We start from the raw sequence: 134,259 nt of genomic DNA on the forward strand, positions 1-134,259 counted from the left end.
CCAATTTTCCCTTCTTTTAATCCATTTTCTCTTTCCTTTCCTTCCTTTGCCTGCCTGGTCCTTGTCCTCCAAGAAGTGAAATGCACATGCCTTGGTTCAAAAAAAAAAAAAAAAAAAAAAAAAATTCATACTCATTAGAAGGAATCAGGAAAGAAATTATTATTTCTTGCAATCCACCACAGCAAATTCATCACTGCTCAGAACTCCCCCAAAGTAAGAAAGGGGCTGCTCAGAATCCACCCTGCGGGGCTCAGGGCACCGAGAGTCCCGCAGAATTAATTGCCAGGCACATTAATTACTCATTAAATAGGAAATCCCCAAATACCATTAGGAAGGGATGATTAAACAGGGTGGATCCACCGTCCTTCCAGCCTGGCTGAAGTCACCTTCCCGGTGCTCGGGTTCAGCAGGACAAATGGGTCACAGCAGGTAAAGAAATGGCCTCAGCAGGGAGCTGGGAACACCTCCCTGGGATAAAGCTGCAGATTCCTCATCCAGGACCACACATCTTGGCTCTGCAGCCAAAAAAAAAGCTAATTTTCCACCTCGGAGTGGGCAGATGGGGCGGCAGCATCAGGCTCTGCTCCCAGCTCTGGGCTCAGCCCATCTGCCCCACCCAGGGCTGCCAGGAAAGGGAACGAGGCAGGAAAACCTCCCAGGTTCTGGAAATTGCTGTGTCCAGGAGGGCAAACCCGGAGCTGGGAACGGGCTCAGGTCCCGGGGGACAAAGCTGGGGTCCAAGGCAGGGGTTTGCTCACACAGAGCAAGGGGACACGAGCGGGATCAGGGGATGGTCCTGGGACTGTTAAACTGGTTCTGCTCCCATCCAGCCCCGCTCCCAGGCTGGAGAGCAACCCCAGGGGGCTGCCCAGCATGGATGCAACCTGGCAGCTCTCACAGGAGGTCACTGCTGGCTCCTCAGAGCCCTCGGGTGCCGGGGCCAGGCTGGAGCAGCCTCGCAGGTGAGCGCAGCCTCCCCGGGCATTGCCCCTCTGCTGCCTCCGCCCGAAGTCTGGGCACCAGCAGGGAAGTTCTTGACCTGGTGGAGGCAGGAAGGGAGCGCAGTGACAGGCGGGGACACTCCTGTCCCCAGCCCTCGGAGCCCCAGCTGCTGATGGAGGAGCAGCCAGGCAAATTCCAGCCCAGCCCCTGCCCTTCCAGAGGGAGCGGAGTTCCTGCCTGCTCCTGGGGACCGGGGGTCGTGTAAATGTAGAGATGTAAATCAGGCAGGAAACGCCTTCCCAGGTGCGCTGGCCGAGCTGGGGGTGCTGAGCCCCGTCCCCAGCGGTGGCAGCAGCCGGGACACCGCCCCTGGCACAGCGGGAAGCTGCTGCCATCTCCTGGGCAGCCCGGCCCCGCCGGGCACCCTTTGCCCCTTCCAGCTGCTTTTCCCAAGGGCTGCTGCTCCCTCCTGTGTTGCCCTGATTTTTAAAAGTGTTTTCTTTTATAGTTCTTTTGAACGTTTTAAAGTTCCCATAAAACTTCTTCAGCCTTCTGATAATGTTTCCATATTTCTACTGGAGCTCTCACGCACTGTCCATGTAAATAATGATTGTTTTGCATTTTTCTTTGTGGGAAGAAAGATTTGATAATGACTGTTGGTTTGAGCAGTGTGGTTGGAGAGGTGGCAATTCCATCCTCCAACCCACTGTCACTTTTGGAACTCTATATATTACAAAGTCAGAAACAAAAGTTTCTCTGTTTCTCTTTTAAACTTACCGAGCTTCTGTGCACTCAGGTCGTGTCCGATAGCGACACTCTTGCCCCCAGTGCCGCTCCCGGCGCCACCTGCCCGGCCTGTGGCAGCTCGGGTGGCACTGAGGCAGATGTCACCTCCCTGGCAGCAGGGCTGTGCCTCAGCATTGCATGACAGAGGCACACAGCGCGTGTGACACGGGGACAGCCGGGCCCGCAGGGCTCTGAACCCAGGCAATCACCTGGGAATCACCTGGCAATCACCTGGGAATCACCTGGGAATCACCTGGGCACCGAGACACCTGAGTAGGCTCCTGTCCCCTCCCCAGGGCTGGGGACACCAGGGATGGAGACACCAGGATTGGAGCTGGAGACACCAGGGATGGAGCTGGGGACACCAGGGATGGAGCTGGGGACACCAGGATTGGATCTAGGCACACCAGGATTGGATTTGGCACACCAGGATTGGATCTAGGCACACCAGGATTGGAGCTGGGCACACCAGGATTGGATCTAGGCACACCAGGATTGGAGCTAGGCACACCAGGATTGGAGCTGGGCACACCAGGATTGGATCTGGGCACACCAGGATTGGAGCTGGGCACACCAGGATTGGATCTGGGCACACCAGGATTGGAGCTGGGCACACCAGGGCTCCATCCCAGGGCTGGGTTCACCAGGGATCCATCCCAGGCTTGGGGACACCAAGATTGGAGCTGGGCACACCAGGATTGGAGCTAGGCACACCAGGGCTCCATCCCAGGGCTGGGACAGGGGCAGTGCAGCACAGGCACCAGCACAGCCAGCCTGGGGTTTGTCCCAGAAAGGCTCTGCAGACACAAGGAGAGAGCAGAGCTCTGCTCCAGCAGGAGCTGTCTGCGTTTGGGGACAGAGCAGGTGCGAGAGGCAGGTGAGCCCAGAGCTCCCAGCTGCCCAGAACGAGCTCCTGGCTGCTGTTTCTCCGGCCTCCTGTGACCAGGGAGCTTCTGGAGGAGCCCAGAGAAGCAGGAGAGGTTCCCTTGTTACGCTGCTCACTTTGGGGAAGAGCCTTTTGGCAAAATCTTTGTCCTTCCTGCCCTCCCCTCCCTGTGGCTTACGAGGGGGCTTTCAGGGCCTCCTCCCTGCAGAGAACAATCCACCTTTTGTCATTCCAGCCTGGACGGAGCCCTGCCGGGGCTGACAGGCTGGGATAAACCCTCAGAGCCGAAGATTGTCCCTGCTGCCTGTGGGAAATCCCAGGCAGAGCTGGCAGGGGAGCCGTGCTGAGGCGTTTCCCTGCAGCAAACCCGGCACACCGGGCACTGGCAGCCCCCGTGTCGCCTCTTGATGCAAAATCCATTCCACACCTCATTTGCAGCTCCAGCGAGCCACAGGGCCCTGCTGCCCTCTCTGTTCTCCCTCCTGGCTGGAGGCAGGGATGGGGTGGAATTCTGGAGCTGAGGACACTGCAGGGACAGGCTGCCAAGCCCTGAGCCCGTCCCAGCTCTGGGAACTCACCCCACACCTCCAGCAGGACAAGGAATCTTTTCAAGCCAGCTCAGCAGTTCAAGCAGCAAAAAAAAAAAAAAAACCTTCATCCCCACATTTACAAAGCACAATATTTGCAAAACAGGCCAGTAAACCTCAACTGTTCTTCTCGCAAGGCAAATAACCCCATAAACCCTGCCGAGGAGCTCAGAGCAAACACTGCTCTCCGTGCCCGGGGCTGGGCAGAGTCCACCCTGTGCCAGGCAGGGCCGGCAGCCCGGGCAGAGGAGGGGAGGGAAGGGGAGAGGATGCCCCGATGTGCAGGGTGCTTGCAGCCCAGCCCAGCCCAGCTCAGAGCTGGTTCCAGCACCAGGAAATGGAGCAGAGAGAGCTCCCTGTCCCTGCCTTCCCCAGCACCCTGCCCTGCCCTCCCCTCTGCCCGAGCCAGGCACAGCTCCCTGTGCTTCACATTTCCATGCTCCCGAGCAGGTGCTGGTGCAGTTGTTCATCCTGTTTTATTCCCTGTCACTGCTGCATTTTGCCCAAAAAGCCCCCCCTTCCCTGGCTGTCCCTGCGTGGTGAGCGCAGGTAGGAGGAGGTTTGGCTTTCCTGCCTTCTGCCCTTCCCTGGATTATTCCCGGTGTGCTGCAGGGTTCCAGCTCTGCTCCCGGAGCACAGCCCCAGGCTCCAAGTGCTGCTCTTTGCTGGGGACTCCGGGAATATCCATTTAACTCGTTCCTCTCTCAGATCTGCCCAGCACTGGTGCCAGGCGAGCTGATACCTGTGGCAGGCACATTTCTCTCTCTCTCTCAGGATTTTAGAGCAGCACAGAGAGAAGAAAGATAATTTCTATTTCTGCTCCTTGTTTTTCCCATGTGGAATGTGTTTGGAGAATTGTTTACCTGGGGTGATTGCTGGGTTGGATTCTGGTGAGGATTGTTTGAGCCTGGTGGCCAACCCAATCCACTCTCAGAGAGGGTCACGAGTTGTGAGTTAGATTTGCTAGTTAGAACAAGTAGGTTTGTAGCTTTAGTATCTCCTTTAAATAGTAAATAAATGTATTATAGCAGAGTTCTAATAAAGAAATCATTCAGCCTTTTGAGCTGGAGTCAGACATCAGCATTTCCTCCCACCGGGTTCGCCTGCGTTTACAATAGACACCTCCTGTCTGTTTGCCAAGAGGGAGCAAAACCCCGAGTCATCCCATCTGGTGCAAGGCTGGCCGTGTGGGTGGCAGCAGGGAAACACCCCTGCAGCCTTTCCAAGCTGAGGATCAGATGCTGGAAATGCATTTCCAGCCCTGAGGATCAGAGCTGGGGCTGCTGCCCTTGCCCCAGAGCCTCTGCTCTGGCTCCTACAGCCAGCCTGGAGCTGTCAGCCCGGCTGGGGTCACATCCTGCAGTCCCCTCCCCAGGGCTGCTCCTGCCCCAGCCAGAGCAGCCACGGGCCCTGCGGGGCTCCTGCTGCTCCGTGGATGCTGCTCTGAGCAGGCTCAGCCCTGTCGGCTCCTCCCCGAACATTTTGGGCGCTCGAGAAGCTCAGGTCTCTCTGTAACCCACAAATCTCCCACAGAAGTTTCTGTTTCCTGCCCTTCCTCCACTGGACTTCACACCCATTGCACTGGCTTTGTTTCACGGGCTTATCCCTGGCTGAATTAACGATTGTGCAGTCACCTTTAGGGATAAAAATATTAATTTTACTGTCTCCCAGAGCTCTCTGGCTGTATCCTCTCCCCAAGGCAGGGCTCAGCTCCCACAGAACATCAACCTCTTCAAGAACCAACAAAACTGAAAAGCCTCCAGAGCGCAGCTCCTGTAACAAAAATTGTCACTTCCAGCACCCCTTACAAGGCTCTCCTCAGCCCTGGGGAGGTTTTTGTAGCACTCCCATCCTGCCTTTTCTCTCCCAGATGGAATTCTCTGGGAGAGGACAGAGCACAGGTGGTTCCAGCCCTGTCCCAGTGACACCCCACTGAGTCACCCCCACCACCCAGAGGATGGCACCGAGCTTTGGCAAGGAGAATTCACGTGAAACTGCCCGGGGCAAACAGCACACGGGGGAAGCTGGGCTTGCAAAACCCTCTGCTCCCATTCCCACTTCGTTTCCCCGTTCCATGTGCTCTCACACTGCTGACGTGCTGGGGCTCCCAGGAAAGGCTTTGCAGCAGCTGGGAACAGCAGCTCCCATTGCCAAGGAGCTGCAGCCTTTGAGGAGCTCTCCCTCTCAGCCTGGGCTGGCCCCGGGCAGCAGGGGAGCCCCAGGCACTGCCCAGGGAAGCTCCCAGAAGGGCAGAAAAGAAGATAAAAACCACACGGAAATGAGGCTCTGCAGGAGAATTTGATTCTGTGAATTCAGCAGACCAGAAAATCTCTTTTTTTTTTTTTTTGCCCGCACTCCCTGCCTTGGGGCCAAATTCACCTCCAACCAATGCAGCAACACTGGACATTTCCAACACATTCTCCTTTTCCCTGGCACCTTTCTTGCTGCTCTCTTTGCCCTGAACTCCCCTATTCCATTCCTCCTTTTTCTCCCACTTCTGTTCAACTTTCATTGGAAGCATTTTACACAACAACTCTCCAGAGCTGCAGCCCACTGGGTGAGGAGCTGGGGCACGGGGAGATGAGCCCAGGGAAGAAAACCCAAACTCCCACTCAGGCAGCACGAGTGACTCAGCAGGGCCAGGGAGGAGGAGGAGGATGGAGTGAGCTTGGCAAAACCACAGCATGAGAGCATCAGGAACACCAGCGAGGATTTTCCCCTTCTCCAGGGGAGGAGCAGAGTGGATATTAGGGGAAAAAAAAAAAAAAAATCAGAGAAAAGTGTGGTCAGGCATTGGAATAAGCTGCCAGGGAGGAAGTGGAGTCAGTGGATGTGAGTGAGGGGTGTCCTTTAGAGGCTCTCCACAATCCTGGGGTTCTGTGATCTGCGGGGCAGAAAGAGAGGCCATTCCCTTCTCTTTTTTGGGGGGGAGATCCAGCTCATTTGGGAGCGCCTGTGTTGCTCATTTTGACTGCTGGAAACAGCCACCCTCAGTGGAGCAGGATCTGGAGCCATCCCCATCCAGGGACGCTGATTCAGGATCATCACCTCTAATTACTGGGTGTCTCACACGCCGGGTTTCGCTCTTTCTCCTTTCCCAAGGAGGTGGAAGGTGAGCAGGAGGAATCCCACCTGTTTCAGGGACAGAGAAGTGCTGTCCTTGTCCCCAGCACTGATCCCACAGCGCTGCCCCAACAGCTCAGGGGGCACTTGCAAAATCAGCCTCAAAATCAGCTTCAAAATCAGCTTAGAAATCAGCCTTGAAATATTTCAAAATCAGCTTAGAAATCAGCATCAAAATCAGCCTCAAAATCAGCCTTGAAATCAGCCTTGAATTACTTCAAAATCAACATCAAAATCAGCCTCGAAATCAACCTTGAAATACTTCAGGCCAAAATCAGCCAAGGGCCTGAGGGGGAAGTGGGGAAAAATCCAGGAAGGAGGGGAGAGACAAACTCGAGCTGTTTTCCTCTGTTATTTGAGGTGTTCAGCCAAAATTACTGGAGAGGAATCACATCAGGGATGTGTCCCCAGCAAGAAAATGTTGTGTTCACCAGTGAGGGGCTGTGAAAGAGGCTTAGGAGAGGCCAGCCCTCCACAGGTTCTTGGAACAGAGAGAGCTTCATGATCCAGCTCTTTCCAAGCAGGATCAGAAGCTGAATTTGAGCATTTTCACAAGGATGTTCCCTGTTTTCACATTTTCTAGAACTTCAAGGAAAGCCTGGACCAGAGCTGGGAGCAAGACTGGAGGCTCCTCCACATTTCCAGGGTTTCTGCAAGAGGTCACAGGACTGGTCACCACTCCAAGGGACACAGACATGCACAGACCTTGGCGTCCAGCCCACGGATTCCTCAGGGATGTCCCCACTGCCCATCTGAACCCCTTCAACGGGGCTCACCCCTTGTTTTTCCCCACTTCTCTCCAAGGCTGGGCAGGTAGGAGGAAGCGTCTCTATCAGTGAAACCTCCAGGGGGGTGTGGACGCGTGAGCTGGACGGGGAGGAGGAAATATTTGCATTTACCTCATCAAACCCCGGGTATAAAAGGGGCTGGGAAGGCGTGAGGCTTCCTCACTTCCCAGGGGCAGGTGGGTGAGGAGGAGGAGGAGGAGGAGGCACCAAAGGGGGTCATGGCAGCTTTCCTCCTCTTGGCACCACTGCTCCTGCTGGGGACAGTGGCTGGCCAAGCAGACACAGAGATGGAAGAGTGCTTTTGGCTCAGGAATGTGACCGAAGGGAATTTCTCTGTGGCAACAACACCTGAGACCTACCAGGCCAACACAACCTACCTGGGTAAGCCAGCCCTGCCTGCACCTCAGACTCCCCCTGCACAGAAATCTCCATCCCTGACTCAGCTGCTCTCCTGCCTCCTGTGCTGCTCCCAGATCTGCTTCCACTGCGACATTCTTTTTCTACTTCAATTCTTTTTAATTTCAGGCAGCTGAAAAACGGCGCTGTTGTTGCCTCTTTGTTCCTATTTCATGTTCCCCTCCACAGCTCAATCCCAAATTCTCTTTCAGGATGATTTTTTTCCCCTTTATCTTTTTGCCTGAACTTGCACAGAAGGAGCCGAAAAGACAGAACTTGGGGAAGCTGTTTTGTGGTTTGGTTCCCTCCCCTCCTCTCAGACACTTTGCCTTTCTCAGGGGCTGCACAGACAAAGGGGAAGAGGTAACTTTGGTGCTGACAAACGTTCAGCACCCGTGGTAGGAAATGGATTTCACTGCCGCAGAAGGATGTGGCAAACTGCAGCCTGACCCTGCCAGCAAATCTCCCTCTGCCCTGAGGCCCAGCAAAACCTAAAATGCTGAGGAAACAGTGGAGGAGAGACATCCTGATCCCCTCCTGCAGGGGAGGAGGTGGGAACCACATGGATTCCCTCAGATCTCACCAAGCAGCACCCACAGCAGGCGGTTGTGTTGCTTTTTTTTTTTTTTTTTTTTTTTTTTTCATTTGCTCACTGCTGTTATTTCAATTTTTTGGGGCACTGAATTGAGGTTTGATGGCAGCTCCTGCCTCACATCAGCTCCTGGAGGTTCTGACGCTCTTGACAGCTTTGGTTTGAAGCAGGGCTGGCCCGGGGGGGTGCTGAAGGCTGAGAGGGACGTGGCAGGACACTCACGGGGACCTGGGTGCCACCAGGGCTGGCCAACAGCTCCTCCGTGCCCCGCCTGACCACGGTCCAGCTCCGGCTCGGGAGAAGAGCCCCGAGAGCCCGGGGGAAGGGCGAGGCACACCCAGCCAGGGCTGAGGGCTGCCCCGAGGCTCCTTTTCCAGCCCTTCCCGTCTGCACAGGGCTCTGCTTTGGCTGCCAGGTGTGGCACCCACGGCAGCAGCGCTGAGCCCGGGCTCTGAGCAGCTCAAGGGCAGGAAAATGGGGGATTTTTTTTGGGTAAAACACCCGCTGCTCAGGCTGCAAGTGCGGCTGTCAGAACGAGTGCCACACAGGGTGTGAGCAAACCCTGAGGGCTCGGGGCCCTGGCAGGACGCGAATGTATATTTGGCAGGAATCTCATTTTGGCAGGAATGTAATTTTGGTAGAAATCTCATTTTGGCAGAAATCTCATTTAGGCAGGAATGCCATTTTGGCAGGAATCTCATTTTTTCAGGAATCTCATTTTGTCAGGAATCTCATTTTGGCAGGAATGTCATTTTGGTAGAAATCTCATTTTGGCAGAAAACTCATTTAGGCAGGAATCTCATTTTGGCAGAAATCTCATTTTGGCAGGAATCTCATTTTGGCAGAAATCTCATTTTTTCAGGAATCTCATTTTGGCAGAAATGCCATTTTGGCAGAAATGCCATTTTGGCAGGAATCTCTTTTTGGCAGGAATCTCATTTTGGCAGAAATCTCTTTTTGGCAGGAATCTCATTTTGGCAGGAATCTCTTTTTGGCAGGAATCTCATTTTGGCAGAAATCTCATTTTGGCGGGAATCTCATTTAGGCAGGAATCTCATTTTGGCAGGAATCTCATTTTGTCCCACTTGCTCTGCTCCCAGTGACGATAAAGGACGACAGGAACCACAGCAACAGCTCCGGGCAGCTCCTGCTGCAGGCGCTGTCCCCGCAGAACGCCTCGGTGGGGGAGTGGAGGGACGCAGCCACCGGCAGCTGCAGCTCCGTGCTCACAGCCGTGTTGAACATCACCGAGAGCACAGCCCACTGGACATCCCCCGACAGCAGCCTCTCCTCTGTGCAGATCAGGTGAGCATTTGCTCCCTCCGAGCCTCCAGCCGGCCCAGAAGCCACAGCCACCCCCTCCTCCAGAGCAGGGGCTGAGCAAATCCTCCAGAGCCCTCTGGATTTTCTCTCTCCTTTCCCTGTCGCCCTGATTTTTTAAAAGTGTTAAGTTTTCTTTTGTAGTTCTTTTGAAAGTTTTAAAGTTCTCATAAAACTCCTTCAGCCTTCTGATGTTTCCATATTTCTAGTGGAGTTGTCACGCACTGTCCATGTAAATAATGATTGTTTTGCATTTTTCTTTGTGGGAGGAGAGAATGGATGGACTGTTGGTTTGACCAGTGTGGTTGGAGAGGTGGCAATTCCATCCTCCAATCCATGGTCACTTTTAAAATTCTATAAATACCAGATGTTCGAATAAAACTCTCTCTTTTTCTCCTTTGAACTTACCAAGCTTCTGTGTGCTCATTTCCTGTCCAATAGCAACATTTCCCTTTTCCTTTTCCTTCACCAAGGAAAACGTTGCTGCCAAAAGCCACCCCAGGGCTGCTGTGGGAGTTTGGAGATGCTCCCAGCAGTAGAAATGCAGATTAATTCCATGGAAATGGCCCAGCTGAGCACTTCCACAAGTGCCAGTGGGAGATGTTTGTCCAAGGGGAGCAGAGCCTTCAGCCTGATCCCCAGAGAGGAAGGACAGCCCAGCTCCTGCCAGGACTGCTTCCAGTTACAGGGAGCAGATGGTTCCCAGTTAATTGCCACCCATCCCCAGCCCAGCCCAGCAGCCAAAATGTGGTGGAGAAACAATTTCAGATGTTAAAAATACTCCCCCCCCAAAAAAAAAAAAAGCTCAGTGTGGCTGGAGGGCAGCATAAGCGAGCTCAGGATGGCTCCAAAATTCCTGTCTCTTCATCTGCTTTCAACGTCCCCTTTCCATCCCCACTGGGACACTCAGCTTCTCTCCTTTGAACTCGTCCTCCTCTCTCTTCCCTCCTCCCACAGGGTCTATCTCATCCTCCCTGATAACACCACTGAGCTCAAGACTTGGACGCTGAGCAGAGGTAAAGAATCTTCATTTCAGCACCTGGGGAAGGACACACCAAGCAGGGGCTTCACTCGTGCTCTGGGCTTTGGGGCCAGGGCAAAGAGGGATTCGGGGTGCCTGGAGCTGAAGGATATCCCGTAACTCCAGCAGTCAGGCAAAGACAGAGGGCTTTCAGCTTAGAACTCCAACTTAAAACCTCTCCAAGCTCCCCTTCTGCTTTAAGGGATGTGGAACAGCTACAGACCAGAGGCCAGGCTTATTTATTTCTGCAGGGACTGGCAGAGGAATGGCCTGGGAGCTGTGGCTTTGCTGTCAGGGAGCGTTTCTGGCCCTCCAGCCCAGGGGGTGATGATGCTGCTGCTCTGATGGACTCGGCCATCCCCCTCCTCCACAGAGGCTTTGACCCCTCATTCCTGTGAAATCAGAGCTGCAGCCCCCTGGAGAAGCTCTCAGCTGCTCCTTTGGATTTGTAATCACTTTTTTTCTTTTTTTTTTTTTTTTTTTCCATTTCAGGGCCAGAAAGCACCACGGTGCCCCCCAGCACCACGGTGCCCCCCAGCACCACGTCAACCCCCAGCACCACTGCCAGCTCGGGGAGCAGGGCTCAGGGCAGCTCCTGGCTCCTGGCTGCCCTGCTGCTGCTGCTCACAGGCAGCCTGCTCTCCTAGAGGGGCCCCAGCTGCGCTGCCCCTTCTCCTCCCCAGGAAAGAGAGAGGGGGGCTGAGCTGATTTACTCAGGAAAGCTGTTCCTTGGGGTGCCTTAGGGTGATAAATGCACTTCCACAGTAAATGATGAAGGTTTGTGTGGCCGCCGAGCTGATCCTCCCCTGCTGCCCTCGCCCACACCCTCAGCAAAAGGAGATATTCCCCAGCAAAAGGAAATATTCCTCAGCAAAAGGAAATATTCCCCAGGAAAAGGAAATATTCCCCAGGAAAAGGAAATATTCCCCAGCAAAAGGAAATATTCCCCAGGAAAGGAAATATTCGCCAGGAAAGGAAATATTCCCCAGGAAAGGAAATATTCGCCAGGAAAGGAAATACCCTCAGCAAAAGGAAATATTCCCCAGTAAAAGTAAATATTCCCCAGGAAAGGAAATATTCCCCAGCAAAAGGAAATATTCCTCAGCAAAAGGAAATATTCCCCAGTAAAAGGAAATATTCCCCAGCAAAAGGAAATATTCCCCAGGAAAGGAAATATTCCCCAGGAAAGGAAATATTCCCCAGCAAAAGGAAATATTCTCCAGTAAAAGGAAATATTCCCCAGCAAAAGGAATATTCCCCAGCAAAAGGAAATATTCCCCAGCAAAAGGAAATATTCTCCAGTAAAAGGAAATATTCCCCAGGAAAAGGAAATATTCCCCAGCAAAAGGAAATATTCTCCAGTAAAAGGAAATATTCTCCAGTAAAAGGAAATATTCCCCAGCAAAAGGAAATATTCCCCAGGAAAGGAAATATTCCCCAGCAAAAGGAAATATTCTCCAGTAAAAGGAAATATTCCCCAGCAAAAGGAAATATTCCCCAGGAAAAGGAAATATTTGCCAGGAAAGGAAATATTCCCCAGCAAAAGGAAATATTCCCCAGGAAAAGGAAATATTTGCCAGGAAAGGAAATATTCCCCAGCAAAAGGAAATATTCCCCAGGAAAGGAAATATTCCCCAGCAAAAGGAAATATTCCCCAGCAAAAGGAAATATTCTCCAGTAAAAGGAAATATTCCCCAGGAAAAGGAAATATTTGCCAGGAAAGGAAATATTCCCCAGCAAAAGGAAATATTCCCCAGGAAAGGAAATATTCCCCAGCAAAAGGAAATATTCCCCAGCAAAAGGAAATATTCTCCAGTAAAAAGAAATATTCTCCAGTAAAAGGAAATATTCCCCAGCAAAAGGAATATTCCTCAGCAAAAGGAAATATTCCCCAGCAAAAGGAAATATTCCTTAGCAAAAGGAAATATTCCCCAGCAAAAGGAAATATTCCCCAGGAAAGGAAATATTCCTCAGCAAAAGGAAATATTCCCCAGCAAAAGGAAATATTCTCCAGTAAAAGGAAATATTCCCCAGCAAAAAGAAATATTCCCCAGCAAAAGGAAATATTCCCCAGGAAAGGAAATATTCCCCAGCAAAAGGAAATATTCCCCAGCAGAGATCCCTCTGCCCTGGCTTTCCAGACACAAAAACGGGTGAGCAGGGCCCGTGTAGCACGGGACACTCGTGAATCCATGATTTCCTCATCGCCTGGGATTCTGTGAAGCACAAAACACCTGAAGAGAGGAGAACTGAGGATTCCTCCTCCTCCTCCTCCTCCTCCTCCTCCTCTCGGGGCAGCAGAGCTGCTGAGAAGCTCCGGGAGGGCTCTGGGTTTGCCTCCTCATCCCCTGCTGGCCCAGCCCCAGAGCTCAGGGAGCAGAGCTGAGCCTGGGAAGGGAAATCCTGCTCAAAATCCACCGGAGCCCCGCCAGGGCAAGCCCAGGGAAACCGAGGCACTGCTCCAGGGGGAGCAGGAGAGGCTGAGAGCCCCCACACCAAGCCCTAGAATTTCTGCTCCATGTCGTTATTTGGGCCAAAATCCCCTCAATTCTGTTCTTGCAGCAGATGACAAAGTTTCTCTTTGTTTTCCCTCTATTATTTTTTTTTTCCTGGAAAGGCAAGGTGGGCATTTTCTGTTCTTTTTTTCTTTTTTTTTTTTTTAAATCAACAGCTGATTTTGCTGTAGGGCAAGATAATCCTGTGGGCCAATGGATGTCTTGATTTTATTGTTGTTTGTATTTTTATATGGGCAAAACGTTTATTTAGACACTTCCCAACTTGTGGGAAGCAATTTTTTTTTCCTTAAGCCAATCTAAATAAAATAAGGAATTAAAATTGGTTCTTGCACCTCCCATTATTTCCTGGCTTTGTTGTGATGTGGTTTTTTTTGGGGGGGCGGGGGGGGTGTTGAAATGATTCTGAAATATTTGGCTTTGATCCCACAGTTGAGCATAAAGGAACAAATAAATAAATAGAGGTGATGCCTGAGCTCTGCAATCCTGCAAAAAACCCAGAGGTTTTTTTTTGGGGGAAGGGTCAGGAACAGATCCCTGCCCCTTAAATCCTCCTGTGTTTCACCACAGCAATATTTCAGATCTAAAAAAGATCTTTAAACTTCCCCTCCCAGCCCAGAGCTGGCCAAATCCTTTCATTTCTGCTGAATAAATCCTAATTCCCAAGTGACTGAAGTGCCTGGCAATAAAGGAGCCTGAAAATTTAACACAGGAGCTGAGCACCACAAGAAAAAAACAATTGTCCCTGCCCATTTATATTTCTCAGGAATTCAGACAAAAATTGTCCCTGCCCATTTATATTTCTCAGGAATTCAGACAAAAATTGTCCCTGCCCATTTATATTTCTCAGGAATTCAGAAGAAAATTGTCCCTGCCCATTTATATTTCCCAGGAATTCAGATAAAAATTGTCCCTGCCCATTTACATTTCTCAGGCACTCAGATATCAGGTCTAAAAGGGAAATATTTTTTAAAAATTCCATCCGAATTGTCTGAAATATTATGCCTAAAAGTTGACAGTTGTGATTAAACAGCTGCTAAGACTGGTTTGGCTTTCAGGCTGAGCTTTCACTCAATTCTTGTTTGTTCAAATGGTACAAAAGCCACGGTTTGCCTCAAAAAATAAAGGCAATTCTCCCTCCCGTGCCCTCACAGTGTAAATTCCACTTGTTTCATCCTAATTTCCACTTCTTTCCCTGTTTCCTGATGCGCTGTGGAGGGCTTGGGCTGGAAAGGCAGAATTCCCCAGCACAATTTCACAGGTGAAATTTGACCCTGCAGTGCTGCAGTCATGGAATGTTCTCGCAGAATTTCGGAGAAATGACTTTTTTAGTGCCCAGCCATTAAAACTGGCATCTGTTTAGCAGGCAGGGTAATTAGCAGAGTTAGGGACGTGCTTTATCAGTGCACAACACACAATAAAATCCTAATTAGTGCTGGAAATTACTGCTCAACTCCAGTCTCTTTGTTGATCCATCTATTTCCTAAGATTACAGCCTTGGACAATAAATATGAAATTGCATTTAAATATCCCCATGGCACCTCCCATGTCCCAGATTACCCCACGTGGCTCCTGCTGCTTTGTCCCATCCACGAGCCTCACCAACGGCATTTTCATTAATTCTTACTCTACTGAGCAGCAAAAATGAACATTTCCTTTTACACCCTGTCTGTTTTTCCTAGAAGATCAGGAAAACATTTTTTAAAAAAAAAAAAAAAAAAAGCGCTAAAAACTAAATTCACAAAAAAAAAAAAAAAAGCTAAAAACTTAAATTTCACAGAAACAACCGGGCAGAACTCTGCCTACAGAGGCAGAGAAGGGGCTCTAAGGATGTCCCAGATGAGCTCTGAGGCCAAACTCCTCACCCCCATGTGGGAAACCCTCAGCTAACCGTGAGCAGAAAGCTGTTCCTGGCAGTGCTGAGCTCTTAAAACATTGATTAATCATGAACACGGTGATTGCAGCTGCATAAAGCCCTGTTAAAACTTGTCCCATCCTTCCAGTGACTTCCTGCAATCCCTGAAGTTTTAATTGCGTTGCCATCTCACCCCAAGCAAGTCAGCAGAACAGCCCCAACCTTTTGGATTAGAGATGGTTTCTCACTGAAACATCTCCCTGTGGGTGTCACAGGAGGGATTCTGGGGACAACACGACATTTAGGGTTAAATTTGCTCCATTTCCATCCCCACCAAAACCCCAGAGCTGCAGAGTGAGACGGGGTTTTAGCCCCGGGTCTCTTCTTGGCTGCATTCCTGGTGGAAACATCGCTGAGTCTCCTCTCTCAGCAGGGACAGGGAGAGCCAGGGGACACCTGCAGACCTGGGGCACAAACATTTGGCCCAGAGGTGCCTTGGACTGGCACAGAGTTGTTCAATCCTCTGCCACATTCACTGAATTTCTAGGTACATTTTCAGGCACAGAGTTGTTCAATCCTCTGCCACATTCACTGAATTTCTAGGTAGATTTTCAGGCACAGAGTTGTTCAATCCTCTGCCACATTCATTGAATTTTTAGGCACGTTTACAGGCACAGAGATGTTCAATCCTTTGCCACAATTTCTAGGTACGTTTTCAGGCACAGAGTTGTTCAATCCTTTGCCACATTCACTGAATTTTTAGGCACATTTTCAGGCACAGAGTTGTTCAATCCTCTGCCACATTCACTGAATTTCTAGGTAGATTTTCAAGCACAGAGTTGCTCAATCCTCTGCCACAATTTCTAGGTAGATTTTCAGGCACAGAGTTGTTCAATCCTCTGCCACATTCACTGAATTTTTAGGCACGTTTACAGGCACAGAGTTGTTCAATCCTTTGCCACATTCACTGAATTTCCAGGCACGTTTACGAGCAGAAATTGAGTTTTCCACACCACTGTACAAACAATTCCAGGGGAAAAGCCACAAAATGTCCCTGAAACTGCCCAGCCCCAGCTGTTATCCTCGTTTTTCAGACTTCCATGCTCTGTTTCCACTTGGTCTCCCCGCTGCACAGGGTAATTAATGAGTGGCAATTAGCGCCAGGCACAAGCAAACACCCTAATGAGCTTTACCCAGGGTGGGAATTGCCGGGTGGGAACAGAGGGTCCCTGGGCTGCCTCTGCTCTGCTCTGGGGCTCTGGAAAATGAGGAGATGTTGGGAATTCTGGGGCAGAGACCTCCTTGTCTCAGCGACCTTCCCCAGTTTTTGCTCCTTGTTTGCCTCATCCAGTTCCCTCTCATGGCACTGCCCCAAAGTGACCCCCCCTGCAGCCCTCCCTGATTTCCAGGCACTGCCCTCCCAAAAAAAAAAAAAAAAAAAAAAAAAAAAAAAAAAAAAAAAAAAAAAACACAAAAAAACAAACAAACAAAAAAAAAAAAAAAAACAAACAAAAAAAAAACACCTTAAGGAGGGAAATTCCAGTGGGGAATTGGGAGGTGCAGCTGGATCTCTGAGCTCAGAGGAGCAGCTCCTCATCCCTCGCTGTGTGGATTATTTATTAACTCCTTCATTGTTTGGGCTACAATGGGCTGTAAAAAACCAGCCCGAGGAGTGGCCCCTGAGCCTGAGCGCAGAACTTGGTGGAGTTCCTCCCTCTGCTGCTCCTTTTGGGCTCTTAATCTCCCCAGGTGTCACTGCCAGAGCTGCACTGTCAGTCCTCCCTTGGCCACTGTGCTTCAAACACAGGGAAAAAAAACACCCAGATTTTTCCTCCTCCAGTGAGGCAGAATGGGAAAAACCTCCCTGAACTAAAAATTAAAATACATTAAAACAAAAAGGAAAGCTGCTGTTTGACAGATTTCCCGGGCAGCCTCAACCTTTGCTTTTGGTTGGCAGAAGCAGATGGTGCCACAGGTATTGAACTGCTTGCACAGCCTCCCTGCTCAGCCAGCCCCTGCCCTGGCACTGCTTCAGAAAAGGAGCAGTTTTTATGAAAACCACAGAAACACAAATACCACGGGAACCCCTGCACTGTTCCCCACAGACACCTCACAACAGCACGTTCAAATAAATTATTTATTGTGTCCAGCTCTTCCACAAAACCTGATTTGATTTCAGCATGTGACAGGAAGGTCTTTCAGTCCCACTAAGCATGATTGGGCACTTTTAATGCCATTTCCTGTCATTATCCCCCTGCCATTCACATTTCCATGCACTGAAGCTGGAAGTCCTGTTCCTACAGCCTCTGCTGGGATCAGCTGTGACCTTTCAGGGCTGTCCTGGCCCCCACTGTCACCTGAACAGCTCTCCTTCAAAGCATTTCATCACTCAGTAACTCAGGCAGAGCTTAATGTTTAATTCTGGGAGTTCATTCCCTCCCTGTAAAACCCTCCCTCCCTCAGCTGGGAATTTGGAATCCCACAGAGAATTCCCTGCAAAGCTCCAGGCCCCTCTGAGCAGGGACAGCACCCACTGGAATCCCAGTTACAGCTCCAGCCCTGGTGTTCCCATCCCCTTTCACCCAAACCACTGCCCAGCCACCCAGTTTATCCCCATTTCAGTCATTTAAACCCCAGAGGTCAGAATAACTGACACAGCTCAGTCTCCAAGGTGCACCCAACAATAAATAGAAACGCTCAGGCTGCCGTGGGGCTTTGGCAGGGCTGTGGAACTGCAGAAACTCACAGGAGTCTGGGCTGCTTTCTCTGCCTCCATGCCAATCAAAGCAGAGGACTGTGCTGCACAGATGTAAGCGTTTGTTTGCTCGGCTTTTTGCCAGCAGCTGAATGGGTTCCTGCTCTGACAAAGAGAGCACACGAGGTGTTGGAGTGTCCGTGCCTCACTGCAGGTGCCGGCTGCTCGGTGAACCAGCGGCACCAGCAGGACTCTGCATCACTTCAGCAGTGAACAACAATGACAGGTTCCACATCTGGGGAGAGAAAAAAGCAGGGGAAAGGGGCAAATGTGCCAGCTGAGTGTCCATTGCATCCGAGGCACTGAGCGCTCTCGGCTCGGCTGACACTGCAAGGAACCTGCAGCCAGATATCCCCCAAAGCACCGCCTTCAAAAAGGGAAAAATTCCCCAAAGCTGGAGCTCCCAGGGCAGAGGTTTTGCTCTGCCAAAGGGAATATCCCTCATCTTTCCCACAATTCCCTTTCTGGAGCTCTCCCAGGGAGGTTGAGTGAAGCTGAACCAGGGCAGGGGACAGCACAGAACTGTCCTCAGGTAAAGCAGTCCCCACCTGACATTCCAAAGCAGTTTTAAACCTGGCCAGGTATTTTTTGGCTGTGTAAATCCCACTTTACCTCATCCTGGAGCAGAGCAAGGTGTAGAATTAGGCAAGCTTCATTAAACCTCCCCAAAGGGGATGTTTGCTCCATTATTCAGCTACTCCATTTCCTTGTAAAGCAAGGGAATTGCTGCCCTGCTTATCGGGTTGTTTTTAATTATATGCATTAAGTTATTCTTGATGGCCATTCCTAATGACTCCTCAGGACATTGCTGATGTGACAAAGGGAATCACACACAGCACTGCCACTGCTGCCTCTGGACAGACACTGGGACTTGATGGCCTTTAACCACAGGAGTTGTGCAATAACCATTCCCTCACTGCCCTCCCTCAGCTTTCCCAGCGTGCCCCCAACTCCAGGAATATCCAGGATAATTGGGGCAGTGTCCATCTAAACTCCTCTCACAGCCTCATCCTGCTGCAACAACCTCCACTGAATTTTGGGGTTGATTTAAGGGTTTATTCTTGCACTCCCTCCCCAGGGCTCTGCCACCACTGGGGCTGTGACATTCCCACTGCAGTTTCCTCAGTTTTCCATTCTCACCAACATCCTGCTCCCTTTGGCTCTCCAGTTTAGATCAGAAGTGCTTTTTTTTTTGTTGCCCACTACACCAGTTCCACACACAGAGAAAGATTTGCTGGCCACAGGAAGAAACGTGCCTGCAGCACAGGAAATAAAGAGAAAAAGATAACGTAGTTCTGACTCTCAAAAATGCTTCTCTGTTTGATCAAGAAGCAAAGCAACACCAAAGCTCACATTATCAAATACCACAAATTAATTTAATATTTAATCAGAGAGAAATTAAAGACTTTTCTGATTTTGGCAGGCCGCCTCCTCTCCCCAGAGCTGCTTTATTCACCACGGCACAATTCGAAATTTCACAGCAGCTGGCAAAACAGGAAGGTCTTGAGGAAAAGCAGAGAAACCAACCCATTCTGAGAACCCAGAAGGGGTTTGGGGGTCCACGTCAGACATCTGCACTTGTCCTGATGGAACCCAGAACCCAGGGCTGGCTGCAGGAAATTCTGAGCAGGGCTGCAGGAATCCACGGAGCTGATTATGGAGAATTTCTCCTGAGCAGCTGAGCTGAGGCTGGTTTCACTTGACAATTGTTTCTTCTCCCTTGTAAATGACGACGTTCTGCTCGGTCTCGTGCACTTCCACTTTGTAAAGGATTCCCTGGGGCAGGAGCTTCTGGAGGTTGTCCCAGATGAACACGGCAACGTTCTCCGTGGTGCTGAGGGGGAACAGAGCTGGCTGAAACGGCAAAATGACACCAAGACTTGCAGCCAGGATGGGCTGGGGGGATGCTGAGGGGCAGCTGAGTTAAGTGGGGATTGTTGGGGGGCACTGCCAGCAAATGTGGGTGGGATGGGGTGGGATGGGCAGGTCCTGTCTGTCCCGGCTGATGTGACGAGGGGCAGCAGGGCTGGACACAGGTGTGGTCAGCACACAGGTAAAGGCTGCTGCTTCCCAGGTAGGATCAGGCCCTGGAGACTGTTCCAGCCCCTCCAGGAGGCTCCTCACCCACCTCACCACCTCGGAGAAGTAGGGCACATCCTTGTCCAGGTTTTTGTGGTCCAGTGGCTCCATGATTGCTTCCTGCAGAGAGAGGATGGTGACAGCCCTGTCCCTGCCTGGCCTGAGGCTCAGGTAACCACACACAGCCAGGCAGCAGGAAGGGAAAAAGGGGAAAGAGCCCCAAATCCTGCTGTGAAATTCCCAGCTGGAAACGTGGCACTGCCTCACATAACAGAGCTAAGGCATTTAAGTCTTCAATTATTCCCTAATTTCTTTTTTATGTCCTGCCATCAGCAGCTCACCACGTCTCCATGCTGGTACCAGACAAGCTCCAATCAATTCTCCCAGGGGATTGGAAGGAAAACTGGGCTGTTTTTACCTGCATGTATTCCTTCAGGTCTGTCAGGTTCATCACCATCCCCGAGACTGGGTCAATCTGCAGGGAAGCACAAGGGAGATTGGTGTCCTGGCAACACAAATCAGACAGGAGTATCTGTGCTCAGCTCATCTGAGCCACAAGGAGAATATCTTCCCACTGTCACAGGGCTCCAACTCCACTCCTGTGATGTTCCCAAGGGCTTGAAACAGCCTGGAAACAATTCCAGAGGTTCCGCTCTCCCCTAAAATCTGACACCAGGCAGAAACAACTCACTGGAAGAGTCTTCAAGTATGAAAACAGCATTAAACTGCAAATCCTTGCTGTGAACAGGACCATGACCACAGAAAACCTTCTTCTCTAATGATGTGCACAGAGTTTCCAAAATACTCTGGAAAATCCAGGCATGGAGCCAGAACTGAGGGGATTCTGCCACACTGAGGAACAGAAAAAAGATGCTGGTTGCACTCACCTCTCCACGCACGGTGACCACAACTGAAAACAAGAAAAGTTCAGGTCACTGTGATGCCCATGAACCCAAACCCAAATCTGCTGCTGCTGGGGCACACAACCCCTTCCCTGCTCACCCACAGGGACTGCTTTTATAAAGTGAGAGGATGATCCATAAGAACAGTGACTCAGAGGCACAAAAATCCCTCCCCAAGGTCTGACGCCCCAGGCAGGCTGGAGATAAGCCTGTCTTCCCTGATAAAGCAGCTCCTTAGCAGAGGTTTCAGGGTGCCAACAACACAGGGAGCCACTCCAGGAAGTGGAGAGATCTAATTCTGTGTGCTCAGGGTGTACAAATGGGAAAACTTGTGAAAAAAAACCCATTTAAATAATGTTTACAGGCTGTTTAATTTGCATGGCTTTTGCTTAGAAAAATCTCCATTCCAATCACAATGATTCTGCAGAGTGTAAACAAGCAGATTTGATTCAAGAAGTGGCATTTGAAGATAAATATTTATTATCTATTCAGCTGAAAAATGGCAAACCCATGCTATGGTTCAACCCCCTGCTGCTGAAATTTCTTCCTAATTCTTAATAAAAACACAAACCCAGCCACTGGAAGCTGTATCAGGCTGCTGAGAATGAGTGGCCCAGCCCTCCTGGGGGTTACCCCCACCCTGAGAGCTGCATCACTCCATGAGCAAGGATGGAAATCAGCTCCCTACCTTTGTAGTTGTGTCCGTGGCCATTTGGATTGTTGCACTTCCCAAACAGCTTCAGGTTCTCCTCATCACTCAGGGCTTTACTGTGGGAAAGGCAGGCATGGATCTGTTCCAGACCCTCAACTCCCCATCTCTTCCCTCTCCCACATTTAACCCACCAGCTCAGGAGGCACAAACACAGACAGGGGAGTGTCTGGTCCATGAAAAGATGTTGACAGCAGTGAATCTTTCCTTGCTGTGGTTTTGTGTCCATTTCACAGCATCTGCCTGACACCACTGCTGGATAAGTGTTCAACATCTGGGCCCAAAATCACTTAGGCCTGGAGCAAGCTGCACATTTGGGTTTAATATTGATTAACAAAGCTTAGGGAGCCTCTCCAAGGAGTACAAAGGAATTCCCTGTGAATCTTCCCTTTGAAGCAATCCAGGGCCCTGCTCCGAGTGTTTCCGGTCAAGGCACATTTTGGGAACATGACAGAATCCCAGGATCACTGAGGCTGGAAAAGAACGGGGGGATCATGGAATCCAACCAGACTCAGAGCACTGAGTGCCACATCCAGGGGTTCCTAGGGCACCTCCAGGGATGGGGACTCCCTGGGCAGCTCCTTCCAAGGCCTGACCATCCTTTCCATGGTGAAATTCCTCCTGATCTCCAGCTTGAGCCTCCTCTGGCACAGCTCGAGGCTGTTTCCCCTTATCCTATCGCTCCTAGCCTGAGAGAAGAGGCCGAGCCTAAAACCTCCTTTGAGGCAGTTTCAGGTCAGGGAATATATCAGTTTTTGGGGGAAAACCCAGCAGATCGGGGGGCTCAGGGCGATGTTTACAAAGCGAAAGCGCCACCGGCTCTGTCAAAACACGGAACTGCAGCCGGGCGCTGACGGATGGCTGCGGGAAGGGGCCGAGCCAGGGACAAACCGGGAAGCGCAGCGCGGGCTCGGAGCCCCTCCCGGCGGGGCTCACCTGTGCGGGGCCGCTCACCTGTGCGGGGCCGCTCACCTGTGCAGGCGGTGGCAGGCGCTGAAGGTGACGGAGCGCGACAAACGCGCCAGGCGGGCGGAGCGCGGCGACATCGCGGGGACGGAGCGGGGACGGAGCGGGGCGGCTCCAGCCCGGCCCGGGGGCGGCTCCAGCCCGGCCTCATCCCGGCCCCGGGGCGGCTCCAGCCCGCGGGATCCGCCCGCCGAGACCCGGGGATGCTCCGGTCCCTCCGTGCCGGTGTTAGACCCGGGGATGCTCCAGTCTCCCGGTGCTAATGTCGGATGCGGGGATGCTCCGGTCCCTCCGTGCCGGTGCTGGATGCGGGGATGCTCCAATCCCCCCGTGTTCGGCCCCGGGGATGCTCCAATCCCCCGTGTTCAGCCCCGGGGATGCTCCAATCCCCCGTGTTCAGCCCCGGGGATGCTCCAATCCCCCTGTGTTCGGCACCGGGGATGCTCCAATCCCCCCGTGTTCGGCACCGGGGATGCTCCAATCCCTCCGTGTTCGGCCAATCCCCCGGCGCCGATGTCGACCCCGGGGATGCTCCGGTCCCTCCGTACCGGGGTCGGCCCCGGGGATGTTCCAATCCCCCCGTGTTCGGCACCGGGAATGCTCCTGTCCCTCCGTACCGGGGTCGGCCTCAGGATGCTCCAATCCCCCGTTTTCGGCACCGGGGATGCTCCAATCCCCCTGTGTTCGGCCAATCCCCCGGCGCCGATGTCGACCCCGGGGATGCTCCGGTCCCTCCGTACTGGGGTCGGCCCCGGGGATGCGCCAATCCCCCCGTTTTCGGCACCGGGGATGCTCCAATCCCCCCGTGTTCGGCACCGGGGATGCTCCAATCCCCCGTGTTCGGCACCGGGGATGCTCCAATCCCCCCGTGTTCGGCACCGGGGATGCTCCTGTCCCTCCGTACCGGGGTCGGCCTCAGGATGCTCCAATCCCCCGCGTTCGGCCCCGGGAATGCTCCAATCCCCCCGTGTTCAGCCCCGGGGATGCTCCAATCCCCCGCGTTCGGCCCCGGGAATGCTCCAATCCCCCCGTGTTCAGCCCCGGGAATGCTCCAATCCCCCGTGTTCGGCCCCGGGGATGCTCCTGTCCCCCTGTGTCACTGTTGGAGCCCGGGATGGTTGTGGACATAGCTGAAGGAGCGTGCCCCGGGAATAACATCCATGGAGTTCAAGCAGAGGAACACTCTTAAAGTGCGGTGATTTTCAGAAAGCTTTGGGAGAACGGGGAGAACCTGGATTTCTCGGTGCTGCAAGGGTTTGAATGTACACTCCCTTAATTCCTGGGAATTCCCGGGGATAACGGAGTGGGTCTGTTTGCCAGTGTGGGAAAACCCTAAACCTCGGGGCAGGATCTCTGTGTGAGAGGAACGGGAGCTGTTCATGTGGGGGAGAGCAGCCCAGGCGGGGGCTGTGTGCTGGGGAAGCAGAGCTTTAAACACGACAGCTTTGGGGACACAGCACGGCCTGGCTGTAACCCACACAAGGTGGCACCTCAGCCTCTGACCCCTTTTTGTTTCCCACCTCAACGAGGAAAAAAAAATTAAAAAGAGAACCGATTCTTGTAAATGCAGGTGAACCCGGTGGGAGGAGATGCTGATGTCTGACTCCAGCTCAGAAGGCTGAATGATTTCTTTATTGTAACTATGCCATAATACATTAATTTACTATTTAAAGGAGATACTAAAACTACAAACCTACTTGTTCTAACTGCCAAATCTAACTCACAACTCGTGGCCCTCTCTGAGAGTGCAGCCACAGGTGAGTTGGATTGGATTGGGTTGGGTTGGATTGGATTGGGTTGGATTGGGTTGGGTTGGGTTGGATTGGATTGGCCACCAGCTCAAACAATCCTCACCAGAATCCAACCAAGCATTTTTCACCCCAGGTAAACAATTCTCCAAACACATTCCACATGGGAAAAACAAGAAGCAGAAATAGAAATTGTTTTCTCTTTCTTTTCTCTGTGCTGCTCTAGGAAAAAGTCCTGAGAGAGAGAGGAGTGTGCCTGCGACAGCCGATGGTGCCTGACCTCCATTCAACACCTCCGAGCATCATTCTGCTGCCGGTGCTGGGGGCTGCTCCCCGCGGGGGACAGGCTCCAGGAGGAGGGCAGGATGTGACAATGGCCAGAGGCTGCAGGGCAGGGCTGGAACGGCAGGAACGGGAGCTGTTTGCCATCTAGTGGCTTCGAGCAGCTCCGGCTGAGCCTCCTCTGCCTCTCCCAGAGCAGCAATCCTTTTTCTATTCCCAAGACCTGTAAGGAAGGTGAAGGAAGCTCAGAGGAGGAAAAGGCCCAAGGGCGAAAGGGCTGCTTTATTACTCAAGGAAATGACTCAAATAATTCTTCAGGCTTCTCACAATGAAGAAATAGAACTGGAAGTCTTGGCTGGTCACCCACCCACCTACACCTCAGAGTCCAGCAGCTGGAGAAGCCTGGATGACACAGGGGGCTGGAGTTTGTTCTGCTCTGCTTAACCCCAGAGGGACACCAAGGCCACAGTGGAGCTCTCCATGTTTCCCACTGGTTCAACTGGGAGGAAGGCAGGAACTGTCAGCCAGCAGAGCTGTGCCCTGCTCTGGAGATGTGTCCCTCACATCTACAAGACTGTGTGAGGGCAGGGAGAGAAAGGAAAAACTTCCCAAGGTTTTATCAGAGGGCACTGGTATGGTGCAGAAAAAAAGCACAAGCACAGCTTCTGTGAGTGTCTGCATCTGTCCCCTGGAGCCCACTGAAGGCAACCTTGATGCAAGGGAGGGGGGATTTACTCCCCTTCACTGGGCCCACCTGTCACCTGATGGGTTTTACTCCTCTCTTCTGCTTTACATATTTCAGTCAAAGTCACAGCCCCGAGCGCTGATGTTCTCTTCCCCTCAGAGCACCAAAAGAAGGGGTTGATCACCTCAGTTTCCATTTTCTCCCTTGCAAGCCTCGCCCTTGCAACTTTTGTGAACTGCTGCTATAGCTGGTCTAGCAAGATAGTAAAAACATGTAGATAAAGCAGTGGGCTGTGGGAGCAAAGGGGCTTCTGCCTTCCTTGGCTGTACTTTGTTAGGAATACAGGAGGTTGTAGTGGAGAAAAAGCAGTTCCTTCATCCCAGACATGATGAAGGGAGCTGAAAGCAGCAGAGGTTCTTCCTGAGGCTGGCTCAGCCCTGAGTCCCAGGAGTTCCTCAGTGGGCAGTGAAGATGCCGTGGAACCCGTAAGGCACTGGCACCCCGACCTCTGCTCGCCCCAGTTCCTGGAAGGTCTCTGCATCCAGGACGAGCAGGAAAGCACTTTGGTTCTGCAGGAGGAGCAGAAAGGCAGAGTGAGTGTCCAGGCTGAACTTCTTTCCCCTGTTTGCACACTAAGGCACAAAGCAGGCCATGGAGACCTGCCCTGCAGGGCAGGAGCGCTGAGCCTCACAGGTTCCACCCAGGACACACTGACATTCTGGGACAGCTCCTCCCTGCACTGCCTGTGCTTGGCCACGGCAGAGCCAGATGCTCTGGGGAGCAAGAACTAACTGCCAGGGGGCCTCCAACTCGGCTTTGAGAATTAAAAAGTGAATTAATGCTGTGTGACTTTGACAAACTGCTGCCAGCAAGTTACCTCAGCGGGGGAGACCACCACAGACAAGATGACTCCACTGTCCTCTGCCGTGGCATTAGGCACTGGCACAAACACAGGCTCTGATGGGTAGGATCCCTCCTCCTGCCAAATCTAGCAAGCACAGGAACATATGGATCAGTTACAAGGACATATGGATGAGTTTCATTTCATTAATACTTGTCTACTACAGTGAGCAGAGTTACAAGTGCTCCCCACAAAGGCACCTGGAAATACTCTGTGTTCCAAGAAACTTAACAGTTCAACTTTTTATTAACTTTTTTTCATTCCAGAAGTGTGAAGGTGCCAGGCTCTCTCCTCTTTGGTGACTGTGCCATGTTCATAAGGATGAAATTGGGAATCTCATCCCAGACCCATCTGGGCAAAGCCCTAAAACCCCCAGTAAATTACACACCTTCAAATCCAGCTCAGGGGAAGGACTCGATGAGCTGACTTCACCTCACCTTGAAATTCTTGGTCTCCACATCAACCTTGATCAAGGAATCTCCAACCAAGTGCCCGAATCCACAGCCGTAGAAGTAGCGGTACCTCCTGCCGCTGTACCGAGCGTAATTGATCTGGGGGAACTCCAGGCCCCCAACTTCCTCAAAGCCCTCAGGGTGGAGATTTTCGTGTGTGCACCAGACCTGGGAGAAATGTGCAGAGATTACAGCAGGGTTGGTTCAGCTTGGACAGGGCAGGAGACCTGGCTGCTCCCACCAACCACCCCACGACCAAAAGTGGTTAAAGCTCTGAGGCACAGGGCAGGAGCTGCTGCATAAATGCATTTATGGTTTAATACACACCTTGCCATCTGCACCTTTCACAGCCTTTGCCTGGGTATAAGGCAGCGGGTTCAGGTTTTTCCCCACGGGTGTGTCTGAATCCACGTCCAGAGGGAGAACAAAGCGGCGAGGGAAAGCTCTGGGGATGGAGGCATAAACCTGTCACAGACAGAAAGTGATGGTGATGGAGAGAGGACAGACACTTCAGCCTAAATGCACTTTTGGGGAACAGTTCTGAAGTTTTAGACACCCCTGAATTCTTCTTCTTCTTCTTTTCCTTATGTGTTTGACCAAGTTCTGGTAAGGTAAAGCACATAATGGAAAGAAGAAGTTCCTTCATGTTCCAGTAATTTACAGCAGAAACCAAAACCACAAGAATTAAAAGGGTCAGCAGTGCTCTCACAGTAATTAATGCTGAGCTGGGTATGCAAACCAGCCCATTATCTCCAAATCCAGCAGTGGGACAGACACTGCACTAGGTTTTATTTAGTTAGAACAGGCTCATGTTGCTTTACATCACTCTGTGGAGAAGCAGGAGAGCACTGTGCCTCAGTGCCTGAAGTTCCCCTGCAGGATTCCCTCTTCCATGCTCAGGTACACATGGATTCATGGCTGGGAGTCCAGGGGAATGATGTGCAGCCCCCAGTGTGGCAGACACTCAGCACATTGAGAGCGTAATTCCACCACTGCCACTAAAGCTCTGCTCAAGCCAAGTTCATAACCCACCATATTCCCATTTAAGTAAAATAGATGAGGACCCAATTTTGGTGTCTTTCAGTTACCTCAATCTGCAACTCACCAGTTCAGTTGTGAAGCTTCACTTTAATCACATGTGTTAATCCTGAAAAACTTTTGAAAAGTTTTCAAAACTTTTCTGGTTCACGTAACCTGGCTGAGGAACTCTGCCAGACAAAATACTCTGCCAGGGTTAGTGAGTCAGCCAATTTGGGGAAAGGAGACAAGCCACGTCCAGACACTCCTGAGGATTTTGATGCAGTGAAGCTTGAGATTCTGTTCTGAAATGACTCCTCTGTGTGTGTGTGGGTGAAGTGTGCTGGTGATGCCACTTGTCACTAGAAGAATGTGCCTGTTGGAAACACAGACCCAGTGTTGACACCAGGACACCTTCAGCCACATCAAATTCCACCCAGATTGTGCTCAGATAAGATAAGATAAGAAAAAAAAAAAAAAAAGCTGTGATTAACGCTCTGCTGTACTTGAAGATGCTAAAAAAATGCTTGAAAAAAGCCCAAAATAAATGCCAAGAGAAAGCAGAACCCGATGGGACACAGCTGTGCTCCTCTCAGGTCAGAGTTGAGTTGGTTCTAGACAGCTCAGGACACAGACAGAGGAAGTTCAGCCCTGTCTGGACATGCAGCAGCCCCCCCAGCACGCTGGGTTTCCAACAAACACATTTGCATGGTGAGAATCTGAAAGCACCCCCACTTTTCCCATGTGTGACCTATGCAAAATAATGCCCCTCACATGGCCTGAAATGGGGCTTTTCACAGAGCTGGACACAATAAATAATTTATTTGAACGTGCTGTTGTGAGGTGTCTGTGGGGAACAGTGCAGGGGTTTTTGTGGTATTTGTGTTTCTGAGATTTTCATAAAAACTGCTCCTTTTCTGAAGTCATGTCTTCAAGAACAGGGTTCCTTTTTCTTTTTCCATTTAGAAGTCATGCTACAACTTATTTTGCATAATTTCTTGGGGAGAAATTGTATTACACCAGGATAAGGAAAATGAATGTCATTAAAACCAAAGTTTTAAAACAGAAATCAATTCTGCCAGGCTATGGAGCTCTGTGTCACACACAGAGCTTGAAGAGTTTCAAGGGCATGCTCCATGGAGAGAGATTTAAAAGGAGAGAAAGCATCAAGAGATGACCATTTCAGTTTTCATGGAGCTGTGTTTGTGCTCTCCCCACGGTGTTCTCCACTCTCCCAACCTGAGCTTTGCTGCAGAAAAGCAACTCCTGCAGGGGAAGCAGAGGCAGGGATCTCACCTGGTCCAGCCCTTCCCCGCTCCTCCTCAGGTTCTGCAGCGTGTAGAGGGCCAGGCTGGTGCCCTGGTCCTGGCAGCACAGGTCCAGCACCACGCAGCCCCGCTCCTCGAAGGCGTTGATCTGGTGGAAGCTGACGAAGGGCTTGGAGCACCAACAGCCCGGCAGCACCTGCAGGGACCACGGCACAGTTGCACTAGGGGTATTCTCAGTTCAGTCAGAGAGAAAAGGAGAGATTTCTGCCAGGCTAAGCCTGGGAAAAAGTCTGAGAGGAATGCAAACCATCTATTGTCACTGCTGAGGCAGGACGGGAACAGAAGAACTCCAAGATCAGAAGGCGAGAAGAAAACTCTACTGATTTATTTCAAATACATCACTCTTTTTATAGAGAACATCCTGCAGGCTAATTTCATTGGTCTTAAAGTGAAAACATCTCATACCATTGGTGCGCTCTGAATGGCGCACGGTGGCAGAACATATCTATAAACAATGTGAACAACAAGAGAGATAATAGAGAATTATTTACATTCTTTTCCAACTCTCTCCCAGGCCCAGCTTGGTAGAAATGTTTCTTTTTCTCTCTGACTGAACTGAGAATACCCATAATCTATCACCTCTCTTTCTGTCCATATTGTTTATAGATATGTTCTGCCACCGTGTGCTATTCATCGTGCACCAATGGTGTGAGATGTTTTCACTTTGAGACCGCTCACATTTCACCTTAGCAATCCTGGTTATAAAAGTGGAACACTACTTGTTAATGAAGTTCATTCTTTGCCTTCTGAACATGGAGTCATTTCATTCCCGTCCCTGCCTCAACAGCCACACTGCACCTCCTCTGCAGAGCTCCCTGCCTCACCTCGCAGAGCTTTCTCCTCTCTCCCCCCCATTTCAACCCCTCTCATTCCCTTCTGTCCCTGTGTTACCACAAAAGGGTTGCTTTAAGCCAGTAAGGAGCAAAACTGGAAGGAAAAAACCCCAAAATAGCAAGCAGCCCCTTGCTGTGCACCTTTTCCAGGTTCTGAGCTTTTTATACCCTGTAGTAGCTGACACCTGCACTTCAGTCCCTGTGCTGAAGTCTCGTGAGCTCCAAACTGCTTCTTTCTGCCTGTCCTTTTAGGGCTGGCAAAGAAATGAATGAATAAAGAGGAAAATGTGTGAAGAAATCCCATTTTTAACCAATCTACACCTCTGCTTTAAAGTGTTCATTGCAGTAACTTCTGGCTTGATTCTTAAACTCTCCACGGCTGCTATGTAGCACTTTTGGGAACGAAGGTTCCCAAAAAATTGGAAAAAAAAAAAATTGGAAATTTGGAACTAACGTTCCAGATTAGCTGCTGCAGGGGCCAAAGACCCCCTCACCTCCCCAGTGTGCTTGTTCACCACGTGGAAGTAGGTGTTGTGCTGAGGCTCCCAGCTTATCCCATCGTAAATGGCTTTCCCACGGAGCTTGGAGGTGATGATCTTCAACAGGTTCAGCTTGAGGGGCTGCTCGATGAAAATGATGTAGTTTTCAGTCATCCCTGAGGAGAGAAGGAAGGGATATCACCCACACATGAGGCATGAAAACATCTCAAGGGCAGAGAGAACAGCCAGCCCTTTCTGCATCGCATTTCCCCAAATTGCCTGAGTTTGGGGTGGAATCTTACCAAAGCTGTGGTAGTAGGATGGCTTTGCCCTGTCCCTGGGAGAGATGGAGCACAGCACTTTGGCTCCCTCCAACGTGTCCCCGTGGCCTGACTCCTGTGGGGGAACCCTGATGATGTTGTAGCTGGATCCTGGAAAGGGGAAAAGGTGTTCAAACCAAACTCTGCTCCTTCCTACTCCCCAGGAATATTTGGAACCTCCTCTCCTAAACAGAGCAGAAACCCAACAGGCAGTAAAACATTCTACAGAGGATTTATCTACCAAAAGAAAAACAAAAAAAGGGAGCTTGAAAGGAAATAGAGGGATCTGCTCAGCCAGGGAGAATGCCAGCTCTGCCTGAAGTGCTCTCCTATAACAACAGGGGCAGGATGAAAACCAAGCGCACAGGAAATGAAAACTCTGAGCCTTAGTAATGCTCATTTCATAAACTTGAGCATATGAGCAGGAAGGGATGGCACTTCTGAATACTAATGATCTAGAGTTTGGTATGTCCAGCTGAAAAAAGCATGTGGTACAGAGCTGGACTTTGCTGAGGCCAAAAGGAAATGAAAACAGTAAGAATGAAAAATGGTTAGAACTGGGAAAATGTGGAGCTGTCCTAAAGGATCACAATAAAGGGCAGTGGCTGTTTTCAGAGGCCTCTGGAAAAGAAGGATTTCACACAGCTGACAGGGACTGATAGCTCTGGGCAGCCATGTGGATGGAACAGGATCCTACCAAGATGCTCAGAGTTCTAAGAAGAAGAAAAATATCCCATAAAACTCAGCTTGGCTGTAAGATAGCCAGGTGACCAGCATAAACTCTGTCTTCTCTCCTGCAAAAATCCTTATGGTGCTTATCAAAAGCCAATTATTGTAAGTGAAAAACATGTGACTAACTGCTAAATTTCTTCAGATGAGGCTTCAACAGTGGATGAGACTTTAAAAAATCATTCTCCTGTTTTCCAGCAAAGCTTGGGAGAGGAAGAGTACAATTTGCTGGATATTCACAGGCCAAAGTCAGAAGCATCTGAAACTAAATCCTGAGAGGAGCCAGTTTTATGGGACAGACTGACACTGACATTTTGACTCAGGGACAGCAATTTCCAGGTCTCTTTGGGTGTTTCTTCAACAGCTGCTCCTTGAAGCAGCACCAGGAGGTATCCTGCACACCCTGCCCAAAAAACCAGCCTGGCCATGCCCACCTTACCGTGCTTCCCATAGGAATTGCCCATGTTGTAGGTTGTCCCATCAGGCTCGTAGTGGGGATGAGCTGTGGCCCCATTCACTGCAATAAACTTGCTCCAGTCCACCTGCAAATGCCAAAGATTTTCAGTCAGTGCAGAACTTCCCAAAGGGTCGGTTTTGTGGAATTCTGAGGAAGAAGAGCAGATCTTATTCATTATTAATAATGTGGGATCTGGACTCTAGCCTTCATTCTGCCTGCAAATCCTTGAAAATAAGGATATTTCTCTATCAGTAAAAGCAGGACTAATAGCAGTAGACATTCTTTGAAAGACAGATGTTCCTTATGGTACAAGTGCTGACCCAGTGGGAATGTTGCCCATAATAAGCAGAGGCAGGTGTGTGAAGGGACAGTCACTGCCCCAAAATATCACCAAGAGTTTTGTCACTGGAAGCTCAGAAAACCAGGTGCTACTAAGGCAACTCAAACTGGAGCGTTTAAATGTGAAATCATCCCTTCCACTTAGCCAAAAAATAACAATCTGCATCTAAAAAAAACTGCTTGAGGGGAATTTTTTTTCATTTTATGACAAGATGGTTTAACAGAGCTGAACCTAAAAATCCCCACTCATCTTTTCATGACTGCATTCTGGTTTACAAACAGATCAGCTGGCAAATCACCCAGGACAGCTCGGTGGCTGTGCTTTGCACACAGTTTATTCATGGCTCACTACTGATCCTGCAGGCAGGGACTCCTGGAGTGGCTCCCTCATGACCTCGGGGATGCTCCAAGCTGGCATTTTTTTGGTGTCAAACAAGCTGAGCAGTAAATACTGATTTAGGAAGGGCAGAATCCTCCCTCAGCCCTTCTCACAGCTGTCCAGCCCAAATCCCCTCTGAGGGTGCAGGCAGGGGGACACATAGTTTGTGCTGTCCTGTCACAGGTCACCTTCTTCTGTCACATCCAGCCACGCTCCTGGGAGAGGATGCACAGAACACAGGCAAAAACTTACTTGATGTTTTGGTCATTTCCTAGCAGGGGGGAGAAAATCAAGTGGCACCCCTTTACAACGGAGGGTTTGATCAAGGACAGCTTTGGAGTGTGCAAAGCTTGAGGTGGAAAAAGCAGATAAAGAGAATTGATATGAAAGCAAAGCACCAGGGAAAAGGCAGATGTGAGATCAGCAAGTTCATTTTTTGTTGTACACAGAAAAAAGTTGTTCCCTGTTCTGCTAAGAGGTGCAGACAAGCCCAGGCAAGCAGGGAGAGCAGAGAAGAAATGACAGCTGTGCCCAGCCAGGCAGTGACTGCACCTCCACCCCGGAGAGCTGCCTTGCTGCTGCACAGGGACTCAGCAGAGAGATGCTGCAAGCCCAGACAAATTCCTTTGGAACTGGAACTCCCCTTGATCCAGCAAGGTGTGGTTCTGCACCACCTGTACCCCAGCTCCCTTATCCCACCTACCCACCTTCTCCTTCGTTTCCAGCGTCTCTGGATCCACCTTGTGCACGCAGGCGTTCTCGCTGCTGACATAATAATCCCCTTTGTACAGCACATAGTTCACATTGCAGTTGTCACTGGGCTCTGAAACAGAAATCCCAGAGTTGTGCACGGCTCTGTGCAGCTCATGTTACATTATGGCAAGGTAGATGTGTTTAAACAAATAAACCTATTTGCAGTGGCATTAATCCCTGTGACATTGATTAGAAATATCTTGCTAATCTACAAAGGGAAACTGCCTGTGCAGGTGAAGCCGAGTTAAAGGACGAAGGACAGGGATGGAAATCACTGCTGGAGCTGGGCAAAGGCAGATGAGGGATGTGGATAGGTCTGGAATGTCTTGAGGGAGCTGGGGTGACCATGAGTGAAGGCGTGAGCACCTCAGGAAAGGACAGATGACGTGGCAGGAGGGGAGAGGAGAAACAGAGGATGCTCACAGCATCAGCAACAAGCTGCAAACTTCAGCCCTGCACTGGTTTTAGTGGGCAGCACTTTGCTTGCATTTAAGCCTCTTTCTTCCCTGACGTACACAGAATCCTAAAGGTACTGGAACTTCCATTCCTGTGCAGCACCATCCCTCACCCTACTCAATAATCTCCTGCCCCTTAGTCCAGGAAGGGAGGGATTAGCCCACTTACCCTACAAGCTTAGCAAGGCAAGGTGTTTTAAGGGCAAAGCTGTGTCTCAGGTAGAACATCAGGGTGTAATGCTCATTATCAGCACTGCACAGGCTGTTCTCTGGGGCAGAGCTTTCTCTGGGGAATTTGCAGAAAGATCCAGGATTGAGCAAACTGAGGTGGTATTAAAGCATTAAACTCTGCCTCCCCCACCTGAGGCTGACACCAATTTGCATAATTTTCACATTTGGGTCACATTCTAAGAAAAACATGGGCTCACAGAAAGTCTGTCAGACTTCCTCACCCCTCCTTTTCCACGTAACCACAAGTTCCTCCAAGAAAATCTGAGAAGCCTCTCATGCTTTACAGAACCACTCTTACGTAGCGGCTCAAAGCGGGACAGGAAGCGCCCAAAGATGCTCTTGCACGGGTCTGGCATGGCCAAGGTGCCAAACTCCGAGGCCACGATGCGGTTGTGCTGGCTGTTCCTCAGGTAGGAGCTGCTCTGCAGGAACCTGCTCCTGTAGGTCACCGTGCCATGGGCCAGCTGGAACTGGTGCAGCAGGGCCATGCCATCAAACCAGTGGTTAAACCTTCCAGGAGAGAGAAAAAAGAGATTAAGAGTTGGGCATTGTACGATGCTCTGCAGTACCCTCTTTTGTGTTTACTGATGTTTGTAAAAGCTGATTCCCAGACCCCCTGAATTAGTAATCAGGCACAGCTTGGTTTGGGAAAACCCTTGAATCAAACAAACCAAACCAAAACAAATCAAAACAAAAAGTGTATTCGCAGCTGTGGGATGTGATGTCTACAAATGCTGTGTGGAAGGTTTTTTGAGAAATAATCTATACAGATAAACCACCCACTCCTGCACAGGGAATAGAGTTTGAGCTGTACTGTACAACAATATACACTATTACTGCAAACCCAGAGGCCTTTAGCTCTCAGCTTCTTGCAGGATGTTCTTGTCTCCAAACCAATGGATCTGTGAGACTCCCAGAACACCTGATGGTCTAACTCCAGGAATATGAGGAGGAGCTCAGCTTTGGCCAGTGGCTGCCATCAGCTGAACTGTCAGTTACTAGAACGGCACATTCCAAGCCACAGGGAGTAAGTGCCTTCTGGGAATATTTTAATATATTATTATGAAAACTGGGTGGATTCGCTTCTAAAGCAGCTCACGCCATTTGGTGCAACCAACTCTCCAAATTCCTGCCCTGGATTTATTTCAGAGTGCTCAGGGATGGATTTTTGTTCAGGACAGAGGACAAAGCTGGGGATGTTTTCTTCCCCATCCCACCACGGTGAGTGGGTGAGAGCCTGTCTGTGACTCAGCTTCTCCAGCCTGGGTGACTTCACCATTCAGCTCCTCTTTGCAGAAAATGGGAGTTCCCAAATGAGGGAGCAACTGCTCTCAAAAGAGTGACATCGATATTTCTTCCTTCCTTTATGTAAAAAGAAACTAAAAGATGCCCTAAATAGTGATGAGGGGGGTCCCCTTTAGGTTTAGGCAGAGTTCGGACCAGAACCATTTAAAAATTCATTTAAAGGACTTACTTGTCATTGCCAAACTCAAACTTGCCAGGGCCATTCCTCAACAGATTGCCATTAATCCACTTGGGGATATGTCCTTTGATCTTGGCTGGGATGGGCTCGGGGGTCTCCTCCACGCTCTGCACTAAGGGGGAGATGCATTGCAGGCCCCGGGGTCTGTGGCAGAGGATTTGCTCCTTGGATGGGCTGGGCAGGTAATTCTTGGACCCTGCAAAGAGAGCAGGGAAAACACAAGGCAGGGAATTGAGATTTTCGCTGGAATAAAGTGACAAATGTTAGATCTTGAGATTGGATGTCAGGGAGAAGAGCATTCAGCATCTGCAAGCAGCCAAGTTGTGGTGGATACTCAAGGTAAAGCCACAAATCCCAACATATCCACAGGGAGCTGAAAATCCTGTGGATTCTATTCTGCTCTAGTTAATCCACAAGAGACCCTAGTTCTGTAGCCCAAAGGAAGTAACAGAATATAGGATGATAGAAAAGATAGAAGATAGAAGACTTTTCTTTTAATCAAAGAAATGTATTTTTGTATTTAATATCACAATTAATTAAGAGAAGAAAAAAAAAAAAAGCAACTGCAATCCTAAAAAAATGGAAGAACACCAATGAGCCAAAGCCCATTGACAGGACAAAACAAACACAAGTTTTACTTGTCAGGGAAATAAGCAGAGAAGGATCATTTCTGATGGAGCCTCTAATTTAGCTGCAACAACCCCTTCTGGAGAACAAAAGCCCCAGGAGAGCATGAAATGATTGGAATGCTGTGAGTTATCAGGGATGTCAGTGATTGGCTCCCACAGCCTGGTTTGCAAAGCCTCATCAACACAAGGATTGTTTTAGCAATCCATTTAGCTGCAGAGGTGGATTTAGCCGGGGGTGCCTCCCTAGCCAGGCTGGCACCTGCCCATCCTGCCCTCCGTGCAGCTGCTCTGTGCTCTGCCAGAGACCACGGAACCAGCCTGAACTGCTGAGCACTGAGTTGGGAGTGAAATACCGACCAAAAAGGGCACGTGGCAGGGAGAACTCCATCGCCCAGGGCTGCTGCAGGCACCACACACTGCATGAGTCCAGGCTGTTACTGAATTCACTCTGATTTTCTGTTCTTTCGCCACCGCTGCTTCTGGCCTACATCCTTTAATCCAGGTGACCAAGTGTAGCTGCTGCCCAATTTCCCTCCTCTGAAACCCTTTGCTTAACATCTCCAGAGGAAATCTGCTGTTTCAGCCAGAATAGCTGCAAAAGACCTGAGCTGGCAGGCAGAATTCTGCTGAGCTTGTTTCTCTACACAAAAACACCCACAGGTTGCGTGTTGGGATTCCAGGAAGGTAAAATGTGAGATTCCAGTGTAGCTCTCCAATCTGCCAATCCCCAAATCCTCATTTAGATCTCTGAAGTGTTTGCAAAAATGCAGATGTGGTTTGCAAAGGTGCAAAATATGCATTAAAGAATGAGAGGAACACAGCCACAAGGAGATATTTTGAAGATTTCGTTTGCAGAGGTGCAAAATATGCATTAAAGAATGAGAGGAACACAGCCACAAGGAGATATTTTGAAGATTTCGTTTGCAGAGGTGCAAAATATGCATTAAAGAATGAGAGGAACACAGCCACAAGGAGATATTTTGAAGATTTCGTTTGCAGAGGTGCAAAAAAATGCATTAAAGAATGAGAGGAACACAGCCACAAGGAGATATTTTGAAGATTTCGTTTGCAGAGGTGCAAAAAAATGCATTAAAGAATGAGAGGAACACAGCCACAAGGAGATATTTTAAAGATTTCGTTTGCAGAGGTGCAAAATACACATTAAAGAATGAGAGGAACACAGCCACAAGGAGATATTTTGAAGATTTCGTTTGCAGAGGTGCAAAATATGCATTAAAGAATGAGAGGAACACAGCCACAAGCAGATATTTTGCATCCAAGTAGAAACAAAGCTGGCATGACTCAGGACAGCAGTACATCGAAAGTTCCTGAAGAGCAATGTAAATGGAAATTTTGGAAAGATACATTCCACAAAAGATCCTGACTGGGGCTGGAAAAGACCTCCTGAGTCCATCCCTCCCAACTGCTGCCCCAGAAATTCTTATATAAGAACTCTGTCTTAAAAATTATTATGTCTACAGGCACTTCTTCCCTCTTTGGATAACTGCTACTTGTCGAGATGATCAGGAAAATTCTTTGAATTTACCAAAGCACATTATTCTTGTTTTTCTTGAAGCTCTGGTGTGGGGTTTTGGTAGTTTTCTCTTCCTTGTGTTGTATTTAGGGTGAAGAATCATATCACTTCCTAAGCTAAGTAAGCCAAGTTCTTTTTGTTTTTCTTGTCCTGTGATAATCATTCACGTGATCATCTCGGTAATCCTTGAAATCTGATCTAGTTAGAACTCATCTCCTTAGAATTCATTCCAAGGCATCCCCTACAAACTGGAGATCCATAGAACGGACTATAAACAACAAGAATATTTAAGGGAACGCCCCAAACCTAGGCTAGAGAGGGAGAAAAGCACAGCAAGAGAATCGATTATTTTTTTCTTCTGGGCATCACTCAAATGAGCTGAAGATCCTGGCAGAAAAGAGTGCAAAATGGGAACAAATCCCAACACCCAGACCAGCCAAAACACAAGCTCCTAGAAACCAAGACAAGTCATTGCAGACAATTCTGAATAGGGGGAGGGAAGTCATGCAAGAAGAAGGAAAAAAAAAAAACCACCAATCCTACATATCTTCCCTATTAAACAGAAAGAAATGTGAATAATAACTGTTAATTTTAATTGCACTTTGAATTGATTGCACTGAGGACATGGAACACAGAAAACTCCCTCTCAACACAATATTCCTGAGTAATTTCAAAAGAGGTGTTACAGCTTCAGGGGAAAGTTCAGTCATAAATTAAAACTTTTTGTAACATCCAGCTCCCCAGGTAGGGGCCAATCTCTCTCTGAAGAAGGCAGAAGACAGACTGGTTTTTATTATGCAAATAAAATTACTCCTTCTCTTCTGGCCACACTCTGAGATGGAAGAACTTAAATTCACAATTAAAGCCCTGTAGTCCCAGCGGGGTTCTCTGTGTGTGCTTGAACACCTGAAAATCAGCACAAGATCTCAGAACCCTCATTTCTCCACCGTAGTTTCCATCCTACCTCAGATTTTTAAAAACAAGCTTAAGGTCTTTGGCATATCGAAGCAGAGGCAGTGCCAAACACGGAGCTGTAACTGTCCTCCAATCTTTTCTGAACAAAGCAGACAATGACTGCAGAGTTATCCGGGGTGGCCCTTTGTTCAGCTCCTGTTCCCCTGCCAGTGTGCCATGATTTCACTGCCCAGTACAAACTGACAGCCCAGCATTGATTATTTATCGATTGTTCATGTGCAGAAATGGTGGGATGAAGGACCAGGCTCTTGAAGAGGAAGCTGCTGTGGGTGCAGCCACCATGAATCAGACATTAATTTGTACTTCAAGAGCAGTGGGTGGGACATGAAATCTGTAATGGATGACAGAACCATGGGAGCCATTTGCTAACATTGGGATCACATGGGAGAGGGCAAAGCCATTTTGATTTTAAGCTACAGGTTCAAAGCCAAGCCTCAGGAACCAGCTCTCCACACACAGTCTGCTTGACTCAGAAGGACATCCAGAATTAAGGGTAAAATTCAGCAAATAGAATTATTTCTATTATAATAAAAATTTCTGTTATATTCTTCAAGTAGGGAGAATGAGGCAAGAATTTTGTTTTCCCCGAGGATCATTGAAACTGGGAATAATCCTCTGGCACAGGCTGCATTTTGTTCCACATAAAACACAGACTGGAACAACACGAAAGCAAAGCAGTTTTCCCCGACCTCAGCCCGAACCAGAGCTGTGGATTTGTGCCCTCCAGACTCCAGCCTTCCCCAGGGCTGGAGCCCTGAGCTCCCACCGGGATTTCCGAAGGGAAGGTGCAGCACTTGCCTTGGGAGTGCCGGGATGTGCCTGTGCTGGGCTCCTTGTTCCATGCAGCTGCTTGGTTCCCCATGGCCAGGGGCTCAGGCACCGACTTCCCCACTAACAGCCAGAGGAGTAAAGGAAAACAGGAAAGAAACGACAGAAAACACAGGGAAAAAAAATAAGTGGAGAAAAAGAGCAGGGGAAAGCTCAAAGGAAGGAAAGGAGAAAGGGGACAGTGAACTCCAGCACATGAAATAGCTGTTGATTTCCCAGCAGAAATAGAGTCTATGCTTTGGGGTCTTCTGGTGGCACAACAAGGCAGATTTGAGATTTTTGCAGCTCTTCGGATACCTCGGAAGCCATGCTTTGAATTTAAAGGGTACAAAACCACCACTACCATCAAAAAGCAGAAATTCCCGTGAGATCAGCCATGATTTTTATTCGTTCCTAATTTCTGAAAACAGGCAAGCAAATAAACAAAACAAAACAAAACAAAGAAACAAAAAAAAAAAAAAAAAAACACCCAAACAAAAAGCAGCTCAAGGTGTGCAATGATGACACGAAGCGCAGAGTCAGGCTGTGATACAAAATCCTTTGGGGCAGTTCACCATTTGCACGTTCAGGTTAAAGCCTCGGCAAGGATGCAGCTCCAAAGAACCCTCTCCCAGCTGGCTCCCTCACACAAAGAATCTGCCGTGTGCTGCTTTTCCAGCTCTAGACCATCTGTATCTGCTGTAATCCTTGCCTCTGCCGTTTATCCATTCAACAAATAACAGACACTTTCTGCCGTCTAACAAAGACTTCAAATCGCGAATTTCTGACAATAGGAATTGTTCTCCCGACCCGTGCCAGCGGCAGCAGCCCCTTTCCGAGGGGACGGGATGAAAGGGATTTTTAACGCATTTTACCTGGAATGAATTGCATCAAAGAGGAGAGGAAATGCAGCAGGTGAGCGAGCAGGAGGCTGGCGGCGGACAAAAGGATTTTGGCCAACATATTGCGGCGGGCAGAAGGCATCGGCTCGGAGTGGCCGGGAGGAGGTAGCGGCGCCAGGGCAGCGAGCAGGAGGCAGTGATGGTCGGGAGAGGTGAGCGCTGCCTCTCATCACCCTTTCACAATAAGAGCCGTGCCCGCAGCAGCGCCGCGTTCTTCGGGCCGGGGCGGGTCCTGCGCCCGCGCTGCGCTCGCCGGCCCCAAATGCACCTGGGCCAGGTGAGCTGCCATTGCCAGGGCATTGCCACCACTGCCAGGGCATTGCCACCACTGCCAGGGCATTGCCACCACTGCCAGGGCATTGCAGAGACTGTTAGGGCATTGCAGAGACTGTTAGGGCATTGCCACCACTGCCGGGGCATTGCAGAGACTGTTAGGGCATTGCCACCACTGCCAGGGCATTGCAGAGACTGCCAGGGCATTGCAGAGACTGCCAGGGCATTGCCACCACTGCCGGGGCATTGCAGAGACTGCTAGGGCATTGCCACCACTGCCAGGGCATTGCCACCACTGCCAGGGCATTGCAGAGACTGCCAGGGCATTGCCACCACTGCCAGGGCATTGCCACCACTGCCAGGGCATTGCAGAGACTGTTAGGGCATTGCCACCACTGCCAGGGCATTGCCACCACTGCCAGGGCATTGCCACCACCGGGAAAAACGCTCCAGCGGAGAGATGGAAAGACAGGTAAGAATAGGATGAGGATCTGTGTATCAGAGCAGCCAGGCTTGCAGGTAATTCCTTCAGAAATTCCCGTCACCTCGCCTTGGTGTTCACCTCCCAGAAATACTTCAAAAACTGAGGAGCCATTTTGCACCGTAATGAATGTCAGGTTTTCGGGAATGTTGGTTGCCACGTCAGATTCCCCCACCAAATCCAGCAGGATGGGCCGTGCTCTGCTAATCCCAGCTTGAGCTGCCCCTAGGGCAGACCCTTCCCTTCGGGATGCCAGGAGTGAGCTGCTTTGCATTTGGGATGAAACACTGGTTTCATGTCATTCAGCAGCTCTTAAAGGCTGTGCTGTGCCTGGAGAGGGAGCTGGGCAGCACGCACGGCACTCCAAGGGACTCCATTCCACAAACAGATTAAATCTCATCTGAAACCTGCTGCGAATTAAGCTGAATTCCTCCTATCCTTCCTGCACTTCTAGAACTCCTCTCTTATTATTCCCTCCCTTGAGTTGTGCTTTCTCTCAACAAACCCAACTGCTTCAACCTTTTCCCACAGACCATCTTTTCTCAGCTCTTTATTATTTCTGGTTTCTGAAATCTTGATTTCCACTCAATCCTTCATGTCCTTGAGATTACCACGAACTTTTAGTGTACATTATTGATGCATTTTTGACTTCTAGTTTGCTGCTTAAAAAAAAAAAAACAGCCTCTAAAATCCTCTTTCTAAATCATTTGGGATAATGTGGAATAAGCAAAGCTGGAAGCAGATCACTATACAGTACCACATAGGCTGATCTATGAGGGGAAAAAAAGTGTATTCATTGACTTTTAACTCATTTGTTTGCCCCTACTTACTGATTGCTCTTATTTCCTTTTAAACTCTTTTTTTTTGCCCCTACTTACTGATTGCTCTTATTTTCTATATCATCATACACAGTGGTGTCGATGATCTTACACCAAGCTGTACCCGCTGGTAATTTTTCCATATTAAGTCAGCTCTTCTCATAAATTAATTTTTAAAAATTTATTGTTATCCAAGTCATAGTTAAGAAATTTCCTCCAGACTCTCTCCAGGATGGAATTTAGGCTGACTGAGCTATGGATCTTTCCCCTCCTTTTTTTTCTGGCTCTTCCCCTGATGATAAAAATGCTTACTCTGTTCTTTTCCAGTGCCACCTTCAAAGACAATTCAAAGGTCAAACATTCCACCATTAGAAAAATTGAATTTTGACTAGTTCTGGACAGAATGTCCTGAGCCTAAAACACCTCTGGTCCCCACTAGATTTGGTCTTTTTCTATTCCGACCCACATTTATGCTAAAAGGCAGTTTCATTTTAAGTAAACAGTCAAGATTAGCCTTTTCTCAGGAAAGAATTCTCATTCCTGATGATCTGAACTCTCTGCATTATCTTTTATTTCCCATTTTTAGCTTTTATATAATACAAGAGCAATGAGAGGAACTGAGTTTTTCATCACTTACACTTTCCAGCCTGTGAAGAAATTCACAGCAAGCTCAGAAATGCAAAGGTTCAGTGTCAAGATCCCCTTGACACCAAGAGGGTTGGAACTTTGTCTAAAATGCTTCCAGATTTAAAAAAAAAATCCATTTATATTCTGTTACTGATCTGTCATCTTAGACCTTCTTGTTAATTTATAGGCTGGAGCTTAAACAAGGAGGGGAGAAGCTTAAAAGAAAACGTAGTTACCAGCTGAGCTTTGCTGATCAGATTTAGCAGCTTTAAAGCCAATTAATTTTCTGTCCAAACCTCCTGCAGTAAAACTGGAAAGAAGATAGGGATGGGATGGGTGCCAGGTGGGTTTCACGAGGAGCTCACTCCTCAGGGAGAGCAGGAAGGAGAAGGATCAGAAAGATCAGATCAGAAAGATCAGATCAGAAGAGAAAAGTTCTTTTGTTCCTCCCAATAAACACTGAAATCCATAAGAAGGACAATCAGCAGCATCGTTTCAGGGTGGATGACTTGTAGTCAAATAGGAAAGTGATAAATTTGTATTTTTGAGTGGTTTAGAAGGAAAATGGTGTGTAATAAGTGTGTCCATATATTAAGGTACTGAGTGGAACACTAAAGAGCAGCCAGCAGAAAAGTGCTCTGTATTTTTGACCAGCACAATAATTACGGAAAGTTCCCTTTAAACAGGGAGAGATAAATGTATGATTGATTTCCATTTTCATTTTCAGTTCCAATTTCCAATGTAGGAAGTAATTCCATTATTGAAATATTATTTAATTTCACAAGAGGAGAGGCTGACTTATTTTCAATGGATATTTTAAACTTTCTGAACTCACCATTTCAAGCCTAAACTCTATAAAATAGATATTTAATTATTTTTACTTTATTTAAATATATATATCCTCACCTATACTTGTGCAGCAAAACCAGAAGCTTTGTTGCTCTTAGTAATTTTAAAAAATTAATAATTATAACCATACTGTTCATAAGCTCACCTAGGTTACTGTGGCCATGCTCACTGACTTTACTCCTCGAATTCTAAATTCCTCTTATTATCCCAGAGATCCCACTCTGTTAAAGGTTATTAATTGGAATGACAACCAATTGTATAAGAAATCACTCTAAAAAAACCAAGAGTCATCATTCTGAAAATGTATTTTGGGTTGAACTGCACTAAGCAGTCCTTCATTGTTTTAAAAAGTGGAGTTTTACTCATTTTTGTTGGATTTTATGAAGTTTTTAAATAGAGCAAGCTGCTGCAACAGGAACACTTGATTCCCCATGGGAAAAACCTTATCGAATTATTGTATCCCAAAATCTAAGTTCTGACACTTAATAATAGTTGGATATTCTGGCCACATAAAGTAAATCCAAATCCAGATGCCCTAAAAAGGCTGCACGATTTCCCCAAGCACAAACAGCTAAAATGCAGTAAAGAGGCAGATGCTCCTCAGTAATTAGAGTTGTGTAACTTTTCTTTATTATTCATAAATAACTGTGGGTGAATGTCTGAGTTGAGGCCCTTGGCAGACATCATTGTGAAACTCCGGGTTGTGTCATCACTACAGATGAGCGAGGATTTTAGAAACACCCAGCACAATATTTTAGAAAAGGTCACTTCCTAAATCTCTTTTTCTCCCACATTTCTCTGTATAAACAGAGAAGCGTGAGAGTATCAGGGGAAAAAAATAGGAGAGTGCTAAATATGATGGCAGAGCAGTGGTGAGACTTTGGAAAGCCTTTAGATGCTAAAGATGCAGATAGGCACCTTATGGGATTTTCCAAAATTCCTAAGCGTGTAAGGCGCTTACACCATGCTTAGGCACTCTGAAAATCCTGCTAAGGACATAGCTGCATCTTTAGGGATCTACACCTCACCCTACATGTCCAGTTCCTCTCATTCTTTGCTTTAAATCGTGTCACTGTGACACGTAGCACATTTAGCTTTGAGCTCAGGAAAGGGGGAAAGGAGGGTGGATTAGGTTTGAGAGGATTTAAAGATGAAATGACTGCACACTACTGGGGTAGAGATGGAACTGTATCTTGTTCCAGTACTTCTCTTTATTACATAAGCCCCACACTTTGTACAAGCGATCCTTTGTACATTCCATGTTACATCTTTTTTTTTTTTTTTTTTCCTAACAGAGTAAAATGACAAGAAAGAAAAAGGGCTCAGTGTTTTCAGAAAAACTGAGTATCAATAAACAACGCTCATGTAGCCAAATAACAAAATAACACTGTAATTCTAGATCATGTTAACATTATCTATTTACTTATTGACATCAACAGCAAAGCTTTGATTATGTTTTATATCAACATGGCCTTGAGATGTAACACATATTACCAGTATTACAATGCATTTGAAATTAAGACTTTATACTTTCTCGAAATTCTTTATAGAACTCTCTTATTTCTAAGCTGATCTTTTCAGCCTGTTTGCATTCTGAGGCAAAATGGAAATAACATTGCAAGTATATTCTACTAAGATTTAGCAGAAAAACATTTTTTAAAGTAGAAAGGGAAAAAAAACCCACAACCAGAAAACGGTTAACATGAAATAATCTGAGGTCATTTTCCACTTACATCATAAATTTCTATGTTTCATAGAAATGTTTTTTTTTTGCTATGCTTAATGGCTCTCAATCCCTTGAGTCACAGGACTTAAAACAGATAATCAGAATTGTTTTTATTAACTACCACTGCACTATGTATTTAAACACTAAGTATCTGCTTAACTTGTTGGAAGTTTCCTGAACTGACAGAAATATTTATACAAGAAACAGACATCACTAAACTCATCACAGTTTGTTTTCATACACAAACACAACTTTGGCTCTGCATTTCTGTAACAAAACTCCACTTAGCTTTGCAGACTATTGGCAATGACAGCGAATCTCTGTTTCAGCTTCTCCCTTTTCTGCTTTAAGTGCTTTTCTATGGCCCTGGCTTCTTTTAAGATCTCATCAAGTTCCTGGACATAAGAAGAATCCAATGCTATTCTTGCACTAAAGTGAAGAAATCTGTAGTTAAAATCAGTGCTAATGCCATTAACTTTCTCACTACTTTTATGTTTTTCTTAAAAATGGGTTGTCTATCAATACCCAGTTTCTGATTAAATTAATCCTCTGTTGTAATAAAAACCACCATTTTTCTTTCAAGATCCGTTTGACAGTTTTCAGTGTTAATTTCCCTAAACTGCAGCCACCCATCCATCTTATCTAGAGAGTTTTAAAATCGCTGTGCAAATAGCACAAAGTCAGCTTGCCTTATAGTGTCAGCATATTTTGATAACAAGTTGTTCGTTTCTTTGCTGATCTCTGTTAAGAGAGAAAAAGATCATTTTATTTAAACATTTGGATGAATCTCAACATGAAATTAGGTCATTCCGTACTTACTACGTATTTACTACATCACCATTTAAAACCTTTTCCAGTGGTTCAGTCTTGAAAAGGGACTGCGAGTCCTCAGAAGGAGCCAAATCTGTTTTGTCAGACAGCTGAGGATTTTCTGAAGCTTCATTCTAACAACAGAGCACATTAGGAAAAATACAGTTCTAGGATTTAAAACAAGCTTTGCACAGAGTTTGGCTGAGAGAAAAAAGAGGTTTAAAAAGACCTTGAGGGTGTTTTTGGAGAAAATGGGAGTAGTGAAATAGAGATTTTTTTGCAGTTCACTTAAGTTAGCAAAATGAATGAAGCACTTATATTTTAGCTTGTAGTGTTATGTGTTAAATTTTAACCTTTTACTTAAGAAACCTCTGCCTGGTACAAAGGGCATAAGAAAATGCAAAATCCTGAAGCTTCTTGCATAAAGAGCAATAGCAGAGGAGGCAAAGGACCCAGATAAAGAAGCTCCTCTGTCTCCAAGCCTATCAGGACTGACAGACGTACTCAGATCAGCACCAAAGGACCGACAGCGCACGCGCAGAGAGGAAAAGTTCAAAAGGTCAGTCATGAGGAAGACCACGATCTTCAGCCTCAGGACCACCCAGAGACCCCCGTGCGACCACCAGAGCAAACCAGGCGTGCCCAGAAGGGCCTGGACCTATTCAGTGTGAGAGGCGAGCCCAGGCAGGGCCAGGGGTCGAACAGGCACGGAAAAGTTGTGCAGTGTATTTCATATGGAGCACCTTTGGGAATAAAGGTGTGGGTCAGACCGAGGCTCGGGGCACAAGTGTTGGAGAGATATCTCACTTGTGTTGGGTGCTGACAATACAGACCCACCTCATAACTACCCAGGGTGTGGAGTCGATTTATTTATCCCGCGTATCGCTTCAGCAGGTTCACAGAATCATGAGCATTTTGGGGAGTGGGTGGAAGTATTAGATTGAGGTCTCTGTATATACACGTTTATTTATATATACACACATATTTCTATCTATATACTATTATCTGTAGTATATGTACCTCATACACACATATTTCTATCTATATACTATTATCTGTAGTATATGTACCTCATACACACATATTTCTATCTATATACTATTATCTGTAGTATATGTACCTCATACACACATATTTCTATCTATATACTATTATCTGTAGTATATGTACCTCAGTAAAAGCTGGTGCACCTCAGGAGCTCGCTCTCAAGAAGTTCTACATAAATATGTCCCAGTGCTTACCCAGTTTTCTTGGGCTTCAAGCTCTTGGAGAAACTGCAGTTTCCCCACACAAAAAAGTAATTTCTGTTCCCCTAAACCTCCCTAAAATGCCGCGGATCTCTGTTCCTTCAGTCCAGAGGAGAACATGGGATGAGGGGTCCTCCCTCACACAGCACCGCTTACCTCCATCTTTTTGCTTTTATTTCTATTTCCATCTCCTTTTTGCGATTTGCTCGCCATGGCTGCCTCACGAAAAGCACGAGGTGTTTGCTGAGCGGTCACGCGGGGGGGGAGAGTTTGCATAAAAACCTGTAAAACGTGCAGCTGGTTCCTCTGCAAGGGCGCTCCTCTCACGGGGGAGGCAGCGCCTCAAAGGGCTGGAGACGGCGGGGGAATGGCGGGGAGTGCCGAGCCCGCCTAAATTCGATACCTGAGGGGATTTATCCCTTGCTGATCCCCCCCAGAGCCTGAGGGCTCCGAGGCGTCCAGGACGCCCCGGCCCCGCGGCTTCCCCTTCAGGCGGGCGGGAAATGGCCGTGAGGGGCCGCGACTGTGGGGACAAGGGAAAAGGGGACAAAGGACGAGAAACAAGGGACGGGACACAAGGGACACAAGGGACACAAGGGACGGGACACAAGCGACAGCAGCTCCCCTCAGGGCCGGCAGCAGCCCCGGTGCCACCCTCGGTGGCAATGCCAGCCGCGGCCCGAGGCGCCCCCTCAGGGCCCGGGGAGCGGCTCCGGCCCGGGCCCTTCTATCAATTAAAGCTTTGAACAGTTCCTCAAACCTTTCCCGTCAAATTTCACCTTGGAATGAGTTTCTTGGAATGTGCAATGGATCTGCCTCAAAGAAACGAGCCAGAAATGAGTGCAATGTGAGCGGCCAGGCACTAACGTGAGTAATGACGCAAAAATGAGTAACAGCGTTAAAATGAGTAAAAACACTAAAATGCATAAAAACACTATAAATGAGTAACAGCGCTAAAATGAGTAAAAGCACTAAAATGCATAAAAACACTAAAATGAGTAACAGTGCTAAAATGAGTAAAAGCACTAAAATGCATAAAAGCACTAAAATGAGTAACACTAAAATGAGTAACGCTGCCACAATACACGGCTGCCAAGACTGCATTTTCTCTCTCTTGCTAAAGAATGGAGAATAAAACTGTACAGTTCCCGAGGCTCATTTTCACTGCTGCAGGTAAAACATGTCTTTGTTCGCTACAGTAAAATAAATGATTGCAAGATCAGAATTTATGATAATGTTGTGCTGTATTAGATGTTTTACATTATGATGTAGAATTTATGGTATGTAATGTTATGTAAACTTTGCCTTTGACTTGGGTTTTTTTTTTCTTTTTTTTTTTTTCTTTTCTTTCTATTTTCTATTTTCTGTTTTAAGAAAGTACCTGAATCTCACACACATAATCAATAGAGGAAATTAAAATATCAGCATGAGAAATCAAACTCCTGAAGGAACAAGAACTAAATACTTTCTCAAAGTATTATTTTTAATAAGCTGCCATGGCCCACTTAATTTACTGATCAGCTATCTCATAGATAATTATGTTATTAGCACTACTATCTAAACGTTAAGAAACGGATATGACAGAACATGCTAGGAAAATGTTCTTGAAATGTTTACTTAATTGTTTCATGGTAGTAGTTTTTATTAACAGACCACCTGGAGTAAAACAAATTAAACATCTGGATTTTCATTTTCTTATGGATATGACAGTCTATAAGTAAAACTCAGACTAAAAGCAACATTAAAACATTTAAAAGAAAATTATCTAAGGGGACAGAATTCACTCTTATTAGAGTTCCAGTTCCTTTAAAATTGGAGAAAAGTTATCTAAGCCATTACTCTAAAGGTAGTTGCAGTTCCTCTAAGATTTGAGATATTAAATTGCAGGAGAAATGAAAGTTTAAACTGTACCACAAAAGCTATTGTGTGAGTTAGATCTGGTCCTGAAAAATGCAAATATGTGCACAAAAGATAAGGAAATGCCTTTTATTCAATGTGTTCAGTGAACTAATCGAATTTTAAGGCTCTCAAAGGCTGACATGAAAGACCAAGTCCTCCTTGTATGGAATATCAATTGACCAAAAATATTAGTGCCAACAAGTAATACAAAATAAGTAATGATCTGAATGGTTATTTGAACTTAAATGATAAATCATTGGTACAGCATTAATTTTTGAAAAATGTTTTTGGCTAAACCAGCCAAAATCCAGGGTTATTAGGAAAAGAAGCCGTTTTTTTATCTTTACCATTTCAAATAAAGTTGAAAAATGTGCTTTTAACATCAACATCACCGCCTCATGTTTATCATACAGATATTAAAGCATGCCTATGAACTTTGTTGGGTTTTTTTTTTACCTCCAAGAGCAGTAAAAGGCATGTGAGCAGCTGAGAGAATGCCTTGGGGATTTGGGTTTGGGTTTGATGTGGGGATTTGGGGTGGTTTTAGCATCCTCACAACTTGGGGCTCTTCAATTTACCCGCCAGGCTGCAGGGCTGAGTGCCCCAACCTCTGACCGGTGACAGAAAAAGCAAATCCAGGCACGGAGATGTTACCAACTGGGGTGACTTTATGATGCTCATATCCCCATTTGTCTGTTTAGCCCAGAAATAAATTCTGCACCTCTAGGGCTGGTTCTGAGAGCGGAGGGGGAAGAAGAAGCACACAGTTTGCTTTCAGAAACTGCACTCACTCCCCCACGTTCCTGCTCCTGCGTTGTCTGTGGACAGGCAGACGGTGAGACAGAGCTCTCCTCTGCTTTTAGTTTGTTTTTAGCTAGCTGAGGCAGAGGAGTTCTCTGGGCTGTGGTTTTTATTTTTCCTTAGAACTATTTAAACCTGCTCTGGACTGAAAACCCAGCTGGCAGCTCTCACCTATAGCCCACCGTGCCGAGCCCGGGCTGCGCCGCAGGGACTGATGAGAGACTGAGTGACCGAGGCACAGCCCACAAAGGGGACTTTTCTGAGTTGGTCATCTCTTCAGAGCAGCAAAAAGTTTTATTGTTTAATATTGCTTGCGAAAAACGCCGATCACTTAGTTTTTAAAATTTTTAAAGTTTAACAATAACAAAATGGTTATTAAAATAGTAATACAATTAGAGTAATAAAAATTTAGGGTTAGGACAATTACAAGACAATAAAGAACAAAGAATTACGGACGTCCGGATGCTCTCGGGCACTTAATCCACGACAAGCGTGCCTTGTGAACAAAGGAATCACCTTAAAAGCAACAGCTTGTTGCGTATACAAAACACTTCATGATTATGCATATATTTTATTTAAAACAAGAAATTCGTCTGGTACTTGTCAAAAAGTTTCTGTTAATCCCCAGGCGCCTTCGGGTCTAAGTCAGGCTTGAAGAAGTTCGTTTCTATTGATAAGGAAAGTCATAATTTCCTCTCCTCTGGAAAATTTAGGGGTTTCTGTAATTGTTATCCTTGTGCGAAGAATTCCTTGATTATCTCATATCTTTCTTGAGCTGGTTAAAAAGTATCTTACATAGTATAGTTTCTATTTTAACACTGTGTTATAACCTAAAAATACATTCAACACACCACTGGAGAGAATTAATACAGCATAACTTTCCAACATTACACATCTAATATTCATTGTAACATCTGCGAAAAGCCAATCATAAAATATGCATTTTTTTTTTCACATTGCTCATTTTTTGTGCTAGTGAATGCTTTGCCTGTTAAATAAACAGGTTTTTCCCACTTTTCTCCAAAGAAATATTTTCCCCAAACCAATTAGAAGAAAGGCCACTTAAATTTGCTTTCTAGAGAAAACCCCTTTAGAGTTTTTCTCCCAAACTTGCCCTAAACCAAGACATTGGGAACTAACTCGTTCCCAAGCTCGCTGCCCTGGTTTTTAGGGCCGGTGGATCGCTGCAGTTCCAGCCTTTCTCCCCAAAGGCAGCGCGGGATGCGGGGACGGGGCGTTCTCCCAGCGCTGAGCTCCTCCCATGCGGCCGCTCCTGCACGCGGGGCTGGCCCGGGACACTGCTGCGCCCACGGCGGCATTCCTGGGCGCTGCTGCCAGCAGCAGCGGAGCAGCGGCAGCGCGGTGATTCCCATGGCATTCCCACAGGGCTGGCACGGCGCGGCACCTGCCTCCGAGCTGCGGGAGCGACAGGACGAGCGGGCTGACAGCGAGCGGCACAAAGCCGCCCTCGTAACCCCGCATTTGCATAAGGCGCTGGCTCCTGCAGCGAGGAGGGGAAATGCTGCGCGAGAAATGCGGACGTAGGCACAGACCTTGGGAAAGCGTCCCGATCTCGGTCGCCGCAGCCGCTATAAAGCCACTCCCGGCAGCGTTAGGGCAGCGCTGGCTTCCCTCCGGCCGGGGCATCCGTGGAGGCGGCGGGGCACTGACCCGGGGTGGCCTTGGCACAGCTCCCATCCTGACTCCGGCAGCTCCGCAGCTGCGCCTGCCCCCGCTGCAGCTCCCGAGGAGCCAGAAAGGATCCCCGAGGAGCCAGAAAGGACTCCCGAGGAGCCAGAAAGGATCCCCGAAGAGCCAGAAAGGACTCACGAGGAGCCAGAAAGGACTCACGAGGAGCCAGAAAGGATCCCCGAGGAGCCAGAAAGGACTCATGAGGAGCTAGAAAGGATCCCTGAAGAGCCAGAACGGATCCCCGAAGAGCCAGAAAGGACACCTGAGGAGCCAGAAAGGATCCCCGAGGAGCCAGAAAGGACCACCGAGAGCCACCTCTGCTCCTGACCGTGCACCCCGCGCTTCTCCCCGCTCCCACCGCAGCTGCCGCGGAGCCAGAAAGGACCCCCGAGGAGCCAGAAGGGATCCCCGAGAAACCAGAAAGGACTCACGAAGAGGCAGAAAGGACTCACGAAGAACCAGAAAGGACTCCCGAGGAGCCAGAACGGATCCCCGAGGAGCCAGAAAGGATTCCTGAAAAACCAGAAAGGACCACCGAAGGGCCAGAAAGGACCACCGAAGGGCCAGAAAGGATCCCCGAGGAGCCAGAAAGGACCACCGAGAGCCATCTGTGCTCCTGCCCGTGCCCCCTGCGCTTCTCCCCGCTCCCACCGCCCGGCCGCAGCTCCCGCGGAGCCTCCGCCGGCCGCCTCTGCTCCCGCCCCGCATCCCTGCGGCTTCTCTGGGTGAGTCATTCCACGTCCGACGGGCAGAAACTCCTCTGAGCGTCTGCCGTTCCTTTCAAACGGTAAAAGGTCTAAAGAACCATCTTTTACTACTCAAGGTTGGGCTTGATGATCCTGGAGGTCTTTTCCATCTTATTTGATTCTATGATCGAGGGAAGAAGCACAGTAATTTTGTGTTACCCATTAAACCAAGGGCCACTTTTTCCTTTAGTCCTCTGCCAGAAGTTCTTCCTCTGCTTGCCCCTGGGTTTTAGAATAACAGAGGACTTTGAGGTTAATGTGCTGAGAATGAGAGGTGCACGGTTGGGTGTTGTGGTATCTCGTTTCCACGGTGTGCATGTGCATGTTTGCAAACAAAGATGCTGCTGGGAGCCTGCCGTCTCTTCTGCACAGCTACAGCTACATAAAAAACATATGAAATACAAAGAGAAAAAATCACTCGAAAATACAGTCCTCAAAGTGCTTTGCTAGAGGGACAAAGAAAACCACGGCGATTCCCACCCTAATCCCTCTGGATGTGCGTGTTTACTTATGTTTATATTGCTCACTTTTTGTATAAAAGGTCATTTTCAAGTGGTGGAAAAGCTTTGGAGTGAGCTGGGTATTTTGATAGTACAATCAAATCCCCGTGCAAGAGGCAGATCTCCCCATTGTTCACCTGGTTTTAAGACATTTATTATCTTGTGTGCAAGGGATGACCTTTCTAGGGGCAGTCAGAATGGGTTCTAACTTTTGGGTATTTTGGAAGCTCATGCTTTTCTAGGGAGAACCTGGTAAGATCAGTCTGTGCAGACTTAGCTTTTATCCCTTTATGGGGTAAGAAGCATCAAGCTTAACTCTGATTCCTCTCCCTGTGCTGGAGCAGGGTGAAGATGAGTGCTGAAGAGATTCTGGTGCGTGCAGTAGAACTTGGAAAAAATTTCTGCCTCTATTTTGATGGTAATTAGAGCATTTAATAACCTTATCTGTTTGAATTTAACACAATTTAACACAATTCCTTTGTCAGTCTAATTTCACATAACTTTCCCGTAAGCTTCAGTTTGTGTGGTGTTAGCCAAGCAGCTGAGTCAGGGGAATACTTGTTGCTTTCACAAAAAATTCTGGGAAAGGACACTCAGAAGCGTTGGAATACTGGGGATGGACTTGGAGTGAGTGAGTAATTTCCATTCTTGTGGGGAAAAAAGTCAGTTAGAAAACAGTTTCTTCTTTAAAAGCATTTTGTAATGAGTTCTTCTTGTCCTTTTGCTCACTTAAAGGCACTGATAAAACCAAAAATTTGCATGCAATTATTCCTCAGTTTTAGGCTTAGAGTGACCTTCTCACCCTTAAATAACCCTAAAAAAGTACTTTGCATGCCTCTGGTCGGGTGGTGACTCCAGTTCTCAAATGACTGTGTTTTCATTTGTTTTGCTCACAGATAAACCCTGTCTGTGGTGACAGCAGCTCAGCCTTGGTGGCACTGGGCTGTGGGAACATGTAGGTGGCTGCCTGGGCACAAAGTGACTTCTTTTGTGGGGGCAGAGCTTAATGTTGTTTTTCTTTCCTTTTTTTCACTGCTCACTTGGAACCAAGATGACGATGGTAAGCTGAGAACTCATCTTTTATGATTTTGTTACTCATTTCACACTTACTATTCCGGAGAGGACAAGTTTCACACTGAGAGTGGCTGCAAAAAAAAGAAAACAAAAAAAACCCCCAAAAAAAACCAAAAAAACCAAAACCCCAAAATACAGCTACAGCTCACTGCTACTTGTGATGCTGATGTTGCTTTAATTCCTCTTAAGACACAGTGGCTTCCCTCACAGCACCTTTCAATGCACTTTAGTTGTTGGGCAAAAGAGAACTGATGCTTCTGATTTCTCATTAACAGTCACAGCAGCTTTTCTTGCTTATATAAATAAATTCAGATTCTGGGAAATCTGCTTCAAGCAGAGGTGTAAAAGATGATGTGTTTGATGTCATTCTAAAAACTCCTTTCACGTGACATCCGTAATGCCAGGATTAAGCTGGCAGCAAACTGTCAAGGCCTGAGGTGACAACAGCTAAAAGATGAAGAATTTTGCTTTATTATTCCTGCAGAGCTGGAGTGTGATGCCCTCTGCAAGGAAAGGACTCTGCACCGAGTGCTGAGGAATGTGAAGAGCCAACTGCTCGTGGTGCGCCCCGACCTGAACGTGGCTGCCTTTGAGGACGTGACAGACCAGGAGATGCAATCTGGTAATTTCCAAACAGAAACCATCACCACTGCTCTGCTGCTTTATCCTGGAGGTGGTTCTGTGCTTTGTAATCATCCACTCAAGCATGGGATTGAGAATAATGATTTAAAACTTCATTTGCAAGAAGAAAACTAAGCTGAGAGTGAAATTTTGTGTCTTGGGCATTGGTGATGGATGAGATTTCTGGGTCAGACCAAAGCCTGCAGGATGTCACATGCAGAAAAAGGGCTGTTAAGATTTTTGCTTGGCTCTGATCACAAAATTCTTAATAATTCCCTCCTTTTTCTTATGCTGGATTACAAAAAATCTTTTTAAAATTCAAACAATGTATTGGCACTGAAAGGTGTTTCTTTCTTCTAATAATATTAGCTATAAACTTACAGCTTTGGCTTTGGCTTTTTTGGGGTGCTTCAGCAATTTATTTACAACTCTATCTATTGCCCATATTTATTTCTGGATCAGCTATATCCAGCCATGCTCTGATTTGCAGCTAGCCACTTCCACATGCCAGTCTCAGTTTCTGCATGCACACAAAAGGGTCTGATCCCTTCCCCACACTGCCTGGTGACCTCAGCTGCTTTGCTGCACCCTGGTTATTGCCTTATTGCATAAAGCACAACCAGAAGCCATAAAAATTCAAGTCCTGGCTCTTGTGTTAGGAAAAATACCCTGGTGAGACAGCCCGAGCTGCCAGGGGAATGTAAAACATCACTGAATTCAGTTGTTGCAGCTCCCTTGGAGCAGGTTATCAATAATAACCCATTTATTTCCAGGCAAAGGGATGCATTTCAGCATTCACTGCTACAAAACCACCACGCCCTTAGCAGGGTTGCCCGTGGCCTTCAGTGTCCAAGTGGAAGACAAAAGTTATTACATGTGTTGTGAGAGGGAAAGTGGAGAAATGATTGTTAGGTTCAAGGTAAGGATCTGCTTCCCTCTCCTCATCGGTACAAATCCAACAGGCAGAATTAAAAACTCAGAGCTGGAATTAAACTGCTCAGGGCTTGTGCTGGGATTAACCTGCTCCTCTTTTTCCTTCCTCAGGAAGGAGAAATTCCCAAAGAAATTCCTGGTGAAAGCAACATCATCTTTTTCAAAAAGACATTTACATCTTGCTCCTCCAAAGCCTTTAAGTTTGAATACTCAATGGAACAAGGAATGTTCTTGGCCTTTGAGGAAGAAGGCTACTTGAGAAAATTAATCCTAAAGAAACTGTCAAAAGATGAAGTGGATGAAACCATGAAGATCAGTTTATGTTAAGTTGAGTCAGAATGAAAATCACAACATACGATGGAACACTTCAACAGTTTTAAAATACAGCTTGGTTTTTATAGAGAAGAAACTTTAGTCTGTCTTTATCCAAAACAAGTCAGTTTTATGTTTTAACTACTGTCAGTACTTAGTAAAAAAAACCAAATGCAAGTTCTTGGCAAAAGGCCAAGCATGTTTTCCAGTCTGACAGAAGAGATTTACACACTGAAGAAACAAGAATGTGCATGTCAATACAGCCCTGTAGAATTTGATCCCTAAAATCTTTAATGCCTGTTGACCCAACAGCTTTTGAATTAGGTTTAGACTTTTACATTGCCAAACCTCTCAGATGATGGATTTCTCACCAGAGCAGTTTAAACAGCACATCCAGCTGCATCCTGTGTGAGGAAACCTCAGACACTTTCCATGAGAGACCCTCAGCTTGCCCGGAGGGACTTACCCGTGACTCACCATCTGCATGCTCCTCCTCCTGGGGTAAAAATAACACATGTTGGCATTTAAACCAGACCACAGACCCGTTCTGACCACAACACCAACAAAAAATTGGCCAGCTACCTGCTTTTGCTAATAAATAACATTTCCTATCCACATTAAAAAGAAAAAAAAAAATCAGAAAGCCCTATCTTGTGGAATCCAAACAGTGACTTGGTTCATTGCAGAATCACTGATGGTAACACAAATTCTCTTCCTCATAGTGCCACAGCAATACCATGAGAATGTGGAAAGAGTTTTCCACTCGTTAGCAATGTGAAAGTCAGACAGGATGAAGCTGAAAGTTAAAAACCACAATCTCAGTTCCCCCCTAAAAAATCCCTAACAGAACATTCCCTCAGCCTCCTCTTTGTTGTCTTCTCGGTCACACAGGACAACACAGACCAGAGTTTTTAGAAAATAAACCTCAAAAAAGTGTTGCTGATGAACATAAAAACCTTGAAAGTTGAATGTTCCTGAAGTCAATCTGCAAAAGTATTTTACTCTACGTCAATCCTTGTTGTATTTTCTAAGGGACATTAATTATCCTTGTATTAAGTCAAGTCTAAGTCACCTCTAAGTATTAATTCATACAAATATTCTTTGCTTTATGAAGTAAGGCAGAGCAGATCTAGCTACAGAGAAAACATTTTAGGCAACCCAAAAGCAGTAAAAACGGTTCAGAAGCACACACGAAATTTCTGGAAATTCTTTATTGCATGGATTAAGAAAAAAGTATTCCCTTTTCTACATCAATTCCCAGCGTCCAAAGAGTTACAGGGTCTGCCTTACACACTGATGTCAGAAGAAGCAGTTCAGTTTTCCAAGCTTGTTTTACAGAACAAGCCAAGCTTGTTTTACAGAACAGGAAATCAACTAACAGTTAGAAAAACACTCATTAAAGCTGGTATTACAAGGAGAGCTCCCTTTAGCTATGCAAGTCTGCCACTGATGCAATTCATTCATCCCAATTTACAGTGCAGCTCGATTCCACTCACTCTCACTGGACATTTTCCAGTTAAATCTGTATTTAAACCTGTTTTTTCTCTGTACATTCTAAACTAGCTCTGAGCCCCCTGCAGGCTCACTGGGGACCGCTGGCTGTTCCTTTGTGGTGCAGGACGTTGCTCACAAGCTGATGAAGCAGAGGCAGCAGAGGACAATCGTGTGTGTCAGGGCTGGGGCTCCTCAGAGGCTCCAGAGCATGGCCACGGCCTTGCAGATGCCCACGTCGTGGTAGTTGAAGTGGCAGAGGCCAGCGAAGGTCAGGGCAGACAGGATGTACAGCCCCGTGTTGGCCACTTTAATGGGGACATCTCCGTGCACATAATCAGTAATTACCTGGCCCAGACCCCTGAACAAGAGAGAAAAGTTCAAATCAGCAAAGTTCACTCACTGAAATCCATCCACTTTGTGTCCCCGTTCTACCAGCTCGCTTTTCCCCCCCTGCTGCCATCAGCCTTTCCTGAAGAATGCTCAGTTCCCACACAGAAAGAGGAAGAACCTATTTCAAAAACAAAACAAAACATCCCACAGATCCTATTGAAAATGCACAGATTGGCTCAGTTTTCTTGAGAAAACAGGTGCTGACCACAGCTCTCCAAACAGAATCCTTGGAATCTGCCTTCTCATCTGACTGGAAAAGAGAAAAACCAAGGAAATATCTGGGACCAGCCACTGTCACAAAGGCACAGAAGACTCCTGGGTATGTGTTTAGATTAGAAGAGTGGCAACCAAAGAAATCAGCACATTTTCATTTTTTTCCACATCTGGAAGTGAACTCCTGTCCAGATTTGAACTATCTAGCAACAGGAGACACAGGATGCTTGTTTTGGGAAAAAGCTCCCAGAGCAAGGGAAGTGCAAGAATCCCTGGCACTAATTCCTAAGGGCAAAACTGAGGTTTAAGAAAAACCTGGCAGCCCCAAAGTATCATGAAAATCTGCTTTATCCTTGTAACAAGGAACTCCCAAACCAGGATCACCTCAGGAAGGTGGATGCTGCCAGCCTGGCCAGCCATGTAGATCCACTCCTAATTAGCTCTGCTAATTAGCAGAACTAATTAGCAGCAGAACTACACTGAGCAAACACCCAGCCAGGAATAAAGGAAATAATCATCCAGGTCTCCTTAGTGGAATATTTGCTCTTTATTATGCAGAACCTCATCACCACTGAGATGTACAAAGCCAGTGCACGGAGCTTTAGAGGCAGAATATTTTTGTATTATTTATATACAGCTCTGTCCTCTTTCTGTTCCCTCTGTTCACACAACACTGGTTCTTCCACGGGCTAAAAACATCCAGGATTCTACACCTCCAGGGGCAAGGAAGTGCTCTTAAGGTTAAGATGCTACAGAGATTTTATGGATTCTTTTTTCTGACTGCGAGAACAGCGTGAGAAAGGAAGACCAAGGTCCAACCACTCCTGCCACCGAACGTGGAGACCAAAGACTTTTTCCAGGTGTTTTACACTAGACCAGGATGAGGTTTGGAGGCACCAAACCTTCTCTGCTGTGAGTTGAGCCCTGCTGTGCTTACCAGTGGCCGTGCAGGGTGAGGGCTGCAGCCAGGGAATAGTCCACAGCGGGTCCGGGGTACAGGTAGGCTGCGGGGAGCAGCCCCAGCAGCAGCACGCTGACCGCTCTCTCCCCTGTCCAGTGCAAAGATGCAGCCTTGGAAGTGCCTGCAAAGAGAAACATCCTCAGGGAAAAGCCCCTCTGCCAAGGGATGAAGGGATGGCTTTGAAATCTGGAGAGTTTGCAAACCAAAACCCTGCATGAGCAACACCTGGAAACACGACGGGAGCATCGGCCCAGGCTGAAACCATCAAGAACTGACTGTGAAATTATCAATGCAACGCCCCCAAAGTGCTCAACTAACACACAGATATCCATCCACCTAAACCAAAATGCAAGTGTTTTTCTTTGTTTTGGCATGGAGAAAAGAAATTCAGAAAGTGACAAGATAAGGAAAGCAAAGGACCTGAAGTTTGGGCTTGGGCAAAGTGCAAACTGAAGTGCTATTAACTGGTAACAGTGCTGCTGAAGGTGAGGGTACACACACTCCTCGCAGCCTGAGGCACCACAGCTGCACCATTATTTATCACAAATAACATCTCTGCACGGTTACTGCCCTGTCTAACAACGCTCAGCATTTCACAACTTCTCCCTTAAATCAACGGGCATTTAGGATTATTTTTTCCTTTGCTGGTAACACCCTTAACTGTGCATCACCCAACAAGACACCAAGAAAACCACTGCACCATGTGTAAATCTCTTCTGTTCTTTGTTACAGCTGCCACTTAAAATCTCCTAGAGTGGCCCAAAAAAATGATAGACTCAGCCTGGTTTGGGATGGGAAGGACCTTAAATCTCATCTTGTTTTTAAATCCCTGTATGGCCTTTGGGTATCACCTCCATCAGCTCTGTTCCTTACCCCTGCACCGCTGTTGGTCCCTTGGAGGACCCGAGCCACAATCTGGTCCTTTACAAGCCATTCTGGACAGAATCACTGAGTACTCAGAAGGTGGAACAGACCTTAAGGATCATCTAATCCCAACGCCTGCCACGGGGGCAGGATGCCTTGCGCTAGACCGGGGCGCTGGGGTTCAGCAGTTCCAAGGAGGGGAAAATGGGTCCTGACCCCGGGAAAACGAGACCCCCGCACACAGACAGACACACAGACAGACAGACAGACAGACACACAGACAGACAGACAGGGCCGTACCGTGTCCCTGGCGGGGCGGGCCGTGGCTGTCGCGGGCCGGAGCGCAGCGGGCGGCGGCGGCACCGAGCGCGGCGGGGCGGCGGAGCAGGGCCGAGCCGAGGAGAGCTGCGGGGACAGCGGGGCGCGGCGTGAGGGTCCCGCACCCGCCGGGATCCCCACCCTCCCGGGTCCCGGAGCCATGAGCATCCCGCACCATCCGAGGGTCCCACGGCCTTTGGGGTCTCGCACTCTCCAGGATCCCGCACCATGCGAGAGTCCCGCACCCTCCGGGGTCTCGCACCATGCGAGGATCCCGCACCCTCCGGAGTCCTGCACCATCCGGGGTCCTGCACCCTCCGGGGTCCCGCACCCTCCTGAGTCCCGCACCATCCGGGTTCCCGCACCCTCCGGGGTCCCGCACCCTCCTGAGTCCCGCACCCTCCAGGGTCCCGCACCCTCCTGAGTCCCGCACCATCCGAGGGTCCCGCACCCTCCGGAGTCCTGCACCATCCGAGGGTCCCGCACCCTCCAGAACCCCGCGCCCTCCGGGGTCCCGCACCATCCGGGGTCCCGCACCCTCCGGGGTCCCGGTCCCCGCCTCACTCACCCAGGGCAGCCCCGCGGGGCCGCGGCCGCAGCAGCGCCAGCGCCATGTCCGCTCCAAGGGCACCGCGCCCGGACACGGAAGCGCCGCCCGAGCTCCCGCCGCCGCTTCCGCCTCCGGGGCACCGGCCCGGCCGGGAGCGGCGGCCGCGGAGCTGCCCGGGGCCGCCGCGAACGGCCGGAGGCAGCGGTGGGTGCGATTTTGGGAAGGAATCCTCCCCTGCGAGGGCGGGCAGGCCCTGGCACAGCTGCCCGGAGGAGCTGTGGCTGTCCCATCCCTGGAAGCGCCCAAGGACAGGTTGGACAACCTGGTGGAAGGTGTGGTGCTCACGGAAATGGAATATCTTTAAATTCCGTTCCAGCCCAAACCGTTCTGTAATTCTATAATTCGGCGTTAAACCCTGCAGCAGACCCAGGTGCAACTCACCTGTGTGTTCATTACTGAAACACCTTTGTACACAGAATAAACACCTCCGTGAACATCCCGGTTTTTCTTTCCGTTTGAAAGGAAAAAAGGAACAGCAATCGGGGCTTGGAGTGAGGATCTGGGGCCGCTGTTTTGTGCTTGTCCAAGACACAACAATCACTCCACACATTTCCCCAGTGCCCTGATTTCATCTCCTGCAAGTGTGCTCAAGCAGAAACAAACAGTACAGGGAGAACACAGGCACCACCCAGACTCCCAGGCCTGTGCTCTGTCCCCGGGCTTTGCTCCAGAACAGTGACAAAAGCATCAAACACATCTGCATTTATTTCTTTTATTAAAAGGCTCGGCTGTTCGCCGCAGGGAGAACGGCCTGGTACCAGTTTCTCCAGTAACACAGAGCAGAGACAGGACACAACACCCAGCAAGGCCCCTCTGTCAGCACAAATGGTTTCAGCATCCCCATAGAGAAGGAAGGACGGTAGACACGGTGGCCAGCCCACAGCAGGCTCGGGACAGGAGTCTAAACCAAGCAAATGAACTGGTGGCTTTTTTTTCACCATTAGAGAAGTCACTGCCCCTTCAGCTGGAATGGGAATATTCCCTCAGCTCCCCTCCGTGTCCAGCTGAGCCTGTGCACGCCTCCACAGCTCTGCTTTTGGTGAAGGATGGGAAGACAAAACTACTGTGGGGGTCACAGTGACATTTCCTCTATTACCAGCTTGCTTTATCAGCCTGTCCTCTCTCCTACTGGCCATTGTTTTGGTGAGCAAAAAGAGCAATCTGTTCAAACATAATTTAAGAAAAAAAACAACCCGATCACAGCCAAGCTGGCAGCACGAGCCCACCTGTGGGCCAGGTAGGTGCTGTCCTGCAGTGCTGCCTGGCGAGCCCAAGGCTGCCCGGGCTCGTTGCTCCCCGTGGGCTGGCAGCACGTGTGTAAACCAGTGTTGGAGCAGTGGGGCAGTGCTGAGTGACAAAGACCTGCCCCTGTCCTCCCCTCCTGCTCTGAGCTGCACCCAGACCCCTCAGTCCTCATCAGAGCTGTCCTCAGATTTCTCATCCCCCGCCACCTTCCAGTTCTTCCTCTTGCTCCTCTTCTCTGGCACCTCACTCGGCCTCTCGGGCACGGAGTTGTGGCGCTTCTTTCTCTTCCTTGGGGGCCGTTTCTCCTTTTTCCCCTCGGATTCAGTGTCCTCAGAGCTGCTGGTGCTGGAGCTGCTTGCATGGCAAAAGTCACTCTCCTGCCCAGAAGAAGAGGTAGGTTCCTTGGCAGGCACTTTCCTGGGCTTTTTCTTGCGCTTGTGTTTTCTTTTCTGGGTGCTTGGGGTCTCCTCTCCTGAGCCCTCGCTCTCCCCCCGGGAGGAATCTGTGGAAGTTCTCTCCTGCTCCTTTTTCTTTTTCTTCCTCTTTTTGTGTGAGCGCTTTTTTTGCTTCTTCTTGTGGGATTTCTTGGTTTTTTTCCTTTTGTGGGACTCACGGGCTGTTTGCTTCCCCAGGTGGGATTTCTTCTTCCCATTGACAGCATTTTGCTCATCTCCTTCCTGCTGATCACTGGAAAAAGAACAGGAGGAAGTGAACTGAAAGCCACTGAGTGATGAAACTCATTCATATCCAATCTGTAAGCCTGAAAAATATTGGTGATTCTGCTGGGTGTAGGTTAAAAATAATTCATTCTGTCTTAAAGTCTTGTTTTTCCACTCTCCAGGATGCTGCAATTTATTTACCTCCCAGACTCGTAGATTTTGGTAAATCCAGCTAAACATGACTATCTTAATACAAAAGATTCTCCTAAGACTCACACCACATTAATGGATTTGAGTTTTTTAACAGTTAGGCTTTGCGTTCAAGGTTGATCTCTATTCAAAATTCAAAACTCGGTTTGTAAAATTCCCTGCAGAGCTTCTCAGAAGGCAGATTCTGGATCCATCAGTAAGGGTGGCTGCCTTACCTGTCTGTGTCAAATTCTTCAGGGTACAACTCTTTATATCCACTGTGCCCCCACCTGTAAGAAAGCAGAACCATCCATTAAAAACACACAACCTATTTGAGGACAAAAGTGCAATTCTGAAAAGGCAGAGCCACAGAATGAATCTGAGTTTAGACAGGAAGGAAATAGGACTGATTTGGTTGGTGCTATTTAAACACACCTTATGTTCTCAAACCACAACTCTGATTTCTTTAAATCCAACTCTGGACTTGTGTTTCTTGAGATTTTTTAAGCTTATTGGGTAGAGTAATAAATATTAAGCTTAGGGCTGGGCTTTTGTTGCTTAGTGTGGCTTAGAAACTCCACAGATGAGCTCAGATTGGTTTTTCTGTGACATGGCAGAAGTTTGTACATGTCATTCATTCTCAAAATGAGCTGAAGCTCTATTTCATCATACCAAACAGAAATGTGTCCTTTTTTTTTGTACAGGGCTCCAAAAAGATGTTTCAATTACAACCACAGACACACAGAATTCCCTCACAGACCTGTCTGGCATGTTGGCTTCACATTCATACAGCTTTTTATTCCAGGATCTGGCCCTGAGGAGATCATCTTCCACCAGGTCAAGGAGCTGCGGGTTCCTGGATCTCCAGTCTGCCCTGTGCCCCTCCTCGTCGAAGCCATCGCTGCGCATGCGGCTGCTGCGGAGAGGGAACAGCTCCTTCAGGTGAGGAACAGCTCCTTCAGGTGAGGAACAGCTCCTTCAGGTGGGGAACAGCTCCTTCAGGTGAGGAACAGCTCCTTCAGGTGAGGAACAGCTCCTTCAGGTGAGGAACAGCTCCTTTGGGTGGGGAACAGCCCCCTCAGGTGAGGAACAGCTCCTTCAGGTGGGGAACAGCCCCCTCAGGTGGGGAACAGCTCCTTCAGGTGGGGAACAGCCCCTTTGGGTGGGGAACAGCCCCTTTGGGTGGGGAACAGCTCCTTCAGGTGAGGAACAGCCCCTCAGGTGGGGAACAGCCCCTCAGGTGAGGAACAGCTCCTTCAGGTGAGGAACAGCCCCTTCGGGTGGGGAACAGCCCCTTTGGGTGGGGAACAGCTCCTTCAGGTGGGGAACAGCTCCTTCAGGTGAGGAACAGCTCCTTCAGGTGAGGAACAGCCCCTCAGGTGGGGAACAGCTCCTTCAGGTGGGGAACAGCTCCTTCAGGTGAGGAACAGCTCCTTCAGGTGGGGAACAGCTCCTTCAGGTGGGGAACAGCTCCTTCAGGTGAGGAACAGCCCCTCAGGTGGGGAACAGCTCCTTCAGGTGGGGAACAGCCCCTCAGGTGAGGAACAGCCCCTCAGGTGGGGAACCCCTCCCAGCCACCCCTCATTCACGGGGGACCTCCCAGCACATCTCACACCAATGGTCAGGCTTAAGCAGAGGCTCGACCTCTTTCCAGGAGTCATTAAGGAGGTAATGGATGTTCCTGTGGTGTGTCTCACCTGGAGGTGTCTGACAGCATTCTGCTCTGCCTTTTCCAGTAAGTCTCTTCTGTCTGCTTCTCCCACTCCCGTATTTTCCACATTTCTGTCTCTTCCTGAAGCTGAAAGTCACAGAAAGGGAAAGGAGTTTAACATCAGGGAAAATTCACAGCCACGCAGCACCAACCTCAACACTCCTGGTAAGGAAACTCACAGCCACCTTTCCTACCATCCCCAAACAAAGGATTACTTACACATATCTGTATCCAAAAGAGAACCTCCTGGTGGTGGTTAGACCTGCTGAATTACGATTCATGAAACACTCTGCTAAACTTAATGGAGTTGCTTAATCTTGCACTAAAATCCTGCCTGTGCACACAACGTCCACATTGTTTCATGCAATAAAAAGCACATACACAGCGCCAACAAATAAAACAAAACAAAACCTATTAAAGATTTGCTACTTTTTAAGTAACTACAGACATATTCCCTCAGCGGGGTGAGAAACCGAAACTCGGGGAAAACCGGAACGGCGTTAAACCAAAAGCGACCCCGAGGATGCGGCCGACTGAGCAGACTCTTATTTCTGCCCAACACTCCCGCTCTGCCCCGCAGCATCAGCAGGAGCCGCACCACCGGGATGTCCCCGCAGCCCGGGATGTCCCCGCACCCTCACGGTGTCCCCGCACCCTCACGGTGTCCCCGCAGCTCGGCGCCGCAGGCCCCGCTGGGCGCGGGCGGCCGGGGCCTCACCTTGTTGTGCGCTCCGGTGTGGCGGATGACGTTGCGCAGCAGCACCTTCCCCACGGGCACGCGGGACATGCTGCGGGCGCTGCCGCGGGCCGGCCCGGGCGCGGTGCCGGTGCCGGTGCCGGTGCTGGCGGTGTTTGCGGCGGGGCCGGGCCGGGCCGGGCCGGGCGGGGGACGCGGAAACGCGCGGGGCCGCGCGCGCGCCGCTTCCGGCGCCGTCTCCCGGGCAACGGCGCCGCCAGGGCCGTGAGGGCCGTGAGGGCCGCGGGCTCCGGGACGGACCCGAACAGCCCCGAACGGGCCCGAACCGCCCCGAACGGACCCGGGACAGCCCCGAACGGGCCCGAACCGCCCCGAACGGACCCGGGACAGCCCCGAACGGGCCCGGTACAGCCCCGAACGGACCCGAACCTCCCCGAACGGACCCGAACCTCCCCGAACGGACCCGGACAGCCCCGAACGGACCCGAACCTCCCCGAACGGACCCGGGACAGTCCCGAACGGACCCGGACCGCCCCGAACAGCCCCGAACGGACCCGGACAGCCCCGAACGCATCCGAACAGCCCCGAACGGACCCGGACAGCCCCGAACGGACCCGGACAGCCCCGAACGGACCCGGGACAGCCCCGAACGGACCCGAACCGCCCCGAACAGCCCCGAACGGACCCGGGACAGCCCCGAACGGACCCGGACAGCCCCGAACGGGCCCGGCCCGGCACCGGATCCAGCCCCGCGCTGCCCCCGCGGCTCGGACCGCCCGGGCCCCGCTGCCGGAGCTGGGGATGGCCCGGGACAGCCGGTGGCTGCTCTAAAGAAATCCTCTTTTGGGGGAAAAATAGCCCAGAAATTCCCAGAACCACTGTGGCTGGGTAATGCTGGAAACGATGGAACTCGTTAATAGCTTAAATCAATTACTTAACCAGTAAAATTTAAGTAATGGCTTAAATTCCATTTTAAGGAATGGTTTAAATTCCATTTTAAGGAATGGTTTAAATTCCATTTTAAGGAATGGTTTAAATTCAGTTTTAAGGAATGGTTTTAATAAAATATTAAATGATCGTTTTAATCAGTTTTGGGTCGTATTTATAATTTAATTATTTTTTTAAAATTGCCTTTTAATTAATTGTTTTCTGTAATTGTGGATATTCTTAGCCAGCATTTAGCAAAGCTGTTGTAAGATACTTCTGCAGAAACACAGCTTGGGTGAACGACTGAAACTTCTTGAAGTTTTGGCAGATTACACAACAAAAGCCCAGAGTGAAAATCTTTGGTAGGAGTGGGGTTAAGGGAATTTTTAATTCACTTTTTACTCATGAGAGGTGAGTATCTCAAATGCCTGTAGAGATGCAAGGAGAAAAGGAAGGTTGGAGGAATAGCAGCACCACCAAACTCATGAAAAAAATGAGTAAAGACTGTAAATCTTCAAAGAATTATTGAATATTTAGTCACAGTACTTGCTATGTGCTGTAATAAAGAACCACCAATGCCTGCACGCTTTACTGAAGGGACAGCAGGGACGTGGTGGTGTGTTTTTGTTAAATAAATGGCCAGGATCCCATGGCTAGAGCAGCTCTCCTCAAGTATTTAATGCTGGCCCGACGTGTCACACACAGCCCCACAGCTGGACAGCGCAGAGAGGAAGCTGCAGGCAGCAAAAAGCAAATGTCCGGGAAGATCTGTGATTAAATTTCAGGTTAATAGGGAGAGTTGCACTGTGAGGCTGCAGAGCACTGACCCAGAGCAGGAAAGCCACGCACAACTGAAGAGAAAAGCACTGGGACATGGTTTAGTAGTTGTCAATTCCAAACGTTTAATGGATCATGGGTTCACTAGAGCCAGTCTGGAATCAGGGTATTTCAGGTCATTCAAGAAAATCCAGAATCTTAATGCACTTTTTTGTTTTTTTGCGCTTAAGCAAGGCATCACAGCAACCAGACACTAAATAGTTCCCACAAAAATATTTAATTTCCACAGTATTTTCTTTCAGTATCTTTAGTGAATTATGTAGAATTTTACAGGAGACAGTACTTAATGCAATATACAGAATAACAGGATCAGCCTGAACAACTTCTTCCTTTTTTTCCAACTCTGCCCCCCTATTTAATTCTCCTGGTCACTCTGTCATGACTGCACATTTGTCCTTTTTTTACATGAACATTTCCATGTGCGAAGTGGAATTTCAGAATGTTCAGCACTGCAGCCCTTGCAGGGTGCAATGCCTGGGGTGAGTGGACACGAGTCCAACAGACTAGAGAAGCACCTTACATACAATATGTACATGGAGAGCACATTCTGCAGCTTCACTGGGGCTGGAAAAAACATAAGACAATCCAGGGGAGGTCTGCAATTCCAGTGGCTTAAGTCAGAGCTTCCTATGTTAGAACGCCTGAAATGAAAAATCCCGAACATCCCAGTCCTCACATGATTTAACATCCCCTGGTGGGGTTATCAGCATGTGTGATTTGTCTACGCTGCCTTCCAACACACGTGGAACATTCTGCAAAACAGTTACTTCCATGGCACCGGAGCCCGGGGTTAACTCAGCCAGAGGAACAGCAGCTACAGAGTTTCCACAGCAAAAGCAGATGTCAGTGAGAGTGGTGAGGAGACAGCACAGCCCCAGAGCTGTGACCCCACAGACAGCAGTGCTCTTTCCCCTTAAAGTGCTCAAAAAGGGATCACGGAGCTCAGAAGGTCCCGGCCAGTGCCAAATGCCAAAAAGGCTTTGGAACAGCCGTGCTGGCCTTTGAGACACTACCCCAGGCACTCCAGTGCTGTGCCATCTCCCCAGAACAGGATGTGGGGGAGCTCCCCTCCTCCTGGTACCCCTCTGTGGCCATCTCACCTGAGCTCCTGTCACGAGATGTTTGAAATTCCAGTCTCTGACAACACCGAGGTCGTGGAACTGTTGGTATGCACCCCCTGGGCACCCGAGTTTAGAAGCAGCTGGCACAATGCCAGGATAATTTTGTTTATTTTTTAAAATCTGGGATGCTTAACTCTGTTTTGGAAGAGTTTGCAAGTTAACTAACTGTATAAAAATACAGTGTAGCTGTAATATTGCTCTGAAAAGCACTTTTGCAAACTTTTTTTTTTTTTTTTTCTGTACAGACTGGTAAATAACATTACCAGATAATATAATACATTTTTTAAATAAAAAAAGGAACTCTCTCAAAGTCTGAACACTAAAGTCTAAATAGCTTGTTTAAAACACAACAGTGTGACCCATGAAAATTCTGTTTTGCATGGTTAAATTATAGCAGCATGGTTACTGGCTTTTCAAGGAATTTCTTGAACTCAGCAAGCCACTGTGCTCCAACTGCTCCATCCACAACACGGTGATCACAGCTCAGGGTGACAGACATCATGCTGGCCACGTCAAAGCTGGGAGAAAAACAACAAAAAAAGGGTTAACACACTCCTCTGCAAGGCAGTGCCACTTACACAGCAGAAAAAGCTACTTGGAGAGCCAGGAATAGCAGCTGGAGCTTGGTGGCAGATGTTTCCCCCAGCTGCACTGGGGAGCAGATCATGTTCATTCCTTCTCTGAGGAAAACCAAGGAAGGAACTCCCCACAGGCACTAAAAACACCTCTGGGTGTTCCCCTTAGGGCAGGGAGCTCAGCTGTCCTTGCAGCAGAGAAGACAGCCCCACACAAAGGAAAACAACCCTTTTAGCTGCAAGCAAGGGGATATTAGATACAGGATCCATCCTTTAGGCTCTCCTTAAATGCAAATTGAAGCAGGCACTGAAAGCACTGTGTCAACAGTACATTTTAGGGTTTTTACAATTATTATCTAATGTAGGTGTTAGGAAACTAGGCATGATTTCAGGGTTTGAGCTCAGGATCAGATGAAAACTCACCCTTTCTCATTATCAGCTGGCACTAGTATTTCTTTTGAGGAACCCACTGCCAGGATGCAGGCTTGAGGTGGATTGATTATGGCAGAGAAATTCTTAATCCCATACATTCCTAAATTGGAAATCGTGAAAGTCCCACCCTAAAAGAAAACAAACACATTCATGGGCAAACTCAAAATACTGGTTTATGTGGGAATATGAGGAGAGGGGGGGACCTCCTTCCAGTCTGCAGCTTCCTGATGAGGGGAGGCTCTTTGGTGAGCAGGGACAGGATCCAGGGAGCAGCTGGAGCTGTGCCAGGGGAATTTGGGATGGAGATCAGGGAAAGGCTTTTCCCCCAGAGGGTGCTGGCACTGCCCAGGCTCCCCAGGGAACGGGCACAGCCTCGAGGCTGCCAGAGCTCCAGGAGCCTTTGGACAGCAGTGCCAGGGATGCCCAGGGTGGGATTTGGGGGTGTCAGTGCAGGGCCAGGGGCTGCATTCAATGGTCCCTGTGAGTCCCTTCCCACTCAGGATATTCTGTGATTACTGAACAAGGCTCAAACATCACAAAACAGCCTTTGCTCCTTTTAAACAAGCCAAGAGCAGCAGAGTTTAACACCACCATGGGTTTCTCACCTGGAATTCGTGAGGCTGGAGCTTCCCTTCCCGGGCTTTGGCTGCCAGGGAAGCCACGTCCTTGCTGATGGCAGCCAGGCCCTTGATGTGGGCGTTGAAGACGATGGGGGTGATGAGCCCTGCGGGGGTGCTGACAGCCACACTCACGTCCACCACGTGATTCCTGCAACACACACAGCAGCTGAAATCACTCCAGCAAGGGAGCAAACAGAAAAAAATCAAAACAGTCCAGATTAACCCAAATTTAACATGAATTTGTGACAATTATTTCACCTTGCCCACCAGCCTCAGACTCAAAGATTTTATCACTTTAACAGAACCTCTCACCTTCACATCATATTTTTCCCCTCCCTCAAATCCCAGCAGAAGTTCTGTTTTGCCATGAACGAAGGAATTTTCTGGCTCTGACCATGCCATACACTTACTGCCTAATAACTGTGTCCATCCATGAAGAATTTGCCTCAGGCACCTTCAAGCATGCCAATGCAGAAGCTTTAATTATGAAATCATTGACAGAAAGCTTAATGTTCTCCGAGACCTCCTGCAAAAGAAGAGATTCCAGGTGTCAGTCTGTCCCCTGCACATCCCCCCAGCTGATGAGGGTAGTCACTGCAGTTCACAGGGGACATTAGGAAACAATCAACCACTTGCAAGCATTAAAATTCAAGGATAATCTAGAAGGTGGAAGTATCTCCATAATTTAAGAACATAGGTTTTTTAAATGTTTCGTTTTCCTCAAACTTGGCTTAGAATTATTATTCTACCTAATTTTTTTTCACCTTTCTCACTATTATAAAGCTTTCTATCCTTTTATTTTCCACCTGAAATAATGAATCACCACCAAGCAGAGCTGAGAAGAGCCCCTTAGGGAAGTCAGGAATCAGCAGACGTGAGGAAAATCTCATTCTGTCACAGACAGTCCAGAACTGACCCACAAAAGGCATGGAAAAGAATGGTTTTTTTCCCAAGCCAAGATCCTAGAACTCACCTGATTGAGCTCTTTCCTTAGCACCAGGACTTTTCCCATGTTGACATCGATGGACAGGTAGTAGTGAGGTATCGTTTGTTTGGACTGCATCAGCCTCTGAGCAATGACCTGGGGGTGTGCAGAGCACGGAACACAAATCAGCCTGGAACATTCCCAGCTCAACCAGTGATCTTGGAAAAGACTGGAGCCTTACCCTGCGAATGTTGCTGATGGGGATGTCCGTGAAGGTCCCCTCGGGTGCTGCCCCCACTGCAGCAGGAATTGCCTCTGGAGCTGCAGCCTGCAGGGAACACCAGCGTCACCGCCAGAAACACCCAAAGAGCACCTGCAGCTCAGTGCTGAGGCCAAGCTGCCTCTTGGGAAGAGCAGCAGCTATTTCCACCTCTCCAGTGCCCACCAGGCTCCTTCTGACCCCTACATTTGGCTACAAAATGCAGTATGGAGTGTTTTAGCAGCTCGACACGGAGATGTGTTGCTGTGAAGCTCCCAGACCAGCCAGTCCTGCTCTGGCTGTTGTACAGTGCTGGGGGGGCTCTCCCAAACTGCAGCACACAGAGAAACACCTCCATCAGCTCAGGGACAACACAAACCACAGCATCAGAACACTTCTGGGGCAGCAGCGACAGGCTGGGGTTTGCCAGGTCTGGCTTTCCTTCTGATCCCCTCTCTTCAGCAATGCTGGACCAGCTGGGACTGGGTGAGCTCAGCCCGTGCAGATTTAGCAGCCAAAGGAAGGCTTGGGAGCACACTATTTTTTTTCTTAGTGGAGTATCAAAGGACAAACAAAGGGAGAAGGCTTCATCAGTGTTTCTGGCAGGTTAAATTTCCCAACCTTACAGTCACCACCGCCCACACAATCCAGCAATGCCAGTTCCATGCAGGAACTGCCCTTCCACAGAGCCTTTCCATTCCTGTAATACCCATTCCCACAGATTTCCAGCCTACTCACTGGAGCAGCCTTTGATGGCACAAATGACTCCACATCTTTTTTGGTGATTCTGCCATCTGGTCCAGTACCTGAAAGAGGCAAAGGAAAATGGGAGAACATTTTGAATATTTCCGACATGGCTTTGCTTCTAAAGCAAAGTTTTATTCAACAGAGAGAATCACTGAACACAACTCCTGGCTCACAGCTGCACAGTCAGGAAGAACAGGAAAATATGGATCTACAGGGACAGAAAACTGACAGTGAGAGCAAAGAAGTGGAAAAGAAAGGTACCTTTCACTTGGGTAAGGTCGATTCCTTTCTCTGCTGCCAACTTCTTTGCCAGGGGACTGACCACGACCCTTCCTCCTTTGCGGGGTGGCCCCGCTGAGGGGGCTGCTGGAGCAGGAGCAGCAGCAGGCTGGGGAGGAGGAGGAGCAGCTGCAGGAGGTGCCATCACCTTAACAAAGAATCAAAGCCATCAGTGGAACCCACAGCAAGAGAACTGGCCCATCTAATTATCAATCAAGAGATAATGACTCATCTGCACAAAGGCTCCCAGAAATGAAATCAGAAACTCACTGGGAAGGAGGTCAGCTGAGCTATACACCAAATAAAACAAAGAACTTATGCTCCCCATTTTCAAGGATGAGGAGGCACAAGCAACAAGCTGGGAAAAAGATGAGAATGAATGAAACCTGCTGTAGGTGTTGGAGGGCAAATCAGTGATCACTTCTCAACACACGGATCAGCCTTGCACTCACAAATCAGAACACTCCTCCTGAAGCCTGGGCTTCACATTGTCAACAGCACCTTGGGTCAGTGGTGCCCCTGACTTCTCCTTACCTGTGGAGGAGGAGGAGGAGAAGGAGCTGCTGCCTTCATGTCAGTGACTGCAGCAGCCTGGTAGTCAGCAAAGGCTGGAATATCAGCCTCCTTCTCCACAATGATGCACAGAGGAGCTCCTAAGGGCACATCTCTTGTTCCTTCAGGCACCAAGATCTTTGCCAGGTAGCCTTCCTCCTGCACTTCAAAGCCTGCAGGGGAGAGAAACAACACTGAGGAACTGAAGAGCTGCTCCAAGTGCTGCTGCTGGAGACTGGCAGCTGAAGCAGGAGAATCCTTTCCAGCAGGGAACCTCTCCACACACTTGCTAAGAAGGATTGATGAGGAAATAAAAGTGCTTTTAGGAGCACTTTAGGAGTTCTGAAATTCCACTTCGCACATGGAAATGTTCATGTAAAAAAAGGACAAATGTTTGGCTCTCCAGTGGAACGAGATGTTAACAAAGCCTGTCCCACAGCACCACCCCCTGAGCAGCCAGAGGAGCTGGCAGAGGCTGCTCAGGACCCTTCCAAGGGCACCTCACCCACCCTGGCTGGGGACTCACCGATTGTGGCTTTGTCTGTCTCAATTTCGGCCAGTAAGTCTCCCTCATTCAGCTTCTCCCCAACCTTCTTCTCCCACCTCTGCACTGTGCCCATTGTCATGGTGGGTGACAGAGCAGGGAGGGTGATCTGGGAAGGCACAGAACACAACAGAGTCACATCCTGCTCACCCAGAAGGCTCAGGAACACACTGTGACCTCCTGGGAAATGATGCCAACCTAAAGAAGCAGCTTTAATGCACTCCTGGGTCTGGCTCCAGGACAGCCAAGCAGAGCTGTCCCACTCTGCTGCTTTGGCTTCTTTTAGCAAGGCCTGAGCAGGAGAGCAAGCAAGAGCAGAGGGCAAGAAATGGACAAATCAAAATGATCATCACTGCCATCACCCTGCAAGGCTAAGGAAGGCTGCAGCAAGTCACTTTGTCATTGTGACACACACGGGGAGCAAAACTGGGCAGAGGGGGCAAGCAGAGGGAAGAAAGCAACTTTAGTAGCCAAAACACAAATTTAGAAGCCATTCATTAATTGTTTTATTACTGTTTTAGAACATCTCAGACAAATCAGTTCCCACATGCTTCATCTGTGGGATGGGGTTCAATATTCCAGAGTTTATTTTTCAAAGCAACCCCCTGTACAAAGTGCTCAAATCCATCAGTGGATACACTTCAAAACCTAAGCAGAGCAAAAAGGTTATACCCACAAACACAGTTCATTACTGGTCACCCACAGACACATCTGGTGTGGTCAGCAGAGCACCACAGACTGGAGTTCTGCTCTGAGATATGAGCAGAGCTTACTCACACTAAGCACAAGGGCTTTTTATACCACAACTGTCCAAGTAATGCAGATTTGGCACATTTTTCAAGACAACAAGCCTGGAGGGACAAGTCTCTCCTCCACCAGCAGCTGGGATGCTGAAATGAATTTATTAAAAAAGCTTTCTGGGATGCCCCCCAACACCTGCTCTAAGCACACAACAACTGAAGTGGCACAGGCAATAAATTCCCTTTCCAGACAGTTTTTATGACAAAATGCCCCACAGGTAGCAATGCCAGGAGCAGAAAAAGAGTGCAAGAAGCCTTAAAGCAGGAGCAGTGCTCTCTTACCTGCATGTGAGGAGGGTAAGAGCTGCCAGGGGCCTGAGGAGAAGGCTGAGGTGGTGGGGAGGGGGCTGCAGCTGGAGGGGGAGGCACTGAGGCTGCGGGGGGCAGCAGCTGCTGCGGAATCCAGGGTGTAATTTTTGAAGGCATCAATATATTCAGGCCTGGAAGAACACACAGAGCCCCAAAGCCCGTCAGGTGATGGCCTCAGTCTTTCACTCAAGGCACCCCAGAAGCCCCAGGAGGGAAAATTCACATTGAGGGTTAGGAAAATACATACTTTTCTACTGTGATGCATATTACTGCCCCAATAGGAACATCCCTTGTTCCTTCAGGCACCAGGATCTTGGCCAGGTAACATTCCTCCAGGCTCTCAAAGCCAACTGTAGCTTTGTCTGTCTCCACCTTTGAGAGAGAACAGGAAATGGTGAGCCCAGAGCCTCACAGTGTGTGTTGTAGGGTCACAGCTCTGGAGAAATCACCCTGAGGCAGCAGCTCTAGGGAAATCTGCCCTCAAACCGGCTCTGAGAGGCTGACAGCCACTCCTTCCCACCAGCATCCCTTGGGATCTGGGATCCCAAATCTGTCTTCAGCCAGGGACAGCCCCCAGGCCACACGTGCAGCTCAAGAGAGACCAGCCCAGCCTCGTCCCCAGGATACCTCTGCTATGAGATCCCCTTCGTTGATCTTGTCCCCTTCCTTCTTCTCCCAGCGCGCGATGGTGCCCATCTGCATCGTGGGGGACAGCGCTGGCAGGGCCACCTGTGAGGGACAGGGCAGTGTCACAGCCCAGACAGATCCAGCAGCAGGGAGCACACACGGGGACAGAGACAGATCCTCAGCTCAGCGTGGGATGTGGGGCACGGATCTGCTGCAAATCCCCAGCACTGCCCCAAGCTGCTGGTGAAGATCCCTGGCAAAGCCACGCTGGGTGCTGAGGGCAGAGGCTGTGCTTGCCCCATCCCTGGAAGTGTTCAAGGTCAGCCTGGGTGGGGCTTGGAACAACCTGGGACAGTGGAAGGTGTCCCTGCACGTGGCTTTAAGGTCCATTCCAACTCCTTAACACTCCACGATTCTACCAAGAAAAGGTTCCAGAGAGCCAGGGCTTGGCCTGGGTCTGCCAAGGACCAACAGCGGTGCTGGGATAAAGGACCAACAGCCACCCAGGGGCTTGAGCCTAAGTGGTGCCAAAGACACAAAAACCACCGATTTTCTCCCAGTTTGGGCGGCCAGGCGTTGGAACAGGTTTACCCACGGAGGTGGCGGAGTCCCCAGCCCCGGGGGCGTCTAAGAGCCGTGTGGGTGGGGGGCTCCAGCGGCAGCGCTGGCTCGCTTATCCTGCGGGACTTTTCCAGCCTTGATGATCTCAATCCCCGGGGCGAACTGAGCCGCACGGGGAGGGGAGACGGAAAACGCGGAGGGGGAAAGAGAAAGGGCAGGGAGGGGGAAAGAAAAGGGGCAGGGAGGGGGAAAGAGAAATGGCAGGGAGGGGGAAAGAGAAAGGGCAGGGAGGGGGAAAGAGAAAGGGTAGAATTGGGGAAAGAGAAGGGGCAGGATTCGGGAAAGAGAAAGGGCAGGGAGAGGGAAAGAGAAGGGGCAAAATTGGGGAAAGAGAAGGGGCAGGATTCGGGAAAGAGAAGAGGCAGAACTGGGGAAGGAAAAGGGGCAGGGAGGGGGAAAGAGGAATGGCAGGATTCGGGAAAGAGAAGGGGCAGGGAGAGGGAAAGAGAAAGGGCAGGGAGGGGGAAAGAGAAACGGCAGGATTCGGGAAAGAGGAGGGGCAGGGAGGGGGGAACAGAAGGGGCAGGGAGGGAGAAAGAGAAAGGGCAGGATTCGGGAAAGAGAAGGGGCAGGGACGGGGGAAAGCGAAGGGGCAGGGACGGGGGCAGGATTGGGGACAGCACGGGGCAGGGAGGGGGCACGGGGGACAGCCCGGGGGTGACTCTCACCTTCTGGTGCGCCGGGAGGCTGCAGCAGCGGCGCGGCACGAGCCGGGGCCAGGCGGGCGGCGGCAGCAGCGGGCGAGGCGCGGGGCCGCCCCAGACCGGGCCGCGCCGGGCCGGGCCAGCCCCGGCCCCGACCCCGGCCCCGAGCGCTCGGCGGGGCCGCACCAGGCCGGGCGGCCGGGCCGCGCCCCGGGACACGCGTCGCGCCAACACCCGCCACATGCTGGGGCTGGGCTGGAGCCGGGCTGGGCCGGGCGGACCGGGGCCGGCGGCGCTCGGTGACCTCCGTGCGGGCGGCGCGGCGCGACACTGGGGCGGCCGTAAAGCGGCGGCGGGCGGGAGCGGGCCCGCCTCAGGCACCGCCTCAGCGCCGCCCCGCCCGCAGCGCGGCGGCCCGGCCGGCTGCCCGGGGGCTCGGCACGGGCACACCGGGGCTCCGTGTGGCTCTGCACAGCTCCCTGGCAGGGAGGGGACGGCCGGCGGTCGGCTCTGCTCCGCGGGAGCAGGAGGAGAGGGAACGGGCCGCATAAACGTGGATGCACGCGTGGGGATGGCGCCAGGCTCCGTTCAGTGCGGCAGGAGCGGCCGCGAGCGACAACAGAGCAAGTTCCACCTCGACCTAAGCAAGAAGTTCTTTCCGCGGGGGGCGGGTTTGTCCTGAGATGTGCTCTCGCTGCCACGTCCCAGGCTTGTCTGCCGCACTGTTTACACTTGGTTTATTTCTGCCCAGCTTTCCTCAGAGTTACTTTCCCGTTCCTATGCTTGCTAACTTGATCTTGTAGCAAGATCTCTGGAGTCAGAGTTAAAACTCATTTAAAGGTGACGCTTTTTGCTTTTATGGGGGAGAAACCTCCCAAAGCAAGCTGCTCCTCTGGGTAGCAGAGAAGGACATGAAGCTGGCCAACAACAGACCTTGAAAAGCTTCCTAATTTGCTCCATGAAACTCCAGCTTGGGTGCGTGGCTGTTGCTGAAATAAAACCCATGAGTAAAACCCAAAGAATGAAACACTGGTGAGAGGTTTGCAATTCAAATACAATTAATCTCAGTATCACAAGCCCATGCCCTCTTCACTAGAGACCATGCAACAGAGAAATTATGTCCAGGGGAGAAAGAAAATCGCTGTTTCTTTTCCAAAAGGGATGTATTTCCCCCATTAATTAACCTGCTCATTGATGAACTTTTCTCCCGCTGTCTGAAAGCAGAAAGTCGCACAAATTGTCCAGAACAGGAGGCAGCTTGTGTTGTGCCAATGTGGCACAAAACCACGTAGGAGCCCTGATGTAAAAACCCAGTATCAACCAGTTGGATTTCCATAGTAAGATAAAATTACAAGGCCAGTGTTGTGTCGACAGAAGATGATACAAAACATCTCAGCATCCAGCAGGAAAGGAGTAAAACACAGTATAATGCGTGCAGAAATATACAGAGAGCACTTGCACTAGTATAAAAATATCCACAGTCCTCAGACAAATGTGAATCGGTACAAAATAATTTCAAGAACGGGTTTACAAAAGGACATGTTAATATAAAACAGTAAAACCAGGTTGCCCCCTCTCCCAGCCTCATGCACAGCACACACAGACAGTCCATGGAAGGCCCACAGGAGCTGGGAAGGAGCAGAGCCCATCTGACCTCCCAAGCCCACGGGCGACGTAGAAAAAACAAAACCACAAAACCAAAGGGGGAAAAAAACCCACCCCTGGGGGATTTTGGAGCTTGTTCTTTGCCCAGCAGTTCTTTCCTGATCCTTCAGGGCTCGGCGTGGCAAGGAACTGGTGTGGGTAAGTGCTTGGTGGCCCTGGCAGTGGGGGGACAGCAGCAGAGGATGCCTGTGCACAGGAGGTGACAGCAGAGAGGGCAGGAGCGCAGGGACAGAGGCTCAGCAAGGACAGGGGGTGCAAGGACCTCAGGAGGCCGCTGATTCCAGCTCCCCCACCCATGAAATCGTGCAGCAACAAAACAAGCACTAAGATCCCGCAGATCCCCACAGCTGCAGAGCAAACCCCGAGGGCCTCGGAAATGGGAGCAGCTTCGGAAAGTGGGGAAAGCAGGGCTGGGAAATGGGAGCCTGAGTCTGGGAGAAAGGGAGCTTGGCCGGGTTGCTGAGCTTTGCTTCAGACCGTGCATCAACCCTCCAGAGGACTCTCCCCCCACCCAGAACAGGTCCTGTCAGCCTGCAGTGCCCACAGAGTCACTCTGCTCCTGCAGGACAGCAGCTGGTCCAACGTCAGCTCTCACAATCCAGCAACCTCTTCTCCATGAAGGCAAAGCTTCACATTTTCGCCATCAGTGCAGTTTTCTGTGACACCAGCACAGGAGATGCCCAGCTGAGCCTGCAGCACACAGTGCAGGGATGGAGGAGAAGGGGGAAAAAGCATCCTTAAGGCCTCCAGGGTTTTGCTGGCAGGGCCAAGCCGGGCGTTTCTGCCCCACAGACCAGTCCCTGCAGCCTCAGGACAGCAGCTGCCCTCGGGCACGGGCAGTCAGGTGCCAGCTGTCCATGCACACAGCCTGCACCACCCGTGCCTGGCACAGAGGCTCTTTTTTGGCAGCTCGAATTGGTCTCCTCCCAGCACTTGGGCTCCTTGGTCACTCTCTGAGCTCTGCAGACAGTCACAGGTTTCCATAGAAACAGAGCTTGAAAGCTCCATTAATTCTCCCCGTGGTCTTCTTCCACCCAGGCCACGATTTTCCCCTCCCAGCCAGGAATGATGTCGTCATCATGGAACACCTACCATAAAAAATAAATAAATAAAGTATTTCAGTCATGTCTGGGGTCTGGACCCAGGGGTCTGCAGTGTGAGCGGCGTCAGGGGCATGAAGTCAAATCCCAGCTCAGATTTCCCAAAATAATCCAGGGAACACATAGGAATGATGGCTGAGGTATGAGTTTTCACAATTTAGGTAAATAACAGACCAGGCCTCACTAACCAATGAATATCAGGATTATTATCAGCTTTTTTTTTTTTTTTTTTTTGACATTAAAGGTAAACTAAAGACAGGAATCACGCCTTTTCTGAGTCAGACCACGACCTCCAGCTGCTGCTGCTGCCTGTCCCCAGAGAGGGTGACCCTTTGCCCTTGCCCTAATCAATTTGTGAAGCAAGAACTGTCCCAATAACCTGAGATGAATCCAATCCATACCCACACCAGGCTGAGCACGAACAGGGCTGCACTGCAGCACACAAAGGAAAATGATGCCACACACACAGAGTTCTCTCTGAAAAAACCCTCAGAAGAAAGGAAAATATTGCCTTTTTAATACAGGCTCTCCCATTGCAGTAGGGTTTATAGAACCTGCAGCCTAGATTTTTGCTGTGTCCCCTGGGCTGTGTCACAGGCTGGCTTTGCCCAAGGGGCTCTGCAGCTCCCAGGCAGTCACAACCACATCCATGGAATTGCTTTTGCTGAGGATGAAAATATTTTAGCACAACAGGAGCTTAACCCGCAGCTGGGAAAGCAGACAGTTTTGTTTGGGGGAAACATCCACTATTTCATTAGTTGAAAAGTGAGGTGACCATGGTCCCCAGGGCTGTGTGGTGACACTGATCCCAAAGCTCAGTCCCACTTTTACCTCCTCCTTCACTGTGCCAAACTCTGGGTCCAGGGCTTTGAAGTGGTACCGATGGGTTCCTTCCCGATCGATGGCTGCCTTGAAATCCTTCAGAGTCACTTCCCCTAACCTGCAAGGGAAATAAATGCAAACACAAAATACAACAACAAAGCTCAGGGACTACTGCAGATCATTTTCCCCAGCCAACAGCATGAAATCCAGTTAAGGCACAGCAAACCTGTGCTGGCTGGGAGCATTCCCAGAAAATCAGAGTGCTGGTTTTAGGGGCACAGGAGGGTTAGGAAGGCCCGGGCTCACCTCTTTGGTATGCTGACCATGAAGGGGGTGAGGGAGCGGTCGGTGAAGTACAACACTTTGGTGCAGGCACTGGTGCTCATCACGGGCGTGCTCTGAGAGTGAGGCAGCTCTGCAAGGCAGCAACTCGCTGATTATCATCCCTTATCATCATTATCCCTCCCCACCTTCCCGTTCCAGCTGGCCAGGGTGGATGGTGGTGCGTGGATTTTTTAATTTGCCCATTTGTATTTCTCTCCCCAGCTCCTGCCTTGTTTCCTGCTTCCCCCCAGGAGCTGAAACAGAGGAACTGAACTGCACAGTTTTAAGGCTCCTTTTAAGCAGAAAGTCTAAGTCTAAGGAAAGTACAGCTCTTGGCTTCGGTGGGCAGGTCATTAGTGACTGAATAATCAGTGACATTTCCCTTCTAAATCTGACACAAATGAAGTGCAGTGCTCTGGAAAAGCCATTAAGTGCAAAGCCTCGCCTTTACTCGCCTTTACTCTGCTTTACTCTGAGAGTGAGGCAGCTCTGCAAGGCAGCAACTCGCTGATTATCATCCCTTATCATCATTATCCCTCCCCATCTTCCCGTTCCAGCTGGCCGGGATGGATGGTGGTGCGTGGATTTTTTAATTTGCCCATTTGTGTTTCTCTCCCCAGCTCCTGCCTTGTTTCCTGCTTCCCCCCAAGAGCTGAAACAGAGGAACTGAACTGCACAGTTTTAAGGCTCCTTTTAAGCAGAAAATACTCTGGACACATGCAAAACACGTGGTGTTTAAAAAGGCTGCGCCGTTCTGCGGCTATGAAAGGCAGTAAACACTGAGCGGGGAGCAGGGAACGCTCCTCTGTCCCCACTAGATGGTGCACAGCAGCAGGAAAGCTGGGATGACATCCCTTTTCCCGGCGATTGCCACGGTAATTTGTGCTGCAGCACTGCCCAAGAGGCTCGGCCCAGCGCTGTGATGGTGCTTTACAGAAAACCAGCCATAAACGTGTGTCCCTTCCCTTCGCAGGCAGCTCTGATGCAGGGAGGATCCTGGAGGGGGCAGATTCCCGAAGGGATTCTACACCTGGGCAGTGAATTTGGCTGCGGGAGGGCAGGATCTGCAAGGCACTTACTGGATTTGGGAGGCCAGGAGTCTCTGCACTCGTTGCTTGCCCTGCTTGCTGGTGATTTCCCCCGCACCTGGGGCGCAAAGCCAAAACAAGGACAAAGTGTCACCTCCCGGCCAGAGCCCTCTGGGTGGCGAGTGAGGGGCAGGAGTGTCCCGGGGAGCCTTTACCCTCCTCTCCTGCCTCTTCTGCGTCTCCATGCGGTGCAGGCGCTCCATGAGGCTGGAGATGCCCTGCTCCAGGCTGTCGATGGTGTGGTGCTGCGGGTCGTGGCCACTGAAGCTGTTCCTGAGGCTGCGCAGGGCGTCCCGGACCAGCTGCAGGTCACTGGTCTGCCCAAAACAGCACAGCTGAGACCAGCCCAGGCTGCTGCCTCCCCAGCTTCCTCTCCCCAGCAAAGGGGAGAGCTCTCTTAATGAAATAAAAGAGTTCCAGGACATCTGGTTGGGAATGCACCCCTCAGGTGCACTTACCCCTCGGTGGGCTGTGGGAGCAGCTCCTTTTGCTGCTGGCTGGAGAAAGCCATTGCTCTGGGCACTGTGACTGCTGTAAGCCATCACCTGGGCAGGGGAAGATGTGTGAGTGTCAGAAGCTTCCCAAAAATTCCCATTTATGGACTTCAAAATGAGAGGGAACGAGAGTTTTCCACATCTGTGATAAAACTCCCATCTTCTCCCAGATAAAGACACTCCCTAAAGTGTGCAGGGAGCTCCTGGTCACAGCACAGACCTGATTCCTCACATAAACGTGGAAAGACTCAATACCAGGGTCAGCAGGAAAAGGAGGAAGTAAATTGAGCAGTGGTCTAACCATTGTCAGGGTCAGAGGTGAAGCTGGAAGCTGAGAAAGGCTCTGGCTTTCATCTCTGAGGATTCTGAGCCAAGAGGCTGAGCCAGAGTGCTCAGTGCTGGGGGCTTTGGGGGCTTTGCCTGCCTTGGTCAGGGCTCTGACAGGGAGAAGGCAGAGCCAGAGCTCTCTGGGATGAAGGGGAGGGTTTCTGGAGACAGGTGCCTGCAGGGTGCTGGGCAAACACCACCCCAGGTGTGGAGCAAGGCTCCCGTACCTCCTCAGCTTCTCTCTTCATGCAGTGAGCCAGCAGGGCCTCCTTGTGCTCCAGCTCCCGCTCCAAGTCCACCTGTGGAGGGGCAGCAGAGCAGTCACCTCCAACTGGGCCGGCCAGAGCAGCTCCCAGTGCAGCCCAGCTCTCCCTACCTGCTGGTAGCTGGCCTCGGAAAGCTGCCTGAGCATCTCATCCAGCTTGGTCTGGTGCTGCTGCAAGTGCCGATCCTTCTGGCACAGCTCCTTCTGCAACACAGGGACCCAGGGAATCAGCAGGGCAGGGAGGGAGGCTCAGTCATCTTCCCGTGGCAGGGAAAGTCGTGTCATCTGCCAGGATCAGGTGACTTGCACACGGTGTGCTTTGCAGATGTTAGAGCTGAGTGTCAGAGCTTTTTTTTTTTTTTTTGACAAGATCAATGAGGTTTTTATTGCCCAAAGTCCCCTTGGCCAAAGATCCGCTGCTGAGGTCACACAGCTGTCCCAGAGAACACAGATACCCGAGGGATCAGAGGACAAACAGGTCACCCACCCTCATCTGCACAAGTGTTGGACACTCAGCAGCCACCACCAAAAACCACGACAATAAGAGATCTGCAAGAAACTGTAAGGGGAATGCAAAGAACTTCTGATCCCTCCACCTCACTGCAAACACCCGTGGCTCCCACAGCTCCTTCCTGGGGCTGTCCAAGTGCCAGGGAAAGAGCAACCCCATTCCCAGACCTGAAGAACCACCCAGACCCCCGTGGAAGAGGTTCCATTACTTTGTACTCTGCCAGGAGCCGGTTTCTCTCTTCAACCTTCCTCTGGAGGTCAACCTGCAGGAATAACACCCAGCTGTGAGGCAGATATCCCCAGCGAGTGAAAACCTCTGCCCCTTGTGCTAAAGGGCGAGCAGAAACCTACAGAGATCAAGGGAGCTGCTGTTTAGGGTGGCAACCTTTGGACAGAGACCTGCACAGGGCAGGTGGCACCTGCTAAGCCAGGGAGCGAGGAGGGACAAATGCAACAGCACTGAAAGCATCAGGGAAAGCCCCTCCCTGTCCCAGCTGCAGGTCCTGGAGGACAGGAAGTGGGAGTGAAGGTCAGGAATCTCCAGCCTCACAGCTGGCCAGCAGGCTGTGAGCAGCCTGTGCTGTGCTGAGACCTCTGGCTGCTTCTTCACTATCCCACGACCCCAAAATCTCTGCTGCAGCCACCCCCGGGGCCACCAACCCCCCACCAAAATGACCTCAGCAGCAGCAGCAGCAGTGACTCACGTTCTGGTTGTGCAGCTCCTCCTTGTCCATGTTGGCTCTCAGCAGCTCCTGCTTGAGCTGCAGGACTGAGGCATCCTGCTGGAGCAGCCTCTGCTGCAGAGCGTCCTGGGGAGAGGTGATTTCTGCAGGAGGGCAGCGAGGGCAGGGCCCCTTCCCTGGGGCTCCGTGGCCAGAACACACGGTGGCCACTCGGGGCTGAGGAGCTGCCAGGGCCCCCAGAGGGCTCTCAGCCCTCCTGCCTCTCCCTTACCCAAAACTGATTTCCCTGCCAGCGTTTTGGCCACCAGCACAGAGGGATTTCTCTGCTTCAGCCTAAATTTCCTGCTCCAGAAGTGATGAACAGTGGCTCTGGTGGACGGGAGCAGCTCTGGAGGGCATTCAGCCCTGCAGCTCCTGCTCCAGCCACTCATCCAGAGGGCACAGAGAGGCCAAGATCAGCCCAGGACACAAGGAGCCTTAAGCCCTGAGTGTGACCCAGTTGTGCAGTGCAATCCTCTCTGGAGAGGCCAAAGTCAGCACTAATTCTGCACCTTTCACTCACCCAGAGCTCCACCTTGGACAGCTACTGCTGTTTGCTCCCTTCTGACAGGCAGCTCTAAAAATACCTCTGTCAGGAGGAGATTGGCAGTGCTCACCACTCCAGAGGCACAAACGGAGCCGTTTCTGGGCAGGACAGGGACACCCCAGGCTCTTTTTCCTGTGCTGGCAGGAATGAGTTCACTGGGCCAATGCTTCTGGGTGTGTACTCCAAGAGAGAGGAGGGAATAAAAGAGCCAGCCAACCAATTTATGCCTCTTTTTGTTTAGGAGAAACAGGGGGAAAGAAAGAAAAAGGGCAATACTTGACCACAGTCTCACAGACAGAGCAGAAAACTGGAAACCCAGCTCCTTACACCTGCCTAAAAATTCAGAAATAAACCACAGGACCCCCCCCACCTCCAAGCCCCCAGTACTCCTCCTTCCACAATCTGAGATTCCTCAGAGGTGTGTGGTTGCTGCTGGCCCTACTCACCTAAAGCACCACTGTTTATTTTTGATGAAATGTCCCTTTCCTCACCTTTATTCCCTGGAGGTTCCGAGCTTCTTGTTTGTATTTCAGCAGCTCCTTCTGCAAATGCAACACAGTGTGGTTAAACAGCACTTTGTCAGCCCTTCAGAACCAACCAGAGCTGGTGTTTTCTGCTGCAGGAGGAAGCACATCCCACCTTTCCCCACAGATCCAAGAGCCTGAGAAATTTTACTGAGTTACAAACATGACAAAGAGCTGAGCTCTTAAGCTCTGTTATTAAAGTCCTGAGGAAAATAATGATTGCCCAGTCACCCAAATCTCTCCTTCAGGCCAACATCAAACACTTCTGCCAGCATCAGAACTGGTCCCAAGCCTCCAGAGTTGGAGCCCTCACAGAATATTCCCCATTTCATCCATCACGTTGCCCACCCTGCCTCATCCCCACCGTGTTTTCCCCTAAAAAAATCAAGTAGAGCAATCTGCAAAACCTCTCTTCCCCCTCCATGTGTCACCCTCTGACCTTCAGATCTTGATTTTCTTCCACACTCTGGTCCAGACGGCTTCGGATGATGATCTGAGTGCAAAATATCAGCGTTGTTATTGTGCAGCAGGGGCAGGGCAGGGCAAAAGGCAGCTGCAGCAGGGAAATTTGGGTCCAGGGGTGTTCTCACCAGCTGCTCCTCAGGGCAGGCTCCACGCTCAGAAAGTTCAAAGGACCCTTCCTGCTCATCCTCAGGTAGAGACCCATTGAGCAACAAAGCCTGGGGAGATAAAGGGAAAAAGAAAAAAAAAAAAAGTCCTTTTCAGAGATTTCAAAGGGAAATAGGTGAGCTGCAGCTCTGGCCAGCAGTCACTCCTATCAACAGTCCCTAACCAGCTTCATTTCCCATTTTTGCTGATTTATTCCCCTCAAAAATGAGGGGTTTTCTTCAGGAATGAACGAGAAGATTTATCCCCTGACAAAGCTCTCCCAGGGATCTGTCAGCTCGTGCCCTTCCCCACAGAAAGAACCAAACAAGGACAACTCAGATTTCCAGGGAGTGAAATCTCAGCTTTAGCACCTTATAGGGTGTGTGTGCATCAGATCCCCAATATTTCAACCAAACTGTCACAATCTGGAGCTTCTCAATTATTGAGTAAGAGGAGCAAAATCGATTAATCAAATCCAATTTCCTGGCTGGCCACATCAGCTGCCTCCCCCCACTCCCAGGGGATGAGGGGACAGCAGTGCCAGTCCCTCCTGTCCCTGCTCCCAGTGGGCACAAAATGCACGGGTTTTACCAGTGAACCAAGGAATTTTTTTTTTTTTTTTGGTGACTCTTTTGTGTCCTGCCCATTGTCCCCGGGGCAAGTGCCCGCCCAGCTGCCTGTGCTCCTCACACAATCTCTGCTTTGTTTACTGCCACATAAATATTTACAATTCAAAGCCACTGTGGTTCCCAGCACAAACAGAAAGGGATGTTCCTGAGAGACTTCAGTGCCTTCACCATATGGATCAAGGGTTCCCCAGGCACAGCCAAACACACACGGGGCTGAGGGGCAGGCAGGGCAAGCGAGGGAAAGGTCCCACAAATTAACAGTTGTGGGGAGAATGTGCCAAATATGAAGGTTCAGCCAAGCTCATGGAATGACTGACGCAGGGCTGGGTGACCCTGGAAGGGAGCACTCTCTGAGAAGAGAAATCTCTCACCTGCAAACCCGAAATCATCTTTTTCGCCTCCTCCATTTCCTTTTCCAGGTGGTCCTGCTGTTCCAGGAGCTGCTCCTCCCATGAGTTCTCCAAGTGGGACCCGGAGCTCCCTGCCTGCCACTCGGGCTGGAAGTGAGAGTCGGCCTCTTCTGCAAGAGAGAGGAGCTGCATGTTGCCCTGATTTTTGAAAGTGTTAAGTTTTCTTTTCTAGTTCTTTTGAAAGTTTTAAAGTTCTCATAAAACTCCTTCAGCCTTCTGATCATGTTTACATCTTTGAGAGTCAGAGTTCCCACACAATTTCATGTACAAATAGAATAGTTTACATTATTTCTCTGTGTGTGGAGAGAAATGACGGATTGATCTTTGGACCAGTGTGGTTGGAGAGGTGGCAATTCCATCCTCCAATCCACGGTCACCTTTGGAGTTCTATAAACACCAGATGTTTGAATAAAACTGGGTCTTTTTCTCTCTTACCAAGCTTCTGTGTGCTCATTTCGTGTCCAGTAACCACAGCTGCATGTGCTCCTGGCAGCCCAGGAGGGCCCTGCTCCACTCCCCAGTGCCAAGCTGTGGCAGCTCATCTGACCCCAAGGATTTGTGCCTCATTCCCAGCCTTTCCTACACACACTTTATCCCAGGTAACTTCCCACCGGCTTCAGGGAGATCTCCAAGCACAGCACCGGGGACGGTGTGTGTGACAGAGGGGGAAAAGCACCTGTGGGCTTTGCAGAGCATCCCTCAGTGGCCCAAGGACAGCCTGGAGGCAGCAGTAAAGCATTCCAGTCCCTGGGGAGCTGTCCAGCTTTCGTCACACAGAACAGTCCCAGGGTTTTACCTGTTTTAGGCTCTGTTTCTTCAGTCTGGAGGATCACAAGTCTCTCCTTCTCCTCCGAGGGGGCTACAGTGGACTCACTCTTTGCACTGTGGACAGGGCTGGGTGAAGTCAGGCTGCAGAGCAAGGCAGGAACAGCTTTTTTAGATGAAGATGATGTTGATCAGCACTAATTTTGAACAAGCATTTCTCTATATTCACTTTTATCTAAGAATTATCTGCATCCCAGAGAAACCTTCAACAACCCAGCCTGGACATGTAATTTTTTGAATTCAGACTCTCACACAGGGGTAGGACCACACTCAGGAGTAATTTACTGCCAGCCTTATGCTGGACAAAAAGCCACCCTGGCCCCATCTCTCGCTCCAGAGCTTTCAGATGAATAATTTCAGCTTTAAATCCCAATACATTTGAGAGTCAGACTCCACTCACTCATGTTCTTTGATTAAAACTTCTTGGACTTGCCCACATATTTTCACAGGAGCCATCTCAGCTGACTGGGAGGGTCAAGCAATCCTTTTCTCAGAGATTCTTCCCGAGTGCATCTCCCAGACAACATCAAAAGGTGGCTGAAGCTCACTGACCCATTCAATGTACCCCGAAAGTCGCAGGAATTAATCCTTGCAAGTGTGAGCAGGAGTTAATTTTTCATTCTCCCCCAACACAGAAACAAAGGGCAGGGAACAAAAAGAAAAACAGTGTGGAAATAATATAATAGGTTTAGAAAAAGAAGAGGCTTCAGCAGCTCCCTCCCTGCATCTTCCCAGCACTGCTGCTCCGACTCCCACAGCTCCCACAGAATGGGAAAAGCCCTGCAATAGAGATGGAAATGACTTGCTGCTCCTGCCTGCCCCACTCCCACGGCCAGGACGAGCCTCTCCTCATTCAAATTACAGACCTGAGTGCAGTTTTTTGTGGTCCAGACTTCCCCCGTGTTCAAGTGAAAGAATAATCATTGTCCAATAGAAATGTCCCACAGGGACAGCACCTGTCCTTTCAGGTGTGTCCATGATGCTTCAAGGGCTCCCAGCCACCTGGCTTTGCTCCAGGATTTACCTCCAGGAATTCCAAATCCATCACAGCAGTCCCTCATTAGACATATTTTTAATATCAAATTTGTAACCAGCCTCTGCTCCTGCTCATCGCTGAATGGGGCCATGGCATAAAATTATGGCTTTTGGGGTTTTTTAAAATGTTCTTTATTACTTGATTTGGCAGTTCTGCTGGGATTGCATTATGTAAGAAGGGTCAGAAGAAAGGATGAAACTTTCACACAACACAGATGCCAGCAGGAAGCCCAGCTGGTCTGACATGGCCAGCAGCTCCAGGAGGGATTTCGCTTCCTTCTAGGAACAGATCTCAGAATTCCCTCCTTCCCATTCTCAGCTGATGCTCTGAAGCTGCCCTCACCCCGAGGCACTGCTGGTTCTCATCCGTGCAAAAGCTGTCCCAGAAAAACACCACCAGGCACAGATGGGAGAGAAGGTGGTGAGACAGGGGAAGCGAAAAGGATGAGCAGGATGAAAAACAAGGATATGAGCCCAGAAATAACATTCCAAATCCGCTTCTCCCAGCACTGGATCTGCAGCCCAAAGCCAATGAAAGGCACCACAGGTGGGGGATAGGTCCCCACAGCACAGACAGCTTTACATTTCCTGAGGCATTCCCACATGCCCAGACCCTTTCCAGGCAGTTTTCCTATTTCAAAAGGCCACTGGGTTCAGCCAGCATCCATAACCACCTCCCAGACGCTGCAAACAGTGGCAGAGCCAGAGGCAGCTGGAGCAGCAGCACAGGTCAGGTTGCTTTCTGCATCATCCAATTAATGCTGGAAACACTTGCCCAGGCTCTGTATCAGTCCGGGCCATCAGACTATGAAACACCCGCTGATGCAATGCCTTTAAAAGTGCAGAACAATTCCCTGTTAAAGCATGCAGGAACGAGGGCTGGGAAATGAAAGCTTTCCAAGAGAGATTTATGATGCAAACTGCTCCACTTTATTCCTTTCACCGCTTGGTTCCTTAACCCACATCCTGCCTCCCCCGAGCCCCAGATCCGCCAGCACGGCCGAGGCTTCAGGGCAACGAACCCCTGAATGCCCCGAATTTTAACGAACACCCCATCCCTGCTGCTCCCGAGGACAATGGACACGGTCGCTCACCATTTGACCTGCTTCCCTCCCATGATCCCACTTGAACCTGTGGCCTCACAGAATCCGCAGGATCCCGGCTCCGCTCATGCCTCCTTCCCTTCTTCACACGCCCAGCTCCTGCCAAACTCCTGGGGGAAGCTTTGCCAGCCGGAGCGCCGAGAAGATTCCCAGCAGAAACAACACACACACACGCACACAAATTAACCAACTCGGGGGCTCCGCCGGCTCAGAGGCAAATCCGCAGCCCCCGCCAACGGGTTTGATTCCGGAGCCGGGGAATTCTGCAGCCTGCCTTTGGCTCCCGCTGCTTTCCCTCGCAGGTTATTCGTCTCCTGCTGCTGCATTTCGGTCAGCTGCACAGCCGGTTGTTTTCATCGCCAGGCTCCGGGCTTGCCGCGGGTGTTTCTCATCCCATCCCGCCCTCCTTGTGCTGCCGAGCATCCGAGGAGCCGCCGGGGGAAGGAAGGAGCCGCTGCCGGCGCGGGGTCCCTGCGCTGCCGGGGGGATGGAGGCTCTGCCCAGGCTGCTCTCCCGGCTTCCAGAGGGATGGAGGCTCTGCCCAGGCTGCTCTCCCGGCTTCCAGGGGGATGCGGGCTCTGCCCAGGCTGCTCTCCCACCTTCCAGAGGGATGCAGGCTCTGCCCAGGCTGCTCTCCCGGCTTCCAGGGGGATGCGGGCTCTGCCCAGGCTGCTCTCCCACCTTCCAGAGGGATGCAGGCTCTTCCCAGGCTGCTCTCCCGGCTTCCAGGGGGATGCGGGCTCTGCCCTGGCTCTCCCCAGCCCCAGGCACGGCTCCCTCTCCCTCCTGCTGTCACACGGGCTGTGCAGGCACAGCCTTTCTCCGAGATGCCTGGCTCAGGGGTGGGGGAGGGAATGCTGCTGGAAGGGGAGGGGAAAGGGAGAGGGATGGGTGAGGGGCTCGGCAGCCTGGGAATCATCTGATTTTTGGCAAATTTTTCCATGAATCTTTTCGGCAGCCTGCGCTCGTTGGCGCTACCGTCCCTGGGAACTGGGAGAGCTCGGAGCAGGGAAGGAGCCAGGGATGCTGCCCTGGGACACCTCAGCAGCAGGGCTGGCTGGAGGGGGGTCGCTGCACTCAAAAATGTCTCTCAGCAATTAAAAAAAAAAATCTCGTTTCTCCCAGCCAGTTCTCCTAACTGAGCTAAGCACACTCCTCCCCGCGAGGAAAGGGAAAGCGTCTTGTTTTCATGGTGCAGAATTGTGTCAGCAGAGACACCCCCAGCAGCTGGAGGGGAAGAATTCTGCCAGTTTTTGATCACTTTTGGAAAGATTCTCGCTGTGTTCTGCCCGATCAGCAATAACATCACCATTGCATTGCGGGCAGAGAGTTCATGGCATTATGGGGAAAAATAAAACAGAGAGGCAGGATGCGCAGAGAGATTTGTGTTTACCACCAAAATACCAAAACAGGAGGAAACAGCAGCCACCTGACAGGGTAGAAGAATACATCAAATATTCCATCTCCCTTAAACTGAGGGGTGAGAGCAGGCAGCAGAACGTGGCGCTCCTGAGTTCAAGAGCCAGTGCCAAGGTCCTGTGGCATTATCCACAAAACGCCGCTGCCAAGAGCAGGATTTTTACATCCCCCCTGGCAGGCCGGCCTCAAAAGCACACTGCTGACATCATGTGGAGGCACTGCTCCAGCACTGCCTCCCTGGGAGCCCCACACTCCTCCCGAAGCCTATTTATAAACACTCTCTCAATGACACGCAGCAGAATTGGGGGATAAACACAAACTCTTGTGTTTTTCTCCTCTGTTGGGCAAAGCAACGTCAATTTGCAGGTACACAGAGAATTATTGGTGCTGTGGAGCGTAAAAATTGGCCTGAGAAACGCTGGGGAAACGTCCTGCCTGCTGAGAGGCTGTCAGTGGCAATCTGTCCTTGGCAAATGAGCTCCTCACTCCCACACAAACGGGAGGGAGGCACTCGGGGAGCAGCCCGGGCAGGGGAAGGACACGGAAAATCAGAGGTGGGGCTTTCAGTGGCAACGGGAGACCCTGAAGCAAAGAGCTGCAGCTCGCCACGTGCAGCCCTGCCCTCGGATCTGCTCCAGATGAGATTAACTGGAGCACAGCACCACTTCCAGAGGGAGCTCCAGTCGTTCAGTAACACAGTTCTTGCTCTTCCGAGTAGTTTTTGGTTCTCTGGGGGAAAAGGGAGGAGCGGCTTCCCTTTACTACGGAGCTCTCCATGCTGGATCAGCTCCCTCACTGCAGTAATTTTTCTTCAAAAGCCCCTTTTTTTGGCTGCATTTTCTCACAGAAAACTGCTTCACGTTGATTCCTGAGGTTTCACCCTCCAGACCAGCCAGGGATGCCCTTTTCCATCAGAACTGAGCGGATTTTGGTGAGGAGAACAGGCACTTTAGGGAATGTCAGGCAGAGGACACGTCTTGGCAATAGAATTCCTCACCTGGAAGGGTGGGACTCCAGTGGCACGTTCTGCTGGCCCTCGTACTGCTGCACCAGGGCCCGCACGCTCCAGCAGGGATTCTCAATCTCCTCGTCCATGCTGCTGTTCCTGGGGGTGACAAGCACAAAATGAGGGGAGCCTCACCTGAGTGCTGCTGGAATTCTTCTCTCTCCAGAAAGGAGGGGAGGAGAGCTGAGGAAAAGGAGGTAAGGAAGAGGAGACAGCCGGAAAAATGCCAGTTTTCCTATCAGGGATGCCCATCTTCTTGGTGTTAAGGGAAAACAGGCAAACAGGCCTTGTTGCTTGAAACTCATCCCTAATTCTGTGACCACAAAACTCCAAAAGCTCTGGGAAAGCGAGGCAGCATCACAAGGACTGGCTTTGCTGAAGAACTCCAAGGCCTTTGCAAGGGAAACCTTTAACATTTCATTTTTCAACGCAAGTTACCATTTCAGCCTCCTTTCCAGACTGCTTCAGGGGTGCTCCCTTGAGCCAGTATCAAATGGGCAAATGACCTTCAGCCGTGTAAATGAAACCCTGCACAGCCCCAGCACCTGGCTCCCAGCTAAATGTCATTGCTATTATTGTTACTGCCAGCCACGCAGCACCTCTGGCAAGGGGCAAATGGGATTTTCAGAATTATTCCCCGTGTGCATGTGGATTTTCAGCATCCCCAGGACTCAGCAGCCGCCTGGAGCAGTGGGATGAGCAATGGAGGGGCCAGAAAGGACTTGTACAACATCCTCAGCTCCGGAAATGAAGCTCCAGATCTCCGGGGTGAAAACCTGACTGGTGTTTCGCGTGGCATGAGAACATCTCCAAGGAGACAGCACCAAGGGCAGCGTGGGGAGAAGGAGGCAGCACAGCTCCCTCTGCCTGGGCTGTAGCTCCCTGTTCTGCTCCAGGGAGATAAAGAGAGACCCAGCTGCTGTTTTGCTGTAAAACCTGAGAGGAACCTGGGCTGGCAGCAGAGCCAGCTCAGTGTCCCCTCTGCGAGGGCACTTTCAGGTGTTTTGCACAACAGCAGCTTCCTCCCGCCAGCAACAAATCAGACAAAGGTGCGTTTATTTTCATTTTCTTTTGAATTTCAACCCAGCCCAGGCTGGCGTAAGCAGGGAAGAGCCCCTCACCTCTGTCTGTGCCTGAACACGTCCCGGCCGGACTGCTGGACGTCCTGCCGGACATCGGCCAGCGCGGCCACTGCCCCTTGGGCCACGGCGGCGGCCGAGCGCGGCCGGAGGCTGCCCGGCGGTGCTGCCCAGCTCCTGCCCCCCGAGCCAGGGGTGCCAGCTCTGCCAGAGCCTGGTTTGAAGTGAGCAGCCAAGGCCAGGATCAGCCTCATGGTGGATTTCAAGTTCCCCTCGACGATATCTGCAAAATGCAAATGTTTGGGTGGTTAACGTGGAGTGCCGGCAGAGCTGCGGCTGCCCAACGAGATGAAGATAATTAAAGCCAGCAGGGCTGTTCCAGCCCAGCAAAGTGCCTGCCACCTCCACAGCACAGCCCTGAGCCTCCCTTTACGGCCATTTCCAGCAGTTAATTACTGAACACATAATTACTGAGGGCTCACTCCAGAGCAGAGCAGTTACTGAGGACTGTCACCGACTTTATTAGCAGAGAATTCCCTTTTTTAAAACACAAAAAGCAGAACAGCGATGCATTTTTCCAGTGGTGTGCCATCAACTGTTTGCAGCACCCTGCAAATGTAAATTAATCATATTCAGTGATATCACACTGCATTTTCCAGCACACTGATGTCATGGCAAAGATCAGCCACTCTTCCAGACCAAGATTTCCCAAAACAATTTAGTCAGAGCTGCTCAAAGTCCTGACTAAGCCACGCCACAGACATGTGACTGTGCGTTGTGTCTCCTCTCTGTTTCCAGCCCATGGCTTCCAGTGAACCACAAATATTTTTTCCATGTCTCCTTTCACTCTAGCAGGTTTATGTGTCCTTTTGGTGAAAGATTCCAAGCCTGTATTTTTCATTACACCACTACCTGGGCCTCTCAGTGCTCAGCAGCAGGAAAAAAAGTCACTTTTGTTTTTTCTCTGCATTGCCCATCTTTCAACCCCAAAACCTTCTCTAAACCAGAGGGGGCAAAAACTCTCAACTCCCCCACAAACTGACACATTTACTCATAAATTACCTGTTTGATAGAAAACAAAGGCACAAACAGGATTTCAGGAGCTAAAATCCCCCCCCAGGGCCACGCACCTTTAGCTGACGTCTGGTGCATGCGGATCTTTCTCGATGCCACGAACTGTAAGACTTTCTCCACATTTTCCCTCATCTCCTGCTGGCTGCTGGGGTTGAGCTCGATGCCACTCAGCTTCTCACCAGCTGAAGGGAGTGAAAAAGCTTTGTCAGAGGGAAGCTGAACCTCTGGGGACTGCCAGGGGGATCGCTGGCACTGCTCTGATCTCATGTCTGGGTGCTGCTCCTGCTAAACTGGAACCAGCACCAGGAGTAACTGGGTTTGGGGCTGTTTTGGGATGATGGCAAGGTTTTGGGGGGCTGGAGCAGGGTTCTGGCAGGATTTGTGGCCCCCTCAGGGACCCACACTGGAGCTGCCTCTTCCCAAAGGACTGAGCTCCATGGAAAGGGCTGACCTGGTGAAGAACTGAAGCAGGTGGGACAGACCCACATGGGAGGAGTTCGGAGAACTGTCCCCCACTGGGGCAGGGGTGAGTGTGAGGAGGAAGGAGCAGCGAGGACAATGAACTCCCTGCACCCCCGTTCCCTGTCCCCCTGCCCAATGACACCAGTGAACCGGTCACTCCTCCCAAAAAACACCCCCCACCTCCATGTGGGAGTTCCCAGTGCCCCTGCCAGCTTTCCCCATCTGCTCTAACTGCCTCTGAACCATAAGGGCTGTAATAGAATTGCATTTATGATCTGATTTATGATTGTTTGCCTTCCCCGCCAGCTCTGCCGCCCCCCAGCAACATCTGCCCGACAGATGCCAGAGCCAAGGCAGCCAGAGCTGAGGGGGAAAAACAGGGCCAGATGGCAGCACTGACCTACAATCTCGATGAGCAGGGCAAGAGTGACCCCATCCCGCAGGTCCTGCCTCAGGTCCTGCACTGGCCTCACCGCCGGCTTCTTCTTCAGCTGGGAATTCACCCAGGCCACATAGGCCTGCAGCTGTTGCTGGAACAGAAAGCAAAACGTTTGCATTGCACTTTCCTCTCTGATCTTCGCAGATCTCGGTCGTCCGCCCTGGGAAATGAGCAGCAGAGGTCTCACCCCAGAGCCTGGCTGCCATCCCTGCCTGCTGCGGGGCAGCTCAGCCAGGGTGGGAGGAGGGAGCAGGACAGGACTCCTGAGCTGGGCACAGCTGGCCTGAGAGCTTTTCATTTCATCTGCACCGGAGCCACAGCAGCACTGTCACCTCCTGGCTTTGCTCACGCTGTGTCCCACCCCCAGAGCAGAAACCCAGAGTGCAGGAGCAGGGAACCCTGAGTTATTGCCCACTGAACAATTCCAGGACAAGCAGGGGAGGTTTCCTGGAAGAGACAAGAGCCTCCCAGTGTAACACTCCCAGCGTGGCTCGTTTGGAACACTTGTACAGCCCCTCCACGTCCTGGGAGCTGCCTCAGCACTTCCAGTGGCCCAGTTTCTATTCCTGCACGCAGGGAAGCTGCCTTGGGCCCTGGGAGCCGGGAGCAGGGCCTGGCCAGCAGCTCAGGAGGGATGCTGTGTGTGGGAGAGACCAGGGAAACTCAAACTCAGACCAGGGAAACTCAAACTCAGGTTCTGGTCAGTCTGAGAGACCAAGGAAACTCAAACTCAGGTTCTGGTCAGTGTGAGAGACCAGGGAAACTCAAACTCAGACCAGGGAAACTGAAATTCAGGTTCTGGTCAGTGTGAGAGACCAGGAAAACTCAAACTCAGGTTCTGGTCAGTGTGAGAGACCAGGAAAACTCAAACTCAGGTTCTGGTCAGTGTGAGAGACCAAGGAAACTTAAATTCAGGTTCTGGTCAGTGTGAGAGACCAGGGAAATTCAAACTCAGGTTCTGGTCAGTGTGAGAGACCAAGGAAACTTAAATTCAGGTTCTGGTCAGTGTGAGAGACCAGGGAAACTCAAACTCAGACCAGGGAAACTCAAACTCAGACCAGGGAAACTCAAACTCAGGTTCCTGGTCACCCTGAGGACCCATCTGGCACAAATGACCCAAAGGCAGAGAGCAGACCCCCGTGACCTTTCCCTTTCCACCCTCTCTCTGTAACCCTTCCAGGGCTGCTGCAAAGGCTGCAATCCCCTCGGGCAGGGCTGCAGTGGGACATGGAGGGTAAACAAACTGATCCATTGATGGGATTACCTCCCTTTTCACTAAGCTTCCCGTTATTGTGCCCATGCAGCAGGTTTTAAGCCCCCATTCCATATGATCTCAGCAGTGCCAGGCAGAGCTGATGCTTTTACAGCCCATCAAAGTCACAATCTGGTCACAGCCTCGCTCTTAATTACCCTGACATAGGAAATCCAGCTTGAATCACTCATGGCTCGGTCTGCTGGTTCAGAAAGGTGCCCGGACCTGTGTGAGGCAGCTCTGCTCACTCAGCAGAGGCTGGGGAGCTCAGAGGGGCTCAGGGGCTGCCCTGGTGGCTCTGGGAGAAAAGGGAGCAGAAATGTCAGAGCTGATCCATCTCTGCTGGAGCAGCCCTGGGGAGGGCTCTGCAGCTCCTTCTGCTGTAGTGGCAGCAATGCCCAGCCCCACAAGTCTTTATTTTGTACTTTTTCTAATCATTTTAGGAACTGGCACTGATTCCCCAAGGACACAGCCCCTCCTGTGTCCTGTTTAAATCTGCAGTGTCCCCCAAAAAATCCTGTGTCCCCAAAATCTGCAGTTTTTTGGGGGAGTCTCTGTGGCTCTTCCACTTCTGTCTCATTTAGAAGAAAAACCCTTTCACCAAGCAGTTTGTTTTCTGTTCCTCCTCTCAGAACATTCCTCGTGCATTCACAAAAAAGAATTTTTGGCAAGACTTTAGTCTCTATCTCTTAAAAGCAGGAGGAGGTTGTCACTGTTATTATTAGTAAAACATAAAAAAAGCCATCCCTAAATCCCAGAGCAGTTACATTTTAAACAACGAGTATTCAAAGGAGGCTTCTGAGGCAGTGGAATTGGGATGTCACCAGGACAAAGTCGTTTCACTCCCATGGCTGCTGTAATTCTGCAGACTTACACTTCATTAACAGACTTGGTTGGCTGGTTTTGGGGTTTTTTCCATTAAACATAAGATTTTCCTGCAGACGTTCAGACAGTTGGACTGAAGAGCATTTCCTAACTTTGTACCCAAAAATCTGGCAGACGGAGTGACTTCAGCAAGAGTCTTGGATTGCTGCAGAACCCAAAAATCCAGGGAGGGAGCTGTCGCTGCTGGCAGCTGAGGGGAGCATGTGACTGACCTTCCCAAGGAAATTTATCAGAAATAAAAGTTAAGTGACCTAAAAATGGCCAAGTGCTGTGAAATGCATGAAGGGACAAAGCCCAGGAGCTGCTCAGCAGAAACCCCAAGGGCAGTTTTTGAAGCTGGAGAGTCCAAAACGCTTCACTTCTCCATCAGCTGGGGAATAACAAAGGACATTGTGGGCTGCACCTTCAGCCCTTCACCTTCAACACGGCCACCAGCCCTCACTGCTCAGATTTCCACCTCTAAATCCACAGATTCAGGCTTCCAAAAAAACTGAAAGATTTTTTGTTTCACCTCCTCAGGATTCCTTTTGTTTCAAGCCCCAAGGCAGCTACATCAACACAGCCCTAAATATTATCACAGCAACGTGGTTTGCTGCTTGGGTGGGCATCATTCCTGCCACCTACCCTGGGAAATACTCCAGGAATCAACTTCCAGCACAGGGAGGACAAAGATTTGCTGGGATGTGTCCTGCCCTGGGAGCAGCAGCCCTTCCCAGCCCATCCCACCACACCAGAACGCTCCTGAGCCTGCATTGCCCACAGGAGTGCCCCAAACCCACGGGTTCCATCCCCATTTGGGGCTGCAGGCATCCCAACACCCACTCTCACACAGCTCTCAGCTCCTTTTAGCCAACAAAATTCCCCCCAAAAAAAGGTCTGGGAACGGGCATGACACTCCTCAAGCGTTCCTGCTTCCCCTGCACTTTGGTTGGAGCCCAGCCTTGGAATTTTCAGGCTGCTCAGCTCCTCACCAGCACTTCTTCGGAACTCAGAATTTTTCAGAGGAAAACCAGCCTGGTGTGGGGTTTACCATACAGAACACACATTATTTAGGATTATGCTGGAGCTAAGCTTAATCCTGTTTACATTAGCACAGCTTTGTGTTCCAAAAAAAGCCCCTTTTACCTGTACCTTGCCACGGGGAAGAGCAGCAGCTGTGCCTGAAGGGAGCTGGAGCCCAGCTTGCTCCAGGCAGAGCTTTGGGGGCTGTTTTTGTCTTCCTCTGGAAGACTTTGCAGGGCAGGAGAAGATGTTTAAAGCGAGGTGTTAGGGTCTATAGAACATCCCAACAGAGTTCCACGGGCAAATTGCAGGTTGGGATATATGAGGTTCATTTTTACCTCTCTGGGATTAAAATATTGCACATTTCGGTGTTGAACAAATGGACAAAATCAAGTTTCTAGCAAGGAGGGCCTGCCATGCTCACTCTCATCTTCCAGTAGATCCTGTGACCCTGTTTCCTTCTAGAAACAGATCCCTTCTCTGTATTAATTTGAGTTTGAATCCATCCTTACCACTGGATTCAGACAATCATCCTGCCAGGATGAGGTTTCTGAGGCTCTTTACACCCATTTCCCTTTGTTGCACACTTGTGGCCACTGCCCAAGCCCCAGCTCTGACGAGGTCAGCAAGAAGAGCCCTGGTGCTCCCAGGATGAAAGGAATTCACTGTTCCTCCCCCCCAGAGCCCTGAACCAAAGGCCTGCAGCAGCCTAATTGCATCAGGACGTGCTGGTTGAGGCCCTGTATGATTTCTAAGCTTTCTGGCATTACCTTAATTAGATGGGGACTGTAATTTTCCACCCAGCCTTCCTCCAGCTTGCTGATTAATTTTTTGTTGTTGTTCAAGGAGGCCTTTGTAGAAGCAGAAAGCACAAACTCCCAAGAAAAGAATATTATTCCCTCTGCTGTCAAAGCCAGCAAAAGATTTTTTTTTCCCCCCTCAAAATTGATGCTTGAATGTGATTTGGGTTTTTCAATTTATTGAGATGCATCCCACAGTGAAAACCACCCAGGTATGACCAGAGTGAGGCCAGAATGACCAACAGCACCCACAGGAGTTCTCCTTCGTACAACTCCAAATTTAAAGCAGGTGTTGATTTCCAGAGTGCCCAGCTCTCCAGCAGGACATGGAATTTTTGACTGCAGAGTTTTCCACCTTTTCCTCAGTCCTTTCTTTACCCATTAAGAGGAAGAGCTTAAGTGTAAGCAGCAAGGCCCAATTCCATCCCTAAATTATTTCTTTAATTTTCACTTCTTGTAAAGCCAAAGACTGCCATGGCCCATTCCAGAGTCATCCAGCTGCCAGTGCAGGATGAAGTCATTCCCACCTGTGCCTAAATACGTTGCCATTTCATTAATTTTGTGCTGTGAAAGGGCTTAATAATGCAAATGTAAGATCCTGAAGCAGCAGCACCTCTCACATGATGCTCAGCAGGTACCTGAGGCCCTTTTCCCACCCAGGCAGAGCTCAGCTGCCAGCCACAGGCAAAAAAATAAAGGCAGAAACTGGCAAAGAGCTGAGCTTTGAGTGCAAAGGAGTCCAAAGAGGACTTTGGAGCACATGATTCACCCTGAGCTGTCAGATGGTTCCACTGGACACAAGCAAAGCCCAAGGTCTGTGCAAGCACGCTGCACTGACACATCCCCTGGATGTGTCCTCTGGGGAGGAAAAGGAACATTGTTCCTCCTTCAGCACCCCCCCTCCATCCCCAGGCAGGGACAGGCAGCTCTGAGAGGAGCCTCAGCTCCTCAGGACTCCAAAATCTGCAGGCAGGGACTCTGCAGAGGGCAGGGACACCCAGGGAGGCTCCCTGGCCCAGGTTGAAAGCTCTAAAGGCACATTTAGGACACAGAGTTTTGAATTCCCTCTGCCCACGACTTGCTGGGAGTGTGGCATCCCCTTGACCTCTTCCTAAAGCAGCTGCAGTAATCTTCATGTTCCTGGGAAAATGGTCTGAAAAGCAGAAATCTGCGAGTGCTCCTGTGCAAATGCTCTGTAGAGACACCCTGCCAAGGGACAGCCTGGCTTAGCCATCGAGGCAGGGATTGAGTCCTAACTGCTCCAGCCCTAATCCTACAGAGCAGCAAATACCTGCTGAGAAGTCCCAGTGCTGGCCAGGCACCAGGGTTTGGGGGAAAACGGATAACAGAGCAGGGGGTGGTCTGCTAAAGCACATCTGGGGGTAAATGCAGCTGTGGGGAGCCCCAGCTGTGTTTGCTGGCTGTGCTGGAGGCTTGGAGGACTTTCAGGGCAGCGCAGGCAGCTCAGACACCCTGCCGAGGCTCAAAGGGACCCCGTGGCTTTAGCAGGGTGGGGAAGGTGTGAGATGCTGCCAGCCTCGCCCCAGGACAGAGCTGGGGTGACAAACCAGCAGCACCTCTGGAGCTCGGTGTGGCCAGGGAGGATTCACTGCCCGGGAGCACTGGGGCTGAGCAGGATGAGGGAGCCAGAAGTCAAAACAGCTCTCCATGGTGAATCCTATTAATCCTATAAATAGCCCTGGCGGCAGAGGGTGAGTGCCAGCTCCTTGTGCTGGGATCACACAGCACAGACCTTTTTGTCACACAGCAGGACCTGGGCCCGAGGCGAGCAGAGCCAGGGCCGCACGGCCAGAAAAGAACCCCAAAGTAAATAAATAAAATCAAAGTAAATAAAGAAAATCAAGTAAATAAACCCAAAATCAAGCCCAGGGCGTTGCCCAGGGCGAGGAGTCACCCCTCACGGGCAGGATGGCACCTCCACCCCTCCGAAGGGTGAAGGAGAGGGGTTGTAGGTGTGGGAAATCCAGGAATTACCCACCCGGCTGAGAACCAGGGGAAATATTCCCCGGGGAGTTCCCCAGGGGAAATATTCAGTCCCTGGTGAGGGACAGAACAGCCCTGCAGCAACTTCTGCTGGGCAGGGGCAGCTCCCGGGCCAGAAACGTGGGAGATTTCCCCTCGTGGGCAGGTAACCCTGCATTTCACTTGGCCCTTGTGAAAAGTGCATATTTCCTGACTGGCTTTTTGCAAATATTAAATTGAATATTATATGTGTTACATTAGAGAGTTATGCTGTGTTAATTCTCTTAAGTGGCGTGTTAAATATAGTTTTAAGTTACAGTATCATGTTAAAATAGAAACTCTACAATCTAAAATATTTTTTTTTTACTGGTTCAAGAAAAAAGATAAGATAAACAAAAAACTCTTCACACAGAGATAACGGCCACAGGGCACATAAAGAGTTACAGCCTCCTTATCAGAAAATACAAATGTTCTTCCACCTCCTCTCTGTCTTTATAGAACCACCAAAATTAGGAGAAAAAAGTTAACAAAAACAAAAAAAAAATTCTTAATTTGCAAGGAATTTCTGCATCATGTATAAGATATATAAATATACAACAAGCTGTTACTTTTCAGGGTTGTTCCTTTGTTCACAAGGCGTGGTTTTGGCAGCTCAGTGCCCAAAAACATCCACACGTCCAAAATTCTTTGCTTTTTATTATCTCGTAGTGTCCTGATCCTCATTGTTCAGAATTTTATTACTCTAATTTTATTACTATTTTTTAATAACTACTTTATTACTAATAAAGCTTTGAAATTTTCAGAACCAAGTGATTGGTGTTTTTCACAGCCCTGCTTGCCAAACAGCTCTGCTTGGGCCCTCAAAGTCTCCCTGTCCTCTCTGGAATGGATTGTTTGCTCAACATAATCCGGCTGGGAGGAAGAAAATAGTTATTTTAAATGACTCGCTGCACACAAGAAGCCCCATATAATTAAGTTTGCCACAGGAAATGATCCTCCAGCTCGAAAAAAGAGAAGGTGTGTTATTGTTAAGATGCAGCTTGGAGCTGCCAGGCCCACTTGTGACACATCTCTCTGTGCCCCATCTGTTCCCAAGAGCTGACAGAAGTGGCAGCACATAAATAAACTGCATTTCCCCGAGGAAAGGGAACAGGCTGAGGCCACATGGACAGAGCCAGCGCAGATGAGCCCCCTCTCTGTGGCTCCCTTTCATTATAAACTCCTGCTTTTAGCAGCCACGCATCCCCAGGGCACCACCCAGCTGTGGGATTGAATTATTTATCTGCCCGGGAGCAGGAGAAGTCGCCACAAACAGCAGGGAAACACCTTCGAGGCAGGACAGGCCATTAATGAGGGGCTTTAATGCCCACGGGGGGGACTTGGCTGCATCTCGACATCAAACAAAACCATCCCGGCTTCAGATGTCTGCAGGTGGCAGCGCCCACGAGGGCTCTGAGTCCGAAAGGGAAGGGGGAAAAGGGAAATAAACCGGCCTGAAGTGACAATTCAGCAATTTCGGGGCGCCTTGAGCAGGATGTGATTCCGCACATGGTGGAGAGAGCAGCAGTGCAGCTGAGCTGTGCAGGAGGACAGCGCTGCTGCCCGCTCCAGCGCTAATTAGGGGATAATTGGGCTGCTGAGGTGCCCTCAGACAGAAGGGATGGAGAGGGAAAAGGAGGAACGAGGACAAAGGAACTTCCCCGGAGGCTCTCGGCTGTGCAGGGTTTGGTCAGCACCCCGCACTGTCACGTCGGCATGGGGACACAATTCCACGCTAATTTTTGTGTAAATAAACACGAAAACGGGCAAACAGAGACGGGCAGGACGCAGAGCTGGTGCGAATGGAGTGCCAGAGCTCCTCTCTCACTTCCAGTGCCCGGGCTGTGATGCCCGGGCAGGTCACAGGTCACAAATCACAGGTCCTCCCCTTGCTAAACCCATTTTAGTTTTACTTTTGTTGCAGAGCGTGAGGAGGCAGAGATCCCGAGAGTCGATTTTTTCTGGTGGGAGAGGGAAGTTTCTTCCACAGCTGAGCCGCCTGTGGGTCAAACCAGCCAGGGCGAGGCACTGAACGCCCCTGGGGTTTGCTCCCATCGTCGATTACGTTATTAATAAATAAGTTACTAATTGTGCCTGAGGAGGATGTGCTGCCCCCGAGCACAGGAAGTACGAGCTCGATCTAAACCCAGACCTTGGCTGGCTAAAAATGAGCCTGACACTGTGAGGAGGAGGAGGAGGAGGAGGGGATGGAGCGATTCCAGCTCGGCCCGGCAATCCAAGGAGCCCTGGGGCCGCCCTGGAGCCGGGGCAGGCTCAGGTTTCACCCCCGGTTTGTTCTCCCGGAGGGGAGCGGGGCCGGGAAGCCCAGCAGGGATGTCCAGTGTTCATTTTCTGTGGATAACGGGCTCAGCACCCAGGCGCTGCACGGCTGAGGAAACACCCGGCACTGAGCAGAATTGAGTTCTGCGCTCAAAGAAAGAATAAACCCCCCCCCAAAAAAAAAAGTGAGAGATAAAATAGCAGCAGCTCTGTGGTTCCAGCAAATCCCCCACAGTTTTTCCTCCTTTTCAGCTCACAGACAGCAGATCGTGCTCCAGCATGAGCTGCCCGGGCATTACTGTGTGTAAATACCCAACAAAACTCATTTTTTTGTGCTCCCCAAAAAGGGAAGTCCCACTGCACTCCCCACACAGCCGCAGGATTCCCAGCTCTGGAGTTTCTTGGTGCATGTCCTTATTTTACGATTCATTACTCTCCTGGCAGAATAGGCAAATAAAGAACACTTGGAAAATTACATTTGAATTTCAGTCCCCTGGGGATTCAACTTACAGAAAAAGATGGAGAGGGGACCCCAAAACAGCTCCAAGAAATGCGAGTCCATAAAGCAGATTTACAGCCCCCAGGCACGCAGACACGGCACATCCCTCAGGAGAGAAGCCGATTTTACACAACAAACGCTGCCCCACAGCCTCCCGCAGTTTGTATCTTGCCGGGACAGCAGCAAAGCAGCGAGAAGAGCACAAACCCCCCCGGGCTGCACAAACCCCGCCTGTAACACCGGCCACGAACTCCTCACCCAACTCCTGCCGAAGCGCAGCCCCCCGGTGAGGAACCTCGCTGTTCCCCCCCGCTTTTCTGCCCCACGAACGCAACAATTCTGCACAAAACCATTCTGCCTTCCTCCCGGCCGGGCTCGGGGACGTGGCTTTACCTCGGTGAAGCCCTCCTGAAGGATATCCAGCAGATTCCCCCTGGCCAGGCAGGCGAGCATCGTCCCGGGCGAGCCGCCGGCAGCGGCTCAGGGGATGCGGGGCCGCGCTCCCGGCGCCTCGGGGCGCCTCTCCCTCCTCTTCCTCCCGAGCACAAAGGCCGGGAGCTCATCGGGAAGGGCGCTCATCGTCCCATCTGTGCAGCCCGGGCAGAGCGGAGCCGGAGCGCCGCTCGCTTTGGGCATGCTCGGCGGGAGGAGGGAGCAGCTCGGGCTGAGATGTCACTCGGTTGTCACGGCAACGCCGCGGCTTTACGAGATGCAGGCGCGGGGAAAACATCTGAAACCCATTTCCAGCCAAAAAGCAAAAAGAAAAAAAACAAAAAAAAAACAACAAAAAAAAAACCGTCCCGAAACCCGCTGTGTAAATGAGATTTTTCAAACCCGCCATACACAGGGAGCTCTGCTTGGTGTGGGGGGAGAGAGGAGGAGGAGGAGGAAGGGAGGAAGGGAGGAAGGGAGGTGATGCCTCGCACGGGGAGCAAAGCACTGCGAGAAGATCGTTCTGCAGCCACAGGAAGCGGCAAGCCAGGCCACGACAGCTGGGAGGTTTGCAAGTTTGAACATCGCGTTTTTCAAAGAAAACAACCAAACAAACAAAAAAAACCCCATAAAAACCCCCCAAACCCGAGAGAAAACGTTCAAACAATTAAACACAACCCCCAGCTCGCTCTCTGCATCAATAAATGCACCCATCACAGAAATAAGCATCGAGTGTCTCCAGGCTGGTGTCACCTTACAGGAAGTGCCCAGGGGGAAAGAAAAAAAGGAAAATGAAACCGGAATGGGTGAGAGCCCCTCCAGGCAGGGGCTGCGCCTGGCAGGCACAGAGCAGCCCTGCCAGCACTGCCCCCGCTGCCATCAGTCTTAGCCAGGCATTTAACAGCGAGACGCTGTTAAAAACAATTTTTTTTTTCCCCTGCCTAAGTGTTGAAGCATCCTGAGGAAAAACCAACGGCGTAATTTCACAGTTTTAGCCTGTCACAGCTAAAATACAGAAAGAGAAGCAACAGGTCGCTTCCCTCTGTAACCAGCCCAAAAGGAGGCGGTTCCCTCCCCTCCCGTTTGAAATAATTCACGTTTGCTCTCCCTGCTTTCCATAATTCCGTGGGAGTGGCGATTTTTATGTTTTCATCGGTTCTAATACCACATCTGTTAAGCAAAACAACAGATTAAAGCGAGGCTTTGCACAAAGCCTCGTAAGCTGGAGCTGCTGGGGGGTTGGAGCCTTGATCCCGTTTACTTTTGAGCTTCAAAATGCCATTAAATAAATATTTAGCCCCATTTTAAATGCAATTGAGTAGCTTATGCCTGTGAAATTCCAATAAAATTTTGTGGGAAAACGAAGTGGTTCCCCCATGAGACAAAAAGCGACCTAATTTTGAAGGAAAAACCAACAAAACACACTCTGAGCTTCCACTGTGGACTTTAAAAAGCTCTTCTTGACTAATAATTTATTAGATATATTTATATTTATTACATTATATATATTTACCACCTGGTTTTTATATTGCAAGCACACATTCACAGAGGATTTGTAATATGGCAAGGAAGGATGCTGAGATTTTTGGGTCAAGCAAAAGGGATTGAAGTCTGGGATCCAGGGGCTCCCTTCCATCCCATCTCCCTCCTGCAGAGCCCCCTCCTGCCCCAACACCAGCTCAGCAAAGGCAAAATGTTCCAAATGTTCTCCTCTCCCCTGCCAGGCTCAGGTACAGTCCTGCTCAGAGATTTTCTCATCAAAGGTTTGCTTCTGCAGGAGGTTTCTTATCTCTGCCTGAATGCCAGGGAACAGAAACCAGGCTGGACATGCTGAGCCATTCTCCTGTCCATTGTGGGGACACAAAAGGGTCTGGGGCAGGCGTGTGGGCTAAAAATAACTTCTAAAAATTAAATTCCACTTCTCCCTTTGTGTTTCACTCCGAAGTTTCCAGCTGCTTGTGGCAGGGGTTTGTGTTTTCCTGTCAGTTTTACACAGGAGGTGCTGCTTTTGCAAGAAGCCCCTCACTGGCAGGAAAGCTGCTTCAGAATTCCCCCTGAATTTTCCCAAAGGACTCCTCTGCCCGGGGACTCCAAACCCATCGGGGCAGGGATGCCCCCAGCTGGGGTGAGTGACCTCCGAGCCCAGCCCGCGGCGTGGTGGCCGCTGGGCTGGTGGCATTGCCACCTCCTGGCCACTTCCAGCATGACCCCCGCCCTTGTCCTTGCACACTTTTGGTCACTAAAATCGGCGCTGGGAGGGGATGAAAACGAAAGAGGCCGGGTCAGGAATTCCCCCGTGGGGTTTGTGGGGCCGTGACTGCAGCAAGAACCCAAAGAGCTGCCTAAAGCCACCGCTGCACTCGTGTCACCGATCCCAAACTCCTCGTGAAGCACCAAAAGGGACAGAAAGGACACCAGAAGGGCTGCTGGGGACTCACAGAGGGTGCAGGAGGCTGCGGGGGGTGGCAGGGCCCCGTGTCCATCAGGGTCCCCATGCTGGATGTCACCTCAGCGCCAGGGGAGGCTCCCAGCACTCCTGGACCTGAGGGGAAAAGCAAATCCAGCAGGGAGCTGAGCCCTCAGAGAGGGATGGGATGGGATCCGTAGGATCCATGGGATGGGGTGGGATGGGATTGATGGGATGGGATCCATGGAATGGGATCTATGGGATGGGGTGGGATGGGATGGGATGGGATCCACGGAATGGGGTGGGATTGATGGGATGGGATCCATGGAATGGGATCTATGGAATGGGATGGGATTAAATTGTTGGGATGGGATGGGATGGGATGGGATGGGATGGGATGGGATGGGATCCACGGAATGGGATGGGATGGGATGGGATCCATGGAATGGGATGGGATCCATGGAATGGGGTGGGATGGGATTGATGGGAGGGGATCCATGGAATGGGATGGGATGGGATCCATGGAATGGGATGGGATCCATGGAAAGGGGTGGGATGGGATCCATGGGATGGGATGGGATGGGATGGGATGGGATGGGATGGGATGGGATTGTTGGGATGGGATGGGATGGGATGGGATGGGATGGGATCCATGGAATGGAATCTATGGAATGGGGTGGGATGGAATGGGATCCATGGGATGGGATTGATGGGATTGATGGGATTGATGGGATTGATGGGATTGATGGGATAGGGTCTGGAGCACGGGGACACCCAGGAGCAAGGCTGGGATGGGCTGTGGGATGGGAATGTGGGGAGCAGCAGCGCTGGGGGGTGAGGAGATGCTGGGGAGGGGGGCACGGGGAGAAATGGGGACAGAGAGCGGGAGAGGGTGGGAGGGGGTGGGACTGGGTGGGGTTGAGGTGAGATGAGGTGGGATGGGGTGAAACGGGATGGGGTGAGGTGAGGGGGAATGGGGAGAGGTGGGATGGGGTGGCATGGGACGGGTCGGGACAGGAGGGGATGCGGTGGGATGCGGTGGGCACCAGGACCCGCACCCCCGGCCCTACCTGCTCCCGGCGCGCGTCTCCGGTTGCCGTGGGAACGGGGGCGGGATGGGGCGGGATGGCGCTGGCTCCTCCCCGGGATCGAGGGGCCGGGATCGGGATCGGGATCGGGATCGGAGCCAGCTCGGGGCAGCCCTTGCCCAGCCCCGCACCGCCGCCCCGGGAGCGGGACCCTGGGTGTCCCCCCAGCCCCGCAAAGCCTCGCCCAAAGTGCGGATTTCTCACTTAAAACTAAACATTGCATCTTTAATGATACATCAACGCTCGTTTGGCACGCGTGGCAACCGCGGGAAGTACAGATTTTAATATTCAGTGCAAAACCGAGTCCTTCGGGAAGATCTCTGTCGCAGAGCACGTGGCTTCCACAATTCCCCATGGAAAGCCTGGGGAAAATCACCGGAATGGGAGCATGGAGTTGTCTCTAGGATGAGCTGTACTCCCAGGAACAGCCCCGAGGGTGGTGTGGAAGCCCGAGCTCCTCGGGGAATAGGAGATAAAGAGCCAGAGGCTCAGGCACTCATTAAAACATGTAGAAAAAAATGGGAAGATTGGTCCTCAAACACTTCCACCTTGGCAGTCACAGCCCAGAGCAGCTTTATTTTTCACCACGAGCAGGAACTCCTTTGTGCTTTTCCCACCCAGCCGAGCCATAAAATGCAAAGTTCTGGGTGTTTGTAAAAGGAACCATTTCTAGACACTGCCAGTGACCGGGGCTGCCCCAAAATCTGCTCTGCAAGACTGAGGAGCAGAATGTGCCAGGCCTTGCTTTAGTGCCTGAAGATGGGGTTTGGGGAGCCCTGGTGCCCTGCCAGTGCTGCCCAGTTTGGACCATTGCTACACTGAATTACTGACACTATTTCAAACCCAGAAACAGGTTCTCAGAGCTGACAGCCCCACGTGGGGTGTGCTCTGTGTCACTGGGGTTTACAACCAGGCCTGACAGCACAAAAGGAGGAAAAAGTGGAGGCAAAGTCCAAAGTCCTCTCTGAAGCTGCCCAGGATTCATTCCCAGTATCCCAGGCAGCTGCTGGACTCGGGGAACTGCCCTAAATGCAGGCAGTGATCTGCAGCTAAATTGCCAATATTCCCTTGTTCCACTTCCAGTCAGAGCCAGGAGCTCACCCCTCGCTTGTTTGCACAGAGGAGTGAGGATGCACCTCTGAACAGCCCATCAGTGAAACAAATTGTTCTCTACCCTCCTAATTCTGCGTTTCTGGCTGCCAGCTGCTGTGCATGGCTGTAGAACACTGATTTTGGGGCAAGGGGATGCACCCAGGGCCTGGCTGCACCTCCAGGAGCAGCTGTTGGAAGGAGACAGAGCAGCAGATCCTGCTGGAGGTCTCCTCTCCTCACAGCACCACCCACGTGTCACTCTGCACACTCAGAACTACAACACTGACACAAAAATGTCCCTTTAGTCCAGAATTCCTGAATTCCCAAAGGCAGCACTCCATTCCTGAATTCCCAAAGGCAGCACTCGGCCGGGGCTGTGCCACCGCAGGGATTTTCTGCCCGCAGCCCTGAGCCCTCACCAGCCCAGCAGCAGCTGTGCCACCCCGCAGGGCTGGCAGGAGCTGGGCTGCCAGCTCCAGGGGCAGCTCTCCCGAGGGGAGGAGGCGGTTTTTTGCCAGCAGAATCAGACGGGAAACTCCCCAGTGAGAACGCTGAGGCGGCAGACACACCTCTCCAAAATCTCAGACGTGTCCGCGAGGTTTCCTTGGACCTGCAGCCGTGAGCTCCTTTTCCTGCTGAAGGAGGAGGACGAGGCCACCGAGCCTGTTAGACCAGGGTCCCATTTTTGCTGTCGTACTTGAGCCTGGCCCTGGGGAAGTTGAGGGTGGCGTACTCGGTGGCGTTCTGCAGCTGCAGGCTCTTCACCTCGGCCGCCGAGCGCTCCCGCGCCGTGGAGAACACCTGGATGTCGGCGTAGTGGATGCTGTCATCCTGCTGCACGCCCCTGGGCTTGCTCACCGTGGCGTAGACAGGGACATCTGGGACATCTTCGTACGTGGGGACCTTTGGGGGGAAAAAAAGCTCTGGGAGCTCAGCTCGCCAGCAGTGCCACAGCACCAGCCAGCCTCTGGCACCTCAGGCTGCTCCCACACTTGCTGTGGGATGCTGTGGGGTTGCTGATGTGTTTCTCCTCAAGCCAGCTCTTCTGAGCTCTCAGAGGAACCCATCACACCCGAGAGAGCCCAGCTACCCCAAACAGCATCAAATTAGCAGGATGGCTCCTGAGGTAGTGTTGGAAACAGGAAAAGTTCAAATAAAAGGCAAAATAACAAAGCTCTTACAGAGAAAAACCAAGCCAGGGGCAAGAGGTTCTTGCTCCTGCTAAAACACCCCACAAAAGCGATTATTTCCTTTGTTCTCTTCCTTTTGTGGTGAATTACCCAGGCTGGACCTCTTGGCCTCTGTCCAGTTGGCAGCCCCAGGTCTGAGGTGAGGTCCCAAGGTCCTAGGAGGGGTCTCTGGGAGAGGAACTCCTGGGCTTTTTGCCTTTTTAAGCAGACAAAGAATAATTTGGTCCCTCCATCAAAAGGGGGCAAATTCCTACAGGCAGGGGGCAAAAAATGTGGGAAAAGCCATGGGCACAGTGCCCACGTTAGAGGCTGCACAGCACGAGAGGATTCATGGATTCATGGCTCTGAACTCTGCCCTGTGTCCTCCCAGCCCACGGAGCTCAGGGCAGCTCTGTCTTCTCAACACACACTTAGGGAAAAACCCTCTGGAAAGTTCTTTATTTACCTTCCTGCCAGGCTGCTGCTGCTGAGCCTCATGCCTCCCATCAGCTCCTGCAAAGGAAACACCAGGGCTCAGCTGAAAGCAGTTTATTGTTCCACCTTGGGATGCAGCAGTGCTGTGCTGGCCCATGGGCTCTCCCCACTGGGCACAAATCACATTTCCACCTCATCTGACTCCCTCAGCCCTAACCCTGCCCTGATGCCTGCGAGAAGAAAGCCTGGGCTTTTTTCTTTGGGAAAAATAAGGTTTCCCAGGATGGCAGCACGCTGTGGACCACGGAGTTCTTGGCAGAAGCCACGGACACAGCACAGAGAGCTTCTTGTCAGGCCCTCGGAGGAGTCAGATCCACTTTTAACTTTGTTATTTCCTCTGCTGCCTGGCAAACATGTTTTGCCCAGCACGGTCCAAAGGCCGCAGGACACAGCTTGAGGAATGCCCTTGATTCTGGGGAGCGCTGTCAGACGGATGTTTGCAGCTCCTGCAGGAGGTGGATGCAGCTCCTGCTCTGCTGGAGAGCACGTGGGTGTGTTTTGAGGTGGGACTTGGTTGTTTTAAAGGCACTGCTGAAGAACCTTCCCTCCCCCTTGGCAAATCCCCTGGCACATCACCCTCCTTGCTCTAAGGTTTAAAGAAATGCTGCCTCAAACTTCTCCTGAGGAAGGCTGAGTACAAAAGGAGTGTGGGAGGGGAGCTCAGCCTCAGGCTGAGGCACTGATCTCACCTCCCCAGGGGCTCTGCCACTCAAAGCACTGTCACACATCCTTACCTTGCTTTTCCTTCTTTCTTTTGAAAGGCGAAGGACACTTCCTAAAATCAGAGAGACACATCAGCCCTGAAAATCCCAAACCTCTGCCCTCCCCAGGCCTGCCCACGCCACACCTGGGCTACCAGGGAATGGGACAGGCCCGGGGAGAGCCACACCAGAGCCCGAGTGACCCTTGCAGGGAAATGTCCAAAGGGACATTTGAGTTCCTGGCTCAAATGTCCAAAGGGGTGTGGGATGTGTTTGCTCCTGAGCTCCTGGCTCAAATGTCCAAAGGGAAGGTGTGGGATGTGTTTCCTCCTTCTGGGACACACCCACCACGCCCCGCAGCCACCCCAGCTCTGCCTCCTGCCCTCCTGTCCCAGCAGCATCCCCAGGAACGGGGGCTCCTCTCCCTGGGGCTTTGCAGCTCCGTTCCACAGCCCAGCTCCGAGGCACGGGCTGCAGGGCACGATCCCAGCTGGCACCAAGCCCTTCTCTGGGGGCCAGCTGCTCTGCCAGCCCCACTCCCCGAGCGCTGGCCCCCTTGCCCAGGGAGCAGCTGTCTGACTGAAGGTTTCAGACTTTTCCTGTTCTCACTGTCCCACTCATAACAGAACCAAACCAAACACGCTTTGCCCTCGCTACGAGCCAAGCCAAAGGCTCCTCTCAGCTGTACCTGTGTGAGCAGAGAGAGACAGGCCAAGCACAGATGTGCTCCAGGAGAGGACAGGAGCCAAATTCATCCCAGCTGTAACAACAGAGCCTGAAGCCGAGCTCCTGCAGGCTGGCACTGGCAGAGGGGACTCGTGTCCCCTTCTGGGACAGATGCACGAAGGAAATGTCAGCTCAGAGGGCTGGGGAGCAGGTGCCAGCCCTTGTGTGGCCCCTCCTGCACACACACGGAGCAGAGGGGCTCCCAGGGGGCTGTGGCTCTGCTCAGCAGCTCCAGGGGGGCAGGCAGTGCCTTGGATGGGGCTCCAGGGAATGCTGTGTGTGCCACGGGCTGAGCCTTGGCCAGGCAGCGCTGGCACAGCCGGGAACAGAGCAGTGCCCCGGGCAGGGCTGTGCCTGTGCCAGCTCTCCCAGGCAGCTGCAGGGGTGGGGGACAGCACAGGGTGTGCAGCCGTGCCCTGGCACTCCAGCGGGAAAACAAAAACCCCCGGGAATGCAGGCAGAGAGCTCCGGAATGGCCAGCAATGATTAACCAGGCCTGGGCAGGCAGAGGCAGCTTTGGGCAAGGCAGGGTGGCCGAGGCTCCGGCGCTGCCACAGGGGCACCTCCAGCCCTCCACAGGCAACATCTGGGGGGTTCTCCCCAGGAATTTGGGCTTTAACTCACAGCAGCACCCCTTTGTGGGGCTCTCACAGCCCCCTCCTCCTCCTCCTGCCCTGTCTGCAGTGACTCCTCATTGCCCAGGTTTGTGTGGCAGAGCACTTCCCTTCCTGCCAGCACCCAGGCGTGGAGAATTTCACCAGACCAGCACTTTTTGGGGCACTTCCAGCACCCAGGCATGGAGAATTTCACCAGACCAGCACTTTTTGGGGCACTTCCAGCACCCAGGCATGGAGAATTTCACCAGACCTGCACCTTGTGGGGCACTTCCAGCACCCAGGCATGGAGAATTTCACCAGACCTACACTTTTTGGGGCACTTCCAGCACCCAGGCATGGAGAATTTCACCAGACCAGCACTTTTTGGGGCACTTCCAGCACCCAGGCATGGAGAATTTCACCAGACCAGCAACTTTGGGGCACTTCCATCACCCAGGCATGGAGGATTTCAGCAGCCCAGCCCCTCGTGGGGCAGAAGCAGCAGGTCCCTCCCCTCTCTGCGGGCAGACAGGCGCTGGGCTGGCATTCCAGGCTGCTCCCTCTGTGGAGGGAACATTGCAGGCACTGTGTGGGCTGGAGCTATTCCTGTCTGCAGGATAATCACAGCCAGGCTTCTCCCCGGGAATGGGGACACGTGTGGCACGGGAAATGGGAGCAGGGAAACCTCTCCCCTCCCCTCCAAACCGGGTCAGGCTGTCGGAACTCCCAGCCTGAGAGAATTCTCCCCGGCAACACCCACGGCCCTGCTCCTGCACTGCTGCCTGCCCTCTCCCCGTGCCAAGGCCACCCTGATTCCTGCCCTGCACAATCCTGGGACCTGGATTTGGGCAGATTTCCCTGTCCGTGCCACTTTAGTGTCACTTTAATGGTGAGAGCCTGGGCCTGCCCTGCACGGGGGCAGAGGTGCCCGGACCCGAGGGCACAATTCCTTCATCAGTGACTTCCCAGACAGAAGAAATTTGCTGTGACAGCTTTTCTTTAAAGACCTCAGACTGTGCCCCAGGCATCCCCTGATCGAGCCCTTGCCTGCTGATGCCCTGGGTGCCTCGTTTACCCTCTGCCACAGGGCAGAGGAAATGAAAAGTGGGAGTTTTGGTGGATGAGCAGCTTTCCACCTCCCACCTTCAACTCCTGTTCCGAAATCCCAAACTCCTCAAGGCTCAGGGCTTGGAAGAACCTCGGTGTCCTCAGCTCCTGAGCCTTCCTCCACTAGGTGATGCTGTGCCTCTTGGAATTATTAAAAACTGGATGAATTTCTCCTACTTTGAACAAACGCAGCGTCGGGAGGGAGAACGCCCTCGGAGCTTCGTCTGAAATTCACGGCTCTTCCCCTCGCAGAGCTGAAAATATTCCCGCTTGGCAGCGAGTGATGCCCTTTCTCTGCGAGCAGGAGGTGCAGGGCACAGCGGGAGCCAGGAGGGATTAAAGTGTCACCCTCCCTCCCTCCCAGGGAGAAAGAGCCACAGCATCTCAGAACCGTGGCCAGGATTTCCCGAGCAGAAATAAACCCCAGACAGACGCAGGCAGGGAGAGGGGCTGGGGCGGCTGAGGGCAGCACGGGGCGGCTGAACCCCCCCCTTGTCCCAGGGACCCCTCAAAGGGACACCTTCTGGTGTCTTACCTGGCCGGGGAGTGCTGGCATGAGGACAGCTATTTGAGGACAGCGATTTGAGCATTTCCCCAGCTCCTCCCCAGCTGCTGGGCGGCCGCGGCACCCCGAGCTGCCGCTGCCGTCCGGGCTGAGATGTGACAAAAAAAAAACCCCCCTTGTCCCCGTGCTGCCCTGCCCGGGACACCTGCACGGCCGTGCCGCCGTGCTCACCTGTCCCTCCCGGGCAGGTGAAGGGCTCGGAGCCCTGGCGAGCCCAGCACAAGGGCGCAAAGCTCCCGAACGCTGCCGGGGCCGCTGCCCGCCGCCGCACTCACCAGGGCCGGCCGCAGCTGCACAGGTTGCCCATGCCGCTCCTTCCCCCGGGGAGCCCGAGCGCTCTCTGGACAGGCTGAGCTCGTATTTCCTGGTTCCTGCTCGGCCCCCGGCTGCTCAGGGAGTGTCTGCCCGTGTCGGGTTTCGGAGCGCTGGCCCCGTGTGCCATCTACCGGAGCTGTCCCCTGCTCCCGGCAGCGCGGGGCGAGGGCTCGCCGTGTCCCGGGGCGTCACCGCTGCGGCCAAACCTCGCTCTGGTCACTCGTACGGGGCCGTTCCTGCGGCCAAACCTCGCTCTGGTCACTCGTACGGGGCCGTTCCTGTGGTTAAAGCTCGCTCTGGTCACTCGTACGGGGCCGTTCCTGTGGTTAAAACTCGCTCTGGTCACTCGTACGGGGCCGTTCCTGTGGCCAAACCTCGCTCTGGTCACTCGTACGGGGCCGTTCCTGCGGCCAAACCTCGCTCTGGTCACTCGTACGGGGCCGTTCCTGTGGTTAAAGCTCGCTCTGGTCACTCGTACGGGGCCGTTCCTCGCTGTCCCTCTGGCCCCACCGGCGGGGATGCAAAAGGGGACGGAGGAGGGACTTCAGACGAAAGGAGAAGCCCCAGGGTGGGAGCTGGGCGCTGTCCCCGCTGCCCACCCTCGAGGAAAGCTGTGCCATGGGTGGCATCACCTGGGAAGGAGCGGATTTCCCGGAGTTCTCATCTCAGCTGAGGTCTGCTGCTGCTGCCCCACAGCCTCAGGGACAGCGGGAATCCACTTTCTTTCAAGCTGCCTGGATAAAAGGGTTCAGTCCTGTGCCTCTGAGAGTGGCAGGGTCCTGGGGGGCCCCCACAGCTTTAAGGAGCTGCAGTGCAGCCCTCAGGCTCAGCCCCAGCGGGTCAGACGGGAACAGGGACCTGCATTTCACCCCTGTGCCCCTGGTGAGAGCCCCTCAGACTGTGCAGCCCGAGTGACCAGAGCCCTGGTCATTCCTGGACCTAAGGGTTGGGTAATTCCTGGGACCTTACCTCAGGCAGGTCTAAGAGAACAGATCCTCCTGAACGATATCATTTCTATTTGAGCAGAAGCTCTGCCCCACAGCTCTGCCCCAGCAATCAGCCCTGGTTCTGTGCAGGTCTGATCCCTCTAGGGGTGCCAACAACGGGGTGAGCATTAATTCACCTTTCTGTGACAGGAGCTGGCCCTGCTTCCTACTCCAGGTGTACCCACGGCCTCAGCCAGGTCCACAGCCCCTGTTAGCACCTGCCCAAGGGCACAGCAAAGCTCAGACCTGTCCAGGAGTGGCAGAAGGGGAAGGATTCTGCTTTGGAAGGGTCACAGCCGGCTCCGGGTGAGCGGCACTGCGGCTCCGCAGAGCCTGAGCCTTGCTCTGACACTGCTCCTCAGCTCGGGGCTGGAGAAACGCCACAGAATTCAGGATGAGATTTGTGCAGACAGCTGGGATTCAGTGCTGGCCCCGTGTTCTCAGGGTCCTGCAGGGCGCAGGTGTTCCCAGAGCCTGTCCCTGCCTGGGAAGCTGCAGACTCTGTGTCTCTGGCCTTGCCACAGACACTGTTGTTTTAATGAGCCAGCGTCTGTTGTGATTTCTGGGATAACTCGGGCTTTGTTGCTTTGTGGGGAAGGAGGTAAAAAAAAAAAAAACCGGCTGGGAGCCTGTTCCCATCAGCCTCTGTCACAAACACTGGAGCTGCCGCTTTGAGCTCCACCAGAGAAACAGAAAAGCATCAAAAACACTGGCGGGGCCGGGGAGCGCTTGGCTGCCACTCCGCATTCCCTGCCCGGCGGTGTCTGCGGGGATGGGGGCGGGCAGGGCTCCCGGGGATGCTGCGGGGACAGCGGCGGGGACAGCGGCGGGGACAGCGGCGGGGACAGCCCTGCCCGCCCCCGGGCACTGCCCGCCCCTGTCCTGCACCGCTGCTGTGACACCGGCACGGCACAAGCGCCCGGCGGGGGAGAATGAACAGGGGAGAGCAAAAAAAAAAAACAGGGCCAGGAGGAGCTGGGGAGGGCACGGGACTGTGTAGTCACTATTAATTCTGGGCATTTTTATGGCAAGAGCGTCCGGGTCCCTCAGGCACCGGGACAGGTGTGGTACAGCCCCGAGCTGGCACTGTCTATCAGAAACGCAGGGGAGAGAGCTCTGCGCTGCCTTGGGCACTCCTTTTGTCTCAGAATCCCCTCCCAGGGCAGCCCCAGCGCTGCTGTCAGCCCCCGGAGCTGCTGGGCAGGCACAGATGGCACCCGATGGTGCAGGCTGTGCCACGAGTGCCAGGCTGTGTGTGTGTGCTCTCCTTGCCCAGCTCCGGGCTCACCTGCTGGCCATCCCCCCTCCCCAGGCAGAGAAGGAGTTCCAGCCCATCACAGGAAACCTGCAGGGAGCAAAGGGACTTCTTGCCAGAGCAGGGACACAGGGAAGCCTTCGAAAGCCACAGTGTGTCTGTGGGTCCCTTCTGTGAGGGGCAGTGAGGAAAAACCCCTGGTTATTCCCTTCTGTGATGGCCATGCCCGAGCCCACACACACCCCCGGGGCTCTGCCCTCGCCACAGGGCTCAGGAGCTCAGCCCTCCTCAGATCTGGGCTCTGGCCGCGTGTTGGGTGGAAGGGATGCAGGTGACTGAGAGTCCCCAGCCCAGAATTATGCCTGGAATGATCATTAATGACGTAGACAATGCCTGTTGGAAAGGTGAGTCTTTATTTTGACAGCTTAGCTGGTTCTACTTCAGGGGTCAGGGCAGGAGGTGGGACACTGAGGGCACCTGCTCTGCCCTGGGCTCAGCCACCCTCGCTGTGCCCCCTGAGCCTGGCAGGCAGGGCTGCTCCTCATCTCACTGATCCCCAGGGCTGGCAGCGCCCTGGGAAGCAGAAGAGAGCTGAAAATAGCCGGGCAGTGCTCTGCTCTGGATCCCACTTGGCCTGGCAGGGGACGAGAATCAGCCCCATACGCGCGTTCCAGTGCCAAAGGGATGTGCTGGGCAGGGCATTCCTGCCCCGGAGCCACAGGGACAGGGGCAAGTCACATCCGCCAGGGTTTTGGAGCCTCCCCTCCTCTCTGTTGGGAGAGCTGCACCCAGGCATGCCAGGCACCCCCAAATTTAGCCACTGACACAGCGTTTTGTGTGCCTGGCTCGGCCCTGACGACACAAGGGTGGCAACTGTCACCTGCTGAGCCCCGGGGCAGCTGCCAGCGCCAGCAGCACACACGATCCCTGTCCCCGTCACGAGACCACGGGGACATTGCTCACGTAGCATCACAGTGTGTCTGCAAAAGGGGCCAAATCCAGCCCCTCCCTGCCTTCACAGACGGGGCTGGGGCGCCAGCAAGGCAACTGGGGGCTGAGCAGAGCCTCTCCCTTCAGTGTTTTGGGTTCAGTCCCCTCACCACAAAGGTCTGTGTGGGAAGGATGTAACTAAAGGGCTGAGCAGGCACAGGCTGTGGCTGGGCATTAATCTGTGCCCCATTAACTCGGGCTCATTCCAGCTGCAGCTCTGGAGATGCTCAGGGACCTTCCAAGGGCTCATCACTCCTCACCTTGTCCTTGAGGTCACTTCACTCTGGGCTCCCTAAACCAGCAGCTGGGCCAGGGGGTGAGGCCCAGAGGTGGCCACAGTCCCTCCATGTCCCCACTGGTGCCACTTCCACAGGTGAGCTCAGCCCCAGCTGGGCACTGTCCATCCTTCCTGCTGCACAGGAGCAACACGAATCCAAGGCAAACAAGACAAGAGCAGAGGCAGATTTATTCCCCTCTCCTCCTGATTGCTGCAGGCGCTTTTACAGAGCAACACCCACCTTGCACAGCCACGAATCTCAGCCTCCAGCTCAGAAGCCAGGCACTGGGATCCCCTTTTCTGTCTTCCCAGTGCCCTTCTGGACTGGAGCGCAGTCCATTGAGACACAGCCTCACAGTTCAGGGTAGGAGTGACCCTGGGTGAGAGCAGAGCTCCCTTCACGGTCACCTGGCCTAGGAGAAAACTTGCATTACAGTCACTCACACTCACACTTCAGTCCCACTCCTTTTTTCCAGTTCCAGGTCCCTTTTGTTCCCAGCCATCAGCCTCGAGCAGCAGAAGTGTGGCTGCCTCAGCGCCCTGCTAAACACTGATGGTGAGAAACAGGGGTCTGGCACTGCGGATTCCCCATCCCTGTCCCCCCCACCTTCCCAGATCTGCAGCCTTTAGGATTTTTCCTTCTCTTTTCCTTCCTCAGCCTGTTCTTCTTTCCCCACTGGCTGCTCCTGCTGGGTTATCTTCACCTCGTTGACTCTGGCCTTCACCTCCTTGCCCGTCCGGGGAGCCACAATGCTCAGGATGCCATCGTGGGACAGGGTGGCCCTGACCAGCAAGGGATCCACGTCCAGGGGCAGGATGTAGGTCCTGGTGAACTCCCTGGAGACGAAGCCGTGGCGGTCAGCCTTCTGCGGGTGCTGCCCCGCCACCTCCAGCAGGTTGTCCACGGTGCGCACGCTGAGCTCGTCGGGCAGGAACTGGCAGACGTCCAGGAACACCTGGAACTTGTGCTCGTTCAGGCAGATCTCCGAGGTGCCCCTCTCCAGCTGCTTGTTGATCCGGGGCCGGATGTAGTAGCCGTGGTACAGGGCAGGGGCTAAAATCTCCGATGGGGACACACCTGCACGGGAGACTCAGTGAGGAGTTTCAGGGAATGGGGCCGCAGCAGCAGGCAGGAGCACTTTGGGACCTGCAGAACACCTTGGCTTGGCCGCATCCCCGCAGCAGGGGTGGAGTCTGCTGCAGTTCCCACCTTTGTGCCCCTAAAACCCACCCAGAGCCACGTCCCTGCCAGCCGCTGCGTGCCACTGGGCTGCCCAGAGCTGCCAGCGAGCCCGGGGCTGGCATCCAGCTTGACATGTTGGGTGCACGGGGAGGGCCTGGTGGGTGCACTGGGAGCTCTGCAGAGCAGAGCCCGCAGCCAGGGATGGGCATGGAAACTGCTGATGGTGAAGAAACCGCCCTGAGGAACTAAAGGCCTTTTGTGTGCCATTGTCCACAGGGCTTTCCTTGGAGCTTTTTGCCTTTTCACGCTGTTGTGCTGGTGCTGAATGGTTCTGCTGCTGCCCACATTCCTGCCCCTGGGCCAGCCACTGCCCAGCTTTGTGCTGAACGCCCCAGCTCAGCTTTTCTCCACATCCCCCCGGCTGGGAAAGCTTCCCCCCTCCCTCCCCTGAGCGCTTTGGCTCCGTGTTTTCACAGCATGTGCATGAATGCCAGAGCGTGGCTGGCATGAGGGAGGGATGGGACGGGCAGCAGTGGGCATGGATGGGGAAATGGACATGAGGAGAGATACCCTGGATATTCCCTGGCTATTCCCTGGCTATTCCCTGGCTATTCCCTGGTCATTCCCTGGCTATTCCCCGGCTATTCCCTAGCTATTCCCTGTTTTTTCCCTGGCTATTCCCTGGCTATTCCCTGGATATTCTCTGGCTATTCCCTGGCTATTCCCTACCTATTCCCTGTTTTTTCCCTGGCTATTCCCTGGCTATTCCCTGGCTATTCCCTGGCTATTCCCTGGCTATTCCCTGGATATTCTCTGGCTATTCCCTGGGTATTCCCTGGATATTCCCTGGATATTCTCTGGCTATTCCCTGGTTATTCCCTGGATATTCTCTGGCTATTCCCTGGGTATTCCCTGGATATTCCCTGGATATTCTCTGGCTATTCCCTGGTTATTCCCTGGGTATTCCCTGGTTTTTCCCTGGCTGTTCCCCCCTGATTTGATCTGGGTTCCTCCACTCAAAATTCCTCAGCTCCAGCTTCCCCCTCTGGAGCTCAAGCTCCCCAGAGGGAATTCCACCAGCCCTCCAGCAGCAGAGGGGAGAAAGGTGCAAAGAGGGGGGGATCCCAGCTCCTTCCTTACCTTCTCCAAAGTTCTGGTCGTAGATCTTGCTGGGGTTGGCGAACTCATACTCGGAGCTCATGGGGTAGGCGTGGGGCACGGTGCGGGCGGCCATGGCGTGTCCAGGACGGGCACCTTCCTTCTTTCCTTCCTTCTTTCCTTCTTTCCTTCCTTCTTTCCTTCTTTCCTTCCTTCTTTCCTTCCTTCTTTCCTTCCTTCCTTCTTTCCTTCCTTCTTTCCTTCCTTCCTTCTTTCCTTCCTTCCTTCCTTCCTTCGTTCCCTTCTTCTTTCCTTCCTTCTTTCCTTCTTTCCTTCCTTCTTTCCTTCCCAGCCCTCGCTGCCTCTCCGAGTGAAGGCTGCAGGCTGCAGGGCTCCAGCTGGGTGGATTCCAAAGGGAGGAGGGAGTGATAAAAAAGATGGACCAAAATAGCCCCGCGCAGGCCCCAGGACGCCGGGCCAGGGCGGCGAGGGAAGCTTCTCGCTGCATTCCAGCAGGGAGGGCAGGGGACACCTCGGGGACACCTCGGGGACCCTCTGAGGGTCCCTTCTGGAGCAGGGGGTGGATGGGCAGCCCAGCACAGGACTCAGGGGCTGAGGGGAGCAGGACAGACCCCAGGCTCTGCTGCTCCAAAGCAAGGGCCAGTGAGAGGCTCGTTGGAGTGGCTCAGGGAGTCCCTGGCACTGGAGTTGGTGGCCCTGAGCCCCCGTGGGTGGCTGGGGCTTGTTTGGCTCGTGTAACGAAGCCACTGCCCACACCCGTTGCCCCACTGTGAGCTTGGGGCTCAAACCCCTCCCGTTCCCTTCGTGAGGAGCCTGATTTTCCCAGGAGCTGAGCTCAAGTCTTCTGTTCCTTTAGTGGTGAAGGGCTGCAGGGAGTGAAGCAGGGATCCAGGTCCCACTGCTGTCACCTCCCCATCCTGAACCCTGCTGGCTGCCCAGGCTCTTCCCTTGGCCAGGGCTTTGGCACAATGCCACGGAGAAATGCTGGTGCCAGCCATCACCAGTTCACCCAGGCTCTGAACCTGGCCTAAACCCAGTTTTACTGAGCAGGGCTGGTGGGCTGCTGCTGCTGCAGCAGGGGAGGAGTGCCCAGCTGAGCTCTGCACACCCTGAAACCAGAGGTTCCCTTGAGCCCTGCAGTGCGGGAGAGCAGGTGCAGTGCTGTTGATGTAACGGGGACTTGGAGAGGGTATTATGGCCTGGGCTGCTGTACAGAGCAAATCCTGCTCCCTATTCTTGCAGGCAAGCTGAGAGGAAGAGGCTCAGAGCCTTTTGCAAAGGGCTGGCAGAGCTGGCAGTGCCTCTGAGCCAGAAATTGTGTTTAAATTGCGAGCTCTCACGGGCAGAGAAGCTCTTGCCCTTCAACAGAAGCTGGGCTGAACCCACTCCTGTGATCCGGGCTCACGGGCGAGGCAGGAATTAAAGTAAATGCATGGATTGTTAGGAGGAGAGCTGCAGGAAAGCAGGTTAGTGCAGGGGCAGAGGCAGACAGAGGTGTTCTGCACCCCTGGGTGCAGTGCAGCACCCTGGAGGCCGTGACCATGCCCAGGTTCTCTCTGGGGTCACAGCCTGGGGGTCTTCCCTCCAGAACAACGTGCCCTGCAGTGGGCAGAAGACGAGAGGCGCTGGTGGAGAGACCCATCCTTTATTCACACACACCATGAGGGCTCGCTGGGCTGCACAGCTGTAGTGCCAGGATCCCAGCAAAGCCCTCCTGGCACCTCCCCTAGCCCTGATTTTGGGGCTCCCTTTGCTGCCGGGACAGGCTCAGCCCTGGCGGGTGATGCGGGAGCCGAGGTCCTGGGAACAAGGGCCCCTTGTCCTGGTCCCCGTGAGCCAAAGATAGGAGCTGCATTGATCCCGCTGGCATCCAGGGCAGCTGGAACACGGGCCAAGCCCGCCCGGGACTGTGGATAAACAGCACGTGGGCAGCGGGGCGGGCGCCGGGGCGCTGCGGCTTCTTGCTGCCCCATTGGGCTCCTCTTCTTCCTCTCCCCTTCCCCCTCCTCCTCAGCAGCGAGCTCAAATCCCTCAGACAGCTACTGGGCACCGCCGAAGGGCCCAGCCCAGGAGCGGGACAATAAAATCCCTGACACCACTGTTCAAGAGGCCTCGGGGGGGGGTGGAAGGCCAGGCCAGCTGCAGGATATAAAGCTGTCCCCGCTCCCGGCACGGCACTGCAGCACAGTGGTTTGCCAGGCTCCTCCAGCGCTCTCCAATGGATATCACCATCCACAACCCCCTGATCCGCAGACCTTTCTTCTCTTGGTTGGCACCGAGTCGTATCTTTGACCAGATTTTCGGGGAGCACCTGCCGGAGTCGGAGCTGCTCCCTGTTTCCCCCAGCTTCAGCCCCTTCCTGATGAGATCCCCCATCCTTCGGATGCCCAGTTGGCTAGAGACAGGACTCTCGGAGGTAATCTTTGCTTCTTCGGGCTCTTCATGGCTGCTGGGGGCACAGCCTGCTGGCTCTGGAGGCCCAGGAGAGCTGAGAGCTTGGAAGATGCTCCTAGGTGGTTTTTTGTTTTTTTTTTTAGGAAAAAGGCTGGGGGAGAAGGTGCTGTGTTTGCACCTCTGCATTGTTTGGGATGGAGCAAGTCTGGCCATAGTGAAGGGAACAGAGCTCAGTGTGCATGGCAGATCACCCTGGGAGCTGGCAGAGGAAAGGAGGAAGCACAATTTCCCTAATTTCCCTAATTTCCCTAATTTCCCAGTCAGATGCACCAAACTTTCAATCCCACTCCCAGTGGGATCCTCATGCCAGGCAGTGCAGGAGCCCATGGCTGCTGAGGGAAAAGGGGCCTATTTCAAACAATCACTGCCCAGAAAAGCAGCGTTTTAATAAGATCCAGGACCAGGAGGATCATGGAGCGGGCACCTCCTCCCACCAAGGGCTGAGCCAAGAGGCTTTTGCCTGTCCTGCAAGTCAACTGTCTTATTTACAAGGAGCTTGAGGAGCTATTCCAAGCAGAAGGAGTGAAAGTATTATTTTAATCCTTGCATAATGTCCCTCTTGATTTAGTGACCTGGGTCTGGCTGCCCAGTGATGCAGCCAAAATAAAGAGTCAGCTTTAAATAAAGAGTCAGTTTTAACCAATTCAAGTGGAGAATCTCAGGTCCTGCAGTAACACAAGGCCAGCAAGGGACAGACACTCAGATCAGATCCCAAAATAAAGGTCAGTGTGTGTGTGTAGAGACCAGTTTGAATCTTGACCCACTGCATTTAAGCTGAAACCCTCACCTGCTCTTTCCTGAAGTCACCTCCTTGCTTTTGCTCTTCTCTGAAGTCACCTCCTGCTTTTTGCAGATGCGACTGGATAAGGACAAATTTTATGTGAACCTGGACGTGAAGCATTTCTCCCCTGAGGAGCTGAAGGTGAAGGTGCTCGGGGACATGATCGAGATCCACGGGAAGCACGAGGAGCGCCAGGTACCCCCTGCTTTAACTTCAGCACCGAGGGAGTCACTGTGAACTCCCTCACCTCTGACTGCACAACAATCCCCTGCCCATCTCAAATATTTGTCTTTTTTTTTTAATCAAGATGCTCCATGCAATCCCCCCGCAGCTGATCCCAGCCAGGGCAGCAAGAGGGTGGAGGTTTATTGCTGATGTTGCATGAACTGTGAACTGAACTGGAAAATCATCTGTGAAATGGGCATTTTTGGGCTTCCCCTCTTTCTGGGAAGTGGCCAGGAATGCAGGGAGGCGTCCAATGAGCTAAAAATTAACTCTATCAATCAAGCCACGTAATGAATCAGTGCATTGCCCTGTGTGTTACCTTTCCTAGAGCCAGCCAGCAGTTTCTAATCCTTAAAAGTTGTGTTCTGCTGTCATTCATCCCTCTCCCTGCTGGCTCTGGAGACCTGTGTGGACACTGGGCAGGCAGAAACGCAAAGCCATGCCCAGAGCTGGATGTGACAGCATTTTCCAGTCCCCATCCCCTGTCCCCGAAGTAGCTGTGTCCCTGGAATGCCACCCCCAGGAGCACAGCGTGTCCCCAGGAAATGCAGCGCTCCCTGCAGCACTGGGGGCCTGTAATCCTGACACCATTTCTGGCACCCTTTTCGGCTAGGAAGGTAACCAAGCGGTGGGATCAGGCCCTGAGGGTCTCCGGGGGCAGCTGTGGTTGGGAATGGCACCTCGGGAATGCCAGCACAGAGCGCAGGGCAGCCTCCGGCTGGCACAGGGGTGGGCACAGAGCGTCCCCCTGTGAACTCCGTGTACCTGCAGGCACCTGCAGCCCGGGCACGTCCCACTCCGGCTCCTTAAAGAGCACAGCTCATCCTCAAAACCCTTTTAACTCCCTGGAAAGCTTTCCTTTGAGAGCCCCACCTCCCCATTCCCAGCCTTTGAGCAAAGACCCCGTGGTTAAGGCGGCACCGGGCGAACGCTCCTTAATTAAATGAGGATTTTCTCCCCCTCTTTGCGCAGGACGAGCACGGCTTCATCGCCAGGGAGTTCAGCAGGAAATACCGGATCCCGGACGACGTGGACCCGCTGACCATCACGTCGTCGCTGTCGCTGGACGGGGTGCTGACCGTCAGCGCTCCCCGCAAGCAGAGCGATGTCCCCGAGCGCACCATCCCCATCACCCGCGAGGACAAACCGGCCATCGCAGGCGCCCAGAGGAAGTGAGGGCTGCTCTGCTGTCCCCAAAGCCACCCCTGGAGGGCCATTCCAGAGCTCTTTCCTCCACCAGGTGCCGGCCGTACTGAATGGCTGCTCGTATTATTTATGCTGAGTAAGTTTACTAACGAATAAAACCATGGAGAAGCAGTTTGGATTGGTTTGTTTTAGGCTGGGTTGAGAAAGGTGGATAAAAGGTGCGGGGCAACATCATTTTTTTGGGTGGCAGGCGTGTCCAGGACAGCTTATCTGGGTGTTCAGAAGCACTTTGCTCATCACACCTTGTGTTCTCTCTCCCTTCAACGCTGCCAGAGGATTTCAGAGTGTTTCACAAGCAACAGGAGAGTTTCTCCCGTGGAGATTAAACTGGTAAAACAGCTCCATGCCAACTGAAACCCATCTGAAGTGTGGGTATTTGATAACAGCTGGCTGGAAGACAACTGTATCTTAAATCTCTCAAATGATTCATGTGATGGAGAAACATCCAGGGGCTGCAGCCAGTTCAGAGCAGCTTCAGGTGAAAACTGCAGGGCTGCAGTAAACACAGATCTACCCAAAGAGAAGGAAAACATCTTGCTCTGATGATGCAAATCACATCCCTTTGAAACTCTGCTGTTAGTGCCCTTCAAACACTGAGCAGGATCTGATGTCTACAGCAATAATCTGATTTATGCCAGCATTGCTGAGTGATACAAACCACTACTAAAATCCTTTTCAGGCATCTTCATCTGCCTAGCACCTCTCTTCAAAGGGGTAGAAAGGGATGTCTGGATGACTGGAACTGAATTTCTGAAATTCATCTTCAAAAAGGACAGATCTGTCACAAAGACCATCAGACTCAGTCATGACCTGACCTATTTTCTGTTCCTTAGACCTGCTGAGACAAAAGTTCTGTTAGCAGGGATCACAGCACACCTCAGCTGAGCAGGGAGGACATCCTTCCCTGGCTGTGGGCGAGCAAAAGAAAATGAGCACTCTGTGATGTGGGGTCACTGTCACACACCCCAAATCCCCCCTCTTTCCCAAGGTCTGCTGTTTCCTATTAGCTGGTTCTAATTAGCTCTCCCAGCTAAGTTAATTGGGCTTGTCTGGCCCAACCTCTGCACGCAAGAACAAACCCCAGACACACACAGAGGTTACAAACAGCAGAGATTAAAAGCAGGAAGAACATTTCCCACATGGATTTCATGTGTGACAGGTCTTGGTGCTGGAAGGAAATCACTGCACCACTGGCTCCTGGGGGTTTCTGGAGCTTTTCCTGCTTCCTTCTTGTTCCTTTTCCACCTGCAGGCCCGGAGTGCAGCATTTGGGCAGTTGGGCTGCACAAAAGAGGTTCTAGCTCAGCGTGGTGGCCTGGAAATCAATGAGGTTTTTGTTCAAATCCTAAAAGAACCAACACTGAAGGGAAGTAAATGTAAAATAGTAAGAATTTAGCCAGAAAGTGCAACTGAGGGAAATCTTTTTTTACAGCGCAGGGGTTTGCCAGGCTCAAATCAGCAGCCTGAAATGGGAATTTTGAGTGAAAGCTCTCTGGGGATAAACTGGATGAGGTCAGCCAGACAAGAATACTTGAAATGCAGAACCACTTCCTGAGTGACCTGAAATACCTGTTCTGGGGTGGCACAGGAGCACAGCCCAGCACGGGGAGAATGACAGAAAACACCTCTGTCATCTCCAGGCACAAACATCATCGAGAAGCTCCTCACATCCAACACATCATCCCAGTTCTGCACAGGTGAAATTCCCTCTCTGATGTTTCCCTCTAATCTGAGGCAGGTTGTTTCCAAAGCAGTGAGTGTGCTGGAAAGGAAAAACTCACATTTTGCATGGCTAAATACAGGTTTGGAGGGGTTTTTTTTGTAATTATTGGAATGGGAAGGTTGTGTGGTAACTATTTTCTCAGTACCCAACACCTCTCCAGGCCACTACACATCATTTAAAATAGACAAAATGATTCTCTCAAGGCCACAGGGACCCAGTGCCCGGCACAGAGCTCACAAATTGTGGCAGTGGGTCTGTGCAGGAGCTCAGCTTTGCCCATTTCAAACCTTCCTCTGTCATTATCTGTGTGAAACCCTGTCCTGACACACTGTCCCTGCCCTGTGGGCCAGCTGTGGGCACACAAATGGAGCAGGTGACACCCAAGCCTGGCTGTTGTAGATATTCTGGACCATAATTTCCTTCCTTCTCAAAGGCACCACACACACATGTGAGGCAGGGTAATTAATTTACCTTGTATCACCCTGTTGAGGAATTAGGGACCTTCTTATTACACCTTGATTACGTCTGCAATTATCTGACACCTAATGATGCTTCCAGCACCTTTCCACTGCTTCTCTTCTCTTTTTCTTCTCTTTCTGTCTGTCTCTGCTTCTCCCTTTTGGGAATTCAAGCAGCACAAAGATTGTCAAAGGATAAAAATTGCAGGTACAGGTAAAGGTCAGTTCAGAGGAGGCCACCAAATTGCTTATAGGGCTGGAACTCCTCTGCCATGAGAAAAGGCTGAGAGAATTGGGGTTGTTGAGCCTGGAAAAGAGATTTCAGGGTGACCCAACTGTGGCCTTGCAGTACCTGATGGGAGCCCCCAGGAAAGATGGAGAGAGACTATTCACAAAGGCCTGGAGTGACAGGCTGAGAGGGAATGGCCTCAACCCGACAGAGAGCAGGCTTAGATTGGATATTAATAAGAAATTTCACCCTGTGAGGGTGGTGAGGCTCGGGCACAGGCTGCCCAGAGGAGCTGGGAAGTGACTGGAAGCGTTTGAGGATGGGGCTTGGAGCAACCTGACCTGGGGTAGCAGAAGGTGTCCCAGCACAAGATCAGCTTTAAGGCCCCTTCTAACCCGAACCATTCTGTGATTCTGCCAGTCCACCATTCCTCGGCTTTTTAAACAGCCTATTTTATTTTTTTATTTTTTTTTTTTTTTAAACGCAACACCCATTTCCTGTTGCACGGCGGCCGGGAGAGCTCCCCGAATCCCCGCTCCCGGTGCCGCGGATGCCGCAGCGCATCCTTCGCGGGGACACAGCACCGCACCTTCGCGGGGACACCGCCACCTCTCCTCGCCCGGGGGCGGGCCAGCGGCTGCCGAGGAGTCCCCGGGGATGCCCGCGGGGCCACAACGCCACCGGCAGTGGCCGCTGAGCGGCCGCACGTCATGAGCGAGCGCCGGTGGCTGCGAGCGCCCGGGGCTGCGAGCGCCGCTCCCGGCCGGGGCCATGGGGCCGCCGCTCCGCCGCGTCCTGCTGCTCGGAGAGGGCAACTTCTCCTTCGCCGCGGCGCTCTGCGGGGCCCAGGGCACGCACGTGGTGGCCACTTGCTACGAGAGCGAGGAGGAGGCGGCCGGGCGCGGGGGAGCGGCGCGGAGCATCCGCCGGCTGCGGGACAGCGGTGGGTGCGCGCCGGGGAGCGCGGGGATGGGCGCGGGGATGGGCGCGGAGATGGGCGTGGAGCTGCTGCTGAGAGCTCTGCTGTCACCCTCCTGGCATCGCTGTCACCCTCCTGACATCGCTGTCACCCTCCTGGCATCCCTGTCACCCTCCTGGCATCGCTGCCCCGCTGCCGTGTCCCTTGGGAGCCCCCCCCGCCCTCGCCCCTCCAGGCGTCTCAGGGGAGGGACTGGAATGGCCCAGCTGGCTAAATGAAACGCCTTAAAATCTGATGGAAATAGTACCGAAACTATTGTTTTCAGCTGTTTTCAGAAGTCTCTGCTGCCTTGAAAGAGAGCAAGGAGAACCCCACAGGGCTTCCTGGCGTTCCCAATGCTCGAGGCAGCTCTCACCTACTTTAAAACGCCCTGGAGGATTTGCATTCCCGCCTTCCTTTAAAATTTTCCTCCCTGATAACCATCAGAGCCTTGTTTTGCTGTCGCAGGAGCCGAGGTTGTGTTTTCCGTGGACTGCACCAAGCTGAAGGAGCACTTTTTACCAGGAAAACGGGAATTTGATCGCATTTATTTCAACTTCCCTCACTGTGGGAGGAAGGCCGGGGTGGTGAAGAACAGGCAGCTCCTTGCCGGCTTTTTCCATAGGTGAGTAAACCCGGGATCATTCCGTGTTAATTACCGGCCGTGGCGCAGCTTTTCAGCTGCCTTCCAGGTGTTTTTCGGGCACTGGGGCATTTGGGGCTGTGCTAACAGGATTTCCTGCTCGCCCGGCTTCCCTTCCAGCTGTGCACAAGTGCTGGCACAGGAGGGAGAGATCCACGTGGCCCTCTGCAATGGCCAGGGAGGGACTCCTGCGGACCAGCCCAGGAGGGAGTGGCACAACAGCTGGCAAATCGTGGCTCTGGCGGCGGGAGCTGGGTTTATCCTGAGCCGCGTTCATCCTTTTGAAGCAGAGACCGTCGATGGATACAAATGCACAGGTTACAGGTAACCATCACGTGGCAAAACTGAAATTCTGATGTTTGTGCTCTTAAAATGCCCCAGCGCTAGAATATTCTTTTCGTATCTTGTTGTCTCGAGAGGAACTCCTTTTAATTTTCCTTTTAATTTTCCTTTTAATTTTCCTTTTAATTTTCCTTTTAATTTTCCTTTTAATTTTCCTTTTAATTTTCCTTTTAATTTTCCTTGAAATTTCCCTTAAAATAGCTGCAGTTCTTGTTCATCTCTAAGCAGAATAACCAAGATTAAAATGCAAGCTTCCTGCCAAAGCACCCTCTAAAAATAAGACTATCTGAGGATTTTAAAGGTCAAAAGCATCTGTTTCAGAACAAATATCAATCTCAGCCTAAAGACAGGGGGACTGGGGGTTGATGCTGCCAGAGATCTCTGGCCTAATTGGGGCACATTAAATATCAGAAATCAGCAGTGACTTTGCTCTGTTTTTGTGTATTTTCAGGAGCCAGGATAAATCCTTTTGTGTAGAGGGTGCTTTGAACCACATTTTCACACGGAGCACAGCACCCCTGTGTTTCACACCCATGAGCTGCCAGACTCAGCTGGGAAGCCAAAAAGTTTCCTTTCAAGTGCCACAAGTCCTCGTGGATAAATTTAATAGGTGAGTTTTACAATTAGTTTCTCTTTGGCAGTCGCAGCTCTCCTGCTCTCAGTGGGAATGTCCAGCAGTGGAGTCAGATAAATGGATATGGTGGCTGGGAAATCGTTTTTTTACCAGAAAATTGCAGTTAATTCTTGATTGTAACCTGCAGACAAACACCAGTGCCCTGAAAATGTGCAACACCTTTGGTGAAAGACTTGGCTTGGTCAGTTAGTTGCTGGCTTAGGAATGTTTTGGATTAATTATGGCCACAGGAAGGCAATCACAGATACTGTGCATAATTTGCACTTTTATTTTTTCACAGGGGTTTCCTCGAGGTTAATTCAAGTCATCCAGTAAGGACAATAAAGGAGAAGCTCAGTGCAGGGCTCAGCCAAGCTTTTCCACTGCAGAGCCTCAGCTCCTGCCTTCCTCTGCTCCACCAAGGTCACCCCGGTGGAGTTTGCCACTCCAACATCTTCTGGATCACCCCGAGCCCAGGGGAGGCTCCAAGCACTGAGAACGTGTCTCAGGGACTGGCAGATGCAGTTTTGTGTTCCCATTTTGGCCAGGACACAGATGAGAATGGGCAGGAAGGATGCCTGATTCCAAAGCAGTTTTACCTTAGGCCTTCCCTCCTGCCTCATGCTCAGGCAATAATTAAAAAAAGAGCCTTTTCCCCAGGGGCACTTCAGGTTCTTTGCGGGCCAGTTTTTAGGAAATGTCGGATCACTCCCCACTCCACGCCTGTCTTCCATGAGATGCTCGTTGTGCTTGCAGTTAGCAGGGGCACGGAGAACAGCTGTGTCCAGATGTTGGTGGATAGCATTGAAACCACCTTGAATTCCCTTCACCAGGGCGCTTCTGGCATCAAACCCAGCATCAGCCTGCAGGATGCCACAAGTTTTGGAGCTGAGCTAAATGACTTTGCTGCTTTTGAACGGCAGCTTGGTGAAATTCAGCATTTCCTCTGTGCGGGGACAGACCCAGAGCCCTCGGGCTCCTGTGTGGGGGTTATCAGGACGGCTCCTGATGAATTAAAAAGCCATGAGCTGGTTGTTGTCTTGGCCTCGCTGAACCTGGACCTCCTGGCCATGCTGCTGTGTGGAATATCCGACTGGAGGATGCTCTGGACGTCGGACAGGCGCTTCCTCAGGCAGTTTCCTGAGGGAGAGTTGAGGCTTTTCAAGAGTTTTTCCCTCTATCCACCTTCCTACGTGCACGATGTCAGCTTCTGGGTTCCTGACGGGGAGGACTTTGATGAAGTGGCTTTTCACACCCTTGCCAGGAGGGTGTCAGGTGAAATGGTCGTTTCCATCCAGCTAAGGGACAATTTCCAGCAGCCGGGGACAGGACGGAGGAGCCTCTGCTACAGGGTGACTTTCCAGTCCTGTGACAGAGCCTTGGGCTGCCGGGAGGCAGCGGAGATGCAGCTGCACTTTCGGGAGGAAATCCAGCAACACCTGGGTGTGACCCTGAGGTAGAACATCTCCCGTGGTTTGCAGGGGCTCCAGCAGCTCCTGTGCCCCTTTCTGACCTGGAAAATGTCACATTGCATCGTTGGACCTAGCACTGTGTTGTTGCAGTGCCTGTCACAAGGGCAGGGTGCACCTGCACACGTTTCCATGTGGGAGCTCCTGTTAATGAGGGCCAAGCGCTCCTGTTCTGTGTGTGTGTAATGAAACCTCGTTTTATAAAGTGGAGTCTCTCTTTCCTACGGTCCTGTGAGAGTGGATTCGATCTCTTTACTAATGCAAACTCCTCCTGGTGTCCACCCAAACCTCCCCTGGCTCAGCCTGGGGCCGTTCCCTCTCCTCCTGTCCCTGTTCCCTGGAGCAGAGCCCGACCCTGGCTGTCCCCTCCTGTCAGGAGGTGTGCAGAGCCACGAAATCCCCCCTAACCTCCTTTTCTCCAGGCTGAGCCCCTTCCCAGCTCCCTCAGCTGCTGCTGGGGCTCCAGCCCCTTCCCTGGACACGCTCCAACCCCTCCATATCCCTCCCGTGCCGTCCTTTCCCCATCTCCTGATCACAGCGGGTACCAAATAAACAACGTTCTCCGTCGGTGCGTTCCCCATTCCCTCACTTCCCTGCCCAGCAGCGGGCAGGGCGGGGACGGACCCTGGCTCGGACATGGGACAGGGGCTGGGTGAGCGATGGAGCCGCGTGTGCGGGGCAGGGACCCGGGGGGTGCGTGATGGACCCGGGGGGACGATGGACACAGACGGGTGATGGAGCCGGGTGTGCGGGGCAGCGCTCTCCCTGTCGCGGTCCCTGTCCTGGTCCCTGTCCCTGTCCGTCTGTCGGTCCCTGTCTGTCTGTCGGTCCCTGTCGCTGTCCCGGTCCCTGTCCGTCTGTCGGTTCCCGTCCCTCTGTCGGTCCCTGTTCCTGTCCCGGTATCGGTCCCTGTCCCCGTCCCTGTCCATCTGTCGGTCCTTGTCCCGGTGTCGGTCCCTGTCGCGGTCCCTGTCCGTCTGTCGGTCCTTGTCCGTCTGTCGGTCCCTGTCTGTGTGTCGGTCCCCGTCCTGGTCCGTCTGTCGGTCCCGGTCCGTCTGTCGGTCCCCATCCCGGTCCGTCTGTCGGTCCTGGTCCGTCTGTCGGTCCCGGTCCCGGTCCGTCTGTCGTTCCCGGTCCGTCTGTCGGTCCCGGTCCCGGTCCCGGTCCGTCTGTCGTTCCCGGTCCGTCTGTCGGTCCCCGTCCCGGTCCGTCTGTCGTTCCCGGTCCGTCTGTCGGTCCCCGTCCCGGTCCGTCTGTCGTTCCCTGTCCGTCTGTCGGTCCCCGTCCCGGTCCGTCTGTCGGTCCCTGTCCGTCTGTCGGTCCCCGTCCCGGTCCCTGTCGCGCTCCCGCCGCCGCAGGGAGCTCGCTGCCCACACCCGTGATGGCGGCGGCGGCTTCGGCCGCGCTGCCGCAGCTGCTCGGGCCCGGCCGCGGCGGCCGGCGGGCCCCGCCTGCCCGTACCCGGCATGGCCGCCAAGGGGGCCCGGCAGCGGCCGCGGGCGGGCGGCGGGGACGCGGCGGGGCGGCGGCCCGAGCCCGCGGGCAGCGAGGAACCGCGGAACGAGTGCGTGCCGCCGGGGACGGAGCGGGGCCTGCTGAGGCCACCGGGGCTGCTGAGGCCACCGGGGCTGCTGGGGCTACCGGGGCTGCTGAGGCCACCGGGGCTGCTGAGGCCACCGGGGCTGCTGGGGCTACCGGGGCAGCTGGGGCTGCTGAGGCTGCTGAGGCCACCGGGGCTGCCAGGGCTGCTGGGGCTACCGAGGCTACTGAGGCTGCTGAGGCCACCGGGGCTGCTAGAGCTGCTGAGGCCACTGAGGCTGCCAGGGCTACCGGGGCTACTGAGGCTGCTGAGGCCACCGGGGCTACCGGGGCTACTGAGGCTGCTGAGGCCACCGGGGCTACCGGGGCTACCGGTGCCGGGGTTTACTCGCCAGTCCGTGCTGTGGGGACGGTGCCGGAGCATCCCCCGGCCTGGCTGCTTTGGGGATGCTGCCTTGTGAGGGGACTGGCATCCCTCCTAATGCCACACTCAGCCCTTTGCTCGCTGTCACCTTGTGAGCCTTGGATCTCCTTGCTGAGATATTTGTAATTTTGTTTTATTTATTTTTTTTTTTCTCCTCCCACCCCTTTTGGATTAGATCATCCGGGAGCAAAGCAGGGCACGTCTGGGCCCCTGAAGGATCAACAGCTTTCAAGTGTCTCATCTCGGCCAGGTTCTGTGCGGCTCTGCTGAGCAACATCTCGGATTGTGACGAGACCTTTAACTACTGGGAGCCGGTGAGTCCCTCCTGCCCTCGGCATTGGCAGTTTGTACTCGGCCTGTGCAAATACCCCTTTATTTAGGACCTTGTGCTCTCTGTTTCCGTTTCCACTTGGCTTGTGCAAATGCAGATTTATTCAGAACCTTGTGCTGATCCCTCTGTTTCAATGAGAAATATTTTGCTCTGGGATTCAGAGGCGGGGAGTGGAAAACTCTCTGCTTGGTGTGCTGCATGTTTATTTATTTGATCTCTGTTGCAGACACACTACCTCATTTATGGGAAGGGGTTTCAGACATGGGAGTACTCTCCAGCCTACGCCATCCGCTCCTATGCTTACCTGTGGCTCCATGCCTTGCCAGCCTGGTTCCATGCCAGGGTCCTGCAAACCAACAAGGTAAATTTTGTGTGTGGAAGCTGCTTTTGAGAGGAAGAAATGTACATTTAGTGTGTGGGAAACAGCTGTCCTGTCTGGTGTTGAAATTGACTTCATGTTTATAAAACACTGGTTTGTTGACAAACTTTGACCTCCCTGTAAGGATTTCCCAGGGTTTGTGCGTTTCCCCTGATGCTTTAGAAGCCCATTTTGTGTCCTGTGCCTCATTCAGATTCTGTCTGTGTCTGCTAGGTTCTCATCTTCTATTTCCTGCGATGCTTCCTGGCCTTCCTGAGCTGCGTTTGTGAGCTCTACTTCTACAAGTGAGTGTCAGAGTGTCTGCAGGGGATGTGTGGGAGCAGTGTCAGTGCCATGGACAGTTCCTGCCACTGGAAATAGGCTTTGAGGCTCGTGTGTAGATGAGAAAATACGTGTTCTCCTGATAACTCGCTGAGATGTTGGTCAGAACACCACAATTAGGACACAACTGCACTCCCAGATCTCCCACCCACACCTCTACTCCAGCATTTTGTTGACTCCACTCGTTTTCTTGCTGCTGGCAGCAAGCAGGGTGGGAGTGCTGCAGGCTGACGAGAGTCTGGTGCTGTGTTTGCTTATCACAGTGAATTTGATGTTACACATTGATTGCTGCTGTCTGTAATCTCTCTGCCAGTGCTGTTTACAGCCACTAAAGTCAGTAGCCCTAACATGCAATTATCTTGTGTACATTGGATTTTTATTTTTACCTGCTGCCTCTTGATTCCTGATTTTCCAGCCATGCATGAGTTTTTTTGTTTGTCAGTATTCTGGCTTTTTTGCACGATGGGTTTTTTGTGAGGGGTGAGGATCACAGAGGGATGGGTGTGTGCAGCAGTGCAGCCACAAGCTCCTGAGATTTGCACAAGCACGGCTGGGAGAAGCCAGGCCCCATCCAGAGTTTTGCACTGGTGTAACTCAGGGTCTGAAATCCCAAGGCAGAGGCAGAGCTGAGTGTTGGGAATCCCCCAGCTCAGAGCTCTCAGGCTGCTCCATGGGTTGGTTGTGGCTCTGCATGCCTTGGTGCTGCTGATTCTTGCCCTGAGGCTATTTTGTGGTACCTGTTTCTCTGCTGCTTCCCCAGGGCTGTGTGCAAGAAGTTTGGGCTGCACGTGAGCAGGCTGATGTTGGCCTTCCTAGTGCTCAGCACGGGGATGTTCTGTGCTTCTGCAGGTGAGTTGGCTTGGCACTGGCACTAACAAAGACAGGTCCAGAGAGAGAAGAAAATCCCATCTCCGGGGTGCTCTTTGT

General features: G+C 51.4%; 13 protein-coding genes across 21 annotated transcripts in view; 4 read left to right on the plus strand and 9 right to left on the minus strand.

The window, feature by feature from the left end:
- Positions 1 to 16,932: 16,932 nt before the first annotated feature.
- On the minus strand, positions 16,933 to 22,347 carry PTS (6-pyruvoyltetrahydropterin synthase). 3 transcript variants are annotated; one of them, XM_053996946.1, is made up of 6 exons: positions 22,227 to 22,347; positions 21,234 to 21,313; positions 20,531 to 20,553; positions 20,062 to 20,118; positions 19,693 to 19,763; positions 19,164 to 19,398 (listed from the first exon to the last, which is right to left on the minus strand). In XM_053996946.1, exons 1-6 carry the CDS (start codon positions 22,298 to 22,300, stop codon positions 19,260 to 19,262), a joined length of 444 nt encoding a protein of 147 aa, XP_053852921.1. In that variant the 5' UTR covers positions 22,301 to 22,347; the 3' UTR covers positions 19,164 to 19,259. The 3 variants fall into 3 exon arrangements, with proteins under 3 accessions (XP_053852920.1, XP_053852919.1, XP_053852921.1); XM_053996945.1 differs by lacking the exon at positions 20,531 to 20,553 and having other exon boundaries at positions 16,933 to 19,418; positions 22,209 to 22,294; XM_053996944.1 differs by lacking the exon at positions 20,531 to 20,553 and having other exon boundaries at positions 16,933 to 19,418; positions 22,191 to 22,275.
- A 2,109-nt stretch (positions 22,348 to 24,456) lies between these two features.
- BCO2 (beta-carotene oxygenase 2) lies at positions 24,457 to 40,079 on the minus strand. Its single transcript, XM_053996938.1, has 12 exons — positions 39,912 to 40,079; positions 35,083 to 35,287; positions 33,907 to 34,118; positions 32,877 to 32,992; positions 31,434 to 31,536; positions 30,248 to 30,376; positions 29,961 to 30,121; positions 28,602 to 28,769; positions 26,616 to 26,753; positions 26,274 to 26,456; positions 25,813 to 25,923; positions 24,457 to 25,504 (listed from the first exon to the last, which is right to left on the minus strand). The coding sequence occupies exons 1-12, from the start codon at positions 40,018 to 40,020 to the stop codon at positions 25,391 to 25,393; spliced, it is 1,749 nt and encodes a 582-aa protein (XP_053852913.1). The 5' UTR covers positions 40,021 to 40,079; the 3' UTR covers positions 24,457 to 25,390.
- Positions 40,080 to 44,161: 4,082 nt separating this feature from the next.
- Positions 44,162 to 47,439, minus strand: TEX12 (testis expressed 12). The gene is made up of 4 exons (XM_053996948.1): positions 46,926 to 47,439; positions 45,551 to 45,656; positions 45,402 to 45,453; positions 44,162 to 45,141 (listed from the first exon to the last, which is right to left on the minus strand). Exons 1-4 carry the CDS (start codon positions 47,043 to 47,045, stop codon positions 44,997 to 44,999), a joined length of 423 nt encoding a protein of 140 aa, XP_053852923.1. The 5' UTR covers positions 47,046 to 47,439; the 3' UTR covers positions 44,162 to 44,996.
- A 114-nt stretch (positions 47,440 to 47,553) lies between these two features.
- On the plus strand, positions 47,554 to 56,377 carry IL18 (interleukin 18). 2 transcript variants are annotated; one of them, XM_053996942.1, is made up of 5 exons: positions 47,554 to 47,636; positions 52,752 to 52,825; positions 53,966 to 54,103; positions 54,876 to 55,021; positions 55,147 to 56,377. In XM_053996942.1, the coding sequence occupies exons 1-5, from the start codon at positions 47,569 to 47,571 to the stop codon at positions 55,360 to 55,362; spliced, it is 642 nt and encodes a 213-aa protein (XP_053852917.1). In that variant the 5' UTR covers positions 47,554 to 47,568; the 3' UTR covers positions 55,363 to 56,377. The 2 variants fall into 2 exon arrangements, with proteins under 2 accessions (XP_053852917.1, XP_053852918.1); XM_053996943.1 differs by lacking the exon at positions 47,554 to 47,636 and adding an exon at positions 51,593 to 51,886.
- A 164-nt stretch (positions 56,378 to 56,541) lies between these two features.
- SDHD (succinate dehydrogenase complex subunit D) lies at positions 56,542 to 60,230 on the minus strand. The gene is made up of 4 exons (XM_053996947.1): positions 60,156 to 60,230; positions 59,570 to 59,674; positions 58,382 to 58,526; positions 56,542 to 57,199 (listed from the first exon to the last, which is right to left on the minus strand). Exons 1-4 carry the CDS (start codon positions 60,199 to 60,201, stop codon positions 57,034 to 57,036), a joined length of 462 nt encoding a protein of 153 aa, XP_053852922.1. The 5' UTR covers positions 60,202 to 60,230; the 3' UTR covers positions 56,542 to 57,033.
- Positions 60,231 to 60,895: 665 nt separating this feature from the next.
- Positions 60,896 to 65,092, minus strand: NKAPD1 (NKAP domain containing 1). 2 transcript variants are annotated; one of them, XM_053996940.1, is made up of 5 exons: positions 65,039 to 65,092; positions 63,988 to 64,088; positions 63,051 to 63,206; positions 62,527 to 62,580; positions 60,896 to 62,129 (listed from the first exon to the last, which is right to left on the minus strand). In XM_053996940.1, exons 2-5 carry the CDS (start codon positions 64,068 to 64,070, stop codon positions 61,604 to 61,606), a joined length of 819 nt encoding a protein of 272 aa, XP_053852915.1. In that variant the 5' UTR covers positions 64,071 to 64,088; positions 65,039 to 65,092; the 3' UTR covers positions 60,896 to 61,603. The 2 variants fall into 2 exon arrangements, with proteins under 2 accessions (XP_053852915.1, XP_053852914.1); XM_053996939.1 differs by lacking the exon at positions 65,039 to 65,092 and adding an exon at positions 64,720 to 64,856.
- A 1,568-nt stretch (positions 65,093 to 66,660) lies between these two features.
- Positions 66,661 to 76,369, minus strand: DLAT (dihydrolipoamide S-acetyltransferase). The gene is given in 15 exon segments (XM_053996931.1): positions 66,661 to 68,101; positions 68,582 to 68,718; positions 69,196 to 69,358; positions 69,621 to 69,736; positions 70,184 to 70,291; positions 70,377 to 70,463; positions 71,133 to 71,196; positions 71,399 to 71,568; positions 71,955 to 72,145; positions 72,499 to 72,625; positions 73,599 to 73,700; positions 73,702 to 73,756; positions 73,873 to 73,997; positions 74,253 to 74,354; positions 75,542 to 76,369. Coding segments are annotated over 15 exon segments (2,202 nt in total). The 5' UTR covers positions 76,067 to 76,369; the 3' UTR covers positions 66,661 to 67,971.
- Positions 76,370 to 76,923: 554 nt separating this feature from the next.
- Positions 76,924 to 103,360, minus strand: DIXDC1 (DIX domain containing 1). 5 transcript variants are annotated; one of them, XM_053996933.1, is made up of 20 exons: positions 103,129 to 103,360; positions 93,957 to 94,086; positions 93,151 to 93,276; positions 92,063 to 92,303; positions 90,933 to 91,040; positions 86,350 to 86,462; positions 85,515 to 85,663; positions 84,496 to 84,585; positions 84,345 to 84,398; positions 83,873 to 83,923; positions 82,817 to 82,921; positions 82,322 to 82,375; positions 81,714 to 81,806; positions 81,565 to 81,636; positions 80,975 to 81,061; positions 80,672 to 80,833; positions 80,508 to 80,574; positions 79,411 to 79,519; positions 79,114 to 79,222; positions 76,924 to 78,270 (listed from the first exon to the last, which is right to left on the minus strand). In XM_053996933.1, the coding sequence occupies exons 1-20, from the start codon at positions 103,186 to 103,188 to the stop codon at positions 78,190 to 78,192; spliced, it is 2,061 nt and encodes a 686-aa protein (XP_053852908.1). In that variant the 5' UTR covers positions 103,189 to 103,360; the 3' UTR covers positions 76,924 to 78,189. The 5 variants fall into 5 exon arrangements, with proteins under 5 accessions (XP_053852908.1, XP_053852907.1, XP_053852911.1 ...); XM_053996932.1 differs by lacking the exon at positions 103,129 to 103,360 and adding an exon at positions 94,183 to 94,344; XM_053996934.1 differs by lacking the exons at positions 76,924 to 78,270; positions 79,114 to 79,222; positions 79,411 to 79,519; positions 103,129 to 103,360 and adding exons at positions 79,871 to 79,917; positions 94,183 to 94,351.
- Positions 103,361 to 106,866: 3,506 nt separating this feature from the next.
- C22H11orf52 (chromosome 22 C11orf52 homolog) lies at positions 106,867 to 113,446 on the minus strand. Its single transcript, XM_053997056.1, has 4 exons — positions 113,389 to 113,446; positions 110,153 to 110,193; positions 109,390 to 109,436; positions 106,867 to 108,657 (listed from the first exon to the last, which is right to left on the minus strand). The coding sequence occupies exons 1-4, from the start codon at positions 113,418 to 113,420 to the stop codon at positions 108,421 to 108,423; spliced, it is 357 nt and encodes a 118-aa protein (XP_053853031.1). The 5' UTR covers positions 113,421 to 113,446; the 3' UTR covers positions 106,867 to 108,420.
- Positions 113,447 to 116,730: 3,284 nt separating this feature from the next.
- On the minus strand, positions 116,731 to 119,434 carry HSPB2 (heat shock protein family B (small) member 2). The gene is made up of 2 exons (XM_053997067.1): positions 119,260 to 119,434; positions 116,731 to 118,014 (listed from the first exon to the last, which is right to left on the minus strand). Exons 1-2 carry the CDS (start codon positions 119,351 to 119,353, stop codon positions 117,563 to 117,565), a joined length of 546 nt encoding a protein of 181 aa, XP_053853042.1. The 5' UTR covers positions 119,354 to 119,434; the 3' UTR covers positions 116,731 to 117,562.
- Positions 119,435 to 121,284: 1,850 nt separating this feature from the next.
- CRYAB (crystallin alpha B) lies at positions 121,285 to 124,015 on the plus strand. The gene is made up of 3 exons (XM_053997064.1): positions 121,285 to 121,654; positions 122,546 to 122,668; positions 123,671 to 124,015. Exons 1-3 carry the CDS (start codon positions 121,457 to 121,459, stop codon positions 123,872 to 123,874), a joined length of 525 nt encoding a protein of 174 aa, XP_053853039.1. The 5' UTR covers positions 121,285 to 121,456; the 3' UTR covers positions 123,875 to 124,015.
- Positions 124,016 to 126,833: 2,818 nt separating this feature from the next.
- FDXACB1 (ferredoxin-fold anticodon binding domain containing 1) lies at positions 126,834 to 130,610 on the plus strand. The gene is made up of 5 exons (XM_053997024.1): positions 126,834 to 127,256; positions 127,740 to 127,896; positions 128,035 to 128,238; positions 128,708 to 128,866; positions 129,171 to 130,610. The coding sequence occupies exons 1-5, from the start codon at positions 127,085 to 127,087 to the stop codon at positions 130,327 to 130,329; spliced, it is 1,851 nt and encodes a 616-aa protein (XP_053852999.1). The 5' UTR covers positions 126,834 to 127,084; the 3' UTR covers positions 130,330 to 130,610.
- A 1,109-nt stretch (positions 130,611 to 131,719) lies between these two features.
- The window catches only part of ALG9 (ALG9 alpha-1,2-mannosyltransferase), a 20,530-nt gene continuing 17,990 nt past the window's right edge, over positions 131,720 to 134,259 (plus strand). The window contains 6 exon segments of the mRNA XM_053997080.1: positions 131,720 to 131,769; positions 131,771 to 131,902; positions 132,477 to 132,615; positions 132,859 to 132,993; positions 133,225 to 133,295; positions 134,093 to 134,181. Of these exon segments, the coding sequence (XP_053853055.1) occupies positions 131,720 to 131,769; positions 131,771 to 131,902; positions 132,477 to 132,615; positions 132,859 to 132,993; positions 133,225 to 133,295; positions 134,093 to 134,181 (616 nt within the window).

This window comes from Vidua macroura, chromosome 22, assembly GCF_024509145.1.
Source record: "Vidua macroura isolate BioBank_ID:100142 chromosome 22, ASM2450914v1, whole genome shotgun sequence".
Classification (NCBI taxonomy): Eukaryota; Metazoa; Chordata; class Aves; order Passeriformes; family Viduidae; genus Vidua; species Vidua macroura.

Excerpts from the sequence above, each read along its gene's own strand:
- PTS (XM_053996945.1), bottom strand. The coding sequence starts at position 21,257 with ATGGCCACGGACACAACTACAAAG. Across the intron at positions 19,764-20,061 it reads ACCTGAAGGAATACATGCAG|GAAGCAATCATGGAGCCACT; the intron begins GTAAAAACAGCC and ends CTCTCTCTGCAG. Across the intron at positions 19,419-19,692 it reads TACTTCTCCGAGGTGGTGAG|CCAGCTCTGTTCCCCCTCAG; the intron begins GTGGGTGAGGAG and ends TTGCCGTTTCAG.
- BCO2 (XM_053996938.1), bottom strand. The coding sequence starts at position 40,020 with ATGCCTTCTGCCCGCCGCAATATGTTGGCCAAAATCCTTTTGTCCGCC. Across the intron at positions 32,993-33,906 it reads GTCCCGCTTTGAGCCGCTAC|AGCCCAGTGACAACTGCAAT; the intron begins GTAAGAGTGGTT and ends TTTCTGTTTCAG. Across the intron at positions 26,457-26,615 it reads TGAAAGGTGCAGATGGCAAG|GTCTGGTGCACACACGAAAA; the intron begins GTGTGTATTAAA and ends CATTTCTCCCAG.
- TEX12 (XM_053996948.1), bottom strand. The coding sequence starts at position 47,045 with ATGCAAACTCTCCCCCCCCGCGTGACCGCTCAGCAAACACCTCGTGCT. Across the intron at positions 45,657-46,925 it reads ATAAAAGCAAAAAGATGGAG|AATGAAGCTTCAGAAAATCC; the intron begins GTAAGCGGTGCT and ends CTCTGTTGTTAG. Across the intron at positions 45,454-45,550 it reads ACTGGAAAAGGTTTTAAATG|AGATCAGCAAAGAAACGAAC; the intron begins GTGATGTAGTAA and ends CTCTCTTAACAG.
- IL18 (XM_053996942.1), top strand. The coding sequence starts at position 47,569 with ATGTGCAATGGATCTGCCTCAAAGAAACGAGCCAGAAATGAGTGCAAT. Across the intron at positions 47,637-52,751 it reads GTGAGCGGCCAGGCACTAAC|GGTGAAGATGAGTGCTGAAG; the intron begins GTGAGTAATGAC and ends GTGCTGGAGCAG. Across the intron at positions 55,022-55,146 it reads AAATGATTGTTAGGTTCAAG|GAAGGAGAAATTCCCAAAGA; the intron begins GTAAGGATCTGC and ends TTCCTTCCTCAG.
- SDHD (XM_053996947.1), bottom strand. The coding sequence starts at position 60,201 with ATGGCGCTGGCGCTGCTGCGGCCGCGGCCCCGCGGGGCTGCCCTGG. Across the intron at positions 59,675-60,155 it reads GCCCCGCGGGGCTGCCCTGG|CTCTCCTCGGCTCGGCCCTG; the intron begins GTGAGTGAGGCG and ends CTGTCCCCGCAG. Across the intron at positions 57,200-58,381 it reads CTCACCCTGCACGGCCACTG|GGGTCTGGGCCAGGTAATTA; the intron begins GTAAGCACAGCA and ends TCTCTTGTTCAG.
- NKAPD1 (XM_053996939.1), bottom strand. The coding sequence starts at position 64,788 with ATGTCCCGCGTGCCCGTGGGGAAGGTGCTGCTGCGCAACGTCATCCGC. Across the intron at positions 64,089-64,719 it reads ACACCGGAGCGCACAACAAG|CTTCAGGAAGAGACAGAAAT; the intron begins GTGAGGCCCCGG and ends TGTGACTTTCAG. Across the intron at positions 62,581-63,050 it reads GAAGCCAACATGCCAGACAG|GTGGGGGCACAGTGGATATA; the intron begins GTCTGTGAGGGA and ends GCTTTCTTACAG.
- DIXDC1 (XM_053996932.1), bottom strand. The coding sequence starts at position 94,293 with ATGAAAAGCTCTCAGGCCAGCTGTGCCCAGCTCAGGAGTCCTGTCCTG. Across the intron at positions 82,922-83,872 it reads GGAACCTCCAGGGAATAAAG|GACGCTCTGCAGCAGAGGCT; the intron begins GTGAGGAAAGGG and ends ACCTCTCCCCAG. Across the intron at positions 79,223-79,410 it reads ATGGTCAGCATACCAAAGAG|GTTAGGGGAAGTGACTCTGA; the intron begins GTGAGCCCGGGC and ends TTTCCCTTGCAG.
- C22H11orf52 (XM_053997056.1), bottom strand. The coding sequence starts at position 113,420 with ATGGGCAACCTGTGCAGCTGCGGCCGGCCCTG. Across the intron at positions 110,194-113,388 it reads TGCAGCTGCGGCCGGCCCTG|GAAGTGTCCTTCGCCTTTCA; the intron begins GTGAGTGCGGCG and ends CTCTGATTTTAG. Across the intron at positions 109,437-110,152 it reads AAGAAAGAAGGAAAAGCAAG|GAGCTGATGGGAGGCATGAG; the intron begins GTAAGGATGTGT and ends TTTCCTTTGCAG.
- HSPB2 (XM_053997067.1), bottom strand. The coding sequence starts at position 119,353 with ATGGCCGCCCGCACCGTGCCCCACGCCTACCCCATGAGCTCCGAGTAT. Across the intron at positions 118,015-119,259 it reads CGACCAGAACTTTGGAGAAG|GTGTGTCCCCATCGGAGATT; the intron begins GTAAGGAAGGAG and ends TCTCCCGTGCAG.
- CRYAB (XM_053997064.1), top strand. The coding sequence starts at position 121,457 with ATGGATATCACCATCCACAACCCCCTGATCCGCAGACCTTTCTTCTCT. Across the intron at positions 121,655-122,545 it reads TAGAGACAGGACTCTCGGAG|ATGCGACTGGATAAGGACAA; the intron begins GTAATCTTTGCT and ends TGCTTTTTGCAG. Across the intron at positions 122,669-123,670 it reads GGAAGCACGAGGAGCGCCAG|GACGAGCACGGCTTCATCGC; the intron begins GTACCCCCTGCT and ends CTCTTTGCGCAG.
- FDXACB1 (XM_053997024.1), top strand. The coding sequence starts at position 127,085 with ATGGGGCCGCCGCTCCGCCGCGTCCTGCTGCTCGGAGAGGGCAACTTC. Across the intron at positions 127,897-128,034 it reads CTTGCCGGCTTTTTCCATAG|CTGTGCACAAGTGCTGGCAC; the intron begins GTGAGTAAACCC and ends CTTCCCTTCCAG. Across the intron at positions 128,239-128,707 it reads TACAAATGCACAGGTTACAG|GAGCCAGGATAAATCCTTTT; the intron begins GTAACCATCACG and ends GTGTATTTTCAG.